The 144,179-nt window shown below is 41.0% G+C and overlaps 5 protein-coding genes and 1 long non-coding RNA gene across 15 annotated transcripts; 3 read left to right on the top strand and 3 right to left on the bottom strand.

Moving 5' to 3' along the window:
- The first annotated feature begins 7,697 nt into the window (after nucleotides 1-7,697).
- Nucleotides 7,698-11,591, top strand: LOC146988924 (gamma-interferon-inducible lysosomal thiol reductase-like). The gene is made up of 7 exons (XM_085774718.1): nucleotides 7,698-7,869; nucleotides 8,944-9,132; nucleotides 9,271-9,342; nucleotides 9,431-9,520; nucleotides 10,020-10,172; nucleotides 10,389-10,457; nucleotides 10,689-11,591. Exons 1-7 carry the CDS (start codon nucleotides 7,723-7,725, stop codon nucleotides 10,746-10,748), a joined length of 780 nt encoding a protein of 259 aa, XP_085630844.1. The 5' UTR covers nucleotides 7,698-7,722; the 3' UTR covers nucleotides 10,749-11,591.
- Nucleotides 11,592-16,120: 4,529 nt separating this feature from the next.
- On the bottom strand, nucleotides 16,121-101,120 carry LOC146988925 (3',5'-cyclic-AMP phosphodiesterase 4C-like). Of its 10 annotated transcripts, XM_085774709.1 has the most exons (17): nucleotides 101,066-101,120; nucleotides 92,215-92,417; nucleotides 29,590-29,781; nucleotides 28,910-28,951; nucleotides 27,694-27,730; nucleotides 27,041-27,114; nucleotides 26,902-26,951; nucleotides 26,588-26,700; nucleotides 23,806-23,899; nucleotides 20,862-21,034; nucleotides 20,658-20,756; nucleotides 20,237-20,401; nucleotides 19,969-20,068; nucleotides 19,354-19,508; nucleotides 18,718-18,840; nucleotides 17,252-17,434; nucleotides 16,121-16,776 (listed from the first exon to the last, which is right to left on the bottom strand). In XM_085774709.1, exons 1-17 carry the CDS (start codon nucleotides 101,078-101,080, stop codon nucleotides 16,180-16,182), a joined length of 2,415 nt encoding a protein of 804 aa, XP_085630835.1. In that variant the 5' UTR covers nucleotides 101,081-101,120; the 3' UTR covers nucleotides 16,121-16,179. The 10 variants fall into 10 exon arrangements, with proteins under 10 accessions (XP_085630835.1, XP_085630837.1, XP_085630836.1 ...); XM_085774711.1 differs by lacking the exon at nucleotides 28,910-28,951; XM_085774710.1 differs by lacking the exons at nucleotides 92,215-92,417; nucleotides 101,066-101,120 and adding an exon at nucleotides 89,700-89,920.
- On the top strand, nucleotides 46,211-48,803 carry LOC146988926 (uncharacterized). The gene is made up of 3 exons (XR_015035728.1): nucleotides 46,211-46,300; nucleotides 48,438-48,574; nucleotides 48,678-48,803. It is a non-coding gene; the product is annotated as an uncharacterized LOC146988926 (long non-coding RNA).
- A 10,513-nt stretch (nucleotides 101,121-111,633) lies between the features above and the next one.
- cist1 (colon, intestine and stomach enriched 1) lies at nucleotides 111,634-116,551 on the bottom strand. The gene is made up of 4 exons (XM_085775435.1): nucleotides 116,406-116,551; nucleotides 114,513-114,884; nucleotides 114,190-114,353; nucleotides 111,634-112,166 (listed from the first exon to the last, which is right to left on the bottom strand). Exons 1-4 carry the CDS (start codon nucleotides 116,473-116,475, stop codon nucleotides 112,122-112,124), a joined length of 651 nt encoding a protein of 216 aa, XP_085631561.1. The 5' UTR covers nucleotides 116,476-116,551; the 3' UTR covers nucleotides 111,634-112,121.
- A 357-nt stretch (nucleotides 116,552-116,908) lies between these two features.
- Nucleotides 116,909-123,055, bottom strand: mpv17l2 (MPV17 mitochondrial inner membrane protein like 2). The gene is made up of 6 exons (XM_085774734.1): nucleotides 122,794-123,055; nucleotides 121,628-121,848; nucleotides 120,019-120,180; nucleotides 119,571-119,647; nucleotides 118,524-118,652; nucleotides 116,909-118,132 (listed from the first exon to the last, which is right to left on the bottom strand). The coding sequence occupies exons 2-6, from the start codon at nucleotides 121,815-121,817 to the stop codon at nucleotides 118,043-118,045; spliced, it is 648 nt and encodes a 215-aa protein (XP_085630860.1). The 5' UTR covers nucleotides 121,818-121,848; nucleotides 122,794-123,055; the 3' UTR covers nucleotides 116,909-118,042.
- A 2,188-nt stretch (nucleotides 123,056-125,243) lies between these two features.
- rab3ab (RAB3A, member RAS oncogene family, b) lies at nucleotides 125,244-142,786 on the top strand. Its single transcript, XM_085774733.1, has 5 exons — nucleotides 125,244-125,339; nucleotides 135,914-136,138; nucleotides 140,665-140,783; nucleotides 141,404-141,528; nucleotides 142,341-142,786. The coding sequence occupies exons 2-5, from the start codon at nucleotides 135,914-135,916 to the stop codon at nucleotides 142,529-142,531; spliced, it is 660 nt and encodes a 219-aa protein (XP_085630859.1). The 5' UTR covers nucleotides 125,244-125,339; the 3' UTR covers nucleotides 142,532-142,786.
- The last annotated feature ends 1,393 nt before the right edge of the window (nucleotides 142,787-144,179 follow it).

Here is a 144,179-nt window from a genome sequence, read left to right on the forward strand (position 1 = left end):
AACATTTGGTATGATATGTAGTTGTACACAAATCAAAAAAATCTAAAATATAAGCCAGGTTGTGTTTGGACGTTTTAATCTTAAAATAATTCCTGACTCATTAGTTCAACCCAATTTTCACCTAATTTGGGTGAAAAGGTGAAGGCAGACTAGATCTGTTCTAGCCCATTTCCTTTATTGTGTACTCCTACAGTTAATGGTCTAATTTACTTAAAATTTGTACATATAGTTTTCAGCTGCAATTATGTACTATGAATTCAACACTTAATTAAAGATTTTGCAGCATTTCTGAGGTAGCACTTAAATAGTACCTCATCACAACAACACTAGCTCTGGTATCATCAAGTTCCTAAACTTACTCTGTGCGAGTATTAAACTTGCAACAACTTGTTTTTCAATATTACATAAATGGTGTATTTCCCCTGAATTGCAAGTATTTAAGTCACCAATACTTGAAATTCTAAGATTTATGTTTGGTGCAACATTTCTATTATCTAGATTTGGCCACTCTTGCCTTACTGTACCTCAAATACTTCTGAAATATTTTTTTTCCAAAAACTGAAATGAAATGACAGATTTAAAAATGTAATCACAACATAATCTTAATTTTGCAACATTTAATACAATATTAAATTCTCATAAAAGTCTGGTTCCACGTTGAGACTTTACTAATTAAGTGGCATGAAGTCTAAGGCAACAGGGTAGCATCCTGTTTTACTTCGTGGGATGTAAAATAAATGTGTTTATATTGGTTAACTCCAAAGTATTTTACCATATTTTAAATATTCTCATGGCAAAGTTTTTTAGTTGGCAAAAAAATAGGACAATCAAGGTACAGTTTGCATACTCTATGTATTCATATAACCGCCCCTTGTGTGCAAGGTATCAATAATGTTCAGATGAGTTGGACCACTTCAGATCAGATTCCTTATTGGTTTTCTGAAGAGCTTTGTTCGGAGTTAGTGGTCTCAGAGATTAGATAAGCCTGATGATGTGAAGTGATAACACAGTGTACAAGATTTACAGGTTTCCAGTTATGTAGGGAATGACTGAAAAGTGCCTTTAAGTACTTCTGTTCCAGCCATCATATTTATTTTGTGTACAACAATGTATGATGAACCAGATGCTGAGGCTGAGTATAGTTGGATAGAAAGCTACACTAGCACATGTACACTGAGAGTATATTATTACTGAAGACTGATTGCTTTGAGGCATTATATTTATAAGAATTATAACTAATAGACTTTATTCCCCTGAAGGTTGCCACATTGGATTTACATCACACTTACTATGAGAAGCTGTACACATGATATAGGCTTATAAACCAGATGTTAAAATTAATTTATATGCCCCTTTTAATATAATCTCAATTATCTTAAGTATACAGCTCAAAACTAAAGGCTAAAATGCACATTTAAATTATACAGTGGATTATAAAAAGGAGGTGTATGGAAACACCATTAAAGACTTAAGATTGACCAAACTGTTGTAAAATTATTGCTATAAGTGTTTTAAAATTGTAGCCATGTTAGCCACTGGCTAACAAAGTATGATTCCAGTTATAGTGGACCAAATAGCATATTACACTAAAAGTGTTAAGACTATGATATCTAAATTCACTTGTTTGATAAATGTTGGTATACATAGCAGTACACACTGGTCCCTTCTTAAGTGTGAGGTATATTCAAAATGGTGAATAGGAAAGTACATCTATTATGATAGATATTTATTAAAATGGAAATTGTTTACATTTTAGGCCTATCCTTAGTCCCCCTAACCCTTAGGTAACTGGGGGTTCATCTTCTCTGACTGTGCACTTTGTGAGTGGTGAAGTGGTGCTTGTGGGTTACAGTGAATCATTCAAACTATTTTTATAGAAGAAAATACAGTAGTCATTTAATATAGCATTGTCGGTTTGAGTTGGCCATAGCTGATTTAAAATGTTGTCACTGTCTGATCAGAGTACATTTTTCTGTACTGCATATTTAACCTGTTAAATGGGTCCTTAATGCACTTATCTCTTAGCGGTCGTCAGTTTTAACACATGCTTGATGCTCATTGCGTATGTACACTTGAAGTTTAAGTTTTGTCAGACTGTTTATTGCCATGAAGAGGATTGGAAAAATATGTCCTACCTCTATTTGTGGCACTGAAAAGTTGTAAATGTTTGATTCTGCATGCCATTGTCATGTAACAGATAGGTATTATATGTATTACTAATTACAATAGGGACATTATGGTTGGATACTGTTTTGATACCAGCTCTGGTAACAAGTTCACCACCAGCTATAAAACTGACATTTTGTTATTTTTATTTTATGTATTTTAGGCGTGTCCTGTGAAAGTTTCACTATGTTATTTTTCCCGCTTCGCTAATATCAGAAGTCGGTCATTCAATATGGATGTACTTTTCATACTGTATGACTGACTTTGACATTTTCTTTTTCTTTTAAAGCAAATGGAAAATATTTCCTGTTGGGTGTGGTCTGCTGTACTTGTGACCACATCAATCTGTGATATAGTGTTGCACAGTAGTAAAATGTAAAATGCTGCATTGCACATGTTGTGGACAGAGTGTGACACAACCACTAGACAGCAATGCAAACAGGACTTTTAACCTGTATGTAGTTACTCTTTAAAGATAGAATCAAAGTTTGAAATTTTGGAGAGCTGTTCACAGTGTTTTGTAAAACCCTGTGTTTATGGACAAATAGTTCTACATTCATGTGTAGAAATTCAGACTCTTATCAGTGGTGTAGTCTTCTTAGCATACTGTCAATTTTAGCAATATAGTACTTACACATTACCAGTTGTCATCAGACATATGCTTTCATCTTTTTAGCCTGAATTTCCTGTCTCACAGGATGTTAATTGACAATGCCAGTTTCTTTTTTTAATCTTATGGTTACTTAACAGTAACAGTTACAGTAACGATGGATGGACACACCTAAATAACAATCATCACGTAAGTCATGTAGGGTCCATGTCAGGCATGTGAAATCAAAATGTAGCAGTCTGTAAACTTATCATTTTAAGATATCTTTTTTTTTTTTTTACTTTTTGCACACACAGACTTTGAGTAGTAAATTCAGTACATCACTGGAAATATACACTTATTTAATATTGTGAATATGATATGTAGCCCGAATACACAGCTTAAATGTGCACAAACAGACTACACCACTTTGTGGAGTTTAGATTTAAAGCATAGCATTTGCACACAAGTATCTCATGTGAGGTGGAGATACAACTGTCTTTATGTACATCCATCTGTTACTGAAGCAGGTGGACATGTGGTGGTGCTAAATATGGACAAGTTGCTGATGAGATTGATATATCGTAGCACTGACAAAGCACTAATTAGCTCTATTTTATTTCTTCTGTCGCATCTTTAATGAGCTGACCTCTTACTCGTGTTGAGTTCTGTAAAGTCAATATATCCTTGAATTTTTTTTTTCATTGTTTGTGTACAATCTGGTCTTTTTCTGTTGTCACTGTCAATTTTTGTAACTTACATGTTTTATCACTGTGCAAACAAAAACAAACAAGACACTGAAAACACACTTTAAAATCAGTATTGTTTTGTAGGATATTAGTTGGTGTCTTCATAAAATGTGTGACATGATGTATTTTCAGTTGAAGGTTTTTCACTTAATGGATATTATGTTTTGGCAAGAAACTTTAGGTGCTATCATTTGGTTGTCATTTGGTTTTCAGAGATTTTGTCTTATTTTGAAAAAATCATGTCAAAAAAGTTGTTCTCATAACCTGTTAATTTATGTTTTAAAGCTGGCCTAAATTATACACTTCTACAGTAGAAAGTGCAGACAGTTATCTAAAAACTAAAAGCTGTTTAGACCGGCGTGAAAAAATTGCAATTTCCTTTTCAATTTTTATTTTCAGACGTTTTGTCTTTTTATTTAGATGTACCTGTTAACTAGAACCTCCAAAGAAGGAGGATTTAAACCAGCAACATATGTGTACAATAGTTTGCTGAAATCTTGTGCTAGATACCACACATCTGTGGCATGGAAGACTGAATCAGGCCCATATACAATATGGGCACTATCATCCTTTGTTTGGTTCGAGACAAATATGCCCCATTCAGATGTCTTTAGGAAGGACTTTTCCAATGTCTTGTTAGACAAGACAATTTACTTGGGTTGATGATGACTGAGTGAGAGGCTTGATATTGTGAGATGCAGTAATGACAGAATAAGAGTTGCGTAAGTGAAAGAAGTGTAAGAGAGGATGACTTTGTTTGTAGGGTTCTCTGTTGCAATGTACTGGTGATGGTATTTAGTGGTAATAATGTTAGGATTAATTCCTTGGCAGGGAATGTCGTTTTTATACAACTCACCCTCCCTAGGAAATTATGTTCATATTTTAATGCCAATGTTCAGTAGCAATGCAGGAAGTGGTGAAGTACAGGGTTGAGGAAGCCAGTTTGGTATGGGTTTAATATGTCTGATGGATGACCTTAGAGTACAGATAATCATTATTCATGTTTGCTTGTTTCTATACCATACTTTTTTTCTCCAAACTTTAAAGAAGTAGTTTTATGTGTTTGACTATGACCTGGCCAGTTAATGCCAAGTACAGATATTGAGAGACTAATTACATAAAAACTGCTAAAAAACAAAACAAAAAAAAACTGTTGCAACACTGAATGCAACTTTAAACAATCATTTACAGCTGGTGTACAGTGAACTGGAGGTTATGTTTGGGTGCAGGAGTAGATGTAGCAAAGTGAGGGGACTGGTTATGTAGACACAGGTACAGTAGGTTAAGTGTGGTACATTGGAGGTCGACGCTGCAGGTTTAATTTCAAGGAAGGAATGGTTATGTCTATAATGGGTTTGGTGTATGTAAGGGGGAGGTTAAAAGGTTTAAGGCAGGTTAGTAAGTCATATCTGTATTCTCACAATGGTCAGTCAATGACTTGTCTTTGTCCATCAACTTTCTTCCATGCCGATAACATGGTGGGATCTACAGTAGTTGAAACATTTGTTGGAAACCACAACATTTTGGGGTTTCTGCTCAGTTTGGGGTTTGTGCTTGTTCTCCATTTCACCTGAGATAGATTAATAAACATTAATCAACATATTTTTTTAATGTTTGAAATCCAGGGACTTGATATATTTAGAAAGGTTTTTTTCCACTTTGAGCTGTGCATACAATCAAATACCTCTACTTGTCTCTGCATTGCATTCATTGGCATACCTGTTAAAATTATGTTTCTGCAACTTTTGAATTTGCCCCCCCCCACCCACCCCCATAGTGACTGTATGGATTAGCCTTTGTGCTTTAATCTAAAGCATTTAGTTCCCCTTAGATAAAAACCTGTTGCTGTGAGAAAACACTGTTACTGTAAATGTTTACTGTAATGATTATGCAAAAACATTCAGCTTTTTTGTGGTTAATCAGGCATTAAAATAGCTCTAATTTTCATTACGAGTCACATCTGAAGAAAACTGATGGTTTCAAACTTTTTTTTGTTGGTGGTGTAAAACCTGACTTAACCTACTTCAGAACATTATTGTTCATGTATGCACTTTCAGATCCCCAAATAAATTTGAAATGATGATTTAATGAGGTGTTTTGTGTGTCACTTTTATACCCTGATAATTTCAAAACTTCTCTTCAGAGGTGATGTTTTCTGTCAGCCAAATGTTACTGTGGTGTACCCCACCCTCTCCCTATGTCAGCTAGGATTGGCTAAAGTGCTGTAATCGATTGTAATCGATCAATTGATGGATGGACGGAGGGATGGATTACCAAAAGACCTCAGTTAACAAAATGTATACTGTATGTGCAAACTAAATTTTCATTATAGACAAAATCTGCAGACTTTGTTTAATGTATAAAATGTCAAAAAATTAAAAAAAAAAAAAAAAATGCTGATCATAGTATGCAGTGCTGATTTAAGCAAAACTTATTTTACAACAAGTGTGTTTGTTCACTCACTGTAACAACTGGAGACCCCCTGTACTACTGAAACACACATTGCAGCTTTATACAGTAGTACAAGTTTCAAACAGATTTTTATTCACTTATTCATTAAAATTCACCGCACATAGCAAACTCCATTTCCACTGTACGCACACAGACAGATCTCTAATTATAACTACTCCATAAATGCAAAATGACTACAGAGAAAACAGTCATGTCAGGTCATCAACCTTTAATCATCAGCTGCAGCCTACAGTACCACTACTGTGCCTTGAACTAGGCCTACTTCTGCTCCAATCAAAGCATTGTGAACCAATCTACTATCAAATCACACTGATCACCAGAATACAGAGATAAAGAGATACAGTATGGTACAAATATTGCAATAGACCTATGAAAAGATTATCATACAGGTGTAGCACACCTGTATGACACCGCAACATTCAGAGTTGCTGAATTCACAGAGCAAAGGGATTATCTTATCTTATCTTATCTAAGTCACACAGAAAGCAATTTAATATTTGTCCCACTTTTCATAAATGTATGAAAAACCAGTAAGGTATTTAGTATCCTAGAATTAATTGAGAACTACTTGACTTTTAATTCACATCATATTTCAGTCATTGTTCCCCAGATGTAATACAACCATGAATTGGTATTTTAATATCAATGGGCATTTGAATTAACCCCATAAAAGTCAACTTTTTATTCAAGGGCCAGGTCAGGAATCTGAAATCTCTGAATGCTTTTTTTTTTTTAACTTCACCATATACAAATATAAAGTCATCAAACACAACACTGAGTTAAAAGACATGATCTTACCTTTGGGAGAGCTCATTTGAGGGCGTTGAATGCAGCCTGCAGATACTTCAGTGCCTGCACCCCCACCAGGTTTGTGAACGGCTCATTCAGGGAGATGATGTTTTGTATAATTTCCATAAGGTAGAATTAAAAGCAGCATCCCGGCTTCCATTCAATTACCCATCTGCTGGCTTTGGCTCCCATTCCTGTCCGAGTGTTTTAACAGAAAAATAAAATAACATAACGTAGGCCTACTGTCTGAGGTTTTCATTTGCAAACATCGTGGTATGTTGGGTAACTGGACGGCTTGTAAATTAACTTCCTTATAAATAATTACAGTAGGACGACTTCACCTTGAATTCAAGCGTTTATAAAAAATAAAAACACCAGGTCCTAAACTACAGGTGAAGGCCATATTAAACCTACCTGAAGAACCCGAACTCCAAGATGGCGCTGTCAGCTTTTTCTTGTTTTTTTTCTCCTCTTCTTCAGTTTTCTCATCTCTTTTGTAAAGAGCTAAACTAAATTGACCAGGGAGCTGACACTTCCCTGTGGTTTTATGTAGGCGAGAGTACGGTAGGCTAATTTTCGTATTAGCATTCACCAACAACTACAATTCCCATTTGTCTTTGCTTCTCAGCGCAACTTTATTTTCCGTTCTCTGCCGACAACTCATTTTCATTATCAATTATATTTTTGTATGTAACCACACATAGGCTATTTGATCATTATTTTCCATCACTCATTAATCCCAAATAACTTTTTTCCCCCCCTTTTATATTTTTAATCGTCCTAATTACTAAATCCGAAGCAGGAGCCTCTGTCCGAGGATCCCTGAAGGCAGCAGCTGTCAATCACACCTGACGTTAATCAGCAGCTGATGGGGCTGATTAGGAGACTCCAGGGAGGAGCAGCAGCTGCAGTCTTGTCTGTCATCCCTCCTCAGTGTAGCGTGGATTTGTCTCCTTGATGTCGGACATGAAGCTGTCAGGACTGCTGGCTGTGTTTTTATTCCTCTGTACTTCCAGGGGAGGTTTGGGGTCTCATCCCAAACCATCCTGCCGTTACCCCCCATCTCAGTGGTGTCGGTCACTGGAGATAGCGATAGAGTGTAAGGTGAGTAGGACAAACACCGTGAAGTCTATTTGACAGACTACTAATTGGTTTTCATGCTGTTGATTCTGCTGGACTCCTCCATCCGACCAACAGTGAGTTTTTAAAATGCCTAGCCCACATGTTCACATTTCTAACATCAATACCGACACTATAGCCTATTGTTGTAAGATAGATCTAGTGATGTGGATTGCACAAGAAACCAAAGGGTTGTTAACCTTTACAACATTGCTGGTGATGGAACAAATGTATAATCTGAAAACAATAGGCTACTGTTATAAAACATAAAGTAAGGAAATGTGTTTTCTATTCTCTATGGCCTGCTTTATTCTTACGTAGCCTACATACATTAATTGTTGTGATTGTTGTGGGGAAAAAAAGAGAATAGGCCTATTTATGCATGTAAATGTCTTCTGGTAGGCTATGTAAAAATGGGAAAATCTTCAACTTGTAGGCCTATCTGTTCTGGGAAGATGGAAAAGGTCTACTAGGAAACACAATATTAATTATATTAAAAACATGGACAGTTGAGTTATGAGGAGTTCAAAGTTTCCCTGTTTTGCTTCTTAATGAAAGTCATGCTTCAGAAATTGAAGGCCAGACGGTCTTCATGTGACCGGCAAAGCAGCTCTGAGTCACATAACACAAACAGTTAATCAGGTTAAAGATGAGCAAGGCCGAGAAAAAGGCAAAAACAAGGGTGTACAGTTTGTCAGACTTTGAAAACTGTGAACTACAAGTTTAGAAATGCTTGTTGAACAAGTATTTTGAATCCTCAAGTCATTGTATTTGCAATGAATCAGAAAAGCATAAAAGTCTTCTTAAATTTGAAATTTCTTAAAGTTTCAAAACAAAATTGTTGACATTATTTGGGGATTTGATCTACTTTTGGGTTTTTTTGTTTTCTTATCCATTATGAGATTTAAAAAGATGTCCTTATGTCAAACTTGGAAAAACGCTCACAGATGCACACATTGTTGGTGTGGTGACAAAAATATAGCTGTCATACTTACATAGCCTACTAGTGAACATACCACATGTTGTCATCTTGTTTTTCTTTTCTTTTTCCTTGCATAGGTTCAGAAGCAGTGTATGGAGTTGAATGCTACCAGACCAAAGCAGGGAGTTCCCCCGGTGTCTGTCACTCTGTACTATGAGAGCTTGTGTCCAGCCTGCAGAGTCTTCATCTCCCAGCAGCTGTTCCCCACCTGGACGATGTTGCAGGACATCATGACTGTCACTCTGGTGCCCTACGGCAATGCCAAGGTGATGATCCACCGATCCTCATCTTCTATTAACACACACAGCAGAATATCTAGGTCAAGAAGTCATACTTAAGTAAACCTTCACTGCTGCAAAGTACTAACATGGTCTAGAAGTACAGTAAAGACTTTTGTCTTGTAGGAGCTCCAATCAGCAAGTTCTCCCATCACCTGTCAACATGGAGAGCCTGAATGCAAAGGAAACATGATTGAGGTTTGCATGTTTCACCACTTTTACCTTTTTGTCATGTTTTATCCATATGAAAGCAAGATGACTTTAAATAAACTCCTGTGCTCCTCAGGCCTGTATCATCCACTTCACCGGACACTCAGCACTTCACATCATCTACTGCATGGAGTCGGCTGCAGATGTCCTGAGCGCTGCAAAGCCTGTGAGTGTCAACAGACGCAACTGTAGTGTCTTTTGTTTTTCTTTTGTAACAAAGTAGGTCCTTTCCTGTCAAAAGATCAGAAAATGTACAAAATCTAAACCAAATATTGATTTCATTACTTTGATTTCATTAGTAATGAACTAACAACTAACACTGATGATGAAAATTTAGTTTTTTTTTTAACAATCATACTGGAAAAAATGGCAAACATTAAAAATGAATAAGTCGTAACTTTCTGATTTGAGTCAGAACAGCTGCATTTTCATTTTGTCTTTTAATTGTTAATTGTCAGTTGGTAATTGTAAAAACAAACTATTTACAACACACCTTTGAGGGGTCACAGTGTCGGTGGTACATGTCTGTCTATGTCCTCCACAGCAATAAGGGAAAATGTCAGAGCCCACAGTGTTTACATATTTTTGCATTAATTTTAAAACTGAAAAAGTCCATTCGCCGGATGTGTATAGCTGGTAATACTTGCTGTGTCCTCTCGTCTCAGTGCCTCCAGCTCTACGCTCCCTCCGTCTCGTGGTCGAGCGTTGACTCCTGCGTGAAAGGAGGCCTGGGATACCGGCTGATGCACGCCAACGCTGTCATGACCAGAGCTCTGAACCCCGCTCACACACACGTCCCCTGGGTCACCTTCAACGGGGTAAAACACTGTGGCTGTTGTCTACAAAGACTTACAAAGACCTATTGTACTGTTGTTCTGAGACAAATATGGTTTGAAAATACACCTGAAATCTGAAGTGTGAATTGCTGAAGATGTGAATCGTCTGACACCAAAATCTGATCATGAAACATAGATTGTCTTGCACAATTGCAAAAGCATCCGCAAGCAGAACTTGATAAAACCGTTGTATTGCAGGAATACACAGACGAAAACGAGGACAAAGCAATGTCGTCCCTTTTCCATTTGGTTTGCCAACTTTATAAGGTAAGAACCTTTTTTTCCCTTCTTGCTTTGGGTGTGAAATGTCAAGCTTTTACTATACGTTTGAAATGTTTTATTTATTCATCACTGCTGACCCTGGGAATGTATTGGATGCTTTGTTAATGTGTGGCATCTTGTCTATTGTCAATGTTATCAGTTGCATCTATACTGTATATCCTGTTATTGTTACAATACATGTAATACTGTGAAGTGATTGTAACTGTGTGTGTGCAGGGGGTGAAGCCTCCAGCCTGCACTGGAGCACACGTCAGACTGGACAGAAGCTTCTGCTGAACACAACAAATTAATCAACTATAACATTATCACATTACTTACATAAACATACATATCGTACCAAGTAAAATCATCATATTCACACTGGAATGTTTAGGTTTTGTTCAATAAATGTTAACACTGTAGATATGGGCTCATGCAATGGTTTTTTCTGTCTCCAGATCTGAAAGTAAAATAAATTTGTCTTGTCTCGCATGTAGCCGTTGAATCACATTATTTCCATTTTTAAAGATTCTGTTCCTTAGGTCGACCCTATAAAACAATAAAATAAAACCATCAGTCTGATGTAAATTTTCATATAATTTATTGGCATTTTCCACTTAAAACACCCTGAACTCCCGACTCTTTTGGCTTAAAATGAGAAACAAAAATATATTTTTCTTTGACAAAAACATTGGAGTGGCAGATGTATACATACTTGTAAAGTATACTTGATTTTTAGGCTCCAGAACATAAAATTAAATGTCCTATGTTACAGTACTTTGTCTTGACAGAAACATTTTGAATAAATATCTGTATAGAAGTTTGCACGACATAGAGGCTGAGGAAACGAGACGGCGTGAACATTAATGGTGGCAGTATCAGCCCAACACAATAACAGAACGAGAGCAGAGACTCTAGTGCTCGTCAACACATTTAACACTGTCTGGCACTGATGTCTTCCTGTAAAGAGCCACCGTGCTGAATTTAACATGCTGATGTAAGGCCTCAGATCACTAAGCTACACACTCAACATTCATTTGACCGGAGACTGTCGGTATCTGGGGAAAAATGGTTTAAACATCCCACATGATAGAAATGCCATGTTTGGCTTGGAAGTGTGTTTTGTCCTAAAAAAAACAACTTTTTTTTCATATTAAACAGAAGTCCTTCAAAACTGAATTATCTGATTATCTTTTTAAAATAATGTATCAAATTTGGTGAATAAATTAAGGCAAAATGTTTTCTTCTTCCACTGCACTGTAGAAAATCCCTCTTTGAGGAAAGGTGATGCATTTTTACATTCGTGATTACATCCTGAACAGAGAGGCTGGGTGGTCCTGGTCCTCTCTCTTGGATGATGCAATTGTTTAGGTGCAAGGCATTTACTGGAAAGCTGTCTTCATACATTACTTCCATGCTAGTGTGGAAGACATTAAATCATTATACTAACGACAGGCTAGAGCTGTGTTCCTCGAGTTCACACAGAGTTTGGAAGAACTGCTTTGGCAATTGTCAACCATCCACCTGCAAGTTATTACAAAGCATTTTAAAATTGATCATTTTAAATCCTTCCTCCCTAACCGTTTAACTTCTGTTTGTACCTGTACCTGTAACTGATTATTTATCAATTGTATTTGCTTTTGTTAATGAATTATATTTTCATTATTTTGTATCTACTCGACATAATTGTAAACGAGGCCTTCACCCTCAACAATTTAATTTAAATAAAGACATTTTCATTACAGGCATAAAGCGATTTACTTGTCCTTGTCTTCGTTGTACGTTGCTGTTTTGATCAGTGGTCATTGCTGCTTGTGCTTTAGTTTATTCCATATAAAAAACATCACTCCCTGTGCTCCAGTGGAGTTAACAGATGGTGTTTACAACATCTCTGATCCGTCACATAGTGAGAAGCTCTGAATTCTGTACAATAAGTTAAAAAATAAAAAATAAATCATAGGAATGACTTCATAAAAAATTTGAGCAGATGGTACAAATACTAAGGAACCAAATTGAAAGTCACTGAAAATTTCCTTTGTTTACATTGTGGGATGGCTGCCATAATATCTAAGGCTGTAATGTAATGCATATCTTTTCAAGTCTTGAAAAGTTTTATATTTGACATATAGTATATGGTGTTTTGAGTTTTTACGCTTATGCTTTTTCTCTGTAAAGAAAGAAAAGCTATTTAACCAGTGACTCAATCTTAATTACTGGGCATACAGTTAAATGTTTAGAGACATTTGGTGTCTGGTTTGGTGGATTAAAACAGGAAGAGGAAGCTTTATGGTAAAGTTCTGGTTACAGCAGCACAGCTTAATTGTGCTGTGACCTGGTCAGGGTTTAATTGTCTGGGAGATACTAAAGAGAAGCCCACAAAGCTTTCATCACCTTTTATGTCAATCTGACCACTAGATTATGACATTTTTTGTGTGCAGGTAAAACTCAAGAGAGGACTGTGTTGATGGCGCTAGATGTCATATCGGTAAACAACTAAAACCACCAAATGCTCTGCAGCTGCTGAGGCTAACATGACATTTTCATCAAATGAAGGCATCTACGGTTAATTGCTAATAAATAAAGTAACTGGTTGGTTAAAAACATGAAAAAATTAAATTGAACAGAATTTCTCCCATTATCATTCGATTGCTTTTATCGTAAATAATATTTATGGAAACCCTTCTGGCTGCTTTATGGACTGACGACATTTTTTTCTAAACTCATACTCTAAATGATTGTTGTCAAGCTACAGTAAAACCAACATTCAGCTCCATTTAATTTACAGTAGGAATGCAAAGTTTTGTGAACGTATTCTGATTCTTCAGGGCCAAATTCATACTTATTTCTACAGTTTTTTTCAGAACTGTGAAGAAACATCTGAATAAATTACAGTGAGTCAAACCAAGTTCTGTGGCTCGGCATGTTAAAAACAGCAAAATGGTCTTTTAACACCAGCTTCCATCCTCTCCTGTCACATGTAAGGCTGATCAATAAAGCTTACTAGCTGACTTAATGAAATACTGTTAGACTAGTGTTTTCTATTATACTGTCTGACCAGGAAGCGCATCATATCCCGTGTAGTGCTTGTTTACCTCCTGGTCTTTCTACCTTAATGACATCGACAAATGCTGCTCTAAACTGAACGTGTACTTGGTACAGAAAGAGTCATGAAGCTCCTGAAACTACACACATTCTCAAGTGTCAGCTATCTGGTTAGGAAAGGGCTGAACAGACTGATCCTAAGTTGCACAAAATCTATTAAATTGTCTGCATTAAATACTGTTGACATCTATCATTCGTAAAAACTAACACTATAAAGTCAATGACTTTGATACAATCATCAGGTTAAAATCTCTAGTGTAAAAATGTACAGCATCGTAGGCTGGCAGGTGTTTGTGTGTTTTCAACACTTATGGCACACAGTTATCCCAGTCGAGCACTGAGGACCAAGACTGAGAACCTGGTGAAACACATTCGTTAAGCTTGAACTACAGGCCATTCGTTCCTCTCAGAAACTGATCTCTACAGCAGTCCCCGTCGGCAGGGAGGGAAAGTAACACCACTTCGATTTTGGAATTATAAGACCCATAATCGATTCAGGAAAAAAGGGGAAAGTAGTTATTTAAGGGGGCACTTCACTTATTCTAGACACGGAGGTCAGTTTATTTCAGTACAACCTGTGAAAACTGCTGTTCAATCTTTAATGTGGCTCTGAAGGGAGTTTTTTTTCATGTCTTGAAAAAGTAACCCTGGTGATGTCAAAGTGATGTCATCAAAGTTATTTTCAGACTGATTAATTCTCAGATGAATAATAGAAAACCTCAGAGACAGCGTAAAAAAAAAAGAAAAAAGAAAATCTGGCAATTAATCAGACAGGGGTGGTCTAATCAAAGAAACTACTGAGTTGCATTATGGTAAATGTAGGATCCAGTGTTAGTATGATCAAAGTGCAATGCTAAATTTCAGATGAGCTTTTAAAAATTCAGACTCTGACCGACTCTGAATATCTATAGCAGAAGCTCCTCGAACCACAGATGGGGTCTTATAATTCCAGTATCTCCTGACCACCGGAGGGGGTGTTGATTTTTTTGTGTCGTTTAAATCCACTAATCGTCAAGACAATTGTCCAGTTCCTTTCCTGCCCTGCTTTTTGGTAGCTGGCATCAGACGTCCTGTGCTGTGTTTGTGTGATCGGTAGGCCTACAGTGGGTGAAGCCCTTTGTGCGACTGAATAGAAGAGCTGAACAGCAGAGGCGGTAAAGTGCTACTGCGGACCAGAGGCACCCTGATAAAAAATAAAATAAAATAATGCTTTTCAAGCACATAAACACAGACAAGACCAGCAAATGTACAACAAAGAGCTGTCTGAAAATCAAAACCTAAAACAATGACACCATTTAAAATCATCTCAGGTATAAAAATAAAGCTTAAACAAATCATACAGATGGTGTCTTTTGTATTTCCAACAGGTGAGACTGGGCCACAGTCAGTTTTTCAGTGTTCAATCTCTGTGGTGCTACAAGCTGGTTTAATTATTCATTTCTTTGATTGCTTCAGGTGCCGAATTTTCTTTTAAAGGGTTTGAATTAAATGTAGAGACACACAGGTTAAACAAAGTCTCTAGTTTGGAGGTAAATCAAACAGAAAAGACGGTTTAGGGTCAGCGGTCAGATCAGGGGTACCCACTACATCTGTGCTACATTAGGTTTTTAGTTTCTCTTCATACCCTGAGGTTTAGGTCCATCCGTTTTCTCACTGCTCACCTGTATTTGGTAAAATGATTCATTGTCCATGTCATTCTCAATCAAAGAGATCATACGCACTTATTCCAAACTGACTCAATAATTTCATACCTTAAACTAAAACTATGGTGCAAAATCATTTCGGAGACCCTGTCGAACCACTGCGATCCTCATTCGCTGCTCTTGTCCGAATGTCACAAACAGTTATTTTTGGAGGAAGACATTTCCTTTACCTTATGTACGTATGTACTTGTTAAGTGTATCACACCTCGAAACTCCACTCTTCTTCCCAGTTAAATTGCAGCAGTCTTTGTCTGGGACACTCTGAACTGAAACTACAACAAAGCAGGATGCAGGGACACAAAGGCCAACCAGGAACCCAAAGAAGAGGCTAAAACGATTCTCTGCTTGAAAAAATAAGATCAAACAGAGGGAAGAGGGATGGGGGGGGCGTCCCTCTGTTCTCCAGAGAAGGGTGTCTCCAGTGTAAAGGGACTGTGGTGATTTTACAGACTTTATTGGTCGAGGCCTGCCCTGCCTCCCTCTCCTTACACCCGCACTGCAAAAACTCAAAATCTTACCAAGAATATTTGTCTTATTTCTAGTCAAAACAAATCAAATTATACTCAAAATAAGACTTGTCACGTTAAAAAGTAGCTTGTTTTTAGACACTTTTTACTTCTTTCAAGCATATTTTCACTTGAAATAAGTAGAACAATCTGATAGTGGAGCAAGTTTTTCTTTCTTATTACAAGCACAAAAACCTGCTTTCACTGGCAGATTTTTCTACTTATTTCAAGTGAAAATGTGTTTGAAATAAGTGAAAATGATCTAAAAACAAGTTATTTTAAGTGGAAAGAGATTAGTTTTGACTAGAAATTAAGACATTTTGACAAGAAATAAGACAAAATAATATTCTTGGAAAGATTTTGAAATTTTGCAGTGCGGTGCTCGTGTCTCTCGGGCGGGGCAGGTTGTGCTGGTTGTTACGTGCCCAAACGCAGGCAGGCGTCGCCCTCCTGGCTCAACTCCCTGTCCATATCTGTCCCCTCGCGTCCCGGGGAGGCCAGCGTCCTGTGGGGAAGCGGGCTCCGCACCGACATGGCCGCCCGACTCAGGGTCCGAGACGGGTGAGGCGAGGGGGGCCGGTACCTGCTGCTGCTGCGGGGGTCGGGGGACAGAGAGGGGGAGGAGGAGTCCCGGTGCCGATCCCCGCCCGACTGCGATTCCTCCTCTAAAGGGCTCTCCAGGTCGGACTCCAGCTCCTCCTCGTCCTCCTCCTCTTCCTCCAGTGTGAGTTCAAACTGGAACTTGTCTCCTCCACCTCCTCCTCCTCCTCCTCCTCCTCCTGAAGGGACAGATCCTCCTGCTCCCACAGCTCCTCCTCCTCCTCCTCCTCCTCCTCCTGGCCCCACCTCGGCGTGGTGCTCCTCGGGGCTGGAGGGCGACGGGCTGCGTGGGATCATGCTCTGGTACCACTCCCTGTTGTCCTCCAGCGTGTCCAGGATGTCCTGAGCGTCAGGATGCACCAAGTCCGCCCAGGTCTCCCACAGAGGGTGGACGATGTAGTCGATGAACCCCACCTGCTCAGAAAAGGTGGGAGAGGGGATGGGGAAAATTTAGATTAGGATTGATGTATTTATATGTATTTATTACTGTTGTTCTAGCCCTGACTGCACTTTATATTTTATATTTTTATATTCTATATCTATCTGTGCCTTTTTAATGTATGATCGGTGCTGTGCTGCTTGCTGGAACTTCAATTTCCCTGAGGGGAGCCTCTCAAGGGATTAATAAAGTACTATCTATCTATCTATCTATCTATCTATCTATCTATCTATCTATCTATCTATCTATCTATCTATCTATCTATCTATCTATCTATCTATCTATCTATCTATCTATCTATCTATCTATCTATCTATCTATCTATCTAAAAAATAATGATGACGGTAATGAACAGGCAAATCTGACAAGAGAAGAGAAAATAAAGGCAGTTGCACGTCCCTTTCCTCCACGCCTTTGTGTGTGTGTGTGTGTGTGTCTGTGGCTGTTTACCTGACTCTTCTCTATGGAGGCGTTGTGTTTGTCACACATGGGACTGATCTCCATGCCCTTGTCCCGCTCTCGGTCTCCCTGAGTGAAGAACTCCACCATGATGCGGTCCGTCCACTGCCGGTACAGCTCCAGCGGTTTGGTCGGGTTGCTCAGGTCAGCGCAGTGGACCATGTTCTGCAGAACCTGGAGCAGACACAGACTCAGTAAGACTCAATAAGACTCAGCAAGACTCAGTAAGACCCTACTGGTGATTCTTTTAGTGACGTGCTTTGTTCAGGGGTTTCACATTGTTATAATGGTGGGGGTGAGACTGTGCGGACTTACTGTGTAAAGCTCAGCTGTTTTCATTTCAGACTAACTGGAAAAACTGCAGCAATTGCAGCAATATTTAACAGAGGTGGGAGAAAGTCCCTATGTTGCAAGTGATTTTTTTTCAAGTCCCAATCAAGTCCTAAGATTTTTTTTCAAGTCCCAACCAAGTCCTAAGATTTTTTTTCAAGTCCCAAACAAATCGATTATAATTAATGATACGTAAAGATCATGTCCACGCCTCCTGTCACTTATTCATCTATTTATTTTTATTAATATTCTATTGTGATATGCTTTGTCAATATGCACTGCCTTCTCATGCCAATAAAGCTATTTAAAATTGACGTACAGTAACACGCCAGAAATCCTGTGTGATCATATTTAACCTTGTTTATGCTTAAATTTTAAAGAAATTTTAAAGAAGAAGCAATTCCTCAATGCAAAATTGTAACTCACTGATCTCTTATCAGAAACTTTAGTCCTTATTTATTCTGACTAGTTTCATGATTTTTTGTTTGTTTGCAGACACATTTCAAATTTTGCACATGTACTGTAAGATTGTGCAACCTCCGAATTTAGATAATCTGTTTGTCTCTGTTTGTTTTATCTGTAATTAGACCTACATGTTATGTTTCTTTCCAAGAAACCTCTCAGAAGATCATTTAGAATTAAACTTGTAATTGACTGACATGTCAAATAAAATGCTACCAAGCACATGAATAATGGATCCATGGAAATGAACTATTTTTGCATAAATTGATGCTCTAAGCTGAGAGGGTAAATAAGACTCTGGTCAATTAATGATAATAAATATCCCCTCTGGACCGACATCTCTCTGCTACTTCCAGAACAATAACAAACTGTCCTACAGATGCAGTGACCACTGTGTGTCCAGCAGGCAGCAGCACTGTCACACTAACAGCTGTTCAGGTTGTTGCGTATGAAGGAAACATGGAGGTTAGTGTGGAAACGTCATTGCTGACTGTTTTCGTTACAGATGAGTGTAGGAATGATAAAGACACAGTGTCTGTGTATTATAGTGCAAACACTGCACTATCCACATATAAGGAGCCACGATGTACAGTATTAACGACTAATTGACTGCATCGATTTCTGTGTGTGCTCCTGTGTTCATCGTCAGCAGAGGGCGCTCTCACCTGAATACGGTCGGAGTAGTTGTCAAGCAGCAGGACTCCCAGACTCGTCACCTTCTTAGTTTCCACCATTGTCTTCATGTCCGCCAAGAAGTTCATGTGTTTGGACATGTCTGTGGCCAGCACCTGGACGACAGGACGGCAACCACACAGGCAGAGTCACAACACAACTCGAGATGTTTTCATGATTCTTCTTATTTCTTCAGTCTGATTAAGGCACTAATTGTTAGTAAGGCACAGGATCTCTGTCCTCAGGTTTAACACTTACACTCCTAAGGATGTTGACCTGAATTAAATTCATCCAACATCAAATTCTGCCTGTTGCTGCCAGCTCATAAAGTCCAGTATTTGCTCATATACTAATACGACATAAACAGTCGAGATGGGAAGCCATAACTGACCATCAGTTGTAACAGTCTGCAACTGCATAATGATGTTTTGCCAGCAGCCTTTTCAAAGCAGCCTGTTACCAGATACATTGAACTGTTCTGTGAGCATTTATTTTTACTGCCCACAGACTTTGCTGAACCACAAACTAAATCTAATACCATGAAAACAACAGTACTATACACTAAGCGACAGTTCAGCCACAGTTCAGCCACAGTACGAGGTGTCATGTTAAAACTGCGCCAGTCTCACCATGTCGATCACCATCTTGCGGAGGGAGTCTCTCAGCTTCTTGCTGAGGTTTTGGAAGATGTCACAGTTCTCCTCTTGGAGCAGTTTGAAGCCCACAGCCAGGTGGTGGTTCTCCAGCACCGAGGCGTCGTTATACATTAACGCCAACTCTGAACCTGCAGAGATGGAGGATGGGACGTGAAAGATGTGAAGGACACCTCAAACATAGGCTAGTTCTAGTTACTGGAGTATCTGAGTCAGTGCTTGTGGTACGTCCTGTCTAGCTCATTTGCTATATTGTGCAAAACCACAGCCCATAAATAGTACAACAGGATTACCTGCTAACACTGACTTTATTTCCTGCTGAAATAAAGAGAGAGCTACATGCATAAGTAATGATAACTGCTTATTACTAAGGAAACTGTGAGTCAAAGTGTTCTACAGTGTTTTAAAGCGTCTGAAAGTTTTACAAAAAATGTGCCACACTGTTATAGACTATGTTTCAGAGTATTAAATTACTATTTTGTGTTGGTACGGAAGTATCTCAGAATATTCTGACATAATCAAAGGCTCATTACAATTAATTTAAATTTATTTCAAAATGTCAAATTGGACAGAGAAAAATGCAGAACCTACTGGTATTTATTAGGAACTGGTTAGTGACTCCTGGGTGATCGACATCATGGATGGCACTAGCAAACAGAGCAGCCATGATCTCCAGATCTGTGAACACCGCCTGAGTTGGACAAGGGACAGACAACAATTCATTCAAAACAACGTAATGATATTATACTCTTACTTTTTACAAAAAAAAGGAGCAAAAGTCAGGGTTCAGATGTCTGGTGCAGAGCCTGACAATAAACTACATCGTAAAACCCATATAAAGGAAACTGTCTGAGCTCACCTCTAGAGCAGGCGTGGACAGGAGGACATGGGTGGACTGCACCACGTCGGCTGCATGGATGTTGTTGTGATAAGCTACATCGGCGTGGTAGTGGTCCTCCAGGGTCATCATGAAGGTGATGAAGGTGTCAGTCGGGATTTTAAAGGTTTTCAGAAGGTCTCTCTCCTGGGTAGGCGAAGAGAAACAGTGATGAAGAAGAAGAACTCATCAAACAACTATTATTTGAAATGGTTTTCCAAACTTTCTCTTATGAAAAGTTGCCTATGTTTGCCGCAAGAGTTTGTTAATTTTGTCCTTATGCTGTTTATCCTTAAAAATCTTTAAATTATCTCTTAAACCATTTGATAGGTGCATTAGTTTGGTCACAGAAAAAAAGCACAACACCCTTTACACTATTGAAGCTGTTGAGGGATCCTCCTACCTGGAAGACGGAGTACATGATCACCGTCAGAGGGCGGTTCCCGGAAAATTCTGCTATCTTGAAAATATCCAGACCCCAACGATTAATGTCTTCGATCTCCTGGAGAAGTAAAAACATGAACATCTGTGAGACATGGTGTTTTCTGTGTATTTGTATGTGTGTGTGTGTGTCTGTATGGGTGAGTGTGTATGTGTATGAACCCACCTTGGCGAGCAAACTCTCGTGTGGCGTGCTGACTCCGAAGCGGGGGATGCAGGTGGGTGCTAAGCTGGGGCTCTGTGTGACCTTCTTAACACCGCTGATCTGGGACATCGGCCTCTTCTTCTTCTCCTTCTCCTTAGGAGGTGGAGACAGGATCTCCACGTCATGCTGTTTCTCTGTGACATGATCAAACACACATCATCACACACAGTTAAAGCCAGTTCATAATATGTGGTTCAATACGTCTATAGCTGTAGATTACTCACAACAGATGATGACTGAAACGCTATGAAAATGATTCCAGTCTTCATGTGTATTTAATGGGGCAGATTTTGCTTGATTTGATGTGTTTAACCTTTGTTTTGTAACTTTTCTTTGAGACTCAGTTCCAACCTGTTGTTACTATATACAGGAGTCCTGTAGTCCACAGTTTCTGTTAAGATGCTACTGTAGTTGTAGTTGTTCTGTTCACCTTTATTAAGTCAGGGAGGGCCAATTGAGAGCAAGCTCTCTTTTCCAATGACACTCTGATTACAATATTTGAAACAAACAATTCAATCAATACATATAAACATACATGCATAGCGAAAACATAAAGCATAAAACCTCCTCAATCAACCAAAGTTTTACTGTTCGGTAAACATGTCCATTTCCATGCACGCCTTTTTCCCACCAATAATTTGTCAACACTAGATTTTTCCACTAATACTACACCTGCTACTACTGATACTTCATTAATACTGTGCTGCTGATAAACTACAACTACCAGTGGTGAATGATGAAAATGTACCAAAATCTAGACAGTACAATGACTGTAATGCAACTTCACCACTAACAGTGACATGGGCAGATCCAGTGTTACTACAGTACAGTAACTGCCACCACTACATAAAACTATAAACTTGTACAAATAAAACAAATACCAACTAGTACTGACAAGACATCCAACTTGTGCCCCCATAACATGAGACCTGTCCTCTTCTAAGCACTGACAGAAGCTTTAAACACTCTCATCCCTCTCTGTCAACATCATTTGAAGCAGCACTGTTCATGTCACCTTGCTAAACAGAGATGGTCTCACATACAGATTTTGAAATATTACAAAGAAACCTGAAATTGGTCAGACGTCTAGTTTTCAGTGTTTTGACACATTGCTGTGTCTAATGTGGGTCAATGTAAATTTATACTTTTTGATGGTTTTATTGGGATAAAATCTAACTGCCAAATAAAACAACACAATACACCATATACTGTACTCTATTGGATGATCACTGACAACAGGAATGTAGCCTATATAGGTATATATTAGATATGTATGCTGTGTATAGCTGCACTCTGTGTATATGAATATAAATTAACCCCTAAAACACTGAATACCAGCACTAGAAAGTTAAGCATGATGGGTAAAACCTGTTGGTTTGGAGCTCGCTGACGAAGCACATGTCACGTTCTTCCAAATGTAGGTTTGAAAACGTTTCTAGGTTGGAGGATGTTTTTAAACCCCACAGTGATAGTGTGTAATCCATTTCCACAAACAGCACAGTGTCGATGTAATCTCCACATGATTTTGCTGACACAAAAGGTGCGTCCCAGCAGACAACAGTTGTGTTGAAAATGACTCATTCATTTTTATTTATTTTTTTTTGTGCAAACCAAGAAAACGATAATCCCATTTTAGGCATCACACACATCCTGCTTCACCCCGTGTCCACAACATCCTCCTCCTCAGTGTTTCCCATCCACATCTATTCATTAGCACAGTGAGAACAATTCCTCCAACAATATCCAACATCTGAGGCCACACACTAACACCTGCCAGCGTAAGGATGCAGAGCGACCTGAGTGGCAGCGTCACACGAGGCGCTGTCTGGCCTCTCTCACCTCTCTCACTGTGCCTCCTCTTCCTCACACCCAAAACCACGGCGTTCATTTCCCGAAAGCAGCCGGGCTCGATGCCGAGGCGCTCATATCAGAGCGGCATCTGACTGACAGCTCCATCGTCACTCGGCGGCCGGACCTCCATCCTTGCCGGCAGTGGCTGTTGAAGACTGAGCCTCCTATTGATGCAACACGCCGTCTTATAATATTGCACCCTGTTGCTACGACAACGCCACACAGTGTGTCCGGGAATGCTGTCTGTCGCCGCAGCTCCTTCTCTTTTAGGGGAAGGACAAATCCTCACCCTCTCAGTCTGCATCCATCAACACACACCTTCCTCTCTTTTAGAAATAAACACTCCTCATATTTTCTACCTTCCTTACAGACTTCCTTCCCTTATTCCTTCCCTTCAAAACAGTAAAATACATCTCCTTAGTATGTTTTTTTTAGAAATATTTCACTTCCTTTCTTTAAAAAAAACAACCTTTTTGTATTTGGTAACTTAACTCCTCCTGTTTTCAAATATCCTTTATGTCTCTTTGTTCTTTACTTCCATCTACAGTAAATCCTTTTGTCTTTCTCTCCTTCTTGGTTTACTTTTAAAACTCCTTCTTCCTTCCCTCCCCCTTTTCCTCTGCTCTGTTGTTTCCTGCCCTCTCTTAAAAAAAAAACGTTCCTTGCAGTTATACAAATAAGAAGATTTGGGCAGCACCACAGACAGACACAGAGATCACTCAGAGGTTTAGGATATACAAAATTAAAAATTACACAAGGTCATTTTTATCATATCATGTTGTCCATCCCGTCGACTAAATATTAGAAATATTTGAGTTCAGATGGAAAACAAAACTAAAAGACACAAAAATTACCATAAAGATCAATTTACACCGCGTTAAAACAAAAACAGAACATGATAACACGGGAAAGGAGGATTCACTGCAGCGCTGTTTTAGATGTTCCTGGTAAACTGGAGCGTTTGTTTCCATCAAAGCACTGGATTCATTAATGCTGAGGCTTTCAGGAAACTTTTAAACCTGCTTCTTGTTCATAGCAGGTGTTAAACACTCACCTAAGAAGGTGCTGGCAATGAACTCTGACACCTGGTTCCCTGAGCGGCTCGTCTCCGACAGCTGCGTCAGCTCACGGTTCAGCATCCTCTTAAACTGTGACGACACACAAAGACCAATGAGTTACATTACATTAACATGCCGCAGTGACAAGGTGAATTAGTGTGAGATCATGGAGGACAAACTACCATGAGACCACATCTCCCATAATAGTCGAGTGCCTCCTTCCTCTTTTCCACTGTGGAAGAGGATGAACCATTCATTCATATTTGTTCTACTATCTGCATTCACAAAGTGGACATCAGCTGCAAGCAGTCGCCTTTATGTGCATTTATCATTGACCTCCATGTTATAATTAACATAATTAATTCTGATATGTCCGATCTTGATTTGATTATGTCATTCATTTAAATTCATGTTTTATTGAAGTATGATGCACATGTAAATGAGAACATGTAAGACAGGAAGTAGAGTTCAAATAAATCCGAGATCAGTGTGTTTACAAAAAGGAGCGTGTTCACACAAGTGGAAACAATAATTACATGTTTTACTGTGTATTATTCAGATTTTATTTATCTATTTTACAGGAACAAATTGATATGACTTTATAAATATAACACAAGATGCTCCATCACTTTTGGTGTGGTTTGAAAATTACACTTTGGGACCCTGTCGCAGACTTAAGTTCAATAATTTGCTGTCAATTTACAGCACGTTTATTACTGTCTATATCTATTATTTTCATATTCACTTCTTCATGTTTTCTAAAATCCAAAAAAAGACAAGTTCAACGATCTCACTGCATCGTCAGAATGACTTTGCGCTGCTGCAGCTGGAAACACCAGCGTTTCATTCATGCTGTAAAACTTTCGTTGACAAAAAAAAAAAAAAATTCTGCTCAGTGTTTCCCCCCCTGACTTTTTAACGCAGCGGTAGCTTCCACACCGATTATGTAACAGCTCTGGCACGTGGTGGATGAGGGAGGAGGAGGAGGAGGGAGGGGATTTGGGTGAGAGAGGGAGTGATGCTGCAGTGGTTCCACACACAAACACACACACACAGATGCTGACAGGAAACATGATCCTGTAGCTATAAGTACCAAAATGTGACTTGACCGTGTGGTTTCTAAACACAGCAGCTCACTTTGTGATGCTTTTTCTTCTGGCTTCTTCCAACACGCACACACACATAAATATGTACAAGTAACATGCAGCATAGTGCTGGTTCTGCAAACAAAGCCACAGATTTTAAGAATCTGTTTTACGATATAAGCTCCGTACAGCTACTCCCTCTAACGTGCACATCCCTGCCCCCTTTTTTCCCCCTTTATTGCTCATACAAACACTCTCGTATATACACAGACATACACAAACAAACACACGTTTTCAACATTGTGTTTGTAGATCCAGTCCTCCTGACTCAGATCCGACAGACAGAGAGACAGCCCCGTCTGTCTCAGCATTCGGCCAAAGCAAAGCCTGCACCGCTGATCAATAGATCCCAAAGTAAACAAGGCGAGCCAGCAGAGCTCCGTGTCGCTCACCTGTCTGAGTCTCTGGCACAGACATACCCAGAGCGCCGACGCAGGCATGGTAGCCCCCGCATGTTGATGTCAAGAGGTCGGTAAAATCCAAAGAAACAAGCTGACAAGTTTGCCGGCTGTGACCTCCACGCTTGGTTCTCCTCCGACCTCAGTGGGGACGGTTTGATCATTGAAAGAGAAATAGAAGTTCCCCTCAGTCCCATGTGCTGTCCTGGAGGTGAGGGGATGGAGGGTGGGTAGGTGGGTTGGTTGGGTGGGTGGGGGTCAGAGGGGAGGGATAGGGCAGGGTGAGGCTGGGGATGTGGTCTCTCGTTTGGGGGAAGAACGGGTGTGACTGCAGTCGCTCATCCAAATACTGTCACACAGTGTCAATGAGAAATATAAGGAGGGAAACAGGGAGAGGAGAGGCTGTGAGAAACACCCCCCTCCCCTCAGCTCTACTCGCCGTTTCCCCCCCCTCTCTCTCCTATCTCTGTCCAATCAGATTCATCTGGCTTCAGGGGCTGGGTGGAGGAGAGCGATGTGATTGGCTGACTGGGAGATGGAGGAGGTTTGAGTGTAGCAGCCAGACGGAGGAGAGAAGCAGGAGGGAGTGAAGCGAGGCGATGCTGATTAACTCTTTCAGAGGAGGGAGATGCCATTCATGAACCTGAGTGTTCGTTCGTAGCCGTGATCACACACACACACTGCAGCTGGAGATGGATTTCCCCCCTCATACCTCATCTATATTTGATGTTTTCTCAGTTTTTCAGTGCTGATCTCACACGAATGGGATGGGAACTATAAAAGCACATCCTGAACCACGTGACATCGGTCGAAATCTTCCCCACAGAAACATTAAGACTAATCCTATCCTTATATATTAAAGCTTGTTGTGTCTATAGGATCCCATGTTGACATATGTGAGGTCATCTGTGCATGGATTTATGTGTGAATTTGGGTTTTTTGGAGCTTTATAGTGTATGTGCTGAAAATGTTCCAGTGCTAGAAGGTTGATTTTAACTCGCTCTTTTGTATAAACGCTACAATTGTAGCACTGAGATGCACTGGGGTGCGTTGGATAAAAGGTGTGTACATAAAGGGACTCTGTTGTGTTGCACGTCACGCTTCACCTCTGAATCCAGAGCACAGATTTTAAAGTCACACACGGTGCAGCAGCGATGTGCCGGCTTTGTTTGATTCAGTGTAGACAGGCATAATGAAGGGCGGCAGGATTTCTGTGTAAAAGGTGCAGTCCTCACCTTATTGGATGCCATCTCACTGACAGAGTGTCTCGTCTGCAGCGTCTCCAGCTGGTCCAAACACCAGTCCAACTCTTCCAGTGTCTCCACTGCCAGCTTCTGGTAAGGCTCCTCTGAAAGGTTAAGGGTCACACAAACGTAGGTCACAGACGAGCAGAAGCCACAGACAACCCTACGTAGCCTGAGTTTATTATGACGTCATGATATTTTCTGTTCTTTATACATCGTTTGTGATGAAAAACTGAAAAAGAGGCAGATGAAGACAAACGCTTTCATCCCCACATGTCACATCATACGACGGTGTAAACACTGACCTGTAAGTGAGGGCTTACATATGGACGGCTGGTTGCTGCTTGACGGCCGCCTGCAACAGGGAGCAGATGAGGTGTTAGTGAAAATGACAAGAACAAAACAGCCAGTTACTCATCCACTCTTCCGTCTTGTTGCTCTTACTTGTTTCCCACACGGTCCTGCAGATGTGTCAGAGCAGCAAAGTTACTCCTCACAGTCCGGAGACTGGCGAGAACCTAGAACAACAAGAAACACTGGACGTGAGCGCAGGTCTGTGTCCGCTGTGATCCTACAACTTTCTGTCCTTGGGTTTTCTCAGGAATTGCTCTTCCAATTGACTTCAAACTTGGCGAGTGTATTGCTGAGGACCAGAGGAAGTGCAGTGTTGACTGTGAAGTTGTTGTTTTTTTTATTATTATTTTGGAGTTTGAATCTTTTCTTGTCCATACAAGTGGACTCCTTGTACATTGTGTCGTTTTAGATAATGCACTTGCTGTCATGTATTCTTTGTCTAAATGCCAAGGGACAACAGAAGCAAATAAACTGTCAGCTTCCTGTAAAATTAAACAATAAAATACAAAAAACTGATGAGCATTATATTTGTCATATTTTACCATGGATTCTGTTAGTTATCAGAAATCAATGAATTTTAGAAACAGCTTATACCTTACATTACGCCATAAAACCAAAAGATTGTCCCTTGTTGACTAGAACATCATTAAATCACTGGATTTTTGACAGATTTGATGAAAATGGCCCCTGAATTTCAGAAATCTCCTGTCTTGCATTGAAAAACATGTGTAAATGCTACTGACCTGTGCAAACGGAGTCACTATCATGTCTTCTCCATGCCTACAAAAACCACAGATAAACAATCTAGTGAGAAGGGACAGACATGGGACAGGAAATACCACAAAATATCAAAATGCAGACAAATTAACAATGACAACAAACATGTTTGTTGTCATTAGGATCTTAATGAGGACTTATAGGAATTCGGCTTTGAGAGACTGGCTGGTCTCAAATATCTGAGGGGTGTAGGGAGAGGAGAGGAGATTTATTTAGTTATTTATACTTCTTGGAGGCTTCAACAAGCTAAATAAACCTGCATTAAGAGATATAATGATAAATCAGATTCTCTGGCCTCATGAGTGTGAGAGTGTAGGTTAGCTGTCCAACGTCAAATGGGGTACAACAGCAACAGGTGAAACTCTATTATAGCAAATAGCAGCTAAAGACTAATATTGGTCTAATTGCTTGTAAATATTAAATCCCTGTGTGGCTACTTGTCTCCAATAAGATGCTACAGTGTATAGTATAATTTGAGTATATTTGTTGTTAGGTGGTCTCTAACCTAATGATTCTGTGTGGCCTGTTTCACTCTGAAGGTCAAAAACCACTTAATGCAGATTTAATTTTGCTCTTGCTAAAAGCCTCCAAGCCTTACAGAAGTAAACCAGGTGCAGGTGAGGAGTGTGTCCATGCATTGGGGTGCTGCTGGGGAAGCCAGTTTCCTCTCTGAAAGCTTTGGGGTCACGACATGCACCTTGTAACCATTCAAATTTCAGAGCAAATCCGTGCCGCCAGTTAAAAAGTACAGTGTCGTCAGACTTTACGTCACTGTCTAGCAAACATTTTGACACAGAATAACATTATAACACCTGCCTGCACTGAAACCTGAAACCCCAGGACTGTAGCGTCCTTCACTGTTGAACTCAAGGCCCAAGTATTTTTTATTTTTTTTTACTGTGCCTTATTATCAAATTGAAATATGATTTGCCTTTGGGTTCACTTCAAATGTACAGTAGAGTATGTGACACCAGATCGCCCTCTGTCAAATGCTTGCTGGGAATAAACTCTGCAGTGGTGACACTTTTGAAGTTGAGTGGCCCTTTTGGGAAAAAAGGTGAGGGGGGTGCGGGTGGCGGTAGGGGTGGGGGTTGGGAGAAGTGGTGGGTTTGAGTCATGACAACATGGCACAGTGCAAAGAGATAGACAGAAAGTCACAGCAGTCTTCACACTTTTTCTCACCGAGGTAGCCAATTGACTTCCCAATGCTTCAATCCATCCTCCCTTCAAAACAAAGGAGGGACAGCTATTGGTGGCCGAGGCCCCATTTACACTCTGGCTTCAAAGACACTGCTATAGCTGCACAGAAAAACCTTTAGCTGCACAGAAAAACCTTTAGCTGCACAAACAGAAACTGGAAGAAAAACTACTTCGACTGTATGTCTGGCTTTAGTTGGATGTCCCAACTGGATCTTATTGTTCTGTTCACACTGACAAACACAATCTCTGCTACCAAAAGCCTCTTAAAAGCCAGAAGCCGTACAGTACATGTAACCAGGACCTGGGCAGATTTACATACATACTGTTTCCACAGTAACTCTACGGCAGCAGTAATGATACAATCTGTATATCCGGATCAAACGAAGGAATAAAATAAAAAGAAAAGACCCTCAATTTATTATTATTTTTTTTTTAATCACACTTTTTTATTAAGAAATTGCATTAAAAATGCATTAACTCAATTATTTTGAAGTATTATCTTCCACTGTAAAGGTTTGATGATTGATGATTGAACAAATGACCTACAGTATACTGCACTTTATTGTCTTCCTTATCTTCTCTCCAACACAACACAAATCAGATGCTGGTTGGATGGTTTATTGGTGGTAAAATAACACAGACAAAGTCTCTGAAATACTTACAGGTCGCTGGCAGTGGACGAGTTGCGGGACATGGTTTTGGGCGAAAGATCGAAGTCTGAGTCGGAGCGGTAGAGGAAAGACTCGCGGCGCTGACTGTGGGGGAAGTTGGCCTGAAGTACCAGACCAGAACCCGGGCTCGTCTGAGAGTCCAGTGGACTGCGACCCACCGAGAGGCCATTCTCCACATCAAAACTGCAGAGAGAGGGGGAGAGAAGAAGAAACACATGAATCCTCCTTTCACAGTCTCTGTCACGTTCACCTGCTCATTTTATCTCAAGTGCCATTTCGTGTCACTAAATTACCCCACAGACACTTAGACACAGACACACACACACTTAATGCTGTTACTTCTGCTATACAACTACTTTTAGATAACATTAGAAATGAAATACTATAGGGAGAATCTGACAGGTAAAAAAAAAAAGATTGAAGAAAAACAAGCACTACAGATAAATAACGTCACACTGTAAAATTTCCTTTTCACGAATTGCTTTAAGGAGGTTCATCATAGCATAACTTAGGTTATCGGCACACAGAAGGTGTCCCAGACAAAGATGCTGTAAGAATCAGCAGGGCGTCCCGAGCCTGAATAATCTTTGATGTACAGTAACACGGTGTTTCTCCTGCAGTGGCTGACAGCAAACATGCGGCGACACTAGAGAGGAGAAAGCTGAGATAAGACAATCTACGAGAAGCTGTGATGAAGCCTCTTCTGAATGAATGAATGAATGAATGAATGGGACTGAAAGTACAGTGCGCAGTGAAGTCTAAATAATACCTCAAAGTGCTTCAACGACATAATAATAGTGACGTCAGCAACAAGAGACTCAAGGCAAACATGAACAGTGTGTATAAAAATATTCATCATGACACAGCTCGGTATAAAACGTCATAAGAGATTCCCAAAACGTCTTCTACTTGGTAGCAGAATAAAAAAATGTCTGATTCAAATCGTCTACCACAACCCTGAGCCTCTCTTTAAACAGGTGACCTTGTTTTTACTTGCTTTTTCCAGTTAAACACACACTCTTTTCTTCCACTATCTCTGTGTGACGTCAGCAATGACTGCATGCATGTTACGTCAGTCGAGCTGCCCCCCTCACCCCCTCCTCCACGGCCACTCCCATCATCACCCCCCCACCACATTACTGAACTAGTTCCCTCTAAAGTACATAATGTACAGGAGCCTTTTGGTGTTAAAATTAAATTTCATTTGTATAAACAAAATAAAAGCTGGAGTGTTTTAAGAAAAAAATCTTCTTTTCAACCGGCTGAATTCAGTCCAATGGCATCACAGTCGGACTTGGCCCAAACTTTACCCTTCCAATCCGGATGAGGTCAGTCCGCAGGATCTCATCTGGATTGCAGGGTTTGATTTAGCCAACAATCACCCAATAAATTCCCTTTAACCCAAAAATTTCCTCTGAACCAAACTGGATTTCCTTTTTTTTTTTTTTTTTTACAACAGCAGCAGCAGCAGAGTCACAGCTCAGCAACAGGGAAACAATCTGCAACCTCACCTTGATCCACATTCCCCTCAGTGAAGCTGTGCCTTGCTCAAGGACACACCGACCTGTTTTGTCAGAGAGCAGCACGGCGTCTGACTGACAGACAGACAGACAGACTGCTGCATGTGCTTTAACACACTGAACCAGCAGCTCACTTTCTCTTTGACCTTAATTCAACCTCAAAAATGACTGAGATTATAAATGGATATTTCATAAAAAGCAACATAATTCAGAAATATTATTATTTTCCAAGTGTTTTCTAATTAGCGCTATTGTCATCCTCCATGCCCCACCCACCCTTTTCATAATAACAATAGAAAACAGAGCAGGGGGAAGGCTGCCTGTGTCTATTTTTAGCCGAGCCTGCCTTCAGGCGCTCCAGCAATAGCAGTGCCTGATAAATGAAAGACGGCTATTATGCAATCGATGCTGAATGAAACAGAGCCGATTCACAGAGACAGAGAGAGAGAGAGAGGGGATGAGGAAGAGGAGGAGGAAAAGGAAGAGGAAGAGGAGGGGGTGGGGGGTGGCCAGGGGGGTGATCAGGGAGGCTGTATCCAGCACAGTGATGCACCTCAGCATCTCATACCTGATTGGTGTGACAGCGCAGAGAGAGAGGGAGAGAGGCTGGGCCGCAGCATGGGCTTACCTCAGTGATGACACCCCTCCCCAGCCCCTCTTTCACCCCCCCTTCCCACCTCGGATCGGTGTAGCCGGCCGTGACGAGGCTCCATCAGAGGAGACCAGTGACGTCAGGAGCTATAAATAGATCTGCCTGCCAGGAAAGAGGGGAACTAGGAGACTAGTGACAGAGCTTACGTAGATACCCCCCCCCCCCCCCTCCTTCCCCCTCCCCACCTCCCTCAGGTAGGATGCAGATGATTTCTTCCCTCCTCATGAATGCATGCATGAAGGATGTTTTTAGAATAATTTTTGACAGGGTGATAAAAAAAAAGTGCTGCAAGTAGAAATATCAGACTGCAGGACGTTCTCTCAGTTGATGCAGGTAAGGCGTTCGACAAGCGTGTTGCTCAAGGACACTTTGGCACTTCTGCTGGGATTTAACATGGTCATGTGGTCTCAACAAAGCAAAGCATTGGACTGGGTATGAAAGTGGGAGCAGTGCATGTGGTCTGCCGTCAATTTAAACTCCTAGATTTTCTGTTAGATACCAGACAACCTGATACTTGAGAGACAAACACACCAAGAATTAAATTATATTTATATGGCTCCGTCTTATCAGTCGTTTTCACACCCTCAACCTCCTGATCTCCCACATCTGTTCTCTGGTCACATGGATCCATTACTGTATAAATAATAACAATAATATTGCTCCTTTGAAATGAGGTCTTCGAGTATTATTGCTTCTCACCACTGTGTCTTCATTACATCATATTTGGACTGGATAATGCTGATATTTAATCAACTCAGTATATCAGATTTAAATGGCTGATGACTGAACTCAACTATGATGATGTAATGTCAGTAACAGCCATGAGAAAAGCAGGAAAACTGATAATAATAATAAAATTAAAAAAAACACGGACTGTATTATAGTGTCTGCGTGGTCCTATTGTGCTGATTAACTGATTCACAGTTCGCCCTCTACAGACTCACGACCATCATTCAGCTTTTCAGCAGCTGCAGTTCCCTCCAGCTTTAGCTCCCATTCACAAGCGGCAGCAACCAACAGGCATCTGGTAGGCAGACAGCTCCCACTACTGGAGCAAGTATTAAAGTGCAACACCTGAACTAAAGCACTCAGCAGACAATTATTTGTTGAAAATTAAAACAATCCCTTGTTTTAAAATGACAGCACTTCTCCAGGAATTCCCATGACCAAAGCCTCATCTACAGTAAAACAAATCTTTGGCGTACAGCTCTGAGATAAATGCTCACATGTGTCACCAGATTTTTATGCATTATGTATTCAGAATGATCTTCACTTTTCTTGGTTTAAATTTTAGTTTTTCGCTCGGTTCGACTGGTGCATGTAAAATAAGACACACTTTTTTTTATTGCACTTGAAGAGCTTCCCTCATTGTGAGGTTTTATATCCTCTCATTGCTGGTAAAACACAGTAATACTACATGGAAGTGAGCAATATAGCTCCCCCAGGAAATATTATATTTCTGCTGCAGGAAGGAACAAGAATCTATAGTGTAAAACAAATGTTAAGGATACTAAAATGTCATAAAGGATCAAGTTAATAGACAGAGTCCAAATTTACACAGTGTGTTAGACAGTGCTGTAGTCTATAAAATCTACTGTTGGTGGAGACCAGGCTGATACCAATGTTTCCAGATTGAAGCTCCAGTTTTTTATTGAACGCTCTGTAATATGTCTGGACCAACAACAGATACATTTTCTGTGTTAAATCTTGTAACATTCAAACTGTAAAAGTGCCAAGACCAGACTTTTACAACCATCTCTATAACTGCTGATCAAGTACCTCAAATACTACTAGTACCACATCTACAGTAAAACTGCTGGCAGTACTTGCTACACCACTGCTTCTGCATCTGGGTAATACAGGCACTCCCCCTCTAAAGAGACAGACACACAGACAGGCCGGCTGACGTCTTGCTCAGTTGCAGCATACATAACAAGTTGACCTTGGTCCGTCTCCTGCCTCCAGCATTGTTCTGCATTTCTCTGACGTAAATGACGGCTCCCTTTTCTCTCTTTAACTCCGTTTTACTAAACTTTTCTCACACACATCCCCCTAACACCCACATCCTAAACTCTGCTTTTGTTCCCAGGATGTTTAACTTGCACCTCATCATCACCACGCTGAAGGGGAGGAGGAATCCCTTTTTCTTCAAAACCAAACAGAGTAGAGCGAACTGCGGTTTAAGAGCACAGTGGTGATCAACAAAGTTTCCATTGCACCATCACTCAGTCACTTTGCCTGGAAGCTGGGTGATCAGATTGAACGGGTGTTACAGTTTAGAGACAATTAGCTGATTTTTATCTTATTCGTCAACCTCCCAGAAAATCCCAGCTCCTGAGCTCTAGAGGATTTGCTACATTTCCTGATCTTGCGTAACAGCGGACAGGCAAAACAAGATACTTTGTTACAATTTCTGCTGAGGTGACTGTTCACCAACATTTGGAAACAACTTTGTTTTTATCAAACATTTTTACTTGGTTTTAAAATGTAACAATTCCTCTGCGGCAGACTATGTTTTCATCTAAAAAAAAACTGGCAGTGCCAATGACACTTAAACTTTGGCATCATCAGGCCGTACCAAGAGCCTTCCTCATTTAATTGAGTGGGCTTTATATCATATCTATAAAGCCTAATTTTAGTGTAAGCTTGAGCTGGGAAATGCCAAGTGGGATCAGTTCCAGTTGTTGTTTCATGCATGCTTGTGATGTACTGTAGGCATGGGAACCACGGGCCCAGGGATTTAAGAAACTTTTTTTTGTTCTGTGTGCGAGATTGATACATAAAACAACCGTCAAGGCCAGATGTTATTTGACAGGGGATGACACAGGCTCAGGGTCAAAAGTCAAACAACACACACATACACACATATTCTCCCTCCTGTTTTCTTTCCTCGTAGCGTGGGAATTGGCCGAGGGGCCTCAAACATCACACCAGGAAGGAGGCGAGAGGTGAGGAGGAGGAGGAGGAAGAGGAGGAGGAGGAAAACAGGCCAGGGAACACTTAATGAATATGTGCGCACACGCGTGTGTGTGTGGGTGTGTGTGGGTGTGGGTGTGTGTGAGAGAGAGAGAGCGAGAGAGTACACCACTGAACGAAAGCATGCGTCAAGAGTTTAGATTTACTAATGATTTTAAATGATCCGAAAGGAAGGAGAAAAACAACAGAGAGCAGGAACGCTTTGGTGGCAATGTCATCATGTTTTTGTGTGTGTGTGTGTGTGTGTGTGTGTACAGTATGTGTGTGTGTGTGTGTGTGTGTGTGTGTGAACAAGAGAGTTCAGGGAGTAGGAGTTTGTTTGCTTTACACCTAAAGCCTATTGTAGATCTGATCTGAGAGCTGCAGAAAAACAACCAGCTTCCCCCGCTCACCCTACCAAACAGATCTTTCCTTTCACTCTCAGTGTGTGTGTGTGTGTGTGTGTGTGTGTGTGTGTACTGTGTGTGTCTTTCTACGGTTGTGTGGGTAAAATTGCTGGTCTTCAGGACTTCAAAGTGCTGTTTGAAGGTCAGGACTTGGTTGTAAGGTTAAGGGTAGAATTAGGTTTAGGTTTGGGAATGCATTTTGTCAACGAGCATCCCCACAATCATGGAAAGACCAGCATGTGTGTGTGTGTGTGTGTGTATGTGTCTGTGCGCGCATGTGTGTGTTGATGTCTTGATGCCAGCACTGAGAGGAGAGGCTGGGCAGCAGGGTGGGAGAGGAACAAGCAGCAGAGATGTATTTATGCAGAACCACATCTGTGAATATGGAGGCAAGAGAGGGAAGATCAGCTCAAACTCCCCTTTCTCTAACTTTACAGTTTTAGTGCAAATGAAATGAAAAGTTCTGTTCAATTCTGAAGTGAAATAAACACAGTCCCTGCGGTAACGAGACGTTTAAACAAGGAGCCTTTCTTTAAATGTTAACGCACTGTTACTTTTTTTTTTTTAATCTATCTACAGTATGTATTTCATGAAGTTTTAAGGCAGAAAAAAACAGTAATTGTGCACTAAGTCAGATCTTAGTATAACGAACCCTTTGGCAGCTATTTGCAGCCACATAAGGGTCTGTTCTTACTTTCTATTCCTGATGGAGGAATTTTCACATGCTGCACATCACCTCAAGCTCCGAGGTATTTTTAGGCCACCTCACACACGCAGCATCGTCACGATCTACCCACGATTTCAAGTGACTTTGCTGGTCAGAGGATCAAAATGCTTCATTTTGTGTTTTTAGAAGTAGTCGAGGGGGGATTCTGAGGTTTGGGATTTTTGCAGTTTTTGTTCTGTTGGAGATGGCAGCCTCGTTTCGGTTTCACTTTGCTGACTGACTGCAAGAAATCTGCATCCTGAATCTGCTGCTGATCTGCTTTTTATGTTCATGAAATAAAAAACAATGGTTTTATATGTTTTTGTTCTTGTTGTTGTTACTAATTTCCCCAAAAAGGGATTTTTTTTTTTTGCTTCACATACTGTAGTCACACTTCTGACAGTAATGCTGGAAAATTTTGATCTGATTGATCAACTCAAACACATCAAACAACACTGTTTTCAATGCTGATAGGTGGTTTTGTTAGTGTTTTAAATCTCACAGCACTTACATTCATAGAAAAGAAAAAAAAAACACGAGTTCAGTGGATAAACAAATAAGATACACAAAGCTAAGTTCAGTCTGTCTGATGATCTACAGACAACAATACAGGAAATAATCTTTAGGCAAACTGTTGGACACAGTGAGACACAGCAGACTGTAGATAATATTATTGGCAGTGCACAACAGATTCAGCATGTTTCACGTGCAGTGATGTGACACTAACGCTTGCACTGTTTCTCTTGTTTGTTGTGAAATTTCCTTCCAGAGCACCGTGAAGAACTGTGCAGTTTTATATAAGACATCAGATGCGTTTGAATTATCATGCAACCACAGCAAATTAGTGAGGTTAGTTTATTCCAGCTGATATCTTGGTCGGGTATAAATTAATGTATCAACTGCAGTTTTTATATCAAGAAGACAAGGTGAAGAGTGGATGATTGTTATTGTGTAGGAGTCATGAAATATTACTACTGTATATAGACACCATTTGCATTTGACCCAACTCCTGTCAGATATCACTTTCACTGCATGATCTTCAAACTTCTTCTTAGAAAACTAATCCACTGTTAAAAATGATTAAAAAATGGCCCCTGCACTGGACCCTTTAAGCTCCGCCTTCACGAGGAGCCAGTTGCTCTTTCCATCCACCTGACCAGCCACCGTGGATCTCTGTCCAAACAGAGCAAACGCTCTGTGTCCAACATCAACATCTGATCTCAGAGCAGCTCATGTCTCCCTAAATATAGCCCAGGGAAGGAGAGCGTTGCACCCAGTCGAGCCAGCTGTTGTGTTTATTATTTTTCTGTGTGACCTTTGACCTACAGGCGGAGGAAGGACTCTTGCCTTTGAAAACATGAGGCCTCTGTTTTGATTGTTGCCAGTGAGTGGGGAGAAAGCCAGAAAAAATTTAATAAATTTGGGGTGGCTAAAAGTTACAAACTACAGGGTGAAGATAAAAAAAAATTGCAATTGAGCAACTAGACTTTTAATACTTTGACTAATATCCTGTATCACAACAGCTGTAGTATAATTATGATGCTTAGCATAGAAAGATCTGAACATCAATTGGACAATTTCAGACAATTATTGGACAATAACAGCCAATATTAAAAAAAAGTGAGACGCTCTTCACATGTTTCCATATTGATAATATTTGTGTTGTTTGAGCAGCAGTTTTATTTCAAATTTCAAAACTTCTGCTGAATAACTGAATGTTTTATAGTAGCTACACAAAAACCAAAAAACCTCACAATGATTTATTTTCTAAGGTGGATTTGTCTTTTTGGAGGTTGTGCTGGATCTGGCAGGGTTTTATTATCTGCTGACAGATATTCTGGCCGAACTGTGGAGCTGCAGATCGAGCGTAACCTGCGTGTACATACTGTACTTATAATAACAGCGGAGACCTGTTTTAGCAGATAGTCCCTTTAAATTATGAATTATGAATGCAGCAGCTGGTGCGGCAGTGAAGTGGTTACATTTTTTGGAGCTGAGGGCGCCTCAAAGGTTGATTCACTCCTCCGGACGGGTGTTATTGATCGTGGAGTCTATGTGCAGTGATTAGCTCTGTCTGTCCAGCCGGGGAGAAATCCATACAGCGACTGATCAGCATTAACATCATTAGAAACTGGTTAGAGGGGTAGCGCACTAGGCCAGAACCACCAGAACCACACACACACACACACACACTCAATCACACACTCAATCACACAAACACGCACACACACACACACACACACACACACACACACACACACAGCCCAATGTGTGATTACAGCCCCAGCAGTGGAGATCTAGATTTGGCTCCAACATCGACCTGAAAATCGAACAACCTTACATCACACTGGTGCACAACTGGACAGGCTGGTTTAGGACACACACGGATGGACACACACACACACACACACACACACACACACGGACACACACACACACACACACACACACACACACACAGGGACACACACACAGTTCCTCTAATCATGTTCATATGGCACTAATTGGCGCCTTTCGGTATACAGTGATTTAGTCCGGTGGTGAGACAAGAGTGTGCCACTTCCTCTTCTAATTAGGCGAGGGCAACCCAGGAGCAGCCAATCACATCGCTGACCAGCGGGACACGACAAGGTGGAGACAAAGGGGGAAGAGTGTTTTCTTTGAGTCTATCTGCCTTTTTATTTCCCTAAATAAACACCTTCAAATACTACTTATCCTTGACCATTATTAGGAGATAAAGCTTTACTGAACAGAGCTGGATGAAGAAATACAGATTATTGAGGTCAAATGTATTTCATGTTGGATGCACCCATATATGTAATACACTAGAAAAATATCAGCCTTGATGGTGATGTTACTGAGCAGAACGTTTATCAGTCGTGATGTGACCAAGATCCATATTAAAAACAGTTGTTTTTTTTCTGAAACTCATTATAAAAATAGGCATTTCTGTTTTCAGCTAAATTCAATAAGTCCCTATAGAACGCCAGCATGGCAAAAGAAATCCCCCTCCTCTAAGTATTTAAACCAAGCAGTGATACACAAACAAATCTGTACATTTGCACACCGATATTGGATCAATAACCTGAGCTGAGATAACTGATAGTGGGAGAGAAAAAGCTGGATGTTTTATATATTACTTATTTATACATTCTTAGACGGTATCAGGCATCCTGGGTGTTTATGACGCCGCTACCTGCAGATACTTGCAACAGAATTTGTTTCTCAAATCGAATCCCAAATATACAGAACAAATCAGAGTGTTTTCTTCCGCATATTCTTTCCATCTCATACTTCATGTCTCTGTATAAACTGCAGCTGTAACGGTTATCTTTGAAACAAACACGCACAGACACCACATCTTGTCGTTTCGCTGCAATCTCTAAATCAAATTCGAGCTGTTGAATTGTCCTCTGTGGCTTTTCCCTACCTGGCATCCCGCTGTGTAGGCGGAGCCCTGAAGTCTATGTAGGTGATGGAGTTCACCTGTGAGACAGCGCTGCATGTGGACGCCTTGTTTCTTCATTTGTTTGGATTACGTAAAAAAGTCCATCAACCACGCTATTGTCTAGTCCTGCGAGAAGATACCCGAACAAAGCTTCTTTATTGAGAGTTCATCTGTCCCTGAGTTGACGATCATTCCTGGAGTCATAGCGATGTCGGGATAACACTCGGTCCACTATTCTAGCAGCAATATTCAACACAAGTACACACACAGTCACACAAACACAGTCACACTTGTCTGCTGACGTCAGTTGTGGTTTCATGGCTGTCACTGCAACGCCGATCGACCAGCTCGCTCGCAGGCCTGCAATTATTCCCGGCCCCAACACTCTGCTCACTGCTGTTCTGTTTTTCCACCAAATAAGAGGCTAGAACGTGAAGGATGCTATGAAACACGCTGAAAAGATAGGAGCTGGAAACCAGCTGGCCGAGCCCTGCGGACGCAGTGGGATTTCTGCTGAGACGTGTTTGTTGTAGGAACAGAGCAGAGTGACTCCAGAGACTCGGAGCAGAGGCGTCCTGCGGTTCAGCGGGCTGAGGCGTTAACTGTGAACTGGCAACGATTTGGGAGCAAGTCCAGTGAGCAGCCACTGTCACGTCAATATTTTCTGTCAGTCCTCAGCAGGGGTCAAAAATCCTTTGTTAGAAAAGTCCATATTCCTGTCAAATGAATCTGCCGGTAATCATTCACTGATGCTGATTTGCCATATGAGAACAGCTGGATATGTCACATGTGGAATATAATCTGTTATACAGACATCGTGATTACGAGGCAGTCGGGGCGAGTGTCGACAGGAGGAGGAGGACAACTGGATCGATGGAAGACATTACACCCAACAGCTGTGGGGAGGACTGCGAGGGTGAAAAGACAAAGACCCTGGATGAGACGCTGAAAACAACATCATCTGTCAGGGAAGAGGAAAACAAAGCTCATCACACCGCCATCGCCTATGAGTGTCGAAATTATCGACATGGAGTCAGTGGACGTGCTTTAAGAGAACATGATGAAAAAATGCCAGTTAATACTTCCCACATCCAGAGGGGATGTGTTCAGACACAAAGATATTAAGTTTAGTATCAACCAAGACAAAGAAAAGATTCAATCCTCCCATTTGAGGAGCTGAAAACTACTAGTTGGTATGTTCGCATAAAAAGGAACTATGCAAGATTTTTACCTCAACTATGCTACATTTTTACAGCATTGGAGTTAAATGTGATGGATAAATAAATTACTTGTTAAAAGTGAGAAAGGAGGCTCACTTCCTTCCAAGTAGCATCTTTTGGCCGAAAACCAACCTTGTAAGTTTAGAGCCTTCGACCCGTGACTCCCAGCTCTCGTCTCTGCTGCACAAACGCGCCCCGTAACCCCTCTTGTTTATGACAGAAGACTACACAAATATATACACATAACATCGTATATGATATATAACGTTATCTATCGCTCCTTGGATTGCTTTCTTGCCGGCTTTGTTTAAAACAAATGCATAAGGCCAGGAGGAGGGTTAGCGAAACGACACAGACACAGATGAAACAGTTGTTAATTAACTTTCTGTCAATCAGCTAACTGAAACTGTTGCAGCTCTGATACATGTTATTAACAGGGGCCATGCAGATGTACGTTTTTGCATATGGAAAAGTAATCCAACAGATGAAATCTACATAAAGTCTCCTCAGCAGATGGAGCTCATCTGCACCCTGGCCTGACCTCTGCATGGACAGCAACAACCACCTGAAGCGAACCCAACACAAACACATCACTGGGATCTAGGAGCTGGAGTCTGTGGAGGAGGGAGATCCATCAGCGCCGTGACTAAAGGTGAGTGGAGCCGAACCAGCTGCAGGGACAGAGGGAGACACCTCTCGCTGACTCATACTCACGTCGAGCATGACCACGGTGCCCGTCACAGCTAACGTGACCCTTCATTTACATTGTGTGGCAACATGCTGGCAACCTGCAGTGACCTTTAACCTCCTGTGGAGCGAGCTGTGCGTCATGTCGCAGTGTGTTGACACGGGCTGAGGCCCACAGGGCTGGCAAACCTGCTGTGACACCGCCAAAGGTCAGATCTGATTTCTGTGCTGCAGGGAGGGACGGCCTGCGTGAGGACAGCGTGAAAACGACAGCGGTTAAACTGATATGTGGCTCAGATGTTGAACTGCCATCCTGATATGACATATGATATGATGGAGGTTTCAGATGGTTTAGAAGCTGCAACGTCTCCCAGAGCGTCATCTGCTTGGAGTTGTCACTTTGAAACAGTTGTGAAAAGTTGTTTGGCTTTAATGAGCTGCACACGCAAAGAAAGAGCCGCTAAAGAGGTAAGCTAGCGCGCCGCAGGCATGTGCTCCAGCTGTAAACATTTATTTCAATACTAGGATGTTTGCATCACAGTAAAAGCCTTTAAGTGAAGAAAGGCTTTTATTGTGAAGCAGCTGCTGAAAATAAATGGACTGCACTTTTCTACTCTTATCAATCATCCACAGTAGCCTACACATACATTCATCCATTCACACATACACACGCATGCATTTCTTCCACTTTACAGTAGATATAGATGCAAGGGGTGCCGTATAGCTCAGTGGGTTGAGCATACAGAAGCTACAGTCCTCGTTGCAGCCGGCCCTGGTATGTTGGCCCTTTGCTGCATGTCATTCCCCCTCTCACTGCCTCCCCACTTTCTGTCTTTCTCAACTATCCCATCAATTAAAGACAAAAAGCCTCAAAAGATGCTTTATAAAAAGCGCCAGGTAAGAACTATGTATTTTCCTTTTTTTCTAAAAAACATAACAAAAATCTGGTGGAAAAATAATTAAAAGTATAAGGAAACACAAATACTGACATTCTCAACAAACAGGAGAAAGAAAATGGTGTGTTTGAGGCCCTGAATACAAACGTGTTAAGTGTGAATCCATTAAATCCTCAACAGCTTCAAGAAGAAGAAAGCTGAGTATCAACCTTAGAAATCCAAACCGGCTGCCTTCCTCCTCGCACTACACAGCTAACCACCCTTTGTCAAAACACGGTGGGAAACAGCAATTTAAAAATCAACCTGTGGTTTGGAAGGCAGGAAAAATAAAAGGCAACGATTCAAACAATGAGGAGATTTTTCGTTTTTACCAAAACAAAAACTGGAAAATCTCAGTGAAGCTGCAAAGATACAATGAAGTGTGACGTGTGAAGCTCAGTGCAGAGCACAAGGCCACACGTACACGAGACATTTCACCACGACTGCCACCGACGCGCTGAGAGCAAAACACCTCTGACCTCAGCGACTAAATCCTGTCTGCCTTCACTCTCAAGAAATATCACATCAGAGCTCTAATTTATGGGATTATATTAATCTGCATGATAGTTCAAACACAGTGAAACTTTACTCCAGCACAGGCCACGGGTGAGGATTAAAACCACAGATGTCTTCCGCATGAAAAACCAACCCCTTTGTTTTATATATATTCTTTTTCATATCATCGATAGTTTACAGGATGCTGTCTACACCTCATCGCTCCATCAGTCACTCTCTTATGGAGCAGCTTTGATCTCTGTCTCTGTGACTGCTCGATAAACAACAGAGGCAGAATTTTTTTTTGTTTTGTTTTCATTATTACAAGACTGATGAGCTGTGACCTGCCGTTCTCACAGTGTTAGCCAGTGGCTCGTTGACATCTGTGACGTCCGCTGGGACGTGAAACACGATGAGTAAGTCAGAGTCTGACATCAGGCCTCATCATCATCACTGCTGCTGAGGACAAAGGTCGGCTCACGACAAGAGAGCGACAGACAGCGCTGGACAGGACAAGTATGTGTGGAGTTAGTGGAGGCTGAGGTGGATAAAATCCTCTATCACAGTACGTAGGCTATCTGTTTAAATCAAGGAACTGACAACCTGTGTAATAAATAGACTTGACAGGATACTCAAAATCTAATAATGTCACCAAACTGCTAATCCCACAGCTCTAAACAATTAATCTATCAATGCATTACAGTAGTTAACAGGAAGATAATTAATTGGCAACAATCCTGATAATCAAATAACTGATGAGGTAATTTATCAAAACCTGATTCCATCCAAAAGCTGCAGCTAACAAAATATTCTCATCATAGTTCAATCTGTGGAAATTCTCAATTAATTTATTTAAATAAATCAAAACATTGAAACCACTTCTAGGAGATGTCCATCCATCCCCAAACCCAAATATATTCAGTTTATAAAGATGTAAAACCAAGATAAACAGCAAATCTTTGCATTTTAAAACCTGAAGTGGGGAGAAATATTTGGCAGTTTTTCATTAAAAAAATTATGATTAATTGATTATAATACAGCTGCTGATTCTCTTCTGTGCAGCTCTGGTAATATCTTTTGAATGGTGAATATTTGCTCCATTTATAACATTTAAATTATCATAATCTGAATATTTGTGGGTTTTGAACTGTTGGTCGGATGAAGAAAGACTTTGAAAATGGACATTGTTGACTAATTTGACAGTTTCTAGCCTGAACATTGTCCTCACTTGTCTGACACTTTCACTTCTGTGCGTCACGACACATATCTTCTCGTTAACCAACCCTACACTGACAAGACATAACACAACAAGACAGTTACAGGATATGGGAGATCCAGTATGACAACCCATGGCACACAAACTGAAAGGAGAAGTTAAATATCTATGCAGATGCACACGAATGCCTCTTTGCCAAAACTAACTGTAAAACCTCTAACCTCATGAGGTAAATCGATGACGATGGCAGCGGTATGTTTCCATCTTGGAATTAATGGAAACTACACAGGGTGCGGGGTTACACAGGGATCTGGACGATTACAGTGCACTCTCTACTTTTCTCCGCTGCTTTTCTGGCTGTGCTATTCCACACATGTGGTTGATCCATCAGTCCTATAAATACGTCTGGACTCGGCGTTCATTAGCAATCTCCCTTTGAAGGCTTTTTATTGGTGGGTTGACATTATAAAGGCACTTTGATCCCCCCGCCCCTCACCCCTCACCCCACCCAACAAAGCTGATGTCGTCATGACTTTCTGAAACGCCGCCTGCAAAAATTAGTCATTCTCAAGCCTCTGTGACTCTGCAGGCAGCAGCCACTGTCAGGTACACTCATCTGCTGAGAAACAAAACGTGTGTGTGAGTTGTGTGGACTGTAGTTACGTGAGACTCAGTAAACTTAATGGAAAATAGTGGGCTTAACAGAACTGAATGTTCTTAATGATTAAGTAAAATTACAATAATTATTCATTTAGTTAGTTTAAAAAAAAAGAAAAATCCTTTAAAAGAACAAGGTTTCTGCATCTACAACTCTAATTACATTCCCATAAATAACAGCTTATCCCTCCCCCCTTTATTTTTCTCAGTGGCACCCACTTGGCACTGAGGCTCACCCTTATCACAGTCACCCTCAAGCAATCCTACAAAAACACAAGAGGATATATTTAAAAATGTGGGCTGAATTCCTGTCATTTTCAGTCTCTCCGACAAGAAACAGGTGAAGCGAGCGTAGGCCGGTCTGTGTGCATTCACAGGAGTAGAGGGAGAATAAATATTTAAATGTGTTTTGCTGCAATTTAGGTTGTATAAACACACTCAGATTCAGACAAAACTGATTCAGATCTTCCTCTAGAAACGCACCAGTTTGTCTGACTCACCGTTAAACTAATAAAACAGCACTTAAAATCCCAAACTGAGTCATTATTTCAGTCTGAACTCAGCTCCACATGTCTGACGGCATCGTTTCTTCTGAAGGAACTTGGCAGATGGAGCACGCCGACTGTGGATGTTATGTTGACATCCTGGATTACACTGATTTAGATCTTGAGAGTTAGAGACTGAAACTCTTGACCTTCTTTCACCTGGATGTGTGTGTGTCAGTCTCCCCCCTCAGAAAATGACCTCAATCAGCCTGGATGAAATCCCTCAGATTTAGTGGTGTAAACTATCTCTGCATGCTCATCACAGTGTGTCATAAAATATTACAAACATATGGTAACAGTACCAAACAAGCCTCACGACTGAGTGGCAAATATAGATTAGAGGAAAATATCATCAAATAAGGCCTATGTACTGTACTGTGAGTTCACTGGGGACGATAAGACTATCATGAGGAGATACACAGAGACACAAGGCCGCAGTAAATATTCAATATCAAGCAACATTGAAGCACTTTGAGTCTCAGTAGTAATATTATACAAATCTATGAGCTAAAAATACCAACTTTTACACAGTTTTCTCCAACCACACCTTGAAGGACAACCACAACAGGAACGTTTTCAGTGCTGTGTATGTCATATTCAAATATTCATGATTCATTGGTTAATTGAACAAAGGTCCAGTGTAAGCCCTATAAGCTGCCACAATAAAAAAAAACCTGTACTAACAGTGTAAAAGATACTGTTATCACGAAACCAAAAACACTGTAACAATGAAAGCAGTGATGTGCAGATTTTGAGTTGGTAGAACTGATACACTTTATAATAGAAAGTGAGTGTAATTCATGAACTGCAAACTGAGATTAAAAAAAAGGCCTGAAAATAAGTTAATGCCTCTTTTTAATATGTTGCCTATATACAGTAATATTATAAATTCAGATTGGCATAATTTGCTACTGAGGTACTGAATATCAGTGATGACTGATACAGTATAATTCACTGCCATGAGCTTTAATTAAACTTAAATATTATGTTACTGCAACTAACTGTTTTCTATGATGAGTGTTTGCCAAACGAAGAAACGTGAAACTTTGTTCTAAACAAACAAAAAAAAAAAGTACAGCTGTGTGTTTAAAGTTGTGCAACAACAACATCTGGACTGAAACCACATCTGGCCTACCGCCTGCGTTTCTGCACGATGTCGATGGGCCGGTTGACGGCGCACGGGGACCCGCAGATGTTCCCGTTCCGCACGGTGAAGTAACGGTCCTGGACCGGGGGCGCCGGATACACACAGTTAGTCGGTAAACTCATAGTTTGTGCTATTATGGGCTTCGTGTCTCCCTTTTGGCTTTTTTTTCCTCTTCACTAATCTTCCTCTTCCTCCTCCTCCGCCGCCGCGCGCTCCTCTTCTTCTCCTCGGCTCTCGTGCGCTCTCTCCTCTCCCTTCACGCGGCCGCACCAGGCTCCCACTGACGCGCGGGCAGACGGAGGAGGAGAGCCCTCCTCGGTGAGTCCCAGCGGCATGCCTCCACTCCGAGGCGAGGAGAGGGTGAAGGAGAGGAGAGGAGAGGGTGAAGGAGAGGAGGGTGAGACGGGGTGAGAGAGGGGGGGGAGGAAGGGAGGACACGGCACTGTCGGCTTCACGGAGTCATTTCCTCAGAGACGCGCTGCTGTTTCATGCGGTTTGGAGACGTGAACGGGAGGAGAGCGCGAACAGGATCCTTTCAAATCCACATTGAGGAGTCGAGTCCAGGACTGAACTCTCCCCCTTCTCTGGAGATACACTCCTCCCTCCCTTCTCCTCCCTCCCTCCCTTCTCCTCCCTCCGTCTCTCTATGGCTCTCTGTCTGTCTCCTCCTTCCAGCACATGGACCCTTCAGGCTTTAAAAAAGACATGAGCTACATGTGTGTGTGTGTGTGTGTGTGTGTGTGTGTGTGTGTTTGCTGAGCATGTAAACAGATCAACAGGAATCCCTCTCTCTCTCTTGCATTACTACACACGTACAGTGTTACAGTCATACTTATAAACACACAACACAAACTCTCAGGCACACGTGATGCAACTATACTACTACATACCCCCCCCCTCTCTCTCTCTCTCTCACACACACACACACACACGCACACACACACACACACACACACACACACACACACACACACACACACACACACACACACACACACACACACACACACACACACACACACACACACACACACATTCAAACCATCCTTAAAATCTGTCCATAGTTTCTCTTCCTAATAAAACTGTTTCCCTCAATTACCATTTTCATTTTTATCTGACCTCACACATCTGTACATCTGTAAGTTTATTATATCCAAATATTCTTTTCTTTTTTTTTTTTCAATTTGGAGAAATTATTTAACAGTTTTTTCTCCTACAACATCTGGTGTAATTTCGTCATCCCCACTCACTCACTCCTCCTCCAGCGTAAGAGCATCTCACCATGGACTTACTGGACCCTATGAGCTCACCAAGCCACCGGCTCAGTGCTGTCGACATCACAGACAAATATTTGTCCACTGAGACACACAGGACAGACGGCCGAGTCGGACGTGTCAGCAGGCACATGCATGTGGAGGTGAGGCGGGCTTTTACAGCAGCGTCAGACATTTCAAAAACTGAGCTGACAGAAGACGAGACAGAGATGAAGACAGAGTCGGATTGTTTGAGCTTCAGGAGTTGAACAGGTTCATGCTGCTGCCTCATCCATCTCCACTCACTGTCCTGATATACCCAAACACAAGGAGTGTATTTTTTTCACTTTGTTTAATGTCATTCTACACTTTATGGTGTCTTTGTTTCTATTTATTATTATTTCCCCAGCCTTGAATTGATAACATCATATTACATCTCAGTTTTGGTTCTCTTGGTCTTAGTCTGGTTCTTGTGCTTTTGTTCAGGTTCTTATGGGTTTTTATGCTGCAGTTGTTTTTGTTCTTCTGCCATTTTCTGCTCTCGTAGTAAACCCTTGTTTTTAAAAGGTGCTATGCAAAAAAAAAAGGAATTATCATCATTATTATTATTAAATTTAGACAATTACTAAATAGACATGCCTCAGTTTGACTTAAAATAAATGCCACTGTCTGCAAGTGTAATCTGCTGTTGGCTGATTTTTTGTACCAGCTGGGAGACATGTCTTAGAACCAGCTGTGGGCTCTTATTATTTCATTATTTCATTTCCACGCTGAATGGGGCCGATTGCCCTGACGTGGGACTACATTATGGCTCAGTTGTTCTAAAATATGAAAAAAATCCATCCTGCCATCCGGCAAAGATTCCTCTGCATTTGTGGAGACAAAAGAAGCTCACTTTCCATCTTTAATGGAATCAGGCCTCTGTTAACATCCCACAGCCTATTAAACCATTATCCTGAACTACTCTGTTTTCTGTGTGATTGTATTCATTCACAGTGATGGCAGTGCAGTTTCATGCTCATCACTGACGCATAAGCATGGGGGGAGGGGGAGCGACTTGCCCAGAGATGTCAGTCCATGGTGTTTTGGAGCCGTCCTTGGTTGAATTAGGCAGACATTCTCCACACGCCCAGGTTTTGTTTGTTAAAGTCATAATCAGAAAAACTTGCAGCCCTGGTGTAATCAAACACCCACTGAGAATCCACTTCACTTTTTTTTCCCTCCACCCTCCTGCAGAAGGTCAAGTTCAGTTAGTCAGAGCCGTCCATCTCCAGCAGCTCGCCATAAGGATTTCCTGCGAGGCTCAGCAGCAGTGAGGCCACTGCTTTCACCTGCTGCCAACCGTCTGGCAGAGCGCTGAACACTTCCACCTGTCCTGCCTTTAATTATTGGGTGCCCATCCATTGTGTCGGCCGTTCTGGCTGCGTTTCCCTGCTCTCTGTGAAGTCACTCTTTCCCGATGATTCACAAAAGGTTCGTGACTGGGATCCCGTGTGGGATGACTTTGCCACGTGAGACCTTTCACAATGATAAGTGTTCATTTTCCTGGATGCAATATATGAACAAGCGAGGGTTGATTAAAGTTTAAAATCATGGCAATAATTACAAAATCTATATTTACACACCAGTGATTCACTCCACCCTCCCGCTCCCATATTTTCCACCACTCTGTGACCATATTTTAATACCAAGACATAAACGTTTGCTTTATCACGCTCCGAGGCTCTGGTATCATATTTAGATATTTTAAGTTTTGTCCTTGTGGTTAAACTATGGTAAACCCCTGATCCTTCCTGCGAATGCTCTCCTCCCTCCTTGTGCAACATGCTTGTGAAACATGTTGGACCTCGAAGCAGACGGAGGGGATGGAGGTTTGCTGAGAATGAGGTGTTTGTGAGGCCGCTGTGTAACCAGATCCACCAGCAGAATGACTTCTACGGCCCAGCTGGCTGCCGGCTCCTATGACAACATTACCTCTGCTAATGAGAATAAGCTGCCAGGGAGGAGTGTCATGTATGTGTGCGTCTGCACCAAGTTTATCCAGACATAAAATACCACAAATAAGTCATTAAAAAAAAGGTACATTTGACTACTTCTCAGTCTGGTTTTGATCTCTCTGCTTTACAGAAACCTAACAGACACCTTCTGCTTCTCCATGACTGTAAACAGACCGGTGAGGTCACAGGGCTTCAGGCTCTCGGCCTCCAAAAAGCAAAACAGATCCTCTTGAAAAGCGGAAGCACAGAGTACAGTTGTTCATATTTCTCCTAGCTAACATCCACATGAGAAAACACTAAAACTGCAAAATAACATTACTAAAACTCAACACGGAGATATTCTCAGCATCATTAAAACATGTTTAACTTCACTGTGAGTTTCCTGTTATTGAAGAGTTAAAGTCTTGATGCACAAATGCCTTTAATCTGTGAAAATGTGCCACACAAATTAGATTATAAAGTGACAGGGAGAACATTTCCATACATACTGAGTTGAAAAATGGTGATCCAAGGATTCCTCTACTGTACAACTGCTTAAAGACTTTGCATGTCTATATAATGGATTTGTTTACAACAGAGCAAAGACAGTCTTGCCCCACCTTGTGGAGAAATTTGCGAGGTGACCCAGCTGAGGAAACAGAGCTGTGACTCCCAAACACCACATTTTTGTTGGTTCAGTTGGTCGTTAATCGGTCTGATTTCAACAGTTGACAGGTCTTTAACCTGACAGGGAACAGAAACAGTCTCGCATTGAATCTGACTTTTCCGTTTCTGATTTGCACGTCCACAGGCAGTCCCTCGTGCCGACACGTGTCATGAGGCTCTCTGTTTATGTGGCTTTGAGGTCCCTCTGTGCCAGCATGCGGCGGCTGCAGGAGGAACTATTCCACCCTGGCGTCAGGCAGCCATGCAGTCGACCAGTATGTGTTATTTCAGAGGACAGTGCCTGTTCAGTTTTTTTTTCTAATGTTTTGGCTTTGGCTTTTTATTCGTTGACCACATGAGGGTTTGCAGCAACACCCAGACTCATGTCCACTCAGTGAAAGAAAACTGTGGATCTTTATGAGAGGAACATGAGCTGACTGCCCAGCAGAGGTCGCTCTACACCTTGGCACGACACATAGTAGGAGACTCAAAGTCACATTATGCAGTCGCACAACAAGCACAAACACAAGGTAAAGCTACAGGGCAAGGTATTTGTTACCACAGTTTACGCCTCAACCTCTCAACTGTTTTTACAAGGCTCATGCACAACGTCTAATTTGTCAACATGACCTCAAAGCACCTACAGCGATTCTCTGGTGGAAAAATCAATACAGATTTTGGGATGGGGTGGCTGTGACAGGGTGCACTTGCATGTGTGTGTGTGTGTGTGTGTGTGTGTGTGTGTGTGTGCATGAGAAACAAGAAACACATGTCTCATTCACGTGTTATGTGTATTGTATGTGTTATGTGCAGCCAGGCTGGCGGAGCTGGGGGAACTATTCCAGGCACGGAGGTTTTATTTTGAGGGTCTGTTGTGTTATTGTTGGCCCCTCCTCACCCTCCCACCCCCCCCCCCCCCCATTCCTCATCTGTCCCACTGTGCCAGGACACTCAGCTGTGGTTGTAGTGCGTCACAAACATGTCTCTTACTGGGCGATAAACTGGGACCGGCGCGGCACCGACGACGTGTTGCTTCAGTTCAGAAGATCCGACCTGGTTCACGCAGCTTTAATGTGTAAACGATCTGCCCGTTGCACATGTTTTTCTGCTGCGTTGACAGGAGCATGACTCATTTCATCAGGGGAAGTCGTGCAGACAAGATGCCAAATCATGACATACTCACTTTTGCAAATTCCCCCAACATCCCTCAACTGCTTGTAAATAAAAAGGTAAAAACCATTCTTTTTGTAACTGTTCCACACACACAACATTTCCAGATAATATCCTTCAGATTTCACCACACCTCAACCTCCACTCAGTGCAACCTGGCAACCCAAATCTGCTTCCTCCCAGAAAGACATGAAGAGTTACACAGTGGTACAGAGGTAGTATACTGTACTGCCCTACAAAGGCAAAGTGCAGTATCTGTAAAAATGCCAAAATGAGAAAAACAGCTTTTTGTGTTTTTCATTGTCAAATTATGAATAACTACCAAGTCTATAATTGATTAGATAAAGGTGGACTGAATTAAATGTATTTTGTAGTTTGTCTTTCTGACCAATTTTGACCGTTTTATGCCTTGGTATTAGCTACAGATACGGCACTTTGCCTTGGTTTTACTCCAATGGAATTATAGAGTAAATTATAGAAGGTAGGGAGTACAGTACTCTTTGCAGATACTGCACTTGGCCTTGGTTTCACAGTGCTTTTTTGGATGGACAGCAAAATAAAAAGCCCAATAACTATGGAAATTTTAGCAGTACCAATATCAAATTCTACCAGATTGAAGAGAATATGCCACACTTTTGATTGGCCAAAAAAAAAAATTGCAGATACTGCACTTTGCCTTTGTAGGGTAGTGTACTGCTGCTGCTTGTCTGGTAGACAACGTTCAGACAGGATTTCAGGAGACACTGGGACTACAACGTCTGATCACGCTGTGTTACAGTTCCTCATTTGTCCAATCATTTGTTTTAACTATACATTGTAATTCAGATGCATACAGCGCTAATAAATGTATGACATCATCATCATCCTTTCCTCTTCACTAAAACATAACAAACCCCTCCAGAAATCCAACACATATGACAGTATTTGATGTCAAAAATACCATAACCCATAATATGGACCAACTAAAGCAGATCAAACAACAGGAAGTGGGATTTATAATGGGTGGTAGGTGGGGACTGCTATTATGAAAATGACTGCACAGATGGTTTTGAGCTACTGTACATGCAGAAACAAGATAAATCCACTACCTTGCAAAAATATTTAAAGATACACTTTACATTAGAAACGCTCCATGTTCGGATGTTTAAGGAGAAATCCTACCTACTGTGTTGTTTTCACACTTTTACAAGTAAATAATTTAATTATTTTTCTCAGTTTCCTGCTTCTTTACTTAACTGTGTTTTGTGGTTGTTGCTGTGGGTGATGGATGGAGGTGTGGCCTGTGTGTTGTGGTCGTGCTGCTGGGATGTGGTACTGTATGGAAGTCTGAGTCACCCAATGACCCAGCAGCAGAGGAGCGAAGAGCTGGGTGGCGCCCGCTGATCCCGGGCCAGTTCAAAGCTCGCCGGTACGAGGAACAGGAACAGGCATGAACACACAGGTGAGAACACGGTGGAATGTGTAAAATCATTAACACAATGGGAACATGAGCAGAAAACATGCACACGCATCTGCTCATGACTCACTGCTGCACATGCATGGACACACAGGCGGCGGCGGCGTGTTTGTCGTCAGGCCATCCCTCGTTGTAGCATCAGCAACAACAGGTGGGGCGGTCTATCCATGACAACCATGCTCACTCAAACAAACCAACGGACACACAAACTGACAAGAAAAATCTATTATTCATAAACTGAGGCCTATATGGTTGTATATTATGAATGTTGACTGTGCTGTGTCTGAATTTGTTGTTTTTTTCTCCAAAGAGTTTCAGTGCAGCGTTTCTCTCGCGGGGTCATCACACTGAAGAACGTCTCCTGGAGACTGTCAGTAAAAAACAGGAAGTCTGTTGAATGAAACTTGCCACAGACACAACTTGCTTCCTCTTAGAAGTTATTGGGTAAAATGCCAGCACCACCTCATTACAAGCAACACACACTGACACTGAAACGGTAAAACATAAAGAAAGCGTTTGTGTGGGACATTTCCAAAGCAGACCTGGACTTGCATCACAAAGATGAACACACTCCTGTTCATTAACACACTGATGAATCCAGTTTATTTCAATGTGCACTGTTTAATGCTGCAACAACAAACGTATGCTATTTGCTACATCTCTAAACAAAAGTACCATACTGTATGAGTTTCCGACTTGTATGTAGTTGCATATCAACTCTTTTCAGACAAAGCATGTCACTCAGGGTAAATGAACCCAGATATGAGGGACAGGCTTTAACATCAATGTAAAGGCTGTCTATGCAATCATACAACTGTCCAAGATATAAAAGTAAATCTTTCACCACTGTCTTATCCATCACATGCAGCATTAATGAGTCCTTAAACGCCTCACAATGCTGTGCAGATGGACAGCACAGTAACAATAGCGACAGTCAGACTGAAAGAGCAAAGGTTTCTGGGTGAGTAGAGACAAGAGACTCATAACCTTTATTGCAGATTCAAACATGCTCCTCTGTATTTTGGTCTATTAATCTGGGGTTTACCTCTGAGTGTGTTTCAGGGCCTCAACGCCCCTTCCTCAACTCAAAACTTCATTTTCTATTGTTTTCAGGAACAAGAAGTCTTTGCACATGCTGCAGCCGAGATGGTTATCTCCCATTGTAGTATCAGGAAGTGGGGGCGGGACAAAAAAATGTCACTAATGAAATATATTTTATTACTTCATCTTGTTGCCAATATAAATATTCTTATTAAATCATGCAGTTGCTTTAAATGGATACCGCTGTAATTCGACTCACCACAGACATGACTTCATGAATGAGGGTGGAGAGAAAGAGACGGACAGTGGGAGAGAAGAAATTACAGACGAACTGAATCCTTGCGAGTTGAAAGTCAAGGGCCGACTTTGGCGTTTACCAGGCCCCTGGCACAAATACACACTACAAAGGTGACATTAACACTTGTGCACACATTCTTCCACACACACACACATGCTGCCAGAGACCACAGACACCGTCTTGCTCACACACACATACACATACTCTTTAATGACGGAGCAGTGTGTCAGCAACCAGGCTCGATTTACTCCGACGGAGAGAGCCGCTCTTTCACCAACAACCAACACACACTTGGGTGTATAACCACACACACGTGCGGGCTTCATGATGAGAAGCAGACCGGTCACCAGTTTGCTGCTAATGAGAGTAAATGTAAACACACACAGACACACACACACACAAACACCTACACACTGCATGTATTTCTGGCATTTGGATTACAGCTGGAGACCGAGAGACTGTGGTCTGCAAGTCTGAATACTGATATGTGACAGAAATGTGTTGAGGTTTACAAATGACAAGTTCGTTATGGTTGTGTGTGTGTGTGTGTGTGTGTGTGTGTGTGTGTGTGTGTGTGTGTGTGTGTGTGTGTGTGTGTGTGTGTGTGTGTGTGTAAAAAGGTCATTTAGTTAAGGCTCTGTTGAAAAATCCTGTGTAAATGACACAGTTCAGTGAATCAAAACATGATTTTGTCCTTTTAGGGTTATTCCTCATCTTCTCTTACATAGATATCATGCTGTATCATTGTTTTCTTAGGCAATTTATCCTGCGTCATGTCATGAGTTACTCTGTGATTACCACACAAGTCTGGCTGATAGATATCCAGTTGTTTGGATGGTTTTCCACTCATCCACAGATTTCATCACAGACCTGCCTCTTTTCATCCCCTGCAGATCACATGACCCGACACGGACCATATTCTTTTCCATTGCCAGTACCAGTCATAAGTCTCTCTTCATCTCTCCATTAATCCATTATCACAACATCAGTACAAAGCAAACTGGCTCAAATCCACTGTCCACACTTCCTGACCTTATGCTTGCTCTCCATAATATTTATTACTTAGGTATTTATCATGCTCAGTAAATACAGATAGAGCTAATTTCTTCCACAAACAAACGGCAGTTGCTTTATGATGTCTATTCAAGTCAACACGTAACCAAAACCAGTGACATAAATAAGTTAATGCACAAGTATTATCAATCTTTGAATCACATACATTGTTTTGTCTGTTGCTGTGTAGCCCTGACAGTTAAACTACCACTGCAGGTCTGTGGGCCGTTTGTGCAATTGTGTTGTGCAGCCTGCGCGAACACTCCCCTCTCATGAATATGAACCGGGAAAAGTTGCAGGCTGCATAGTTTTAGGAACATACCCCAAGCACGAGTGTCTTCGACCGTGTCCGAAACCAGTCAGCGGCCCCTTCCTTGTCGGTCTGAGATCTTTGTTCATTGTTCCTCCAGCTCCTGACTCGTACGAGACACTCTGGGCTGTAAAGAAAACCACCTGCACATTTTGGCAGGACTCTTGAACTTTTCAATTCAGTCTTCGATTCTTCTCCCGTGAATCAGCGGCGGCTGCTTCAGGATCGACTCCATGTGGTTTTTAGATTGTGACAAAACACCGAAAAACACAGTACGATTCCAGGTGAGAGGAAACTGATGGAGGATGGACCTGATTAATTCTCCCTGCCTCAGGATGCAGGGAAAAAAAAACTTTTCAGGAATGTTGCAGAGTTCTCGCACTGAGCTCCCAGACAAGCTTCAACAAGGCTGATTGGAGTGTGATATTCAATTAGTCTCTCCAGAGGGAAGAGTTGGAGAAAGAGAGAGGGAGCTGGAAGGATTTTCCACAGTTGTCTCTCCTCTCTCTCTCTCTCTCTCTCTCTCTCTCTCTCTCTCTGGGTTTGTCCCTGTCAATAGCCAAACTCAAATCCCGGATGATAACTGGCTACATTCCTGAGAGGCTCTTTTAGCAGCATAACTCCAAAATGTCCAGGAGAAAACAGAAGATCTGGTGAGAGAAACTTCCCCAGCAGCTTTGTTGATCAGCTTCTGTATCAGTCACTCACTCGCTCTGTCTCTGCAGGAAAGGGGAAGGGTTGAGCTGCTGCTCAGAGCAATGACACCGCAGGGTTAGCGTCAGCGAGGGTTGACCTCTTCCTCCGGTAGTGTGAGAGCTTGCGGAGTCCCCTGAGGTCACTGTGGGGGCTGACGACAGCCTACCGAGTCCTCAGGAGCCGTTGACGAGTCTGTTTTGTGCAGCATATCCAATAACGAGGCAAATGTGTAAGTTCTGATATCAAATTACAGGCTGGTCCTTTTTTTTTTTTTTTTTGTAAGCCACACTTTTGGTTATCTAAGACAACTCCAAGGCGCCAACTGTTGACCTTCACAGAGCTTTGTGAGGCTGATAACACTCACAACATTTAGACAGACTCAGAGGAAGATTTTGGTGCGTCCCAACTTGTGAAAAGGGAGATCTGACTCTGGTGCGTGGCTGGCGGGTGTTTTTGTGTCTGGCAGAGCTGGCTTGGCTCAGCCTTCGTTGACACGTGAGATCAATGGGCCGCCTGACCCGACACCCCCCTTCTTCTGCCCCGCAGCTACATAATTACAGGGGGATATTGTTAGAGTTGCTGCTGGGCAGGGCTGCAGAGAGGAGGGGGTGGGGGTTGGGTACGGGGGGTGATGAGGGGCATGTACGGATGCAGAGTGTGACGTTTTACGCAAAAGTCCCAAACAAACACAAGCAATTGCTCGTTAAGGGGGGGAAAAAATACAGATGCTGATCTGTTTACTTTTCCAAGTGAAGGTTTTAAAATAGGCTGCAACTCATTTTCATTTTCCACACGTCTGCAGGTTGTTATTTCAATAAAACAATAAATCCTTCAGTGTGTAAAATGAAAAAACAAGTGAAACAGCGCTCACATGAACTGTTCCTGTTGCTTGAGAAATAAGGAAGTACAAAGCTAACCACCATGAGAGTCTGCCTCTGACTGAGAAAGGTAGAAGAGGGGTGTGAAGATTAATATCACAACTTCTCTACACTCATTAACTTTTCACACATGATATCACAATAAGTCAGAAGCTAAAGCACAGGGGTGGTGCTTCAGCTGACACACTGCGAGCTCAGAGGTGAGATTACAGGCCTATAGACACATACACATCCTCCGTCTGAAACCCCACCACAGCAGTGAGATCTCAAGTTTTGTGCTTGAAATAAAACCTTTGATGTATTTGTTGGTATGATTGTGACTGATGACATCTTCAAATCCTCCTCCCCCATGGGGGAAGTATTTATAGTTTCATTTTATATGTTTTCACTTCCTCGGGTATTTTAAACACCTAGAAAAAACGTTGAGCCTCTGCGGAGTCTTTTCCTGGTGGTTTTAATGATGTAAGGGGGAAGTGTTATGGCTCACCAACAGATATACAGGCCATAATATGACTTCGACTGTACTTTGGGAACTGGCGCTCAGCTGTTAACCATGTGAGTGACTCATCAAAAGCAGGTCCCTTATAATATAAAGTATGTGCTGTGTGTTTCCCTGCTGAGGCTCATCTTCTCCAGCGCTGCCATTTCTACAGATAAGAGGAGTCGCCATCTGACACTGCCAGAGGTGGGGGCAGAGTCCGTGTGTCTTGCTGGTGGCACTTAAAACTTTAAAACGTTATAGAGGTACACGTGTTGCATGGCAACAGTTAAAGCCACTATAACCACTTCCCTAACCACTGTATGAACACTGCAAAAGAGGATGCTGCAAAGACATAAGAAACTGCCCTCTAAAAGTTGTTAAAATGTCTATGCATTGATCAAAATGAGATTTTCATTATTATTATCTTCCACATCTCAGTCTAATATTGGTTTTATTAACAGTTTTATTACATTTTTTATTACAAGAGGCCAGCTCTCATTAGACTACCCTGCAGGTTTAATTGGATGAAACAATACAGTAGAAATACTGACTCGAATGTCTCTGTGAACCAGTCAAGGTGCAGAAAATATGTTCACAGTCTCTTCCTCCTGACTTAGTGTTGAATAATAATAGCCTGAGGTGTTTTTGCAGAACATTATTATGTCACCTGGATGTAAAATGTCTTCAGTTAATCACTGTATGAATATATGGCCACTAATGTGTTTTTATGAGGTCACAGTGACATATTCAAATCATTCAATCTTTATAAATCCTAATGGACATTCGATCCAAATCTAAAGAGGATTCCATTGAGGATTTATTGAGATATTATGTTCAGAAGGCTGAGACAGATGTGTGAACAACCTGAAAATACTGCTTCTATGGTTCTTGGTTTTACTAATAGCGACACAGCTGGAAGCACCGAGACCCAGGTAACGCAATGAACACTGGAGACCAACGACAGCCTCATGTCAGTGTGAAGCGAAGCCAAACATGAGTCCTTCAGTCTGCGGTGTGAGAACTTTAAAAGAGACGGTCTCTCTGAGTGCAGAGCAGCCGACGCCACTGAGAGGTCTACACATTAACTGATGACAACAACGAAATGTAACGATGGATGACGTTAACACAAATGCAAAATCTACAAGCTGCTTCCTCTGCACAGTTCAAAGCAGACAGCCAGGTATTCAATTCAAATTCAATTCAAATTTATTTATATAGCACCATATCATGCAGAAGCAGTTCAGAGTGCTTTACATAGAGATAGGACATGTTAAAAAGTAAAAAGCAGTAGATACTAAGACACGGAGAAATTCACACACACAAAGACATTTAAGAAAATAAACAGGTAAACAGAAAAGTCTTAAGTTTGGCTTTGAAGGAGCACAACGTCGGAGCATTTCTGAGATCATGTGGTAGACTATTCCACTCTTTAGGAGCGTAGATGCTGAAGGCCATGTCACCTGATTTGGTAAAAGCTCTGGGCAATAATATAAGGTATATTATTTATCTGATTAAATAAAGTCCTGATCAGCTTTTCTGTGAGTGCAATGATATTTTTCGTTATTAAAAATTTGCTCTCCCTACACTGGTAGCTGTTTGCTCTTTTTTCCCCCCGCATTAACTCCCTGGCACATCTGGTGAAATTTGGTTTAAACTTTAATTACTTTCCTCAGAAAGGTGGGTGTGAGCTGAGACGGGCAAGGGAGCTGTGCTCATCAGAGTTTAATAAGAAATGTGTTGGTTCAATCTGGTTGATCATTAACTGGATTAATGAAGAGCAATGAGAGGAAGCGAAGGTACAGATGGTGTTTGTGTTCGTCTCTATGCATGGAGCCAAAATAAGTCTGATGGGAATGACACTGTATCATAAGATCAACGCTCCTGAGGGTTTTCAAAGGTTCATAATGTGCTGTTTTTTTTCCTGTACGTAGATGTAATGTTGAGTGTAAGGTTGACAAAACTGACAATAAGGTTTTAACCACAGGAAAAAACACAACGCTGCTGTCGCAAACAGCCTCCAGCCACATGAGAGAAACCTCCCTATAGTGACAGCGATATCAATCGGTGACAACATAACTGAGATCGCAGTGGGAACTGCCCTTATTTCTCAGTATCAGAGCCCTGGTGAGATACTGTAAAACAGCAGCGTTGGAAGCATTTCTACGAAAAAGCTCATTAAGCAACTGTGTACAAATATCTGAACAGTTTCATGATCCTAAAAATAGTTTTTTTCTCGTGTGTGTTCACTGACAAGACTTAGAAAGTGATGTCTGAGGACTGCACGGTGATTTTCCTTCAATGGAGCTTTCTCACAAGTTTCCTGGGTTGACCTACAGGTCATGGCTGTTTACATGGAAAATCTAGACACCACGTCACTACGGGGCAGTTCGTCTTCTTCTCTCACTGACATGGTTAGTTTATATTTCAAAGACCATGAAATGACTTCAAAAAGAAGTCACATCTGCAGACATCTGCACTTCACGTTCACGTCTGGCATGACATAACGTTTTAGTAACTTGAGACATCCATACCAATTTAGGCAACTCAAACAAACGTAATCAGCCTTGATCTGTTCTGACGTAAAAGAGACACATGCTGCCTGATTTCAGTCATGAGGAATGAAATGAATGAAGGTGCGGCATTAAAAGGTCAACCCTGTGTTCACTGTGGGGGTGAGGTGTCTCTAATCCCCCCCCCACCCCCCGCCTCCTTGATCGTCTCCAACCCGAGGTTTTCCTGTTCGGGAGTGCGTCTGCTGCTATAGTATCCTTTCTCCTCACTATTTGACCTGCGCCAGGCCTGCTGCTGAATGCAGCGAACGAACACCTTAGGCAGAAAACAAGACCCTCTCTTTCATCGCAAGAACAAGGAGGTCCATTGAGATGACACCAGCCCCGACGTCAACAAAATCGTGATTTCCCACAGTTACCTTCTCGTCAGACAATGAGGCTTTTTTTCCCCGCAGAAAACCCATGACACACATGTTGATAACATGCACAAGCAGCTAGTGTCATACTGAGACATGCCCCATTACCTTACACCAGCCCCTGAAACCAGCACATGTACTTGGAGGTTTACTCAAGTTCAGCAGAGGTCACACAGTCCAAGGAGACTGATGATGACTTTTTGAAGCAAGCATAATGATCACATCCACAAACAAAAGCTTTTTTTTACATTTTTTTTTTTTTTACATTTTTGGATCTGATGTGTTGTTGACGCTACCTGGGTGTGTGCGCCAGGGTGAAGCGCCTCTGCAGGGCGATGCTTCGGTTCACCAGGAGTTTGCGGAACAGCAGCGGAGAGTGGCGGGGGGAGTTTCGTGGAGAGTCACAGGGGGACATCCTGGGGGATCCGCAGGGCGACCCAGACGTTGACTGTGGTTTCAGCTTGATGGGCTGAGCTTTGCTGCTGTTGCTGCTGCTGCTGCTGCTGCTGCATGGGAAGGGACCGGCCTCCCCAGAGCTTTCACAGCGGGACCCACTCATGCTGCCGTGCGAGGAGCTTTCAATCAGAGAACCTTTTGTTTTATGCCGACCTCTTGTGTGGCCCCCTCAGTCCTGACAGGTGGTCCGGGTCGTCCATCTCAGCTGCATTCTTCAAGAAAATAACTCCTCAAGCAGGTCTGTCTCGTGATGATGTGCTACATATCCAGACTAGAGACACTCATGGGAATCTTAAACCCCCCCCTAGATCCACTGTTACTTCACGGCTCGAGTATCCTCATCACCTTTCTCAACAGAGCTATGTGCAAGCTCTGTTGATGGACACGGACACGAGTGCAGGATTGAGCCCTCCCCTCAGCGGTAAGCTCTGTTTACATAGCACTGAGCCCTGCCTAAATATGGCCAGGCCTGAATTATAGCGTTGTTAGCTTGTATCACGGGTGATCTGGTCGTGTCCAGCACTCCCTTCATGCAGGAGTAAACCGGCAACCGCCAAGCACAATAGTTTACATCTGCTTTCTTCCCTGGCCCATCAGTGCACAAACATTAGCCGGTGATTACAGCTCTCTGTGTGTGTGTGTGTGTGTGTGTGTGTGTGTGTGCGCAGACACATGCCAGAGCTGTGTGGCGTTGAGAGGGCGGATAGATTTTCATTACGCCCGGTCAGTGTGGGGCCCTATAGCTGCCCTGTCTAAAAACAGAGTCCGCTTGAGATAACAGATAACAGGAACTCTGGAAACGTCACTTAAACTTTTACTCGTATCTCAAGTGAATAGTAGTTTTCCCAGTGGAGATGGAGGAGGAGGAGGAGGAGGAGGGGACGGAAAAACAGAGATCAAGCAGAGTTCTCCTTTTTTGACCCACAGACGTGCAGTGACCCGAACCTCCTCTGCCCAAAACAAAACCTTGTGCTTGCAGCCAAAATACACAAACAGGAATCCTAACTTCTGCTTGTACCTAAACATTTCCTCCTGATAAGTAAGCATACTGTAAACACATGCTGCTCCTACCTTACAGCACATACATACTTCATTCAGTCATGCACAGCACACCTCATCCACATCACACATACAGTACAGGTTCAGATGCATTTGTGCTGATGTTTAACACTGATATGTTTGAGACAAAACAAGTTATTACCTCCCACTGGAATATCTTCACTATTACTTTGATCTGAGAAGACATGCTCAGTAAATCAGTCCAAAGAAAAAGTAGCTGTGAATCACACAAATACACTCCATTCAGTATTTTCAATAGTTTGAATGATTGGATTTAAGATCTTCGTTCTTTTCTCTCCTTTCCCATCTCTCTCCAAGTATCAAGCCGTCACTGCCGCGCTGCTTCTGCTTCTGCACTGCACTTATCATGGATCACCTGTCAATCACACAGTGTGACTACAATGTCCTTATGCTGGGGTGTTAACGCTGATGGAGCCTGTGACTCGGTGGGAAGTGCTCGCTCCTTTTGTTCAATCGCTGCATCGTGAGAGCGGGGCGGCACGCTGAGTGTTTAGAGCAGCAAAATACTAAAGTTGTTGCTATCAGCCTATAGGTTAAGTCACCGCTATAATGGGGATGTGTCACCGGGGGGCTCAGTGTCGTGATTAATACTCATCATCACCTTCAATTATTGCCTTTTAGTTAAGTCTGTAGAGCATCTAAAGGGCATCGAGTCGACATCCTTATGGTAAATCAGAAAATGAGGTTTCTGTCATTGTATCTCTCCGGCGTCACCCCACATCCATTTTCATGAGGCATTAAAGTGGTGAGAGAGAAAAGGGCTCTTGAGCCTGAGGGGCCGCCTGCCAAAGCACTGATTTAACTCAGGAGGGGTCAGGAGGGGTCACCGCAGCGAGCTCACGAACAACAACACAGCTGTTGTATGAAGTGCTGCCAAATGTGACCAGCAGATGGGGCCCCGCACACAAACACACGTATACACACGTTGCTGCACACAAAAATAAAAGAATCACCCACATGATGTAAACTCAGGAAAATGTCAAATCATCCTCAGGGACTTTTGACTTTGTAGATATTCAGCTTTAATTGGAAATTTTCTCAAGGAAACGTTTGTCCAAGACATATTTCAGCAGCATCCTCCTCATGGAAGGACCTGGTGCCTTTTGAAGCTCTGACCCTGGAAACGGTCCACATCATCTGCTTGCACACAGTCTATCATTACGCCTGTGACCGAGTCGGGGGTTTGGATGTGTGGGAGAAAGTAATTTAAAACATGAAAAAATAAATGCAGACTGCGTGGGTCCAGTCAATCAAACGGTTGATATTATGAGCCGCTGCGGAGAAAAGATGAAGAGCTGAGTCCCGTGTCTTTTTTTAAAGTGACTAATGCCAGGATAAGTGGACCTATTTATTTGACTGAGTCACACACCCTCCCCCCTCCCACCAATAACACCAGATCAAACTCTCTCTCCATCTCTCACACACACACACACACACACACACACACACACACACACACACACACACACACACACACACACACACACACACACACACACACACACACACACACACACACACACACACACACACAAGTTCATTTACAGTTTTTCTCGATTGCTAAGACACATTTCTTGAAAGCTTCTCTCCTTTTCACAAAACCTCAGACTCTTCTTGCAAAACCAAACTTTCACCTCAAAACAGTTCAATCTGTGCCCAAAACTGAACTCTGTTGTCAAATCGTGGCCCGAGTCAATCAAAATTAAAAACACTACTGAGCAGCCACTAAACACTACATAGAAAAATAGAAAACACAATGCTCAGCACATGAAGCTGTAGAAATAAATGTTTATCGTTCACTGTAGGCTAAATGCATGTTGCAAAACAAAAAAACCTGTGCATTTACACTGTAGCACTTCTCTCCTTCCCTTTCTTTCAATAAAAAAAAAAAAAAAAAAGTACAAAAACCAGTACAAAGACAAACAGAAATCTTGTGCATTTAGCACTTGTATGCAGTAAGCCTATGTAAAAATAAAGTACAAAAATATAGAAATGAGAAGTGCACAACTCAGCCACAGCATCATTTCTCTGCACTGGATCAGGCCACAGGACTTCATCCTGAACTGGCTTACAGTATATGTGCCCTTTAAAACACACAGACAGAACTTGCAGCCTTGGGAGTTGACCGTACGCATGCTCCTTTATCCATTAAGCTCCAGTATCTGTAGGTGTAACTGCATCATGCTTTCCGTTGGATGCTCAGCCAAGGACCTTTAATAATAATAATAGAAAAAAAAGCGGTGGGAACAACTTCACTGCATAAATACCATTTCATTTAATCGATGCACTTCTCTCCGGCAGCGGCTTCTATCGACAGCTTCTCTCTCAAGGCTGTGTTTTTAATAAAAAAGAGATTTCCTTTTAATGTGCATGCATTTTCAGCTGTTAAACTTCCATAATGAGAGACTCTTCAGGAGCTTTCACAGATTTGGAGGCTATTTGGAAGTAAGTGGATGTAGAAGTAGGCACCAAGCTTCATCCGATACAGACATGACGTACTACGTTTTCAATTACTTTTTCTTCTGACAAAACAAAACATGGTGCAGGTAATTGTTTGGAAAGAGACACTTAGGTCATACACACTTATTGATCCATGCCTGTGCCAGTATGACAAACAAAAACGGAGGCAGCGTTTCATCACACAGAGTTTATTGCTATTCAGGTCCCATGACGCAGCTCCACCTTTTACACCTCTTTACTGCCGTTCAGTGAACTCTGCCACCTCTCAAAGAGCAACCAGTCAGATTAGAGTTAACACGAGTTTAAGAAATAAAAATAATAATATGACAGCCAAGCAGTTGTGACTCTATTATGTGCTTGACTGAGCAGTAAGTGCAGCTCCGTCTATACACAGCATTGTCTGTGTGTGTAGGCAGCCTTAGCACTGACGATGGCTCATCAAGGTGACTGACAACTGTTGGGGCAGGAACTTAATAAAGTGAAAGATAAATTGCATATTATTGTAACACACAGAGAAGAATAAGTTCATGCTGTTGTTTACACAAAGGAATGGGATTTTTTAGCCAACCCTTCAAGGTCAGCCTTTTTCACCGAGAGGTTTATCGACAGAATTAACTATTTATGTTTCCTTCAGGGCTGAATTTCATTACTAGTGGCAACTGAAACACCTGAATCTCTGGACATTCATGTGTGAATGTTTTCTGAAAAGCACAGGGGCTCAAACACATTCAGAGAGGCTGCGGCCCAGCTTATATAAAAAGGAACTCCATAAAAATGACATTATATTATATCATACTGTAATGAGTAATGTGCAACATTCAATTAAAAAAAAACATTAACTTAAACCTTAACAAACCTCAGTCAACAATTACCCTATTACAATTATGAGCTCCAAGATGTCAAAACAAATGCGAGGGAATCTGTAATGAAATACGAGGTTGCGACACATAACCACACAATGATTAACCGAATTTCATTACAGGGAATCAAGACATCAACATTCAGATAACAAATCAATAATTACAGCCGCCGCCACACTCAACAACACTAATAAATCAATCAGAAACTGAACGGTCAAAACAACATTGTAATCTACCACAATGCCACGGACGGCACCGTCACTCTTTGAACTCTCTGACAGAAACACAATGAACAACAGCAGCTGTGACAACTATGACACTGATAACAATGATTCAAATAAATGTTTGGTCCATGAAGGCCGTCTGAGCCGCTATCGTCTATATAATCTGCACTTTACTTCGAAAGAGACAAGTGCATCAGTGTGGCTCACTGACATAGGAATGGGTGAAGCTTGTTTGTATCATTAATTCATTATTGGTTAACTGACAGCAAATGAATGGCATCTATTTTGATGATTAGTTAATTAATTAATGACATTTTTTTTTTTTTTTTTTACATTTGAGAATATTTTGGGGTGTTTTGAGCCGTTGGTTGGATAAAAGATGATATTTCATGATGTAACATCAGGATATTTTGATATTTTGTGCACCAAACAATTGATTTAAAAAACAAAGAATTGGTTCATTAATATATAATGAACATAATTGTTAATTACAGCTGTAGTCTTCTCCTGTGATTTGTTGAAACTGAGCATAAAAAAATAATAACGCCTGTAATCTAATTATCTTTTTTTTCACTTAAAGCAGAAGTAAGCGATCCGGTCGTTTTGGCTAACTTCTTGTCAGCCGATGGAGTTACAGTAGCAGTCCCCGTCCTCGTCATGGATCTATTGGTCCTCGTCGCTACGTCACCACATGCACGCGCATCCCTTGGCTGCACACACAGAGAGGACCGCCCCTTTATGCCGTTCTCTCTCCTCATTGGATAAAGGTTGTAGGATACAAGGAAAGTTTTCTCCTCGGCTTACAGCAGAGCAGAGTGACTGACAGACCCGTGTTTCGGACCAAACACTATAAGTGATTGCTGTCGAAAGATATATTAACACAAATATTCCACTTACTTCTGCTTCAATATACAGTATAATGAACATAATTGTTAATTACAGCTGTAGTCTTCTCGTGTGATTTGTTGACACTAAACCTGTAATCTAATTAGCTTTTCTTTTTTCCCACTTAATGCTGCTGGAAAACACCATTATTTGTTCCCTTTGTTTAATCATTAATCTTCCTCCATTATGGTCTGGGAATTTAAGATTAATCTGCACAGCAACTGCTTGTATGTTATTCATAAATACCACTGTTGAATTCTTTTCATGCAGCGAGAAGGTAAAAGGGGGGAAACAGATAGGATTAGGTCACAGAGCGAGGACAGACGCACAGAGCTGAGCGGCGGTAAGCGTGTCCAGATGGAGACGTCAAGTCCCAGCCGGCTCCTGTGAGGAAGAGGAGCCAGGAACATGAAGAGGCTCATTCTGGACAACTTCCTCTGGAAAAGGCCAAGAGCTGGGAACGCAGCCAGCATCCTATGTAGTAGAGACTCTCCACGGCGTTTTCAACACGTTCCTGCTGATCAAATGGCTGCAGATCACATCCCCTCCCAGCAGTGTGTGTGTTCAAATGTTACACTCTTGCTTTACCATGGCGAAATGTGGAGCACGACTCCCTGACTGATCGTCTGCATTAGACTGGAAATAACATCAAATAAACACCTTTCATACCCGCGATCTGGGCACTATTATTTTTAGATTAATGCTATGTTTGTGGAGCGTACTGATTGTGCTAAATTCATTTAATTAAGTATTAGTCATTCATCAATTTAGGACATTCACTGATTATTCAAAATGACTCATTCATCACATTTTGAAGCTGGCGTTCAGGGTTGACAGGCAATTATGATGCTATAGATAATTAAATACCAACAGAACAAGCACACAAAGGTGAATGTTTAGTGTCGGGGGAGCACTGACTGATTCCAACACAATATAGTACTTCGACTGCCTCTGAATATGTCATAATGAAGGGTAAGTGTGCTCTGATGATATATGAGATAAAATAATAAAAAAAGAAAACGGCAAAGCTGGCTTAGGGGTAAAAATATGAAATGGGAATTGCTCACGACAATCAGCAGTTCATAATAACAATATTTGTTTCCAAAATTTAAAGTCAAACATCATCACTACAGATCTGTAATGGGATGTCTGAATTCAAAGTCATCCACAGTTTCAACGGTGCCTTCAATCTGATGCATGATAACTGTTTTTTTCCATTGATACCAACAACCGATAACTTCCTGCTTCTCATAACCTGTGCCGGTGCCGATAACCAATAACATTTTTAATGATTTATATACACACCTGAGGTTAAGAAAGGCTAAGATGTAGTGAGTAAAGACAAATGTTACATTATAGCTTGGCCTCTGACTTAACACAATAATATAACCGACATCACAACAAAAACAAAAACAGTTGTCCTGTTGTCTCATCTGCACACAGTCTCATTCATGAAACGTGAGTAAATCTGTGTGTAGATTTGCACATAAAAGCTCACGTTACTAAAACTCTACTCCGGATTCATGAACGGTGCGGGAAACTCAGATTTGATCGTAAACACGTGTGTAACTTCATGAATGCCAACCCATGGTAAACTAACAACACGCCCCCGGTGATCAGCAATTAGCATAGATCTCCATACATGAATAGCCATATAAGGAGATCCTGACCACCATAGTAGGAGGTAGGTGCATCCTGCTCACCTGCAGCCATGACGCAAACGAGGAAAGGGAGAGAGAAAAAAAGAGAGATCACGGATCAAAGTCATTTTGGTTGAAGTGGAGTCCAGAAAAAATATTGAATTCTCTTCTGTTAGTAGTAGTGTGACTGGGACAGGTCAAAGGCGTGGAGGGAAGTAACAGATTTAGTGAATTAAGTGGGCCTATCCTTGGTTGATTAAAGAACCGTTTAAAGTCCCACTCCCGCGACCCTTTTCGGCCATTTTAAAACCAGCTCATTAGCCATGCACATTAGCAATGCACCTCTGGGGGGTGGGCGGAGACTGTGCTGCTCTGCACCCGCCCAGCCACCTCCTCGCACCCCACCCCCCCGCTTGCTGACAGCTGGACATTGTACAATTACAGATTCAGCGCGTTTAGCGTAAAACTCCACACTGGGATTCGATCCCAGACTGGTGCATAGTCCTTGCTCACAGTGCAAGCTGCTCTACCAGGTGAGCTATACCTATTATACCTTCACAGCTACACCGAGCTGTGAAGGCTTTCACCTCTGAGCCAGATGCAGAGCGGGGCGGGAGCTTGTAGCACTAGTGCCCTCCCCTGGAGCTGTGACACCCTCAACTCCAGTCTTCCTGAAACTGCCAGTTTGAGTCTGCCATTGGTTCACAGCAGTTTGAAGGCAGAAAAACTCTGAAATGCAATTTTGCACTTCCTTCTCTGCTGATAAGTGCTCTAACACAAGAAAAATGCCACAGGAACATGTGAAAAGCTCAAAAAACACGATTTTCACGGGAGTGGGTCTTTAAGAAGTAAAGCCAGAATAGTTCGATATGAAACATGAAAAAATAAAAAAAATACACACAACTCCAGAGCTACAGCAGTGACGGGAGGAGGAGGCTCTTCACAGCCTCAGCTGTAGAGGAGCATGGTTGTATCAACACATGAAGTTATATAGGCAGGTTAATATTGTTACAGAAGCACCAGCCGTCTGTCACAGCTCCATCCAAACCGGTGCAACACAAAAAAGTTTTTTCCGGTTTTATATCAGATTATTATCATCATAAGATGGAGCCTCGACGTGTTTGTGCATGTCCGATCCCTAAAACGTCTCTCTCTCCAAATATTTCTAATTGTTTGTCATGTTTAAATTACGTGTTTCAAAGGCGTTGGCGTATTTTGAACATGAGAGAGAGTAATACAGATTAAAATTTTAATTTTCAACAGTGACAAGCAGTATTTATTTGCATTCCTACATTTACACAAGCGCTACACACAGTCCGGAGCAGGTGTAGATTTTGTGAGTAGCTACGAAAAAATCAGCGCTACTAAAAGATTGATGAATGCGGAAATCCACGTAAATTTGCGCTGCTCAGGGTTTACACACAAATCCGTGCTGCTCACGTTTCATGAATGAGACCCAGTGTATTTCATGTTCTCTTGATGCAAATGGTAGCTATACTGTAAGTCACAAGTCCTGCAGACCTCTGTAAATCATGTGTGGTCACCTATATGAAACCACACCACAGAGAAGTGACTGAGGCAGCAAACCTGAAGTCACCCACTGCCTGAATCATTCAGGTTGAGTTAAGAGATGCACTACAAAGGACAAGAACCACATTTATTCTACATTTGGCTGCGTTCAGATGAATTTCAGCAATCTAGTGTGTTCAACAGTGTCGGCCATTTGTACCGGAGGCAAATGTTTTTGACTAAAGTTACAGAAAAACAGAAGTCGTCTCTGTGCTTAGTTCATCAGAAATGACAGAACAGTTTGCAGTCAGACTTCTGTTATATATTCTGCTGCTGCATCCTCAAACACTACACCTGAACCTGTCCACAGTCTGGAGTGTCTGTGATTTACGGTGTCATTTCATTGAAGAGTTTACATTATATTACATGGAAACAACAAAGTGGTGCATGTGTGGTGACAAACATTGTTACAACAGACATAAATGGTGTAGTTCAGTCACTATAGGCACCGACACACTGGAGGACGTCTGCAGTAACACTTCCCTGTAAGTCCTGCACATGATTATCACAAACATCTCCAGGTAATTACACGCTCTCAGTGACTTCTATCAGCCACTGGCAACTCACAGTATCGTATCGGCAGCCATGAAGCTGAAGTGCAGCACTTCTCATCTCACAACAGCCCACAGCATCAAACACACCTGTTACACATGAGGGCCGTCCACCACACGTCTTATGAAATGGAAAACGTGATGGAAACATCTCAGCTGTGTCTTCTAACTCATCGTCTTATATTGTGGCACATAGTTCTGACTACACTGAGTAGCTAAAACAACGACATGAAAGCTTGATTAGCTAATTTTCAAGGAAACATAATTGTGATTTTTTTACTTAACGTAATGAGGAAATGTTAAATAACACATCTTGCAAGTTGCAAATAAGTAGATACTGAACTTATCAGCAAAAAAAAAAAAATACTAGCACCGTATTTCAACATAATTGTTTTCCCTCCAAAATATCTCTTCTTGCAGATCTGTATGATAACAATACTTGGCTCTGGTGTGGCAGCTGCCATTCATTCATTTGTAGCTAAATCATTCATATGCATATTTTTCATCGTGAATTACTTAAACCATATGAACCATAACATCTTATATTATTGTACAACAAACTTCACTCAACAGTTGTCATCTTGAAAATAAGCTTTAGCAGAATGAGGCCAATGCATTTTGCAGCTCTCCTCATATTTAAATGGGACATATTATGGAAATATCACTTTTTGAAGGTTCTCTAACATATATTTGGGCGTTTGTCTTGCCTTCTGGCCCCCAAAATGTGAGAATTGACAAAATAATTTGTAATGTGCAGGTTCCCGAGGTTGAAATCCACATGGTTTTACGAGCTGTTCCCTCAGTTGTCTTCCAGTAATACAGTAGCTATAGGTTCCAAATTTGCATACAGTAATACCACCCCTACAGGGCTATTTTGAAAGTATGAAAAGAGAGCTGTGATGTTTGATCCTTGGGGTATTTTGACCAAAGCATGTCACAGATATGTCTTTAAGACACCAGGGAACTATTTTAATTTGTGTAAAGGGGGCATAATATGTCTTCTGAATCTAGCAGCCTCACTGTCGGCCAGAAAGAGACCCAAGAAATCACGTCCTTGATTGCGCAGCATCCGATCTCAGAGACGGTCAGGATCTGTTGCATCTCCTAGGCAACTGCAAGCTCCTCAGTATGTGGTTTGTACAAACAGGACGTCTGCTGAGGCTCCATCTCCGCCTGGTGACCTTGTAGGCACCTGCAGCCGTGATCGCAAGTGGATAAACACAGCAGGTCAGACGATAATTGTGAAGGTGAAGCAAAAAATGCTGAGGGGAACCACAAGTCGATGCAGGTGGAAACGTTCAGATGATGCTTTGTTTCATTATTATGTGAATCATGCCTGTCGAGGATTAACAGAGAATTGAGGGGTCCTAAGATAAGGAGTACTTTTACTCTACGTGGCTCAATCTGCCTCTGGAAGAGAAGACCACAACAAAGGCAACAAACAGGAGGGGAAGGATATACACCGAGCGGATTGTTCTGCAGACAAGAGTTGTTTTTATGAGAATTTGGCACCGCTCTGGTTTTCTCAGCAAACACTGCACAGCTAACACAATCAAGGTGCTGAGGTCAGTGGTCCCTCAGGTCATGGATGGTGTGATCCAAAACACAACAAAAAGACTGGAGCTGATATACTATAAAGAAAACTTTGTGATTATTTTCCTTTCTGCACCATGTAAAAAATCTGGAGGGCAGCATGGGAGGAAATGTCATCTGAGTCTGATGTTTTCAGTATTTCAAAGATAAAAAATAAAAATAATGAGCAATAAAATTGGTTCTCTGAGCAATAGCGTGTCATTAAATTCAATTTTTGTGGTGACTCATCCATCTAGCATATCATTTTTGTGAAGTTTTTTTGTTCAACAGATTCTAAAACATCATGATGTTCCTCTCAATAAGAGGATGATCTTTGTGAACCTGTCTTGTTGAAAATATAACATTTGTAACGCTAAAGTCGAATTCTAAATACTATTGAAATAAGAAATGACACCCATGTTAACACTCCCAGTCCGAATGCCCATATATATATATATATACACACACAAACACACGCATACATATATATATATAACCTAACCTACGTATATGCTGTAAATGTGATGCTCTGTTTCTTCAGAAGCAAATCAGTCCGTCTCTCCTCATTTCTCTCCACCAGAACCTATTTGCTCTTAAATCACAAATTCAAATTGCTCCTCTGTTTTTCACAGCAGGCGAGATTCCCATCTGTGAACCACTGACAGGAGGATGACTTCAACTCCAAAGCCTCGCTACACTACACTGACCAGCACCTCAGAGGCTCAACAAAAACACATCACCTGGTGAGAGAAGACAGGCAGGGATCCAATAGAACAAGGATGGTCTGTACTCACAGCTCAGTCTGTCAAAGGGAAAGAAGTGTTGGCACAGTGGGCACTGAGTTTAATATTTTGTGCAGCCATTTGTGAGATTCCCTGTGTTTACCACAGGCAGCGATTTCTAAACACAGTCGCTTCAGAAAGTATTCAGGCCCCCTTCACCTTTTGAAATGTTCTTGTTGTGTAGACATCATTTAAATGGATAAAACTGCAATACCCTCACCTCACATCAGTCTTGACTCAATAATCCACAAATAAAAGTGAAAACATGTTTTTTTAGAAATGTTTTGCCAAATTCAAAAACAGAAATATCTCATTGACAGTTGCAGGGCTCCAGACTGCCCCTAAATGGGGGCATTTTGAGACAGTGCAAGTATTTCTTTCACTTACTTGCACATGTGCAACCAGTAGCCTAAATTTAACATTGGCTAAGAAAACAATCAACTTACTCCCCATGGTAACCCTAGTGTACCAGAGGCAAATCTTGATTTAGAGGATCATGAGGATCATCATCAAAGTATTTATCAGTAAAAAATGGTGATTTTTTTTCTTTGCAAGTCGAACTACGGTGTGCAAACCTATATTTTCTGCTTGCACTCCTAAAACATTAAGTTTCAAGTCATTGTGCTCCTCGTAAGGAGCCCTGAGTTATATTTATCTGTGTAGATAAAAACACAAAGGTGACTAATAAGAATAATTTATTGCCTGTTTATTATTGTACCATGACAACAAAGGTCCTCAAAGGTCCTCAGGGCGGACTTATTTAAACCCAAACCGCAATCTTTTCCCACATCAAACCATGTGGTCTTTGTGTCTAAATTTAACCAAACCATGACCGTTCAATAACCTTAACCACATGTTAGGGCAGACACCTCCAAACTATACCACAGAAGGCCGTGTGGTGGCAGGTTTTTGTTCCAACCAAACTGACTTCACTCATTTAATCAACTGATCTCAGTCTTCAGACAGTTGATTGGTCAAACTGTGTGCTCATTGGTTGGTTGCAACAAAAACCTGCAGCTACATAGCCCTTTGTGGAGTTTGGACATGCCTGTGTTAGCGTTAGATGTTAACTGCCACTCTTATCATAGTAAGGACAGTTAGTTGGAGATGGTAAAACACTTGGGGACATAAATTAATAGTACAACGATCAACTAACAAAAAAGACAAATGCATCATCAAGGCCTTAGGAGCAAGCTAAGAGAGCTATTTTTAAGTTTTCTTTTCCGCCAAATGTGGTTTCTTGCCAGGAGTGGATTGATGGTGATTGTTGCTTGACAAGAGCCTCAGCTATATCATTGCGATTAAAAGACAAGAGGTGGAAGTGTGTCCTCTGAGCAGTACTGTATCTTCAGGGCAGATTGGAGACTGCGATGAGTTGCTATTGGAAAATATGCAAGCTGGTCAACATGGTATAAAAAGAAATAATGTGATTGAGACAAGAGTTATTATTAGAAAGTGCTTTCCACCTCTGGAGACCACAAATGATACAATTAAGTGTGATGCTGAACTCACTAAATTTCTTCTAGACTGTTAAGTTAACAGCTGTTGATGCTAACACTCGCAAAACTTAGAAACAGCTCCTACGTTATCATTTTCACCTTTAGTTCTTATTTCTGCCAACTTCAGTTCAGAGGACGGCGACTGTTGCAGCTTCATCCATGCTGCGACTGCACTTTAAGGGTATTGGCTTTGTTTGGAAACAGCTAAGTTCTTCACTGCTGGGAGGTGAAGTGTTTCCACACCAGATATTGAGGAAAGTAGCAACCAGACTGTGTTGTTAAAGCTGACGAGTGTTCGTTTACACACAATCTGCTTTGGTTACCGTTCCACTTCGCTGCTTCATTTACGCTTCATGTTTTGTTCACCAGCAGCATGGATTTGATCAGTAGCCAACCTTCAAGTCGTCTGGGAAAGTTGTCAAGGGACTGCGTCATGGGGTGTATTTTAAAAATATGTCAAAGAAAATACGTCTGAAATTACAGTTTATCTCAGATTTTCTGGTCCCTACGTGGCACCAGATGTGAGGGGATCATGGAAAAAAAAAATCATGCGGAGAAAGTGAGAAAATAACGTTTGCGTGACTAACAACGAATTCAAAATATTGCCGAAAAACATTACTAAGGTAACGACCTTTTGAGTGCAATGTGCTGGCTGGTATCTTGTTTGCCTGACTCTCTGCATGTGATGTTTTCCATCAATCACATTTCACCACATATCTATATATTCAGTGCCAACCCTCTCATTAGTGAACATTATTATACAGTGTGCTCCGTGTATTATTCACAGGAAAACAAACTGCACTAAAGGTTAAGCATCCATTCATAAGTCACCGCAGGGAGGAAGAGCTGATCCAAGACAAAGGGGAACTCTTGGATGAGCAAACCTCTGACAGCCCCAAGGGTGGCGTTTCAATGGTAATGTTTCAAACAGAAGGTCACATTTTTGTTTCCCATTTTGGATGAAGACCCCGGGTGAGACTGCGAGACTGACTGTCGCCAAAAGGTCAGAACATTAGGGGGCTCTTAGCCTTTTGGGACGCCGATTTTTATTCCATTGGCAATTCCTCTGCCTTGAAGGTAAAGAAATACCATGACATTTGGGGGTGTGAGGGGCTATTCTTCTTCACTTGACACCTGCAACATTAGCGGGAAAAGGTTTCTACATTCATAAAAACCTGTTTATTTTCAGTTTACTAATTCTTTGTTACTGGGGCAAAATCTCACTTTTCAACAGATGAAAAAGAGGAGGTCAGCTGTTAAATTAATCAACTAATTGGGGTGCTCGGTGGTCGAGTGGTTAAGAGTATGTCCCACGTTGGCAATGCTCAATGCAGTGACCGGCAGTTCGCCCCCCCGACTGTGCCCATCTGTACTGTGTCATCCTCCGACTCTCTCTACCCACTTTCCTGTCTCTAACCACTACCCTGTCAATTAAAGGCAAAATGCCCCCAAAAATATCTAAATTTCTCATATCTTAATATCATTTAATCAAAGCTTAAAGGAGAATTCAAGTCATTTTCTAAGTAACCTTCTACAGCTCTATAGGTCCCCAAGTGCAACCATAGGAAAAATTCTGAGAAAAATATGTGCAGACCGGACCTACAGTAGCTCTCCTACACTGCAGTTAAACAGCGAAGTAATGGGGGCAGTTCTTCTAACCGTGACTTTGGCCTCTAGCTATATAATGCTCAAAATATCACTACAAATGCTTTGCAACATCCACCAGTTCCTTACCACACAAGACTGAGTGTGCATTATATGAGAGAGCAGTGTTAACATGTGTGTTTTCATCACGTACCTCTGTTTACTCTCCTGGGTAGACCTTACTAGTCGACTGTCGAACTCAGGACTATTTCCATAACAATACCGACAAAAACGCGAGGAAAACATGGATTTAGGAGGAAAAAAAAGATTTTGGATGGGAAAAACGCATAACTGCTTTATAAGTTATGCACTTAAAGTGAAAGAAGGATGAATGTATACATCTGAAGCCTTGGCTCCACCCATCAGCCAGTAGTAAGGCGGAGTCAGAAACTGTAAAGATGACAACAACAGAGGAACCCACTGGAGGCTACAGTATGTCCATCTTTATTCACAGTCTATGGCGCCAACCACCGTGTCTCGAGTCTGCTGCCATGGACAGTAATGGTTCATTTATTCAAAGTTTCCATAAACATAACATAACTCAGCAATAATGTTGCCACCACAACACAAACAGTGAACAGGAAATATATGAAAATGATTTCTTGAAGACAAGGCTGGCTGGTAAAAGTATATAATAGGGTAATGACACTAATTAAAACAAAAACTGGACAAGAAATTATTTCATTAATGACATTTCCAGCAAGCTAATGACAAGGTCTGTAGATTTCTGTGGCTCACATCTCCAAGCACTGTGTGGTAAAGCCATCCTTAACAAGGACAATATCCACAGCTTCTGCCACACCACCTGCCATTGTTTGCTCACCATGTGACAGATACTCCGCCATGGATTCAGCACGGCAGCTGTCGGCACTCCAGTCAAGCAGTTTTCCAAGACTTTACAACATCTTAACACGCTGCAGGCTGCCATGGCCAAATGGAGCATATCCCACATTTTTCAGGCTTTGTCGTTTTTCTTCACGCCTTCACCTCTTAGACATGACAGCGTTCCTCAGATCTACGTCACTTCTGAAAGTATTGTTTGTGTAAGTGTGTCTATTGTGGCACCTGAAAACCTGAGAGTAATAGACTTTTCTCAAGTGGCCTGGAGCTGAAAAATCCCATGTGGTACAACAACAGTCAACACCTAAGAGTTAGAGAGTAGATGCATTAACTAAGTAGGCTCTCATTAAATATTTGTCCTGTTTATTTCAAAGCGTGTGCCTTCTAAGAAAATTATCTGACTCAACTAAAAGATTTACATCATAAACTCTACAGTCCTTGATTGGTGTGAAGTTATTGTATTGTTACAATATCATAATTATTGTCACTGGGATAATTAACATCCACACTGATTCATAGTTGCTTAGCATCAATCCAATGAGGAGCAATACATTGGTACATGGTTTTTCAGGGGCAAAAATTAAATGAGAACCTCTCATCTTATCACTTAGCACAACAAATGCTCTTGACAATGCTAAAATGTTCGTCTAGGTTTCATTGCACCAACATCTGCAGTGAGGAAATGTAACAATGTACAATATAAAAATTTTCTATCCATATAAAAGCGAACAAGAAATGTGTGTTTCAACTTCCATCAATAAAAGTTGATTTCCTACAGTATATACACACCAGCTCCATGTTTCCACTGCTTAATAACATTAAGAAACATCATAGATTAGATCTGAAGGGTTGAACAGCCTCGTCTGAATCGTCATTAGAAATAAGAAAGTTCTAAAAAGCCGACACTGCAAAGAGGCTCATGTTTTGCTGAACGATACCGATATATTTTCATAAAAAGTGTCCTCTAAAGTTTAGTAAACAACTATGTGGGTCAGTGCTGTTGTGCTTTGACAGACTGAAAACCATTTCACACAGAATTCAAGGGTCAAAACCAAGTTAGCACAGTCTTCAGTCAACAAAATAGGAATCTCCGTTTTGTATGTTTACAGGAGAAATACATATATAAGAGATTTTCTAGTTGTCTCCATTTGTTTGACCAGTATGGACAGAATTTCATTGGAGCTGATCAACAGCATCTCAACCACAGGGCACAATCTGGCCTTCTGTGCACTGTTTCTGATTTACAACTCTATTTTAGCATACAAAACTTGCCTCAAGCAGCTTTAATTCCATCAGAAATTAATGATGAAAACAAAAATTATAACTTTAACCAAATTAGAGCAGTCTCTCGAGGCAGAGGGCGTCAGGTTGTTTACTATTCTTGTGCAATACAAAGCAAACATCACAGACCCACTGTGAAATGTATTTGTGAATACCACACAGATTTTGGTTGAGCAGTTTGACACAGCTTCTGTCGTGCTGCTTTGAGCATTTTTAAAACCAGTTAATCATTGGCTGGAGACTTTGATTGACAATTCTGTCGGTGCCCAGTCACACAGATCGGTTTCAACACTTTGTATAACAGACACATAATGAGCAGAGAAAACTCGAATAAGATAAAGCAGCAGCACCCATTTTTGATTTTTCTTCACACACAGCAACAAGTTTTTGTCCCTTTATCACAACGAGACATGAGATGGAGGCTGCTTACCGACTCTCCGTGATCTCTTTTGTGTCTGAAAATTAACCTGATGTATAACAGTTAATTTGGCAATGATATGACGACGATGATGATGATGATGATTAACATGCAGTAACACAATCAGGTTCATAACAGCGACAGGGAGACGACTGTTGCTGCAGAGATGGACAGAGCTTCCTGCTCCATCTGAAAGATAAATCCCATTCTCCGCTTGTCTGAGTAATCTGCATCGAGATTCCCCGTGACTCAACACAACCACAGATGTGCATCGGTGTGATGAATCAGAGTCATTATGTCGACCGCCTCCTGTTTGCCCCTGGAATGGATCTGTATTATTCGCCGCTTCTCATAATACACAGAACTAAAGCAATTACAGATATTACAAATATATTGTTTCTGTGTGAGGTGGAGAGCAGGAGGGAGGGGTTTGGGTGGATGGGTGAATAAGTTGTTGCCAAAAGGCCAAGCAGGTGAGGTAGCAAGTGTCTCCAAAGCAGCTGCAGTTTTGCAGAGGTGGTTCACAACACCAGATGTTTCCGTCAGAGTACAGCAGGGCTATTCAACTTTATTTTGAGGGGGCCAGTTTTGTTGGAAGGCTGTGGCCTGTGGGCCGGTCATTCTTCTAAGCTATATTTTATTTTTATTATGAAAAAGCATCATCCACATACAAAGTACACTGAGTTTGTATAGTGACTAATTAGCCGGTATTGATTTTGTTGTATTTTTTGTGCCTGCAAGCATCATCAGTGGAATGTTTGTTAAGTCCTATTATGACCATGGTCCAATGTTGATATTATTATTTGTCCAATAAGGTGTGGTTAGGACCTGTTCCCCTGCATGAATACATCTAACACAGTCCCGTGCATTTCTGTCTGTTTTTCCATATGGGCACTGTCAGCCCATACAGTTGTTTATTTTGATTTTTTTATGTACACATGGGGGAGTCAGGGATGTCCAGCTATGAAATTGACACATCCAGAGATCTGATCTTAAGGTGATCCTTGCATAATAATGAGGATTAGTTTATCTAATCCTGAAATGTCACTGGTAGAGATGAGTTCAGGAGATGTTGGGTGTTGAAAGTGCTGGGTTTCCACACAGGTGAGAGCTCTCTATAGTTTGACAAGATATAAAAAAAAACATATTAACAAGGGGAGAATATATTTATTTTTTCTCCCATCCCTCCACTTAGAGCAGCATGAAACAAATGAAATGGGATTCACACACACGCCTCTCAACAGGGAGGTCACTGCAAGGGCAGGGATAAAAATCTCTTTTGGTTTCACCGAGCGTTGTTTTGTAATTCATCAAGGTTTATCATGAGCAAATGCATTCACCTCTCTCGTCTGTTGTGCCTTGACTGAATCAGTGGGCAATGTATGCACATGGACGAGAAGTGCTTTACTCTTCCCCCGTGCTCAATCACCTGGCTATCGCTGTGCAGCTGCCAGACGGATCAGAAACCCTATTTGTTGTTGTGATTGCTTTCTACTCAGAGATAGGCACGCCACCCTACAAACAATACAACTGCAGAAAGAAAAGGGGGGAAGCTGCCTTTTTTTCCAGATTCTTTTCAGATAATAACAATGAGATTGGTTAAGATTAACAGGTGTCCCCTTCCTTCGGCCTCAAACAAAAAAAGACATTTCCATTTTCCTCGTAAAAGTTGCCCAAGGACTCACTACGGTAAATCCTCAACTGCAGGATAGGTTTAATATTTATAGTTTTCAATTAGCTGTCATCCTCAGACTAATGCTGGTTATTTAATTGCACAATAGCCAACATGGGTGTTGTGGTGCGAAATGGGAAAGGAGAACATGCAAACTTGACTAAGACTGTACTGGCTTGTGCCATTTGGACACAGTTTACTTTCCCTCTTGTGAGTAGGACGCCACCAGAGAGATAATAAGAGATCTCATCATGTTGACTCATTAATATTTCTCATTTCCTGTTTTTGTGGCCTTCAAAACATTCATTATTATTTGTTACTGACGGACCGGGACACATTTCACTTGCAAGCCTACAGCCCACGACTTTCCTATTCTCCGTACATTGTAATTTATATCAAACACTATACAAACCTGCACATTTAGTTTCAATGAGGAATAAAAAACAGACTCTGCTGAGGTGAGGGAGGGGAAATCGATTCTCACACTCTTTCTGCAGAGATATATGGGATAAAAATGACCAGATATTACACTCAACACCACAGTTGTATTACTAAGAGCATGTCTTCAGCTTCAGGTCAGGCCATTATCATGCTATTACCCCGACATTATGCAAAACATCCCCTCAAAGGGCAGAAATGACTCGCAAATTATTTACAATTTCAGCTGTGAGCTACAAAACAGGGAAGTGAGTGGACTTTTGAGTCTAAATTGTTTTTTTTCTGAATCTTAATGGATTTTATGCTTAAGCCGCTGTTATTTTGTATGTAAGGGTTTTAGGAAACAATTTTCTTCTGTTATCATTTTGAAAACTGTGTAATATAAACAGCATATGCACAATTCAATTTCCCAAATCAAATCAGACACAGTTGCCTCTCTTTGTTTATTATTGAGAGGCTATAGTGGAAGCCAGCATGCAACATCCGAGTGTCACACTCATTAACAACCTTTTTGATTTATATCATATTTCCCTCATGCTGCAGTATGAGAGGCTTCATTGATTATTCTTTTGCAGCGAAGACAACGGTGACAAATTTATTCTATGGAGCCATAACAGGGCATCAAGGGACCATAAGGCATCACATCCTGAGTAAAATCAACAAACAAGTTTATCAAGCAGGCAGAAACAGCAGTTTCCAAGAAACGCCTGACATGTTTCTGCCACGGGCGACTGGTCGGACTGGGAAAAGAGTAAACATTGTTGATTCTATACGAGTCTCGCAACTTGCCCACGGCAAATGAGCAGGGAGCACAAGGACAACAAGCATTTTTTTTAAAGGATGTGCTTTTATATCAAAGCTAAGTGTGTTTAGTTTCAAAATAAAGTTTATTTTGCATGTGGGTAGGAAAATCTGCCTATGTAGAATTAGAGAGAGGGGGGGGCTCGGTGGGTGAGTGGTTGGAGAGCATGTCTCCATGCATGAAGTGCTGATTGCCAGTTCGATTCCCAACTGAGACAGTCTTTGGCACATGTCAGTCCTCCAGTGTCTCCACACTGTCCTTCTTAAGAAAATACAGGGGAAGAAATGGCTGCACATTCAAAATGTGTCCCATTTATATCATGGTAACAAGGTTGAAGGATTAAATTGAAAATGTTGGTTTATTTTTGTAACCCAATTACTGGTTTGCTGGTGTTGGGTTGGGTTATTTTTCAGAGAGTAACCCATTTTCTGGGTTATAGGGCTATTATTTTAACCCAATTCTTGGGTAACCAAGGCGCTGGTTTGGTCAGACCTAGGTTGAAAAGTGGTGAAGTGGTCCTTCAATTTAACCCAACTTTTGAGTTGAATATTCAACCAGAATTTGTGTTGAAATTATTTTTTGTACTAAAAAGTAATCATTGACGTGAATGAAGAAACCCAAAAGTCACTTTTAAAAAAGCACCTCAACTTCTTGGAACATGTGCTTCAAAAAAAAAAAAAAGAAGAAGTAAAGATCGATACCAGTTCAGCTTTTTCTTTTTGACAATTTATCCATGAGCACAGAGTGTCTCTGCTGGCTGCCTGATATAGTTGCAGCAAGCAACTCCCATTAGGTCTGGGGTTAGGTTTTGCACCAAATATGCTTTTTGATGAGCCTCAAGTGCTCCTGTGTAACAAATGGAAATGTGTGGCCTCGAAACCCCCCCGTCTCTTAAGCTCAACTTGAATGAGAAATCACTTCTTGTGTGCTGCCTGGCTGTTTGCCATATTCATCTGTAAACAGCGTGTATGTTTTTGGCCACTTGTGGGTCAAAAACTGTTTTCAGAAATCAGCAGAGGAAAGTTTTAAGAGTCCAGTTATCCCCGTTTCAAAATCAGGAAACACAGTTGATCATCACAAACTCTGCACGCACTGAACCATGTGTCTGCTACTAGTGCCATAAAGAAGTGGTGTAAAAACTCCCTATATGAGTGAATGGTAAGTAAAATGTGATGCCTATGCTTTGTGTTGGCGCTAAAATGTTCAACTACATACAATGGATGCTACTTTTTCATTGCCGTCATTTCCACAAAAGACATTTCATTAAGCCTAAAACGGGCAGACAATAACCAAGAATATGACGCTGGAGGAACACGGGTGCAGCGGTTAAAAACAAGAACAAAAAGGTTTTTATGAATTTCATCAGTCATATCAGACTCACTGTCAGATGTCAGCAAATGAACAACGCCGTGCTTTTCAGTGAGTTGAGGTTCCTGGTTGTTATTCTAGGAAAATAATTAAACCTCGTCTGATTTACATTTTGATTGTGTTGTTCTGTCGTCAGTAAAGAGGGGATAAATTACGTTTATAGGCCTCATGAGTCTGTTTGAAGGAACTTAATGGCCTGATACATTTTCATGACCAAATACAGCAAGAGGTAGATCTTGGCCTCTTAATGCAACAGAAACCCTTTTAAGTAAATTATGCTTGTCAGGTCATTGCAACACGAGGAGGACAAAGACAAATTCTTTCCAGTGTTTTTCCTCTAACTCAGCAGCTCTGAAATCCGGACCTGATCAGCCACAGACTGACTACCATACAGCAGATTATACATGCTGAATTAGAGACTAAACAGCAACAAATAAATGTGAATATGTAAAACTTTACACCATAAAAGAAAGAATACCTGTTATAATTCAATTAAGCACGAATTTGACGACAGTGAATATCCATATCAGTACTCATAAACACAAATGACTAATTCTTGCTACCACAGTGGGAAATCTTAAAATAAAGTGTCTAGAGTTGTTGTTTTTTTGTGCTTGTCTTCCACCTGTCATTTGTCAGAAAACAGTCTCCAGTGTCCCAACTAATTGTTACTGGCCAACAGCCTGATGAAAAACAAACTCGGAGACAGACAGAACAGCGTCCCCCCGGACCACTCTGAGCGTTGTTGGCTGACAGTGTGGAGGAGAGGTGCCGGCTGCTCCGTGTTTCCTCTGTCTGCTCTTCAATAAACTGCAGTGTTAATAAATCAATGTCGCTGCGATTGTCTACTGAACGTTCCTCCTCACCTTTTACAGTCACAAACTATTTTTCGGTTCGCTCAAAGGGAGCACCTGGCTGCCTCGACTCTATTCATCAGGACAAGATAACAGTGTGATAAATGAGACATCTCTGGCTGTACTGTATCCACGCTTGATCTAGAGAAGCAGAGATAAAACTAAGGAGTGGAAAGAAATATATCCATAACACCAGAGCAATGTTTATATTCTTGGTTCTACAAATCCTTTGATATTGATTTCTTTTTAAAAGACAAACTACAAAGCAGGGAGATCAAGTATCTCCTGAGGTCAGTATAAGTAAAAGTTTGAAATAATAGTTTCATTATGTTGGAATATTTTTATCTTTAAGTCTCTACGGAAGATTCATGTTTCATCAAACATCATCGTAATTAATAAGCCACTTATACATTCAGTCAGTATCAATACCTCAGCGTATGTTTTGGTTTCTTTTCATACAACTATTCTCATTCCCTGAAAAGATTTAGAAAGAGAAATGACCCACAACCCATGGCTTTTATCTGAATGTGAAAGTCCAAGGCAGAAACCATCAACAGCCTTTGATTTAACTGGAAGATCCCCCCCCACCCCCTCCTGCAGTGGGTGCAGTGGCGCTGAATGGAGTCTGTGTTACATAATGAAACTTGATCACAGCAACAACTGACACCTGCAGGTCAGTTCACGCAGCTACACGTATTAAACACGAACGCATTAGCTCTCACTTCCCCTCCCTCGGCTGAACTGCCAATCCAGACACAAGATTGATCAGATAACCTTCAGTTTCTCTGTCCTGACAGCTGCGCAGCCCCCAACCACCAACCCACCCTCCACCTTCCTCTGTGACATTTAACGACCCCGTCATCACACTCCAGGTTTACACTTCATAAACATGCAGAAATGCACGCACATAAAATGAAGTGGAAATTAGCATTATTGGATGATTTACATTCTGCAGAGGGGAGAAAGATTAATAAAAAATATCAGGAACTGTGTGTTGGGCGAGCCGCGTCCGAGCAGAGGGGAAATCTGTGGCAGAGTTTAATCCCGCAGTGACACATGACACTGCAGTTCCTGCTCTTTCTAAACACACTGTTGAAAGGAAAACAACACAAGCGGGCGATATTAAATATGAATATGTGAATATGCAACATACGTCCAACAGCTATTTTCATATGCTGATGAATTTTAACTATATCATTTAGTTGTTGTGAAATGCTCATGACTGTTTTGTTTTATTCAAACAACAGTCAAGTAACTGCAGTTATTGCCAAAAGCCTTCTGGCTTCCTTTAACAACATTATAGTTTGTTATGAACCATTTCTTCAATGTTCACATAGGTTTATGAATGCTGATTAGGGCTCTTAAAATGAATTGTTACTGGAGTAAAATAAATAAATAAATTCAGGAAATTATGTTTCATAATTCATAATTTCTCTAAAATTCATGGTTAAAACCCTAAAGATAATTAGGTACTCCAATGGCTCATCCCATCCAGGTTCAAATCCGACTCGCGGCCCTTAATTTCCTGTCTTTCTTGCAGTGTACCAATCAAAATAAAAGGTATGTAAAGCCCCAAAATAATATCTGTAAAGAAAAAGAGTAGTAACTCCCACTGAGGACAATAATAAACACAATATCGTCTGTTAATTAATCCCAAAAACTGCACTAAAAATACTGTAGTACCGACTCATTTCAAAAAATACCTTTTTATTTAAAATTAGTTTTATTTCGGGATCAAAAGACGTAAAGAAATAAAGGTTGTGAGGGTGATTGAAGATTATTTATATTTAACTGTGATCTGAGTCATCGGGAGCGAAACCCAATCAGAGGCATTCTGGGACCAAAAAGGAAAAGATGTATTCAGAGAATAAACACAGCTCCAGTGGTGTCGTTGGTGGCGGTGAGGCTGGCTGACTCACTGCTCTTACTCCTACCTACAGCTCCATCTGTTTGCATTTGCATCCATTCACACTTGCAGGACTGTAGATAGTGTTGGGAGAGAAATGACGCACCACTCTCAAACTATCAAGTTGACACTGGGGGTGAAAGAAAGAGCTGTGTAACATGACAGTGCCTTTTCTTTTAGGGCCCATTCAACTCATTCAACAGAGGCTGATGTCAGTGAACTCAACCCATCCATCTGTATTCGTTTTTTTTGTCCATTTATAATTATCTTTTACACACACACAGTGACACACACAGATCTCCACCATACATATACTGCATCACCTCACTGCCAGACTCTCTTTTTTCCTGTCAGTTCATGTAAATTCCTCTTTTAATATTATGGTTTTCACGCACTTTATTCACGAACCGAGGATATTAAAGCGATGTGTCTGTCAGATTACAATTTCCATTCATTTTCATATTGAATTTTTCTTGTATCTTTTATCAATTCACTTCCGAGTGAGACTGTAACCCAGAGGAATATCTCCTATTCACCCGCTGCAGCTGGCATCAGTCAAAACAGAAAAATACTGACTTCCTTATTCTGTCTCTACGCTCTCATCTTCACCTTGTTGTGATAAATGAATTAGGTTTCAGCTGCATTCACATCTAAATTCAGTTTGAATGCTTGCTCATATCAGACCTTCTTATCTCAAGTGTTAACACTCATGTTAGGAAGTGACCCACATCTTTCTTTCAGCATTCTAGGTGTGAAATAACCACGGCCCCAAAATGAACTACATACACACATACACACACGTACTTTAAAAGCAACACAATATCTGTACATATGCAGTGTGCAAACATCTACCACAAAAGCAGAACAAACTATGCGCCGAGACACATTAAATGATACTTCAGAAAGTGGGTTTGGCTATACGCACATTATGTTGTTTAATGGCTCTGCCTATTATCCAACTTAGGCCATCTCATCATGCCAATGGCTTGCAGGGAACTATCCTCCATCCTCTAATAGGAGGCCACCACATCACATTGTTTGAACTTGACAAAGATCATGCTGTTGATCGAAACGTTGTTCTTTTAATAATAAAAGTCTGAAACAGAGTGTGCAGGCTCTACGTGTCTCTAATGATGACACTTCAGTGCAGAGACAGAGACAGACACAAACGATACCGTGTGAACCAGAGAGACAAAACCATAATGCATGATCAAAACAAAACTTGATTCTAATCTGATTTTCATTATACTGTAGCATGTGAAATGGTGAAATGCAAATGCATCAGACCCATAAGGTGTAAACAGACAGAGACGCACTATTTTAGAGGTTCATATGTAAAATATGCAAACATTAAAAATGCTGTCTGGATGATCTGATAGGAACCACAATGGGACGAAAAAAGCTGCATAAAATTTGTTAACAAGACCAATATACAGTGACGGTCTGCCAAATCAGCTGCAGAGGAGGATGGTGAACACACACTGGACAGAAAAACCCATTTGCAGAAGCTGTCTAAATGGAAATAAACTTCCACCTGCAGGTTCAAGCAGCAGGCTGTTCAGACATGTCTGACTGTAAACATAATCCAGATCCATTGTTAGACATACGGCCTGAATGAGCCACATTAACACCTTACTGTAGACCACACGGCAGAGTTCATGCTCAACTGGTGTCAAAGCTGAAGTCAAGGCCAAAAAAAATGTTGCTGCACCATCAGTTGGCAAAACAAGCGCCTCAAACTTGTATGTGAGGAACCTCTGAGGTGAGACGAGCCGTGGCGTTGCTTGTTGACAGCGAGCGTCGTCTGGGGAGCCGGTGCTGAAGCGACAGCCGTTTTCATGCCTGTTCAAGTCGGCTGCAGCCAGTCACACACATGAATACTGTTCCTTTATACTCAAGATCCTCTTTTATTTCTCCCCCGTAGGAAACACACACACAGACACTGTCCAAATGTGGAAGGTCAGAGTTTGTTGCCAACATATTGTGCTGTTGGAGAGTTTCCCTAGAAAGAAGCTGAATCTGAGTTTTTTTTCTACTGCAGCACTAAATCTCACCACAGCAACCCGGGTAATAGTGTCCCAGAAAATGAGTGTGCACAAAACTCCATATTCATAGAATAGATCATTCAAGATTCATCTGTTGTAAATTATTTAATGGCTTTTCCTTCCTCTACTCCTCAGGATTCCCAAATTTGAAGCAAAAAATAAAAAATAAAATAAAATATCACATTAAAAAAAGAGAGAAACAGATGCGAGGCACACACACTGGCTATTAATCTCTCCCCTGACACTGTTTGGGTATGAACGAGTGAGGAGCGACACACTGAAACAGAGGGACGTCACAGCCCCTCATCAGGCTGATGGATGAGGTTTGCAGAGTAGTTCACTGTTGGCTAAACCATCACTCACATCTCCTCCATCATCCCTCAAAGTGCAGCGAGTACTGCAAGAAGCCAAGCTAGGCGGCCTCTGCAGGAGACTCCCACTCAATCACACTGTGTTATTTCTCTGTGTCTGCTTTTTTCTTTCTGTTCTTTTTTTTTTTTTTTTTTTTTAATAATCCAAAACAGCCCGCAGCACAGTATCATGATTAAAATTACATCCCTACTTCAACATGCTCCAGGTTGGGGTTACTGATGGATTATGAGAATTAATATTGCAAATTGCAAATGAAACGTCCCCAACGGTGGCCGCACACCGAGTCACGCAGCATCGTGTAACAGGGCGGCAACAGCCTGAAAATTAAAAGTCGTATGTGTGTCCGATCTGTCTTAAAAGCCTTCAGCCATGTTGACAAGACACACACGTTAATGAAACGTTCCCAAGGATACGGACGATTCGGTGCAATTTGCACAGGGGTTCCTCACCATCGCAGTGCTTTTCAATGTCCACTGAGGGCTAATTGGAGCGTGGGCAAACTGACCAGAGTGACAGGCTCCATGAAGTCAGTGGAAACCGGGACCAGGCAGCACCACACAGTCCTGCAGGCCCATCATGCAAGCATAATAAACCTACTCTGATATTCTTGTAAAACATTCAAGACACCGAATATTCAAATGTTTACAGAATTGGGATTGTCCAGTTTACAGTAAAAACACAAAAGCTTCAATTAGAAACAGAATATAATATGTTAACATGCATTGACTCATCTACCATGGAGGCTACACTGTAATTAATGGGTGAACAATTAAGAGGAGGACCATGAACTGTGAAAATGTGATTCACACCTTTTTAATATATGTATTGAAAAACAGATTCCACACCTGCTCGCATCACGTTTATTCTACCTGATGGGTTCCTGGAAAAAAATGCAACAGTCACGGCCCAGCAGTTTCCAGACATCCATTCCAGGAGCAAACTTTGTGCAGCGTTAAGTTTTTCTGGGTGGTAATGAAAAGAAGTGCACACCGACCCTCGGTTGGCAGGTTATTAGGTCCACCTTATTAAAACTAATGCAGTCTTGTCCAACAGTCCTGCAGCAATTCTTTAGCAGAAAGCTGCTGATATAACCTCACTGTCATTTTAGGGCCTGCAGTTTGCAGCACTGTTGAAGTTTACCTCATTATTAGAGAGGACTCTCACTTTGTCTGACCTCATTTATACCAGTGAAATAGGCGAAATAGGGGAAACGTCTCTTTAATTCAATATAGCTATAGCAGCACAAACTTTAGCCTCAAAATGATCACAGACATGCCTCTCTGAAGCAATGTCAATAAAAGCTGAACATTAAATCTGTCATGATGGAGGATTTATTGCAAGACTGTCATATCAGACTGCAATATTTTATTTAGCTATGTTTACCTAATACACTGCCAACTGAGTGTATGACTCACTTGTTATGGCCAGTAAAGTAATGAAGTAATATCTTTAACAGTGGGTGTTTTCTTGCCAATCCTCCAACATTCAGCGTCTATTTATATCGGATTGTTTTTAAGGTTTTGGTGTCAGCAACGCAGAGGAAGATACTTTTTTTTAACACATCATTATCACATGCAGCAAAGACTGATGACCCAGAGATAATCATAATCAAAATAGACATTATCATCACATTGCTTTGTTTCCTGGATGTTAGTGCCACATATTAACAGGGGCGCCTAGAGATCTGGTACACTGTTTTAGTGGATGTTGGTGCAGTAGTCTTTATTTCGTAACCTTTAATCCCCTGGTGTTTATTTTGTTATTTTATGGTTTGTAGTAATCAAATCCTGAGGGTGTAAACATGTTTTCAGTCTTATCAGACTTTGCCACACCTTGGATGCCTTGATGCCCCCCTCCCTCCCCCTCTTTACTATTCAATTATCAAGTGAATCAGACTTTTATATCATGTGTTAGGTAGCTAAGCGAAATTTAAGTTGTGTTAAACAGTCACGGTGACTTAGGCTACTTCTGAATGACAATGTCAATGACAATGTTTTTTTGGACTTGATCTGCGTAAAGCTGACTTGGATTGGAGCAGTGGAGCAGATTTAACCTGTGTTGAGTTTAGCTTTACTTGAAGAGCGGTTACCGTTTCAGCGAGGAGGGCCAAGACATGCGGGGTTTCCTCAGCCCGGGTCGCAGCTTCTCCAGGGTCCGGTTGCGGCACAGGTAGCGCTCGGTGTCCGAGTTGAAGCGCTGTTTGATCCGTATGTGAGTCCTGGGCTGTCGCCACAGATGTTTGGGCGGCTTGGCGAGCCCCGCTCCTTCTCTGCTCAGCGTGGTAGTACACTCCATTTTTATTTAGATTTGTCTCTTTTCTTTTCTTGTTTTTGTACTTTTTTTTTTTTTTTGAATGACTGTTTTCTTGTTTTCAATTGAGATGAGGAGCAAATAAGAGCGGAGAGAAAGTAAGAGCGCGGAAAACAGACCGACTGCGAGTCAGAGGAGGAAACCGCGTTAACGGAGTGAGAGCGTCATGGTGCTGCTGCTGCTGCTGCTGCTGCTGTCCACGAGCCGGAGTGCTGAAACCAGGCAGTCAGCCGCGCGCTCAGGACCCTCTCTCTCTCTCTCTCTCTCTCTCTCTCTCTCTCTCTCTCTCTCTCTCTCTCTCTCTCTCTCTCCTGTCTGTTCTGTATATCCCTCCTTCACTCAACGCTCTCTGTCATCCCTTGCTCTCCATCGTCATCATCTCACCTCCTCTCCTTTTGGTCAAAATTTCAACTTAATTCTTCTTTCCCCAATTTGCAGCTCTTATAGAAATCTTAACCCACCTGGATAATTCACGCAATATCAACACATTTTCCAGAGATATGGATGGATTGAGAAATGACATGCTCAGAGAAGTAGACGAGAAAAGACCTCCACACAACCAGGGGTCCTATAGGTGTCTGAAGTTGTTTTGACACAGTGGGTCAAGTTATCCACCCATGGACATTATTTGAAACAATGGCACCATGAGACTGAAGACTTCTCCACAGGTCCCCACCAATAAAAAGTCATGCTGATTTTGTTGGGGCTCTCGATCAGAGACCATTTCAACATTCAGCCACCCACTGAGGGGCAACAACCACATTTTAATTAGAAGGTAATCAGAAGTGAAAAGTCAGAAGCAACCAGTAATTTCAGCCGAAGTCCTAATTGTAACATGCCGTGTCACTAGATTTGGCTTAGCTGTTTTCATCACAGCAACTCGAGAAAATTATATATTATAACTAAATTTAACTGCTAACTTTAATGGGCCATGGTACATTTTATTTACTGGGTAGTCTACCACCAACAGGATGTCAGCCCCAGGCTCTGTATGAGGTGACAGTTCCTCTCAGAAACAACAAAAAAAGATTAAAATCAACTACACAGTCTCTTTCACTGTCCTATCAGCTGCGGCATGATAGGCCCATATTCAAATAAGTCTGCTTTACTAGCACAGCAGGAAGCAACAGCAACATCGGCCCGTTCAAATTACTGGATGTCACCAAACCCACTGTTTACCAGCCTGGAGGAAAATCTGGGCTATATCATTAGCTAATAAGCTGTTTATCCAAAAAAAGGGGGGTTTTATCTCTAAAGTAAATCATTGTTATGTGACAAGAGTCAAATAATCCTTTGTCATTATGGTCTGGACGGCACACAACGTGTCTAAATGTCTCACCATGAATACAGTCAAAGTCTTTTTCCAAAGAGAAGGGGGAGATACAGTGGTGTACTCAAAGAGGTAGGGTGACACACACACACACACCATGACCTTGCAGTGATCTCTTCGTGTTCCTGTAATTACGAGGCATTTTTTATAAGAAAGCTTTCATTGTCACCTGAAACCACAAAACACATTCCCCCTAGAGCTGTTGGCTTTACTGTTGGTCAAAAAGTTTCAGTTCATCAGACAGAAACCCTGCTGTTTCCTCGGTGTCCACCTGGACTAAACCGAACACTGACATACAACAAAGAGACTGAGAGCTAATGAGCTGAGGTAACTCTGCCCTGCTGACCTTAGAGAGAAAGAGAGAGAGAGAAAGAAAGAAAGTAAGAAAGTAAGAAAGAAAGAAAGAAAGAAAGACAGAAAGAAAGAAAGAAAGAAAGAAAGAAAGAGTCTATAATTATTGGATTTTCACTTGACTGATCAACCAAATATCCTGCCTACCAGAATAACAACGCCCAAGATGATCTGCGATAAACACAAGAAGCCTTCCTTTGAGATACATTTTTCACAAGATAATCAGCAGAAATCTTTACTGCACTAATGTGAATTAGTGTTAATCGAGCAGGAGAACCAACAGCATGAACACTTACTAACCAGATGTGCATTATTCACCCACACATCCATCAAAGCATCACACAGCTCCATCTACACAACACATCAGGTTTCCTCAGTATTCATATTCAGCCCATTAAACCATTAAAATAATTCCTCCCTCCATCCTGTTGCACTTTCTGTCAGCCTGACCATCGTCGCCCCCATCTTCCCGAACACAGCTCATTCATTAGAAATGTGATATAGACACAGACATTTGTTGTTCTGCAAACCCTCCCACGCATGAAGGAGGAGCTCATGAAGACGGAGAGAGAGAGAGACAAGGAGAGTGATACAGTGTTTGTGTTTTACTGACCGGTGCTCATCGTGGCTGGCCAACGCTTTGCTGTACAACACTTCCAGTCGTTCCAGGGGCAGGCCGTGTGCTCCAGACGGACGTCGGGCGTCGAGCGGGCGATCCTGGCAGGAGTGTCGTCTCCACAGTGGAGGAAGCAGCAGCGGGCCGGAGAAACGCCGCCGCACGGCCTGCTGGGCCACGGGGAGAGACTCCCGACGACCCTGCACCACGAGAGAAGTGGAAGAAGAGTATGAGCGCCCAAACTGACAGTGCTGTCCAGAGATAATACACAGGATTAATGGAGTAGGACTTAGAAACCATTATTTTGTGCAATTCAAATTGTAGTAGATCCACCTGGTTGATACAGCCTGAGATAAACATCGATCCTGCAATCAATTTATTATTGAAGAGGCCGTTCTGGAGGCTGCAGTTTGTTTACAGTGCTGTTCAATTGTACTGAATTATACACATACTTTAACCAACTTCAATTATATTAGTGAGCCGACAAAATATTTGTAATAGCAGAAACAATAATGTTCCCAAACAGCTTTTTTTTTGCTCATTTGCTCATTCGCTGATTCACCTACCTACTTCGACATTCAGCAGAATAATCTTTATTATTACTGATATGTTTCATATGGCCACCAAGCAAATTGTGTAGTCTATCATATAAATTAGTGAACAGCGATACAAACTAGAAAAAACATTTCCAAGAATGGAAATGGTGTGAATGCTGGAAGCAATGCTGAATGAGCTGAAGAAATTGTTGAAAGAAAGAAAGAAAGAAAGAAAGAAAGAAAGAAAGATTGAAACAAGAGAGAAAAAAGAAAAGGACAGAAAGAAAGAAAGAAAGAAAGAAAGAAAGAAAGAAAGAAAGAAAGAAAGAAAGAAAGAAAGAAAGAAAGAAAGAATCAAACAAACAAAGAAGTAAAAAGACAGAAATGGAGTGAAAGAAAGAAAGAAAGAAAGAAAGAAATGGAGTAAAAACAAAGGAAGAGAAAAGGAGTAGAAAGAAAGAAAGAAAGAATCAAACAAACAAAGAAGTAAACAAACAGAAATGGAGTGAAAGAAAGAAAGAAAGAAAGAAATGGAGTAAAAACAAAGGAAGAGAAAAGGAATAGAAAGAAAGAAAGAAACAATCAAACAAACAAAGAAGTAAAAAGACAGAAATGGAGTGAGTGAAAGAAAGAAGGAAAGAAAGAAAGAAAGAAAGAAAGAAAGAAAGAAAGAAAGAAAGAAAGAAAGAAAGAAAGAAAGAAAGAAAGAAAAAGAGAGAGGGGGATGATAGATAGAAAGAGGTAGATGGATGGATGGATGGATGGATGGATGGATAGAGAGGGAAGGATAGAAAAAGTTACGTAAAATACAAATGAAGGAGTAGAAGAAAGAAAGAAAGAAAAAAAGGAGACAGAGGGGTTAAAAATAGGGAGGGGGATAGATAGATAGATAGATAGATAGATAGATAGATAGATAGATAGATAGATAGATAGATAGATAGATAGATAGATAGATAGATAGATAGATAGATAGATAGATAGATAGATAGATAGATAGATAGATAGGACACATGTTAAAAGCTGCATCCTATGTCCCAGGCTCCACCTGTAATTGTACTACTATTAATAGAGTTGGAAAGACTAAACGTCTGAACTTCAATTCATGAGAAAAAAATTAATTGTTGGAGATGTTTACATCAAAAGTATAAAATAATTGAGAGCCTGATGAATTTGAGCTGAAAACCTGTGTGTGTGTGTGTGTGTCTGGGTGTGTGAGTCTGACGGTCTCTCTGTCTGCGTGTACATGTGCAGAAAGTAAAACTGTTGATAAGCGCCACAGAACTCCTCTCTCCCTAATGATCTGATTGATTACACCTGTGTGGCAGCCTGCCCTCAGAAGTTACCATGGCGACTACCATGCTTACATTTTACTGTGTGGAACAGTGTTGTGTTTGTGTGTTTGTCTGTTTGTGTATGTGTGTGTGTGTGACTGTGTGTGAGTGTCTGTGTGTGTCTGTCTGTGTGAGTGTGATGCCTGTGTTTGTGCGTGGACATCCTCTGTCAGTCTGGTTTATCATGTGTGTGTGTGGGGCTGTGTTTAAAAACATCTTAACGAGCGGCCAGGCTGCACCTGCACTGTTCTAGACTTTGATAACGAGCTGGCCCCAACAGCTGGACCAACTGCACACAGGGCAGAGCAGAGCAGAGAGATTTGAGCTCTGAGCAGCTTCCCAAAACAGCCCATAAAAAGAGAACCGTAACTCTTATCAGAATGTGGCCATCTGACCATCTGGGCAAGCAGACCTTCCTGAGCGAGGCAATGTGCATTAAATGTTTGTAGGGCAAAAACTTTTCTCAGGGTCGCAAGGTAGAAAAGGGGGGCATTTCTGCTTTTCTAAAAAAATCAGCTCCTACTTTTCTATTGAAGTGGATGAGCCACTGGAGCGGGTCTAGCTGGACAATTAGGCTCACAGAGACAATTCTGTAAGTCTGTCTGCTGTTTTGAACACATTAAATGAGACACAACAAGTGTGGCTACAAACCGGTGAGGAAATCATGTGTCTAGAGTTTAATTTGTGGCCGTGCTGGCAATTTATCCAGAAAAAATCCTGAATGTTTTTTCGATCCCTCTCACTCTAACGATGATGTCACTCACTCTGACCCAACCCCATACACACTCATTGAAAAGTGTGAAATTTGTCAGAAATCCTCATGTGCTTTTAAAGGATTTATCTCAAAAACGGTACAAGCTATGAAAAAGTTGTAAATACAGGATGAATACATTAGAAGTTTGTCTACAGCTCAGAATTTGAATGAAGTCTCTAGCTGAAAGTATGTGGACGCTTTAAAGGCTGAAAGAAGTAAGAAGATTTGAAGAGTTTCAAGACTGTTCCAATGCATTCTCTATGGGGAAAAAGAAATCAGAAATAGTTGAATATTGCAAAAAGTATGAATAGTTGAAAAGAGAAAAGACATAGCACACCTGTCCCGAAAAGGCTGAACATTTTGATATTTGAATTGTTGAAATAGCACAAAGTATGAAGGACTAGTTACATGACGAAGAAAGGCAGAAAATGGCCGAACCGAATAACAATAGTGTGAATGCTTCCAGCATTCACACTAATTAACGAGAGGTCCATAAATAAAAGATTGGAGATGAGACTTTAGTGTGCAGAAACGAACGATGGACGTTACCATATGTTTCCAAAACATCACTGTTGATGCATGAATGCATTATACATACATAATTTATTTTCCTGCCATAATACATTTTCTCACCAAGAAGATAGTTCAACAAATAACTTGGAGAATCGACAATGAATCAACCTGTAACTCTGGGACATGTGGCGCTGTGGGCGCTGCAGGTGTAACACACTTTTCACATCTGACACTAAGTAAGCAGTTTGTCTTTTTGCCCGAGCATTAAATTGGCCTCTTTTGCATTCGCGCTCCTTGCAAATCCATGTCACATCCACACTGAAGCAGTTTAATGGATAGCAGCAATGAGAGACGACAGGTGGAGAGACAGCAGCTTTGTCTGCCTGCATGAAGGTGTGTGTGTGTGTGGGTATGTGACCAAAATGACATCGCCCCATTAAAAAATACCAAAAGAGATTGAAGCACCTAAGAAAACACAGACACCCCTGAAAACCCATGTCTGTTGTGGCCGAGCCCCCGACAGCTCAGACCCCCTGTGTCTTTGTAATCGGTGCTGCAGCAGAGTTCAAGAAGTTGTCACCTGGAGCTTCAGTGAGAACTGAGTTATTGATCTGCTTCTCTACTGGCTACAAAAGTTTTTCCCGACCGGTGCTGCCAAGCATCAAAAAACAAACGTGGCATCCATCCCGTCAGACACAGTCTTTGTCTCCAGCGCTACTGGATATCGAGCTGACATTTTATTCCTGAGCTTATTATTTTTGAAAGATGTGTTTTTCTCCACCTGCTGCACCATTGATTATTTTCTCCCCGTCAATACAAACAAAGTCAGTCCAAACAGAGTGTTTTAACCCATGTATTGCAAATAATGCTCTGCAAAATTTAATTGTTGACTTAAGCGAGCATTTAAGTATTTATACCTGATTCAAATATAAAGCTGGACCCTCAGACTGCAGGAGGAGACGTGATATTGTTTAAATACGGGGATGATGATGATGACGATGATGATGCACCTATTCAGACTGTCTCTTCTGGAAGATGCTCATGTTCTTGTAACAAGACAGAACACAACAAGTCAGTTGTGTAACAAATGAAAAAAGAGACATCGAGAGGGACGATCAAACACTTTCTCCCCTCTGCACAGCTGGTTAACCACAGTGTGAAGAGGGTTCGATTGTCAGACACAACTCCCCCAATCACACACAGGAAAAGTGTGTGTGCGTGTTTGTTTTCCAAAGCTATTCAACTGTCGGATAAGCAGCTCCGATAACAATATTACACTGGCGTACGGGCAGGGCTAGCGCTGCATATAGTATAATAAGGTTGGACTCCAGGGTAGGACCTATAGTGCCCATGAGCCTGACCTCACTTCAGAAGCATTTTATACTTGTGCTTGTTGAAGGAGTGAGTAATTGGACCACGAGTTGAAATAGTTCTATAGGCTGCTGTCGAACAAAAATGAAGCTCATCTTTAAAGCACAGACAGATGAGACAGAGCCAGAGTATCGAGTGTCAACTCCTGAAGCAGACTGTGTGTGATAAGGACACTCCACAACAAATGGACCTTGAGTTGAGGCCAGGAAGCAACCATCAATCTGGACATTGACTTGTCATCAAGTTGAAGAAGTTGAGGGACTCGTATGGTCGCCAAGGCAGCCCAGGCCCGGGAATTAAACCGCAAAAAAAAAACAGAGAATAAACTTCTTAGTCTTTCATTATATCAAAATATAAAGATATTTCACTCCTTGTTACGATCTTTTCTTCCATCCAGCCGCTCATCTGTCACAACTCTGTTCTCACCGTCTGTAGCCTTTGGCTTTTAGAGCCGCCACGTTCAGTTATATAAAAATAAAACCTGTAAGAAAAACCCAACAACGACCTGGTTACCTATGCACACCTAAATACCATGCTGGTTTTTGGGGTTGACACACACATACGTAGCCTATTACAACCATCCAAACCTGAAAGAGGTTACTAATGTACTAACAAGAACATACTGTGGTGGCTGCCTGTGGCTCAGGAGATAGAGCAGGTGATTCACTAACCACAGGGTTGGAGGTTCAGTCTGCAGCTCATCTTGTTCATGTGTCAAAGTGTCCTGATCCCCACTTAGCTCCCTTGTGTGGCAGCTCCGTCGCTATCAGTGTGTGAATAGGTGAAAGACAAACTGTGACTTGTTGGTTTAGGTAGAAAAGTGCTATAATAGTACAATGCATTATCATTTAATCTTCTCACTGGCACAGACTTTTGTTTTTAGTGTCACTGACTCAAAACGAAACTTCACAATCAGAGATACCATCATCTATTTATTTTTGCTCTTTCCCAAGCATTCATCTGATAATTTCTCTCTAAAAGTTGTCATTTTGTTGCGTATAAAGCAGCCCATTGACGTTTGCTTCAGCATTTTCTATTTCTCACCACATTTTCCTCCAGCCAATCAGCAGCAGAGAAGGAGCAGCTGGCTTGAGTTATCACCTGGCAGATCTCCCACCATGCCACAAACAGGACGTGAGAATGAGATGCAGGCAGTAAGACTGGCATGTGTGTGTGTGTGTGTGTGCGTGTGTGTGTTCAGACAGGACGGGAGATTCTCAGTAGGCATCTGCCTCGAAAAAAACCAATGAGCTGACGGCACTCGTCTTCGCTGCACACCTGTCCGTTAATCAAGAGCACAGCACAGAATCGATGCTCACGACTCTCAACTCCTCCTAAACTGCCTGTTGTATTTTCAGTGTGGTGGGACTCAGTGGGAGTCAAACCCCAAACCTTAACACCTTTCAACACTCTGGTAACTGAATCACACAGTCATTACTGCGCCAGCATCTGATTCTGCTGTACCTTTGTGCTTAAGGCTGTTAAAAACAGTCTGTGCCTCTATGTGTGATTTCTGAGCACTGCAGTAAAATTGCAGTCCTATAAATAAGCCTCTCCTCGTTAATACTGAGGGACCGGCACCTAAACCTGATGTTTTAGGTCGCCAAACAGTTTCTTTTGTCGAACTCTACTTCATTTATTGGTTTAGTCAGTGACAAATGTGTTTAATATAACATATCATGACATAACACTGTGTAGATATTCATGGTTTCCAGAGGATAAATCCTGCTGATGCTCATCTCTTAAAAGTTTAACTGTTAACTTTGTCATCGAGGTTGTCCTCCGATTCTGCACTCAACACATGTTTGGAGATGTGTAATGCTTTAGAGTTGACAGGTCTGTTTGAAATAACATGACATTTATGGCAAGATGAAAGTGGTAAAGGAAAGAAGAGGATATATACTGTAAGGAGTTACAGGATCTTACAAATGACTGGAAATTTCAAGTGCATGGCCAAAATGTGAACAACCAGTGCTAACCACATCCCACACTGATGATGTCATGTTCGACTGAAACACCATGCCAACGAGCAATAAATGCTCTAATATATCAATCAACATGAAAAAGCTCACTTTCAAGTTCATGCTTGAGTCTGAGCAGAACAGGTTTAAACACTTTTTCATGCATCACTACATGAAAACACACAACAGTCATGATTCAATCACAGACCCTTCACTGTGCACACCCATCCATGATAGATTTATCTAAGAAGCATCTTCTTCTGCCAGTCTGGGACAGTTGGATTGTTTTATTATACTCTACTCTGTCTGCCCAGTTGGCAAAATGATCCAAGTGGAACAACCCATTAGCATGCCTTCAATCTGTTGCAGCAAATACAGATTTAATTTAGCTGTAGCTTCTCAAGCAAGTCACAATCTAAATTCATATCCATTTATCGTAATTATAGCTCATTTACATATTTATTTGTCGTCTTGGGTTTGTGATTTCATGAATCTTTTTCGCTCCTTTAATGTGTCTGACACTCTCTTGCTCTCTTTTTTTTATTTTTGTAAATTTAGCCTGTTGTGTAAATGTGGCAGCTGTCCTCCACTGCAGTCGATCTTCATCACAGCTCTTATGTCACAAAACAGATGCTTTCAATTTGGTCCTGGAAACTTTCCACTGCTCCTCATCATTTTCTTACAACACTTTACAGAAGGTCCATATAACTCAGCGTCTGTGCTCTGAACAAACAGCTCAATCGGTGTCAGGGGCGTTTTTTTACCTAATCAGGCGGCGAGGCTGTGTAACATTTACGACTGGTCTGTTTCCTGTTATCAATAGGAGTAATACTATATACTGTAGAAAGAATACTGGTTGAGATAGAAAGAAAACAAAAACGAGTGAAGGTTTTCTGCCATCTGAGGAGGCAGCGCCAAATAGTGTGTATTAGTATGTGTGTGCGTGTGTGTGTGTGTGTGTGTGTGTGTGTATGTCGAGTGCCAACAGCTCAGGCATCTTCCCACTCTGACCATAGTTCATCTTACAAGTTTAACGCAGCAGTTATCCCACAGTCCACTGGGCTCCCATCTGCTCCACCCAGCATGCACTCACTAAAACGCTGTGTGCTCGTACATTAAACACATATGCTTACACATATAGACACACACAGCTTGTTGTTTCACCACACACACACACACACACACACTCAGACAGCACACTGACACAGATCGGTGATGTAATCAGAGACGATAACAGCATTTCATTACGACATGTTGATCTTTCATTAAATTATGAAAGCAATCAAAGCCCGTCGCTGATTTCCTCATCAGGAAAATGAATATGAACTCATCATAAAGACGAGAGGAGCAGAGCTGCATGGATTAAACCTCCCACTGTGTCTGTGATGACATGTGAGTGTGAACAGCAGAAGGCCAGAAGCTAAACCTGTAACATTCACCTGTAGGTATAATGAGTGTAAAGAGCATGATTAGCTCGTCTCCATGAATAGAGTTAGTCTCCAATCAACCGCGTCCTTTTTCACCCTATAGGTTTGTGTGCCGTGATTAACTCTGCAGGAGGACAGAAGGCTGAATGTTTTCACCAAAGAAGTTCACTTGGAGAGCAGTGAGTGAGGGGGAAACTCTCAGCTCAGTTTCTGGAAACTTGTCTGTGATGATAAATATGAGAGTGAGTCACAAGTCAAGAGTAACTTCTACAGTCATTGTGAACATTCAACACCAAAAACCATGGATTGGAACATAATTGTGCAAGAAGACTGTATTTAGTTGTATTAGCTTTTACATTGCAGAGTTATGGATTTTATTGTAAATATACGTATATATATAATTTTAATCAGCATCTGATATGAGTATGACCTGCTTGTGGGCAAGCTGAGTGCGTTTCTGTAACTTTTGAACCCAATCAGCACACGCCCTTGAAAACGGATTTGTGTCCTAGTTTCTACATCTACCTGACAAATTAGGCAAAACAGTGAAGCAAGATCAGCCTCCTGTGGAAAGGAATAATTAGAAGGCATCATTATAAAGCGCTTCTACTGTAGCTTTTCAACAAACCACAACAGATTTGACTCTGTTCATGTTCGTGTGTGTGTGTGTGTGTGTGTGTGTGTGTGTCCCTTGTGTCTTTATTAACTGTGAACAAAGCCCTGAAGTGGAGATAAAACTTTAATGGCTGTGAAGTAATCCAACTCCAAACCCACTCATCATCTGACAGAGACACAACGTGACGCACAGCTGCAGAGTCACACTGAGGTTTGGATCTCACGTACGACTTATCAGCAAAGTAAACTGCAGGCTTGATAAGACTGGTAAGAGGGTGTGTGTGCGTGTGTGTGTCTGTGTGTGTGTGTGTGTAAGAGGAGAAGCCATGAATTCATTTACCTCAAACCGAGACATTGGTGTTGGTTAGATGTTGCAGCAGAATGGCAGCAACTAAAAACAAAGATGAGAGGAGAATGAGAGGTAGTTTTTAAAATGACATCCATCACAGTTTTGTCAAAAGACATTGAGACACATTGATCATCATGCAGAATATTAATAGAACTGGTTCAGTCTTAGAGAAAACAAAAGAGACCGATAATGTCTCAGAGGACGAGACGAAGAGAGATCTTCTGTTTTTTCTCATCATCTGTAACTTCACTATCTGCTGTTCAAATACAAATTATACTCCTCAAATCAAACTCACTTTATACTTTTACATTAGCAAAAGCACAGAGCATCAATAGGAACTTATAATAAAGATTTAAAACAACAAACAAAGAAGAAAAATGTGGTTTAAAAGGCCTATAAAAGACAAACATTAATGGCTCTGACTTATCTATTAAGAATTCATATGAGTCATCATCAACACCACCTGGCATTACCATGTGATTGAGTGAGTGATGAAGGGTGGATGGATGGATGAGGATGCCAGAGACACCACAGAGGCTAAAAAGCTTTTTCTGCCCAGACAGAAAATGAACTGGATACAAAGCACTTTTATTACTTTGATGGGCTCATTTATTGATTTTCAAGCCACACACATACCACTCAGCAGGCAACAAACATTTTAGTACAATACACACACATTACTCTACACACTTGACAGCATGGACAAAAAGCGTGGTGTTGTCTTTTGAGCCAGATTAAATTAGGAGACACTGATGTCCTTTCTCGCTTCATATGAGGGATAATAACTCATAAAATGGTGGATGAACTGCACTTATGTGGAGCTTTTAACCCGAGATCAGTACAAAGTGCTTTCCAACGTGTCAACACTGAAGCTGTGCCCGCCATTAAGGACGCTGACGTCTTCTTCGGTATGTTTGTTTGGACTTTAACAACATGGCTGTGAAGTTTGTGACTGACTGACTGACTGTAGTTCATCCATTGGTCAGTCAATCACCACGTGACTGAGTTGGAGATTGCCAATTGGCTGTCTCACTTTCCAAATTTACACTGGATCCTACTCTTTCCATACTGCAACAAAATACTGCTCATTCTTTGCTCAGAGGCGCCCTCCTAAAATTATTTTGATTCTGCCACCACTGGTTCGTTTCATCATCAATATCTACACTGACCTTCAGTTTCCCTTAATACATGTTTAGTCATCATGATTTACAAACATAAATAGTGTGTAATATTTGGCGAGGTTTAATGGCAAAATCTGAATGTACTACCCATGAATATATTTGTATAAGTGTATAATCACTATAAAATAAAATTTGTTTGGTTTCGTAGCCTTATAATTATTCTTTTATATACATATAGCAAGTGTCTTGCTTAGAGAGTCGCCATCTTGTGTCACCATGTTTGTATTGGCAGGCAGCCCAAACAGATTAATAACGGCGCATAAATAAACCAACAAAGAATAAGGCGGAAGGAAAGAAGAAAAAGGAGGAAACAGCAGAGAGAGTGAGTTGGTATCGGTAGAGAATAGTGAGACGTTTTTGAGTCATAAACATGAGAGTTTGTGAAGGGATCAACAATGCACACGTTTTTTTTGTCCTCTGAGGCCACCGTCACTTTGCCGACGGGAGGGGTGAGCGTGCGCGAGCCAGTGAGCGATGCAAACTAGAATCTGAACACTATAGATGTCAAGGTTTTCCCCCCATTTTACATAGTGGACCTTTAAGAAACCAGAATGCTTGTCAAATACCACATCCAAAAATGCACATGGCTGAAAAGTTCATCTTTGTTTGTAGCATCTTTATATGAATCGGCCAACTACATATGTGCATTTCATTCAATTCCAACTGGTGCTGGATAAAATATTTCAAAAAACATTCCCATATATCTATACTGTATGTACAGTATATACTGTAGGGTATATGTAAAATCAGTGAGGTGCCCCTTAAACAGACAATTCCCTTCACCCACCTCCAGTCGTCTTTGTGCTGCTGTATATTAATGCTTCCCTTGATATTTCTGTTGTGGCTCCAGGTCCATTAGATTATTCTACACTGGAGTCTCAATCTGACTTTGTTTGCATAAGTTAAAACCTACTGTAGCTGCAGGCGACGAGACATGATGAGCTGAACCAGAGATTTGTGTCTGAGGTTTCAATTTTATCTGAATAATTCGACAGGACTCTATAAAGGTCATGGATTATTTAACTTCCCTCTAGGCCACAATTGTCCATTCAGTCTACCAGTTCATTTTTCTTCTGCATACATAATAAAAACACAACATAGAAACTTTCACAATAAACTTCTTTATCGACGCTTGCCATCCAAATCTGTCAGCTAACGGAACACAGTTTAGCCGTTTAACATATCGTGGACTTTGCTTTCCATCTTTGATTCTCAACATTTGCTGCCTCCTACTCTGCTACTGAAGGTCTGCTTTGTCAAAATGACATCCACTGTTGTTTCTACCAATGACAAACGAGCTTTAGATCTACATGCTGCTCATCACTCTCCTGCAGCCTCTTTAACTAAACATGCACGTCTCTGTGGAAAAGCAACCTGCGCACCTCCCCAAAGCCAACAGTAAACAAGCCCTGCTGCTCACATGCTGGAGGCAGATCTTTGATTACACATTCAGATAACATAAGTATGACATGTGGGATTGGCCATTAAAAGGTAAAGGAATGTGGTGGAGAGTGACAGGGATGTTACTCCCGAATCTTAATCTTGAATCTTAACACAAAACTCTACAACAGTTTCAGTTTTGTGTGACTGAATTGAATGAATTCAAATATTGTTGATTTAATGTTTATTTAATGGAGAACAGACACTTCACTTCAGGGTTCTCCTCCCTCTACCAATGTTTTTGTTGGCACAATATCTCAGATTCTTGTGCACAGATTTCAGAAAAATGTTACTTCTGTCCCTGCTCAGTTTTATCTTAAATATAATTAATTTTGACATGTCACAGTAATAAAATCAATGAGGGATGAATTCCATTAAGCTGCTACAGTTTTCTGCCCTTGGTATTGTTCATGCTGGTCACTGTCTCACTTTAACACACTTTAACAGAGCCAAGTCTCTGTAAATGTTATTATAGTGGGAGGGTCGGGAAAATGCTTTTCCTTGAGTCTTTATCCCCCGTTTCAAAATGTTCTTTAACAACTTTAATTAACTGTGACTGTGAAAGGGAAAGTAAAGTGTCTTGAAGCCTCGGTAATGTGACATATCGAGTACCAGGGAATATGAACTCATTTACTTTAGAGTTGAATCATTCAATTTTGTTGCTCCAAAGGTTCTCAAGAAGTTTTTTAATCAGCTTTCTATGAATCATTAGTTTCTTTAGCTCCCAGACCCACGCATAACAAAAATTCAAGCTCTGTGATTGGACGTTTCTTAAGCAAATGCACTTTGGGAGTTGAAGTCGGTTTCTTCCCTTCCTACGTTTTTATGGATTGAAGATTCATTCAGTTCCATGCAGATTCAGGCCTATAGAAATGCTTCCAGCTGTCATGTAATAATGTCGATGAAAGAAATGAATGGGACTCTCACTTCCAGAACCAGAGGCGCCCCAAAATAGCTCCTCCAACGACTGTCAAAATGTCATCTGTGAAACAGGCCTATTATTGAAATATCAAAGTTAACGAATTGTGCAGCTTTGACAGAAGTGTGTGCAATCTGAGATATCCCTCCTTGTATCTCACTGTATTCGTTATTTCTTTTGCCTCTAAGAAAAAAAAAAAAACCTAGAGTAGATCTTTGATGATTTCCGCAGTGTGCCGGCCTGGAAACCCTCTGCCTCCTGATCTGCTCCACAGCAGTCTGCCAGAACCTTTTTTGATCACAGCATCTTCCCAGCTTCAAGATGCTCTTTGACAGCGTCAGCCTCTGACAGCAGCCGTGACATTTTGGTCAGTTTCTTTTTAAAGAAGTCTCTCAGTTATTAAAACAGTGACACAGCCTGCCTTTTCTCTCTTTCTGTTTCGCTGCTGTCAAATTAGGACAACAACAACACATTGTGTTCAACCAGATCTCATTAATCATAGACCACACACTTACTTATCTCATGTAAATAACAATTTAAACACTGTTTTCTGTTTAGTTGGACCAGCTTAACGGAGCAAGGCCATTAATAATGTCATCAGCTTAATGCCTGCTGTGTGGTAGGTGTATTTAGGCCCCTAATTGGTGAGCTCTCAGGTCCTAATGAGGGTATAATTAGTGCTTCATTGAAGGCTCGTGCATTAGGAAGGTCAACCAGTGAAGGTCTCATGATAAAACATGCAGTGCTCAACACTAACACAAACTGTTCTTTCTACAAGTAATTTGTTCATTTTTAGAGCAAAAGATGGCAAATTGGAGAATGGAGAATACGTTCTGATTAAATAAATTCAAAGCAGCGTGCTCTGTGTGGTGGTGCAGCCGCGTCATGCTGAGCGAGTGCGTGCAGATTGAGCCGAGCGCTCCCCTCTTCCCCAGCACAGAGGAGTCTGTCTGTAATCATTAACTACCTCAGCAGCGGTGTCCTTAAATTCAACAATCAAACCACCATAAAGTGAACACCCAAGGCGTCTTGTGATGCCGTCCTCGTGGTGACGCACAGCAGATAGAAGATAGGCTTGTTTAAACCAGAGCTGATAAGGTCTGCAAAAGAGTCTGAGCAACGTTCAAGAGCTCCACTGTGGAGGGAAAAGGACTGAGAGCGTGATCCCCCCACCCCCCTACACACACACACACAGGGCTCTATCATTATAAACTATGGCTTAGCTCTAATTCAAATAGAATAATATTTAGAATATATTAGAATAATATTCTAATAATAGAGTATTAAACTTATATTTATAGAGAAAGTATGCTCACCCGTTCTCTAACTGTCAATAGAAAGTTGTCAGTCAACTTTAGCAAAGTAACTGCTGCAGCAGAGAAACGGTCTGGGTAAAACACATTCTTCTTACCCTTCCCCATTTTTTGTTAAACAAAGAATAATATAATGCGTGTGAGCTTTAGAGGTGCTGGTGGGTGGATTGTTTTACTTTTGGACAGATCCAGACTAGCTACCTGTATCTGTTTGTTTAAGCTGAACTAACCAGGTGTCTGCTGCATGGAGCTACATATACATCACACACATGCAGACATGGGTGGTGTCGACTTTCGACCTTTTAAATGTTAGACTTCAGTTTTTCTTGAACGTTTAGCTGCTGTAGACTTTTAGTTGTCATTTAACTGCTACAACATGATTTTGTATTCAGCTCCTTCACATTGCAAATGTCACTTTATCTGAGTGTACTTTCACATCCACCGTCACTTCATCTGTGCTCTTCTCAGTTCAAGGCGACATGTCTCTTTTTTTTTTATAACATTAATTTCATCTTTTATTTATATCTGTTGATTTGATTTGAATTAAATGTTGTTGTTGTGTGCTAAAAACAGTAGCGCATGTTAAGTTAACATTTAACTAGTTTCAAGAGCGTATAACAAGAGCTGTCTGACCTCCACTGTGACCAAATGTCTGTGTATCATACAGGAAAGGGCTCAGCTATAATAAACACATGTGGGTTTTCCACCGAACAGTGAGTGAGTGTTACTCAGACGTCAAACTCTAACAGAGGATAAAGTACCTTGTTCAGCTACGGGTGGATAGTAATGACTGAAGGGCCACGGTGAGTCACAGTCTATCTCTACAGGTGTGTTTCTTCTCTGTTTTCTCTTCTGGTTTGCTCTCTGCCCTAGTCGTACTTCCTCAGACTCATCTCAGCTCAGTCTGCTCTTACTTCTGGTTCTGAGTTTCACCCCTCTGCGTTTTCAAGTCACAATCTCCAACCTCCAGTTTGTCCTGTTGTTTCATCACTGCCTCCAAAACACACACACACACAGCTACACATGCGATCTGAGCACCACAAGGAATGTTGCAAAAGCCACAACAAATTGCCTCACTCCTCGTGAAACTGAAAACAAAAATGCTGCTGATGTGACAAACTTGAAAAACTGACAAACCAAATCTCTTTTAGTCACCTCCTCCTCCTCCTCCTCCTCCTCCTCCTCCCCTTATTCTTCTCACCGGTGATTTCTGAGGAAGTTGCAAGACAAAACCACTTTTTGGTTAAATTACTTAGTGAGTCACGCAAGAAGCAGACGAAAGCAGATTTAGGCTTTAGGCTCTGGAAATGTTTGCAGATGAAAGAGGCTGAGATTGTGATGGATGATAAGAACAGCCGTATAGCGCTGGAGGAGGATGCCATCTAATGGACGCCAACAGAACAGGCACGCTCGGCTTTTCTGTGCGTGTTGTTAAACTGATGACACTGAAGGATTCACAAAGTTTCCCACGATAAAGAAACGGCTCAGACAGAACAGGGTTTAACCCTGCAGAGACCTCTCAAGGCTCCGTGCTGAATTATGTAACTCCATGGGTGGATGGCTAGAGGCTGGAAACAATCACTGCTGGTCCGACAAAAACATTTCATAACTCACGACTTCACAAATGACATGAACACATCAACCGTCCCTGACTTCTTTTAGACGGATGAGTTATCACTGAACCTTTCTTTGAATGCGTGGATTTTTATTCAGACACGTTTTCTTGCTCAAAAAACAGCTAAATCCCATCTTGGATTTAACCCATAAAGCTGAAGGAAAACAACATTTGCAAGTCCAATGGGGAACATGCTGAAAACACATTGAATTCAAACAGGCTAAACACAGTCAGGACAAGTCTCTTCACGCTGAATCCAGAGAGAAATATGTAATAATAATTCTTCCTCTTTGACATACAATTTGGAAAATGTGTGAGTGTGTGTGAAAGAAAGAGACACACAGTCATACAGAAATGACGATATAGCAAACAGAAGAAATGATGATAGCAAGATTAAATGAGATCAGATGTTTCGGCTAAATCTTTCCCTCTTCCCTTTAAGGCACAAATAAAATTTAAAAAAAAAAAAGAACGGAAGGGATCAGACTTTGTCAAAATGTGGAGAGACAGTGTCCCTGACCATCTGTGTGGGGGGTTATAAAGACAGAATGAAGGAAGCAGATATGGAGGAAGGAAGCAGATAAAGACAGGAGGAGGGAACGCATAAATATTTTGGGGAAATACATTCCATGTTGGTTCGGTCATGAAGCTGAATTATTCCAGCGGCTTCTCGGAGATGACCACGGCTTACATTACATCAAATACAGGACCACACAACACAGTGACTGGAGACTACTGCAACTGATACTAATGAATACGTGCTGCACTGATGTTATGATAAACACCACAGAGGATATTATACAAATATCAGTGCAGGGCGAGGCCATGTGGGAGTATTAACAATGATCCATAAATCCTGGGAAGAATTTCCATTCAAGTGTATCATGTTTTTTTTTTTTTAAAGGCATATTATGGGAATATTAAAGAAAACACACTAAAATACAACACAAACACTTTATCAAAGTATGTATAGTGTTTAAAAGTGATTGGCTTTTGCATTCATTGAGATAACATCCCTCAAAAAATCAATGTTAAGTGTCACAGACAAGGCTTCATGACCCTATAGGAACTAAACAGGTTGTACAAGTTTCTCATAGAGACATCAGTGCTTTTAAGGAACTTAGCTCCGCAGCTTTCTCACACTGTTTTCATGGGATAGTTACGTTGTTTACACACATCAACCGCATCTACGAGCGCATCTACCGCCACTGATGTGACACTTTGGTGTTATTATGATACGTGTTAAAAGTCTCATTTGTTTTAAAACTCACCTCAAGAGACCGAGCGTCTTCTCTCGCGGGGCTTTTTTTCCTCGCAGGTAAAATGCTGCTCCACCAGCTCGGAGGTGTGTGTGTGTCTGTGTCTGTGTGTGTGTGTGTCAGGTAACGCTGCTACACTTATCGCCGTTGTCCATTTTTTATTGCTGCAACTTAAGTTCCTTAGTTAGTAGACTTCAAACTCTGCGACATGCTGAGCGACGTGCCCCGAGCGTCACCGTGACGTCGGCCGTCGGGGGGGTCACATGACAGGAAACGTGGCGGTAGGACGTAAACAACTTTACTACACTAACCACGAGGTTTGCTGAAGCAGCGCTTTACTGGCGCCCTCTGCTCAGCATCGGCCCTGGTGTTACATCCAGTAAATGAAATGACACTTCACACCTCACGCATGCTGATCTGTCCTTTTGTCTGCCTATCTGAGGTTTATTTAGGTCACAAAGGCGTGTGTCGTCTTTTTCTCCATTAGTCATATTTTGACCTTCAGTCCCCAGTTTATGGCTCACAGCCACTTTATTAATACAATGTATAGTCCTGACTCAAAGAGTGTGGACTCTAGTCGGGCTATTCAGTATTGTAAAATGCCAAGTTGGTAGTCTAAATGAATATATTGCACTTTTGATGTGTCCGATCTGCAAGGGCAGGTGAATATTTCTCAAGTAGCTGTGTGTGTGTATTCAACATTGACTGTGTAGGCCTATTCAACATTAGTAAATGCAGAAATGAGTTCATTCAGATTTGACAGAGTCTAAACACTGAAGTGAAGTTGTCTGTCCAGTATGAGGACTGTAAAAGTGACCGTGCCTGCAAAAATAGGCTATTGAGTCTCAAGCAAAAGTCTGTGTATGTTTTGAATAATGTGTGCATGTGGAAGTTATAAAAATAGCCATCAAGGTGGTCCACAGACAAGAAAACTATCTGCATGGCGAGGAAATAACACCTTTTTTCTTTTTCTTTTTTACTGTGTAGTGAGTCAAGAGTGCTGCAGGATGTACGTTTCCTCCATGACCATAACCTCAGAGAACTAACCTCAAGATGCCAACCAAGATTCAAAGACAGTTACAGGCTACAAGTCACACTGTGCAAAAAACATAGTTTGGACAAAAAAAAAAGTTCAACATAGTTTTGGGCACAAAAATCAGCCTTTAAATCAAAATTGTGGAGAAAAGTGAAAATTTAAAAAAGAAAAAAAAGAAAAGAAAAAAAGAACAGCTCAGGCCCCAAGGTCACAAACTCATTCACAAACATGGTGCTTGCTTTAGGTTTGGCATACACAGGCATTTATTGATGATCCCTCTGTTGAAGGAAGTAACAGGGAGAATGCTGAGCAGCTGAGGTTTGCAGTGACGGCCTGAGAGAGAGTGTCACCAGGGTAGATAAAAAGTTTTGGCTGATCTCTTTTTGTATCGATCATTTTTTTGTTGAGAAGGAAAATAAGGACAAGAAAATGCATTATTAAAGATCAATCCATTTACAGTCCTCATATGTTAGATGGAAATAATGTTTGTTGTTAGATGCAATTCCCTTGTGCTCACAAATGTTATCAAAAATATCTCAGTAGGTGAGTGAGGTTACACACCCAGCAAGACTAAGCCCATAATCAGATCAGACACACATCCAGTTTGACCACACGGAGACACAGGCATCCAGTGGCTCTTACCTTTTTCGGTAATCGACGCGATCAAACCCTGCAACCAACATGCTTTATCGCTGGAGTCTGAGTCTCCTATCTGGGGAAACTTGATATGTTCAAGTGTGGCTGACAGCAGGTTTGTGGGAGTTGCATCTCCTGTCCTGCACAAAGTGTACTGTAGGTCAGGGACCTGACAAACACATTACCAAAATACAACACATTAAAAGAAAGGAGAACAAGAAGAAGAGGCACATTTGGGGAATATTCCTTTTATTTCATTGAAAACATTAAAATGATGTACTTTACATTTCCCTGATGGTAAATGCATAAGGCTGGGGTAAAACTCTTACTGTTTACCTGAGCATTTAAACACTGTGTAATATGATAGAATATGTATATGAAAGAAGAAAGTACCAGTAGATTCAATATTTCATTCTTGGAAGAGGAAGGCTCTGTGTGTTGGTCATCGATAGAGAAAGCTGTATGTTGGATTAAATTAAGCAAAAATAAAATTCAGTAAAAGGTCAGAATGACATTTTAACAGAGGGATAAAAACAATATACCGAACAGTTGTAGACAGATCTTCACCTGATATTTCCTGGCCATAAATGCAGCATGCTGAAATTTACTGAAGGCAGTGACAAGTGAAAATAAAATTATAGTCTTGTTTTATCTTCTGTCTTCATGACTGAAGAACAACTGAAGAATGTTTTTACAGTCTTTCCAAGGATCTTAATTTTTCTTTTCAATTTGAAAAAACGCAGAAAAAGTTTTTCCAGGTAGAAATAAAAACATTGTCATTTCTTGTAAGACTCATTCTGGCCACAAGCAGCTTGAGTGCACCACTACCCCTACCCCACTAGCTGTGGGCTATGATGAGCAATGGAGTCCACATATTAGGCAAGTGTTGAATGAGTGAATCAGCTAGGAGGTTGAAGGCCATTTTGTTTTCCTTGACCATAAAAAAGAAAGAAAGATTTTCTAGGACTCTGAGAATTGTCTATAGGACTTAAACTACAATCTGCAGTGGAGTTCCCAGGCCAGAGAAGACATTATTTATATATCAACGATGATAATAAATAATAGGATTTTCACATGCACTTGTATATTGTAATCTTAAATGATTTTAACCCCAAATAAATTTGGATTTTAATTGCCCAAAATGTATGCACATGCACATACGTTAATTTCTTGTGGACTTTCAATGTATCTTCTATTTTCATGACATGCAGGTGTGCATATCATTATGGAAATACAAAACATGGTAAAAGTAAGGGTGCATGAATTATAAGTGCTTATGTTGAAGACATATGTCACAATCTCACTAACACCATGTCATTCATCTGGGAAACATGACATTTACATTTCTAATTTCTAGGCTGAAGAAACAGGGGATAAACTCCAGAGCCTAAATCAGCAGAATTACAGACATATTAACAGGTCAAAGGTTTAAATCTACGGCAGAAACATTTCACCATCAGTGACAAAAGTGCTTTGTAAAGAAATAAGAGCCTAAAAGAAAACCATAAAAGTTGTCTTTTTCTTGTGTTCCTAAAGTCAGAGTCTCTGCTGGTGTGGACGACTTGTCTGTTTTTGTGTTCAGAAACATCAGACTCCCACAGCAGACCAGACTCCTCCTGGACTCTGGTGTCTGATGAAGTCTCCTCTTTCATTTCGAGTACTGGGCAAAAGGAGAGTGTTCATTGACTTTGCTCTGCAGAGATGAAAGAGAGACACAGTAAAGAGAAGGGTTAAGAGAAAGAAACAACCCCTAATAACCTGCGACTTGATGCCGATGTCTGTACTGGACGTGTGATATTACAAACCTACTCTACCAAACTGAACAAAGTTTTACAGTGAGTGGGTGCGTATAACTGCTACAGTGCCACATTTCAGTCCTTCAAGACATCCACCTTAAATAAACAGTGAAGCTGAGCAACAGCAGGGTACAGAATCTTCTTCTCTCAAGACCGACACTGACACTTTCCAACATACCTGAGATAGTTGGCGAATATTGTGAATATTCCCCTTGAAAAAATCTGGTAAATGTTAAAATGTGTTTGATTTTTGTTGAAGAGCTCCGCAGGCAAGGAAAATGAAATTCAACATGCCATAAAATTCCTTTGTGTTTTGTTAGTTTTTTAAAGGCACAAATCTTTTTAAACACTGTGTATTTGATTTTCTCATACAAATAAATATAAACAAAAATGTTTTGTCCTTTCTCGGGCAGAAAAAGATATAAGCAATATTAAAATAAACCAAGTTTGTTGACATACTGCAAGAAATTTAATCCATTCGATTCTTATTAAAAAATAGTCCACCAACAACAAGACCTACTGCAATAGTCTGGTCCCTCACTTGTTTTTGGTGTGTGTGTGTTTTTTTTAAAGGTAACAGGTCCAGTCACTTATTAAACCTATAAGTTATATTTAGACTCAAATATTGTTAATAATGAGCTGTGGTTTACATTGTACACTCTGTTCTAACCCAATGCAATGTCCTGAACATGTTTTACAGCATCTGCAGTCGTGTGGCAATAAAGATTTATAGACAGCTGCCAACAGGTCTCAATGGGGTGTTTTGCTTTTACTTCTGCAGAGACATTGTCTCATTTATGAGAAGCCCTGATTCTTAGTTACACTTTCACTTAAATCATTTAGGGTCTGTGAATACTTGCTGACACGCTGATGGAGAGCCAATGATAAACTTTCGTTTCCCAATGAGGTGCTTAGTGGTCACACGTTCACCATACACTGACCTGTTTGTTAAGACTTGAAGTCAGCTTTCCTGTTGTGTAAAAAATAAGAGAGCAACAAACCACTGTGCTCACTGCTGAGGGGAAAGGAAGAAATGACACATCCACTGCTTTAAATGCAAGCCTTCACACACTGCCAGGGTTCACAGTTCAGTATATGAAGTGAGACTAATGTACTGCTGCCAAGTTACACCTTGTGTGTGTTGTTGGTGTTGCCCCCTGCTGGTGTAGATACAAAAGGGTTGCACACACCAGGAAAAACCTTTCAATATTATTTTTGTCATATCATTGTTTACTGTGTTTTTCCCTTTGGGTTTTTAGTTTCATGCATTTTATTTGTTAGTTTCCTTCTTGCCTTGTCTAAATGTGGTTGCAACTGGACAAGATGCTCAAGTGTTATGCAAGTTTGTGTCATGTGAAAATGGCATTACATAAATACACTGCCCGTCCCAAAAAAAAGTCACCACTTGGATTTAACTAAGCTAAAAGGTAAGAGCCTCCCATTGGATAATTACTGCATGGATGATTATGTTATTAAGTTATTTAACCCTAACTGATGCAGTCTCATTTCTTAAACAACCATGTTGGAAGACGCACTCTGTGGTCGTGGAGAAGATGTTAATCAGTTTCAGAAGGGTCAAATAAAATAAAACATCTAAGGAGATTGCTGAGACTACTAAAATTGGGTTAAGAACTGTCCAACGCATTATTAAAGACTGAAAGGACAGTGGGGAACCATCATCTTCAAGGAAGAAAAGTGGTCCAACGTGACCACAGAGTCCAGTCCTTAACCCACTGAGAATATTTGAAAAATGAATGCAACTCTGGACGGAAATAAATGTTGTGACATTGCAGATATTGAATCAATGCCACATCAAATACGTGTGGAAATCAAAGCTAAAGGCGGTCCAACGAAATATTAGAGTGTGTGACTTTTTTTTTTGGACGGGCAGTGTATAAAACAGTACGTTTTCTAACTCACCATTGGCACATCTTCAAGTCTTTCAAAGTTGGGTCTTGATGATCTGACACATTTCACAGTGGCGACCACCAGCACGAGGGCGAGGATAATACAGAAGATGCAGATGATGGCCACGAGGCCGGGGTTTTCTGCCAAGTCACCTTTTTGTTGATCGTGTGAAACACCTGAAGAAGACACAATCACATCATGAGCTCCTTAACAGATGAAATTGTGACCACTGGATGAAAATATCATCACCTCCATCCCAGAAATGACACAGATACATTTCATCTCAGTGTGGACAGATGGTGGTGTCGGATGATAAGTTAACCTTTGGCTCTGACCTGGGCTGGTCGTGTTCACGGTGGTTCCGGTGTTGTTCGGCGAAGCTGAGGCCTGTGGGGTTGTCGACCCGTGGGAAACTGTATCGTTGGGCGTCTGGTTGGTCATTGTAGTCTCAGAAGGACGACTGGTCTGGGTCTCACTTGTCGTACTGGGTGTTTTTTGAGAAGTCGGCGGTGGTGGTGATGATGACATTTTTTCTGAAGTGACTGAAGATATACTCGGGTGCATGGTAGTTGGATGCTGCGTTGTGGCAGTTTTCGTAGCTGATGAAGTGACATCAGTTTTCGTTATCGCTGACGAAGTAGTGGTGGGATTAGCATCTGTGGTTGAACTTGTCACAGGTTGAGTTTCAGGGGCAGTGGGGGCGGTACCTGCAGAGAGACAAATCGCAATAAGTGATCAGACCTAATGGAGATAAGGCTGGAAAGAGTGTATTTGTAGGCCTTTCAAAGGCAAAGCTGAAATTTTATACTAAAAGCAGAGACACAGCGGATACAGAGACACAGCGGATGCACAGACAGCGGCTGTGGATCAACCTTAAGTCACAAAACTAATAGAAAAACTCCATACAGCTAAACTGAACTGAAAAAGAATAATTCCAGGAAGTGATTCAGTTTAGTTTGTTCACTTAAAAGATTCATTCTTATAAATAAATTGTTTGCAGATGACAAAACATGGTACATCACTGAAGTTCCACCACTGAACATCAACAAAGGCTTCACCGTCAGGTGGTGTTGACAAAAAGTGTTAATGTTATTGTGTTAATTAAGTGTTAATGCTGAACTTGCATCATTTATTTAAAGCTCTTGTTGTAGGCTTTAAAAAAACAAAAAAAAAAAAAAACATGTTTTATTTTCCAGAGGATCCTTGCTGTGAACCAATTTACAGTTTCCTCAGACTCTTGTAACCATGTGGATTAAACCTGTTTCTACGGATAGCTGGAATTGATTTACTTACATCCAAAACACAAGTAAAATGTATGTTGAAATAGAGCAAGTTGGCAGAAGAACTAAACTATGTCAATAGAGGAAGCATCCACTGGTGAAGACTGTGTGGTATGACCGAAAGTCACAGCTTGAAAATCAAACTTGAGGTGACGGTGACATTTTGTCTGTAGGGGCTGTATAGTAACAGTCCTGTGTTTGGTAGCTGTAAGGTGTCACTGGTGGTTTTCACAGTAGATGAAACAACATAGTTTTTCCTTATCACGGCCAAGGTGACTCCTGTCATTAGGTCTATGTCTTACTTTGAGATTTAGCCGAGACTGTTGACTGTGCTCAGTGAGGTAGAATTAATTAAAAGCCTGTAAGGTAATGATTTGTGGTCGCTCGTAACGCAGGTGGAACGCTAGTATTGTGTATGTGTGTGTGCATTTATGTGTTTGCATAAGTATCAGACACCGCAGTAAGTTTAACCAAGGAGCTCTCTCACTGATCAAATATTTGCATCAGCTTCCCCCCAGACGTGACCTTCCCATTTCCTTTAACGTCCTATGATTTACTGTTCGCAGTTCATATTTCACCATTGTTAAGTATATTGGATAAAATGCTGAGTGACAAACTTTGACATGGATTTAAGAGCAAAACATGTGCTTGAATAAAAAAGTTTTTTTATTACTGTAAGAAAGGTTTTTTTTTAACAAAACCCTGGCCTCAACTACTGATGAATGTTTTAATTCTAAGGTGTCAAAACTGTTAAAAAATAGAAGTATTTCCTGCATATTGAGGGAAAACCTGCAACCAGACTACCTCAGACAAACCGACTGAACCTCCCACTCACAGCAGTAAGTTTCCTGTTTGCATAACTTTGCATCTTTACAAGACTTAAACCTAACGTTTAGGCAAATTGTCAAACAAGCAAACCAACAGTGAAAGCGTGAAATATTGACTTACTTCTAGAAACTGTCACAGCAAACAGGAACACCAACACCAACACCACAGTGAGGTGCATCGCTGCAGGCATGTTGAGACAGGGAAAAGACTGACAATCATCACGGCTACGATCAACCACACACAGACGCACAAGCGCATTACATCCTTGACAGCAGGATGTGTTGAGCACCGGAGGAGGAGTGCTCTAAAAGTTGGGTTGGTGCATATCAAACCTTTCATCAATGTTTAAACAGGGCTCTGTGTTTGCTAAAAGCTCCATTCTGCTATTGTTATTCAGACCAATGCAGCCTGCAGGTTTCATTTCTAACACATTCAGATGACATTTAAGTTACATTTATGTATTACTGCTGCTGGGTGCTCGAACGTGTGATGATCCAAATTACCCCAAGGTGAACACTGAAGCTTTTTTTCTGTTGCATATAACTTGATGTCTTATTTTCTGTGCAGAAGAAAGATGACGGAAAAGATAAAAAAAAAAAATTAAAAAAACATAACCATGATTTATGTTAAATGCAATTTATTTTACATTATTTGCTAAATTTCAAGTTGTTTTATTTTCTCGCTGCCATGTTTTTTTTTAAATAAATTAAACTGATCGTAAAATTCAACAATAAAAAAAGCAAAAACAATAAAACCAGTATAATAAAATTTCATGTAAGTCATTACAGACCTCTGACACATAAAAGGTGCATATTTCCTGTTGACACAATTTCTGCAGTTTATTATTATCACGGAAACTGATTATGGTCTGAACTGCCAAAACTAAACTGGAGATATGGAGTACAGAGTATCATGAAATTTTTACAGTCACTGCTGTAAAACTACCGTTTGAAAATACTGTTAAGTAATTTCACATCTTCAGTCCATCAGGAATTCAGTTATACAGTTTAGGATTCTGTGAAATATAAAATATAGACCTTCTTATATTTAACAATAACCAGGTTATAGTTTCACAATCATGCAGCATCGCATAGGGACCTCAAAGAGATAAACTGAAGACCAGGTAGAGATCATTTGGCGTATAGCACTGACACTGGACCACATATTAAGGCAAAGGTTATTACAGGTAAGATCGGTTGGCATTAAAAACACAGCAGCTGTTTCACATCAATAAGTATTCTTACATATCAAACCAGAAAATAAAATAAAAAAGATTGAAACAAAAGGAATGATACTCTGTTAGATTTGAGCTATTCAAAAGTTTGGGTACAACAACACAACAAAGACAATACTTTGTTTAGAAGTTAACTGTCTGTGGGCGTCATCAGCCTCCCACTTTAACCAACCCAACAACTGGAAAGTGGATTCAGTTGCAGTGGTTTAGGGCAGTGAAGCAGCTTTTTCTTCCCTGAATGCTCCTACAGGAGTAAACATCAGTCAGACATACAGAGACACAAGGGTGATGTGCTCCAACACCTCAGCATCCACATCCCCTCCGAGTCCAGACAAACACATGGTCGATTTAAACATGAGAGAGGAGTGATTTTGTTGGATGGAGAAAAAACCATCAGAATAATTTAAACTGTAGTGCAGCAGACAATGGTCTTACAGCATCTTGCAAAGGAGGAGACGAATTTAACAGAAACAGCAAAATGTTCTTTTGCTTCCAATGGAAACCTCACAGCTGAGCAGGACCGTTAAGTTTTCTCCTTCAGAGGTTCGGACGCTTCCTTCTTCACATCCACAGCGCTGCTGTCTGACGCCAGGTCAGCGTGCGGACTGTCGTCCTGTCGGCACAACACAAACCAGAACACACAGCAACCTAATCAATATCACATCACTCATTTAACTTATCAGCACGATGAACAACACAATTAATGAGAAAATTACAATACGACTATTTAAAAAAGTAGTTACTCTTATAGTGATTTATTATTTTGCCACTTAAATTACTTGATGTAGTGTAGATAAAAGAGGCACAATGATAAACAAAAACAGTGTTAAAAACATATGATTTTAAATGGTTAAAATAATAATAATGATAATAATTCACACACAAATTTCCCCGCAAGTAACATTTGTAGGTTAATACTTCAGTTAAATAACAAGTGAATTGTGGAAACTATCCAGAACACATTGAGGAGAATATCCCTATATTCACCCATGACACTGACTTACTCTGTGCTTGAGGTAGGAGAGGTACGTGTCCCACCCTAACGTGATAAAGTTGATGTACAGGACGCGATATTTGGGCGAGAGGAAGTAAAAGTTGATCATCTGAGCTGCAGGCCAAACACACCAGTCCGCCTGCCGGGGAAAGAGCAACACTGATTAGCATAAACAAACCCGGACAGATTACCCAGCGCAAACATTGTTAAACTGTGAGAAGAGGAGGGAAGTGCACTCTGTCAGCTGCCCGAGCGAAGAAATCAATCCAGGACTCGGGCCAAACTGGTAAACATGGGCAGTGTCTGGGAGGTTGTATTTGCTCTGTCAGTCACTCTCCAACGAGCCGCCAAGATTTGGAGGAACAGGTGATTTAGAGGAAACCACCATTAATGTAAAAAAAACACGACTGTCAAGAATCAAATCAAATCACAATTAGCGTATCAACTGTTCAGTGGTCATAGATCACTGACTTTGATGTTTTACCACTTTAAGTCAATTCATTGGTTCCCAACCTTTTCTCCCATCCACAACTCCTTCCTGCACAGATGCATCAATAGTATAAAGTGATCAATTTCAGTCTTTTATTTACAAAAATAAACAGCAGTTGCAGGTTTTTGTTTCCATTATCTTTGTTTTTACGTAATTTTGATTATCCAATTGGATGTGTAATTGGGATTTTAAAATGTTGATAAGCACAAATCTAATTTTGATAACATCACAACCTCAGAACAGACAAAGCTCTGTGGACCCCCTGAGAGGGGGGCCTGGACCCCAGGTTGGGAACCAATAATCAGTTTATATACTGAACAATTTGTGCTAAATTTAATGAAATCTCTTAAGGGAATTACTAAGATATCGGGTTCATGAGTAAGGGACAAACCCACATATGGACAACCCAAATTCTTCCAGTTATGACTCTTGCAGGTGTGGAGGTATGAAAAGCTGCCATGTCAACTTTCCATCGAGTGATAAGATGTGATGTGACGATAAGGTGAACGATAAGGTGAATGCGTGAGCATCTCCATCTGCAGGTCCGACCCCGACAGATGTACTTGCCTTATAGAATTCCCAGAACTTGTCTCTGAACTCCTCCCATCCTTCGGAGACGGTGTGCCCCTCCATGACTCCCATGCCTGCAATAAACAAAGTCGTCTGTCAGATGTGCGTCAGTGCCACGCTTCAGAAAAAACAACTTTAGATAAGCTTCGAGGCTGAGGATGGACTCTTATAAAACAATGACTGACGGTCTCAAACACAACATCGGTCAAATTTACAGTTTATCACAGACGACCTTTGGACTCCACCTCTGATATTGACAAACGCCTTCTTTTGTCTTACCTCAGCCATGTCTTTAGGAGCGAACTTTGACTCTGTAGACTGTGTCTTACGTGTATGTGACTCTATGAGTCAACTGCTTGCGTGTTAACACCCTGGTGTACGTTGAGGGTGTGTATGTGTGCGCTGAGAATGGAAAGGAGATGAATTCTTCTGAAAGTCTTCTCACCTATAAAATACCACAAGCCGATGGATGGCGAGGCGATCAGCTGGTCCACCAGGACCTTCTTTCCGACCGTGTGCATCGCTTTGCCCACGTAGACTCTGTCCAACCAGGAGTACCAGTAGTGCAGCAATGGACCCATGGAGCAACCCACTGCAATCATACGACCTGTAGAGGGACAGTGATAAGAGACTGATTGATTAATGGTCTCTTATTCTTTATTAGGAGATTTGAGAGGAGTGACGTCAGAAAAATTAGGCTGAGAGTTTACACTCGTGTTGCTGTTTTGATTCAAAGTACACACAAAGCATACACCCAGGTCTGCTGCACCTGCAACTTAAGTCAGCAGTGAGTCACAAAGTTGCAGAGTGCACTCGTGCATCACTGGAACTACGGCTGACACAGTCATGAAATCTCAGTTGATGATTAATTGCCACACAATTAACTGCAATGAACGATTTAATGCGGATGCCAGTTATTAGAAATGAAGCCACCCGAGATAAACAGTTTATAGTGCTCCACTCATGTGTCAATAAACCATAGCAGAAGAAAGGGGTGCAACGTGATGATGTCATTAAAAGAGCGCCATTCAAGCCTCAAACAGTGGAAAACGACGAGGAAATAGTGATGGAAATATGACGTTTCATCCAGCTGTTTTTATACAGATGAATGGGAATGGATTGTGGACAAAATGCAAAAATAATTGAATTGGCTCAAATAATTGCAAGCAGGCAGCTGTACAGTACAGTATAATAATTGTGACAGGCCTAACTGCAACAAGGTGAGAAGTTCAGACAAGATAAGACACGGAAAATGTTCTTTAAGAAACAAAAATGGGCTCGAAAAACATGTACCCAAAAAAGATTAAAATAATTATGAATCACTATATAAAGACAATGTTTATGGGTGCCATTAATTAGTGGACCATACATGAAGATAACTGAAAGTATCCAGGGAATTAAACATGGTATACTGGAGAGTGGTTGTGTGATAGTAGTTGAAGTAGCAGGTGGTCATTACTCAAATCTAAGAAATTTCCCAGTGGACAAAACTGTTTTGTAGAACTGAGAAGCCACCCAGATGCTGATGCAACTATTGTAGATATATTCATCATCATTAAAAGTGTATTCAACTTAACCTTAGTGTGCAATCATTGTTTGATTTATTACTACAGAAACTGTTTAATTCATCAAAATCACAACTATTGCCAAAAACTAAAAGCCATTACAATACATTCATTTTTTCAGATGCTGATTTCCAAAGCGACTGAGAGCTTTCAGCTTTTGTCAAACCAATCTTTTATGAAGCTACAGCAACTCCTTACAGGTCAGGAAATCTCTAGCGTCTCTTAAATGTCGGCCAAGAGAGGAGTTACTTCATCAGTTTAAGAGAGTCAGGGCCAAACACAGGACGAGTGACTCTGACAAGCTTGTTTTGTCTACACAGGATTGATTAGAAACAGTCTGAGAGGACTTTGACTGAAGGGCTGAATCTGAAGTTGTTCTCTGTGTTGGGATGTCAAAGAACGGAGATCAAAGAGAGATGCAAAAACAGAAGGATGTGAATGTTTGAGGATTGTGGCACAGTTGGTCATTTCATGTGAGTTGTACATTACCTGTTCTGCCCCAGTCTCTGACTTTGCCCGGCTCCCTGCGGATCTCCCGGCTCTGCTGCAGGAGGTCTCCCAGCCCCAGCATGCCTCCTCCACTCAGGGTGTTAGTGAGCAGCAGGTACCGCCCCTGGAAAAGTGGTCGCCAGAAGAACTGTATGCGAACCAAGAACTCTTTACCCGCCTGGGGAAGCATGATGTCTGGACCGCAGAGGACAAACTGTCATCTGCAGAAGAAACATAACTTATTATCTGCTTCAAAATACCACATACAATACAGATGTGCTTGTGCTCAGTGTGTGTGTACAAATGTATTACTTGTCTGTTGATATTGATGTTGGCAATATGCAATACCTTCAACACAACGGTATCAAAATAAAAGTATCTAATATTCCACATGCCCCAGTCACAAAATATCATCACAAAAACATGATAAACAAATAAAACTATACAAGGGCTTCAAACTGCTTTACTATATACACATTTAATATAACATTATTAAAAAAGTAATTTTAAACAACTTTAAATATCTATTCAGATAATTCATTTGGGAATCAGAGGGGACGGCTTCAACAATTCAAGGAAGTGATGATGGTCCCCCCTCTTGGTCCTAAACTGATCAATACAATTCATCAGTGAATGTTTAGTCTCAGTAATAAACCAACTAGTTAATTTCAAAGGTACCACTGTTTTTGTTAAACAGGTGATGATTTTATATTGATATTTTTACATCTTGCTTGTGACTGGACAAATAAAGTGTTTGGTCTCTTCAGGTAATAAATACTGACACAGTTTTGAGATAAGGTTGCATCAGTGCAGCAACAACGATTGCACTTATTGACTTGAGTTGAATTAAATTCAACTTTCACACATTATTTTCTTTAAATTGTGAATAATGTGTTTCTGTTTCTATTCTATTTATATACACCTTGTATTCTATATTGTGTGTGACTGTCTTTAGAGATGACATAAGTTACTGTCAGACAGACGCTGTCGGTACCGAGCAGCAGCCACCGACAACCGTACAAGTGTCACGTTTTCTAACAGGCAAAACACAAGCACTGACACTGACACTGACCTCGGTGTACATACACAAATATATAAATTAATCAATCAATCCAGTTTGTTCTTTACAATAAAAAAGCACATGAACGTTGTTGCGTGAAACAAACCGATGAGTGACGTGAGGTCCAAGCCGGTGCTGCCGCTGAAGTCCGTTTCACAATCGATGCGTGTTTCCCGTCTCCTTCTCCCGGGTTTAACCTTCCCCCGAACAACAACCACTCGTCTTTACGGTGTTTAGCCTGAGTCCCACCTTACTACAAAAACAAATAGTTATATTTACTTACACAAATATTTAACTTTACCTAAGCACTACCTACAATTTACATGCGATGCACAATATCTGAAGGTGGAACAGACTTCGGCACAGGCCCGGTTGACAGTGTTTGGTAAATGTTTGAGCGCCATCTGGTGGCGTGGAGGAACAATGGTCTGCTGCGCTCCCATAGTAAATACTGAAAATGAACTAAATTGTTGTTTTTACATGATTGATTTGAAAATTTGAAATACAAAACATCTATTTATGGGACGGCTTTTCAACAGAGAAGATATTTTACAAACCTATGAGAATTTAATAAGAAATGTGAAACCAAATATTTTTTGTTAGGTTGCCAGATTATGGAAAATTCTCCTCCTCCCCCAGCATGATGTTAATTACAGACCTCTCTGATTAAGTATGTGACCACTTGTTTTTCCTCAGCGGAAACAGCTGCAGTAGGCCTACACCTGGACCAAAATTCATGCTTAAATTCAGATTTACAGTGGCTGACTTGATGGATTGTAAAACTCCTGACAAACTCATTTATGACTGCAGCTGACTAACTTTTGATCATTAGCCACAATGACCCATTATTATTGTCAGACTAACATTTATCACCGTATTCCTCCTTTATAGCAATATCTACAACTTTTTGCTGACATAACATTGCAGTCTGCAGGCGAGTGGCTCCTCCCTGTGTTTCCTCTCTGTACTGCTGAGAATCATGAATAAAAGCAAAACTATCCATCACCATTTTAATTTTTGAGATATGATTGTTATTCTGCAGTTATATGTTACTAACTTTAATATTGCTATGAGTGTACTGCAACATTCCTGTCATGTTGCCGTAACTGTGCAGTCCAGGGTGAACTAAAGATTTTGTTAGAGTGACATTTGTTTTATTTTCATCCCTCTTGTATGGTGGTGGTTGATCTATAGGCAAAAGCTCAATGCTCAACCCAAGAGTTTTAAACAAAGAAATTAGGTAAAAATCCAATGACACTATACTGTTCCTACTTATCTTGGAGTGCCCACATTGCCACCCAATTATTCCAAAAATAAAACTAAATAGACTATATTATATAGCGGCTATATAATATAGTCTATTTAGTTTTATTTAGTCTATACAAAAAAAAAAAAAAACTCTAAGAAAAAATAGAACACTACAATACTAACTTAAATAGCCAACAAAATTAATCAAGACAAAGAAAATATTCAGGAAAATCTTATATTCAAGACAAATACATATAATAAATACAGCAGACAACACTATTACTATTACTATTACTACTATTACTACACTATTAGTATAATTCATTAAATGTTTATGCAGTGATATTTTTACAGGCATAAGACAAGGGTCCGTTATTGGATGGAAATGGCAGTGGCTACTGCTGACCTCTTGATCAATAATTCAACCACTCAGCCAAAGCTCATCAATAATAAATGACAGGTTGAATATTTGAGGTAGCGTGTTTCAGGACAGTTGTGACGGCGCGTCTCTGGATTTGTCAGACAAGGCCGTCAATCTCCCACACAGCCTCCCCCACCGCCCCACCCACCTGTCACTCATTTTACGTCGACGTTTTCTGCCTGCGTAAAGATGGCGGAATTTCAAAAGGACAGAAATAATTTTCCTTTCAAAATAAAAGAGTTAAGTCGTTTGCATTCAAATGCTGAAACATACGAAGATTCAACCCTGCAAAGAGGTTTCATGTGTGACCCCCCCCCCCCCAAAAAAGAAAGAAAAACTACAAGTATCGATGTAAAAACGTGATTTTACCAGAAATCTCATCAAGCACTTAGCACCTCAAGGCTAGCCACTATATGAGCATATCCGATCCAACCACAAATGCATTGGACGGAGGTAGGCCTACTGCTGCTTATTATTATTTTATATTAGCCTATCCATTACTGTCACTGTATATTTGCTAAATTGATGGGGCTCTTTTTTTTGCATGGACAAAAAAGGACTGAGTGGCAAGGTAAAAAGACATGGAAACCAGTAGTCTGTGGCCTACTATATATGGGCTAATGATAGGCCTATGCTCGTTGTTAGATCACTATCATCAGGCATCATTTTCCATTTTGAATTTGAATTTAAATTTTGAGTTTTATTGGATTTTTGGTTCTGACACTTATGTAGTCTAGTTTGCAAAAAAAAAAAGACAACGCAGGAAGCAAACAGTAAAACAAGGATATCAATACGCATTGCTTCAGAAGAGTGACAGGAAATCAGAAAAATTCTAACTGGCGCCTTATTTGCGCTCCTTTACAGGCTTTTATTTTGAAACTGGTATCCGGATGTAGTGTTGCGCGAGCTTTCTCACTTGACTGTGGTGGTGTTTCTGCGGGTGCTGGACGCGGTGGATAGCAGCTGGATATAAATCTATAAAGGTGGGATTTCTCTCTTTATCTATTTATCGCATAGACATGGAAAAAAATCACAGTTATAATGTTTAAACATGTACATCTTGTATTCATCGTTTGTGTCTGCGTATAGCCTACTGAAATATCAAGAGAAGGATTTCAGATTAAAGAACCAATAGCGTATAGATGCTCGCTGTAGAACAGCTGTTTTCGGTGTGAAAACCCATTATATCGTCTCGGATGTATGAAGTAAATATTATTTGGTGATATGTGTGTGGATGGATGTGTAGGCTGATGCTCGTTTAGTGCATCTCTGGTTTGACTTGAGGCCTGTCCTGCAGGAAAAGGCGTTTCACACCGGCCGATGGTCTGAATAATGAAAAACGGGGGGTAGCCTATAAAAGAATATGGGCTAGGCACAAATAAATATATAAAATCCAAACACCGATATCCATGCAAAACTGTAGGAGCGTAATCAAATGTCATTTTTGACATGCATGTGTCCAATTACCAGTCATTTAGTAGTAGTATTTAGTAGGGTAGATGAGATGAAAAGAGCACCGGGCCTATCGTGCTATAACCTAAGGTCACAGCTGAATTCACCATTAGTCCGAGTGAGGATGATCATAGGAATATAACTGAGATCTAACACATTGTGTTGAGCCATATTTACATGTAAGACCGCTGTGCTCCTTGGTAGCCTTCAACGATATGTGTCAGTACTTTCATATGAATGGGCTTGAAGGTGTGTGCTCGCAATAAACAGAAAAAAAACGACACAGCAAAAGAAAACTGAGAAATTGACTGTATATTTTAGGAGCTCTCAAAAATTCACAATATATTGTTTTATAGTAGCCTATATAACTTTGAAAATAGACATTTTTCTAATGCCCCTATATTGAGTATGGGCTGTACATGGATGAATACTGGCAAATAAATGTTTTGTTCAGGATTTGCAGATTTTGAAATTGGTGTGCAGTTGAGGTGATAGATGAAAGTGTCTGTGTCCTGTGTGTCTGGGGGAGGGGGCATCTGTTGGCTTTAAATCGCCACCCCCAACTGTTTTCAAAGCTACACTGTTGAAAAATTATAATGAAATGATTCAAGCCTCACTGGTCTGTTTGTCTGTAAAGTTAAAAGATGTTGGATACTGCAAACATAAATGGATTACTGAACAGACCTATCTGGCACTGGCCCAGGGGCCCAAAGGATCAGGGGCCTAAACCTCAGTATGAAGTGACTGGAGATATTCATGATTTGTGAGTCAAAGAGCTGAAAACACCCACAGCGAGACACAAAGTGACTGCGAAGAGACTAAAAGAACACACAACGATCACAAACAGATGCAAATAAAAGTCACAGTCAACCGTATAGGCAAAAACAAAGCAAATACAAAGAGACTCAAAGGGAGCACAAAGAGACACAAACGAGTACACAACGATGCCAAACTATCAGAGTGATTATGAGCTCACAGTCTACGAGCCGCATCTGCACTTCCTCTGCTGACGGTAAAGTTACTGGCAGTCAGACCTGAAGGCGAGAGTGACGCATCTGCTGTTTCTCATGGGAAAACAGAGGGGCGACATCCACACTGCCTGTGACGAACACTGCTCAAGTACCAACCAGTGTCAGGCCGGTGCGATGGGTCGATATCTTGTATTGTGTTTTAGATGTTGAACTTCAGAGTCTGAGAGATTCTTGTCTGACCAGTGAAACCCTGTAAAGTATTTATTTACTCGTCATGTCTGCATGTCTAATGGAGCTGCTGCTATTGAAAGAATCATTTTCAGTGAATTGTCTAAAGCTGCTTGAGAAGCATTTTACATATTCATAAGAAAACCAAAACACCCCTGAAATGGAAACAATTCTTGAATTCCTGTAGGTTGTAGAAAGAGAGAGATTAAAACACTGCAATATAAACACAAAATATTGGATATCGGCAGCTTTTGGGCAAAAACTATAAATGATTAGAACTGGTCTAATATGATCTAATATATTACCATAACCAAATATTACGTGACCATTTGAAAGAAACACATTTTGATCAATGTGTTTTTGAAAATTAAAACAAGAGACACATGCAGTAGGACGTATGTGAAGCCTATATTTGTGAAGTAATAATAAACCGGCTCACAAACAGACCCACGTCCTGGATTCACCTGCAGACTCTAGCGCCCAAAACCATCTCTCCCTCATCCTGCCTGCTCCTCGCTCCTCTTTCTGTTTGCTGTGAAAGAAAAAAAAAAAAATGAAGTGATGCTATTTTTAGCTTCCCATCCTCATCTGCATCCCCACGCTTCCTAGAAAAGGAGGCACGTGATTGGTGGAAACAGGGGGAAAAAATGCCGTCTCAGGCAACCTGGGAGCAGGACAGCAGCTGCGCAGCACCACTGCTGTGTTGGTGAGGAGACATCTTCTCTTCTCTGAGACCATTGTGACTTATTGTTTCACAGCAAAGGCTCGTTAGTGATAAATGATACGTCAGGTGATAATCGACTGTGAAACCTTGACGGGAGATTAGATTTATTTTTGAAAGATTTTTGTTTATTAATTTCAACAGGCTGCGGTGAAGTGGTTCACTTTTAGTTTGTAATCCTTAAGATTTTTTAACACATTGGCATCAAAAACCATTAAATACTGAACATTTATTTAGCAAAGAAAGAGAACAGCACTAGTAGGCAGTAAGAAAAGATGCCAGTGGTTTGTGAGAGGGGTCAGAGGTCAAATGGCTGCTGCTGAATTCACTTCTAAACAACTAAGTCCCCTAAACTAAATAGATTTGACTGTTAAGAGTTTTGTGGCAGCTTTGAAATTACCCAAAGGATTGAGGATGGAACGAGTTGTACTTCATTATCCTCACATATGATATCCGCATAAAATGGAAACTGTCCAATTAGGTACAAGTAGCTCAATGTTGCTGTTAAATGCAGCACTTGTACCTATTTGTTCTAATAGAGGAGGCAACGAGATGCATTTGCTTACTGTTGTAAATACGTGTCAAACCTTATTCACATTGTACATCGTTCTGATTGATCTTTAATTTGTGAAGCAGCAACTCTCATTAACAGTTTGAGAGTGATTGACCCCTTGATTAGGAAGCATTAATGCTGCCCTTTCAAAATAAATGTCTGTGTAACTGTGATTAAAAAACAATTAGTAGAAAAAGCAACCAATTGTTTTGATCCGGGGCTGCAAATAACAATTATTTTGATCATTAATTTATCCACAGATAATATACAAAATATTTCCCAGAGCTCACAGTTTGTTCGACCAGCTGCCTAGAACAAGATATTCAGTGAATTATCATGGAAAACTGGGAAATGCTGCATACAGGCTGGTAGAGTCACATGTTTGTCAATCTCGCCTGAAAAATTACCTAAATTATCTAAACTGTCGCCCTTCAACGTTATGACAGCCACCTGCTCACTTGATTGTTACAAATCTATTGATGTAATACCTCCAAGTGCTCATATACTGCCAGTTGTTTGAGTATGTTTGGTGAAAAGTACCATGAATTAACGTTTGAGTGCTTTTTAATGTATCACATAAATAGATCTCATGAATGGTTTCTGATTTCCTCGCTATTGATCTTTTGGCACATGAAATGGATTGTGTTTTTAGATTTCATTTTACATCGATTAGATGATCCCGCCAAGTTAAGCTCAGATGTGCTTTTTCCTCTATGACTGTTTATGTCACCACAGTGTTGTCAGGTGGTGCTGAAGACGCTATCTCAGCAGGTCTGTAACTATCTTTAAGCAGGAAGGTGTTTGGGTGATCTGGAATCAGCTGGGGATAAGCTGTGAGTCTGCAGGAAGCTGGCCAATACTGATTAAATGGGCCCGACTGGCCGGCCACAGCACCACTTAGCTCTGGATCAATCCAGCTCCAGTAGGCCGTCAATCTTCTTTAGGTGACAGGTTTAGGGGAGAGCTTGATGATGTCACTGTCCGGGACTGAAACTCTCAACTCTTAGTCATGATTAAATTAAATTAAATAAGGATAAAAAATATATATATTCCCTCTGGTTATAGAGGGTGGCTTGAAAATCCAGGCAGAGAACTGAAGAGAGGACTAAGATCTGTGTGCTCTTGAGTAAAGCAGATAACACTCAAGAGCCCTCATGGAGACGGATGGACGTTAAATTGCATGTTGGTGATAAAGAGTAGTTTTAGGAAAAGTCCCGTGGTTCACTAACACAGCGTTGTCATAATTTAAGGGCTTTTTAATCGTCATATGCAATGCGTTTTTGCTCATCTTCTATAGAAGTCTCACCACCAGAACTGGCTCGATCGCATCTCAGAAGCATAAAAAAACTGTGTTGGGACAACTAAGGCAGCAAATCCCATGTGAAACTAAACTAACAGCAGCAACCCGGGCAACAGATGTAGACATATGAGTCCATTTGCCAACATTATTATCAATCCAAGTATCCATCTCTCCATCTACCCTCCCTCCCTCCATGATGGAGGAGCTGTGTTATGTTCCACAGATGACGTCAATGGCTATTTCGCAGTTTTTTGTCCCTCCTAAGATTCAGTCTCGTCTCACTGTCTCAACTGTGATTGTCAAACCATGTGAAACTATGATGACATTTTATTCATCTCGGTGGGGAAGTATGGCCAGTCTGCACATGAATTAGAAATAATATAAAGAAACTAAGTTATTAGTAGCTATACGCCGACCAGGCACCACTAACAGGTGAAGTGAACAACACTGCATAACACTTCAGCATGGCACCTGTTAGTGGGTGGGATATTAAGAAGCAAGTGGACATTTTGTCCTTAAAGTTGATCTGTTAGAAGGAGGAAAAATGGGCAAGCGTCAGGATTTGAGCAATTGGACTACGGCCAAATTGTGATGGCCAGTCGACTGGGTCAGAGCATCTCAAAAACTGCAGCTTTTGTGGGGTGTTCCCGGTCTGCAGTAGTCAGTATCTAAGTGGTCCAAGGAAGCAACAGTGGGGAACCAGCGACAGGGTCAGGTGCAACCAAGGCTCATTGATACACATTGGGAGCGAAAGCTGGCCAGTGTGGTCCGATCCAGCAGTCGAGCTACTGTTGCTCAAATTGCTGAAGAAGTTCATGCTGAATCTGATAGAAAGGTGTCAGAATACACAGCGCATCGCAGTTAGTTGTGTATTTGGCAGCAAATGGGGGTCCAACACAATATAAGGCAGGTGACTGGTCTATGTGAGAGATCAAGTCTTTAAAGGTGTTCAGAAATGGCCGTTTGTCCTGTTTGTCGTGCTTCCTTCTACGAGTTTCCACAAGTTGCCGCACGAGTTTACCCGAGTAAGGAAAACGAATTTGATTGGTCCTTAATATCGAGTGGGCGGGATATTCAATGTTTGGGGCGAGACCAAGCTCGGTGTGTGTGTGTGTGTGTCTCAGACGTTTGATTGACGGATGACGGATCCAATAGCAATGGCTGATGAATCGTGAGCAACGTGACGCATAATTCATGAGCCTGCATTATCCAATGTGAAAAAAAACTACCCCACTTTCATCCCGGATTTACTCAAAAATAGAATTTTGCACAAAGTTTGGGCTACATCGTCTGATAGATGAGTTATTACACTCATTTTATGACCCATAGTGGAATCAAATTCATTTTTCTTTTCTGTACACCTTTAATGTAGTCTCTTATTTTTGTCAGTGATCAATTTGAGGCGCTTCGGTGTAAAAATCTAAGATGCTTTTGACAAAAGTGTCAATATGAATACAGCACCACTGCTTTAAATTAGACAGACTAGGTATTGGCACACCTGATTGTAGCTTTGTTCAAAGACAGTTGAAGCATCGATTCGAGGCCAAATGAAAGCAGCAGCAGTGTCCTGCAGCCTGGTAGACATTTGCATAATGAGAATTTGTTAATTGCTTTGAGATTAAGCACAGAGGCCTCAGTCTGTAAGCTTGTGTATCAAATTAGTGTTTAGTGAAGGTTAAGCCAACTCTCTTCTCTGTAGCTAATCTCTGAGACGCAGAGGAAAGGCTGCAGTAATCTCACCGCACCATCACACACAGCAGAGAGTGAACAGCCTCTTCTGAACACCAACAAAAGGCCTTGGTGGTGTTTGACAAGACCCAGACTTCCAGCAGTGGCTGCTAATTTTTAACCTCCCCTAATCACTGCTATTAATAACTGTCCCATATTTACTTTTCAGTTTCAGCTAGTTGGTTCAGAACAAGCTCAATAAATATAAGTTTAAGATGTCCAAGTTTTTAGGAAAACATTTAAAAAGAGGTTCAGGGGAAGGTCAAGCCAAAGCACTCACAATGATGCAGGTTATATTATTGAGGAGGTAAATGAAGAAAGTGCTTGGGTACACAAGTGGAGTTTTTGATATACATTCAGTTGTGAGCTTGCAATAAATAGTGCGACACAGCGTAGAAGCAAAGATAATCAAAAAAGTTTTGAGTCCTTGGCTTGAATGTTTGTTTCCAAGTTTAAAACTCGGTCTTATTGCGTGATGTGCCATTGCTGTAACACAGCTGACTCAGCTCGAAGGAACTCATCGATGGGCTGAAATAGCTGCTGAGCTGAGTGGACACTTTGGTGCAGCGGTAGTGCAAGTTTTAATAAGGCCGCCCAGAGAGGAAATCGAACACCGAACCCCGGCTGTGATCAAATGTCATCTCACCTTCAGCAGCTGTGCTTTTGTCAGAGCCAGAGAAACAGACTTTGTTACATTTTTAGATTTAGTCTTCGTGTGGTTAAATTTAGCCAATTTCTATGAAGCATGTGACGTAAAAGATTGATTAAGAATAGAGGCAAATCAAAACATGAGACTGAAATGTTCCTGAAATTTATATAGGAAACTAAACCAAAAGCAATATTTCTATAACTGCTTTCTTCTGCCGTGGCTCAGTGGCGCCTGAAGAATTAGAGCTACCAGTTGTTTATCTTGAAATAGCCCACTTCTAATGTGGTGCACTGAAATATTTGTTCTCATTTTCCTTGCTTTCAGACTGTTGAATGTTCAGACGACTGAAACATATAAAATGAAACATAAACAGTGCGAAGAACCCTTAAATTAAACTAAACTGCATTTTCGTGTGTCGTCCTAATCTAACAGTTGGGTCAGTGAGACGGCAGTTATCTCCTCCTGTGCTTTAGGACGACCTTGTGTTTGCTTTTACACTGTTAAACTCGCTGTTTGATTACTGTTGGTTCACTGGATACAGTTTGTAACGTTGGCTGTCAACATAATATGCATCTCTTTCAACCTCTGTGTTTGCACTCGCTCTCCCTGAAGTTGGTTTGGAATACGCTCTCGCCCTCAGTGAGTCACACTGCAGGTCTCTTGTTAGAGCACTGAAACTAGCGTTTGCAATCATCTAGAGTGAAAACGCTTTTGGACGCCAACAGTGCTTAGCAGACTTCAACAGACAAAGTGATAAAAATACCCTGTTCTAATTTGAGTTTGTTTACATCTGTTGGCTCATCCTCTCATCTTTAGAGATAATGAAAATTGGACAAATTAACATAAAAATAAACAGATGTAAATATTTATAGATTAACTATTTTCTAATCATTTGCTGTAAATTGGCTTGGCAGTATCTTCTCTGTTAATGCCCTGTTCTCCAGCCAGCAACACTTACTGCTTGTATAAGTGTTTTCATAAAACTAATAATACTTGTTGTAGAAACTATTTGATTGCCTTTTCTTTATGTTTTGTAAAATTGGTCTGGGGCTGTGCACAACAAGGCTACAGGTCCTGTTGCTGTGAACACCATGAAAGAGATTTCATTTCAGGCCTAATATGGTGCGAAGAGCCAAAACAGTAGAAGGCATGTCACCGTCACTCTAATACTTTTTGACATAACAGTATATTATGTTAAGTTACACTTATGTCAAGCACATTTGGATTGCAGGGGGTTAAGCAAAGTCATTTCAGAATAAAACCCTCTGGTAGAAAGTTGCTGGATAATGGTTTGTTTTATCAATGTGTTTTGTGCTTTTGAAATGTGAAGATCACAGTCAAGCACAAGCATTTCTGGCAACTTCCAATTTGAAGGGAAAATAGTTGAAAAAGCAAATGTTGTATTCTTAATTTAATTTTATGCCTATGATATATATGTTTTCAGGTAAGGGTCTCCCATTTTATTTAATTTTGGAAGTGAACAATTCAATGATATAAAACATTTGCTGTATGTGGTGCAGTCTATTGAAGCACCCACAGGAGCTTCAGGCTGCAGATTTGTGAGGAGTTATTGACGTCACAGGCAGAGCTGAAGTTATCGTCAACTGAATAGAGATCGACAACCATGCTGCTGCAGCATATTCTGATGTTCTAAAATTAGAAACACGAAAAGAAAATCCCATTTACATATAGGACACCAGGAATTATCAAAAACCATTATCTCGATAATTCCTGCTTCTATTATTCTCCTTCTCTTCAGTTTCCTGTCTGAACCCCACTGGCCCAAAGCAGGTTTACTGGCAGCTTTATAAGTCAATTGCATAACAAATCACCAGTGTGTTGAGGAGGGGTCGGTGCTTCTTCATTATTTAGCAAGCTTCTCTCTGTTTCTTCATGTAAACTGATCCAGCCAGAGCTGTGAGGAGGGTGCGCTTGTTTTGTTTGTGCTTTATTCCCTGAGAGTTCTAGTGTTCCACTGCAGCTGAGTCGAGATAATGGTCTAAATATAGAGCAGGGTGCAGGGACTCAACGTCCTGTGGGCTCAAGTCATTGTGCAGCAAGCTTTTCTAAATCATTTTAGGTCTTGTATGTATCCTTAAAGTCTTGTAGCTCAGTGAAAGCTATTGTGGCTGTTTCCTAGCAAATGTCAGTCGGTCTTAAGGGGAAACGATCCAGACGATCGACAGTCTCACTGCGAGATGATGATGAGGACAGAAATGTTGAAATCCATTTAAGTTAAGTTGTCTCCAATAGGCTACACCCCGCCTCATTTCCTCAATCTCAAATGTTTTAAGCTAAATTGCCTTCATGAGGGTGGTGATAACTATAATTGTTTATTGACCAAGAGCTATCTCCATCCAAACTGGAATATAAACTCTTTTCTGCACACATTTCTTCTGCTCAAGTTAGCATGCTGATAGCGACTCCCTGCCCTAACCAACCAGGCGCCAGCACTAACTCCAACAAGACACAACATTCGGCAGCAGCGAAAAACGTATAGAAAGTCCTTTTAATGACAGAAGTTGTCTTTGAGTGTGTCTAAGAGGAAACATGCTGTAGGCCTAATCCTCTAAAAATCTTCAGTATCAGTTGTAAGAACGTCTGCAACAGTCATAGCTAACCTCCCACCTGCCACAGTTTGTTCTGTGAGTGTGTAGGTTCCCACACCACAGCTAAAGTTACCACAGTCATATTCTGTACTTACTTGTTAGCAGTGTCAGGGTTGGTTTAGATGTCAGGCTACATCTCCCCCGGACTGTAACTTTAGCTGTAAGTATGAGACTCGTGCCATCGACAACATTTGCCAGACCTTTTCCAGAACAAGTTGTTCACACAGGTACCAGCATCCACCTGTGTCTCTGGCATCTGTCTCTGGTCTTGACTGACTGCTCTGCCACTGAACAGCAGGGAATAGTTACTTTTGTTAATCACCCAAATGACAAAAGAACATCTGAAATAATGTTTTGGGATAAAAACAAACAAACCCCAACATAAGACCTTAGCTGATGATATACTGACTTTAAATGACATCCAGCTGGTGAATATCAAACTCCAAACTAACTTCATCTTGGTGCACCACTCTGCAAGCACAATAAATTATTCCCCACACATCCTCCGCTGATTTTGACTGATTGAGCCATTTGCCTCCGACATTTCACCAAATGGAGAAAACTCAGATGGGCTTCCTGTTTTTCCCCTGACTTGGCAAAATGCTGCTTTGATTAATTACCTTGAAGCAAATGCCCAATGTTTAAGCCTGACTAGTTAATCAGTACCATTTGTAATACTTAGCCTGACAGATGCTGACAGAATCTCATCTTTTGTCTAAATACTCATTAAATAGATGACCTTCTCTGCTTGAAACCATGCCTCTGTTGTTTGTTTTTTTTTCCATTGGTTTCTTGGGTTTATTTTATAAAAATGTCTCCATTAATTCAGCCAGGGTTGGCTGCCTGTGTTAACAACCAGGAAACCCCTGCATTCTGTCCTAGAAAATATGTTTAAATAAAACTAATTTGCAACAGCAAATATGTTTTGTGGAAAAAGTAATTGCAGCCAAATCATATTTTCTATTAACACAATGAGGAAACATTACATTTAAATAATTAAACAAGCTGGACAATAAATCTGACTATGCCATGAAGTGTACTACTCAGCTACTTTTGTTTGCCAGTTTTCGGTAACATCGCTTCACTTCCCATGTCCCATTGCGTTCCCTCAGGATTAAATTCTGCAAGTCAGCACCCCAGGTTCTGGATCCATGCACCATCACCAAGAGATTTAGACAGTTCAGTCCATATCATATCCGCAAGTTGAATTGGCAGAAGTCCTCTCCAATCTCTTTACAGCCCATGGAGAAGACCGAAGATTTGGTTTACTACCATGTGTTTTTGTACGATAAGGAAGTTCATTGATTAAACTTTTATATATATTTTACCTTCCTCTCTGTCCATAGATGGCCTCGGCAACAGCAACCTACGGGCAGAAGGAGTCCTCGGACCAGAACTTTGATTACATGTTCAAGATCCTCATCATTGGAAACAGCAGTGTGGGAAAAACCTCCTTCTTGTTCCGCTACGCCGACGATTCCTTCACCCCGGCCTTCGTCAGCACGGTGGGCATCGACTTCAAGGTGAAGACCATCTACAGGAATGACAAGAGGATCAAATTACAGATCTGGGTAAGACTTCCGGATATTCAGAGTTTATGGACAAGAGTAATTGAAACTAAAATCTATCATTTAAATCTAGAAGTACTTGTGAATGTGCTGCTGCAGCTCCAGTTGGATGAGTATGTAAGTGAATGATATTACCTGAGTCGATTAGAATTAATGAAAATATCTTATCACATGGGAGGAAAATCTGCAAATGGACTTAACCATTTTATTTGAACAGGAATCAATACAATATTGCTGTGAGACACATCAATTAAATTAGTTAAATATCACAAAGATGGCAAAATTCATTTTGCCTTATTTGAGTTGTTTAGTTTTTTTTATTGTTCCTGGAACCATCTTTCATTTATTGCATATTCTTCGAGAAGAGAGTGTAATTCATTGCCTTGCTCATAGGAGCTAATGAGAACAGGGTGTGAAGGTGGAAACGACTAGAGACTACTTGCCCCATTGGTTTTCTTCACTGTGGTGTGCAAGCTCATTGAGAAAAATGTTGTTCTGTTTCCCACATCACACCATCACCTGCAGCAGGTTCACAGTGTCCCATGTGGCTCGCTGCATTTTAATACATGACCTTTGGCTCAGTCCGACAGTCCAAGTGCATTTGTCTTTTCTTTCCTCTGTGTATTTGTGAGATAAAAAGAAAAAATATTTGCATAAGTGCAGTTCTGTTATATAAGTTCTAATTAGAGACAGGGGTTACCAAATTGGCTCTTCACCCCACCTTTCCAGACAGAGCTGCACACTATTGCACATGGGCAGGGTACATTGTCCAAAGTACCTCACCAAAAGTCTGAAATGATCACAACATCCAAGATGTTTCTAAGCACACAAAACATTCCTTTCTCCTAAAATGTCCTTCACAAATGTGTTAAAATCCTTGTCAGTGAGCACTTCTCCTTTGCCAGCATCATCCTTCCACCTCTCAGTCAGGTGTGGCCTATCAATGCTGATTACACAGCATTATTGTCACACAGGTGTGCCTTGGGCTCATCAAAAATAAAATACCACTACCATTAAGTTTTATTTGGAAACAAGGTATGTATTAGGCAATGAACTGTGTCATGTCACAGACTTGTGTTGATCGGGTTGTTGATGCTGTGGAGTCATGGCCAACATCTGTTTGTTCAGTGGATCTCTACACACTACCCCAAAAACGTGTAACATCTGTGGAATTGTTTTATGTGATAAAAACTACCACATTTTGGACTGGCCTTCGATTGTGACCAGCCCAAAACACACATGTAGCATGATCATCATGCTATGTGATCAGCCTTGGATACGCCACACACGTGACGTTGGGTGGAGGGAAGATCTTGGAAAAGGAGAAATTGCTCACCAACACAGATTTAAACACATTTGGAAACAAATTCTAACAAGAATCGCCTCTCTATGTGAGCAGAAACATCTTGGATCCTATATTTAAAAAAAGATGAGGTTCAAAACAAGTGTTGCGTTCATGCTTTTGTTTGGTGTGGTTTGTTTTTAGCACACACCTCTAGCTCTACATCTGAAGCAGGATGTTTGCTCAACATCACTGACAAAAAGATATTTCTGAAGTGCTTGAGTCTGTAAAATAAAACTTGAATTGTAGCTTTAAGAATATGGGTCATGAATTTGAGTGACTTGCCATTAAACAGCAAATAACATTTCATAAAATATAGTAAGATAAGTCATTTGCTGCTCTGCAAAGGGTGTTTAGTCCAGCTGACCCCCTGGATGAGTAGAACAGAGTAGAAAGAGTCAAGTCATGACATAAGCCCAACACAGAGTCACAGTTACGACGACGCGCCCTGAGGAGCAAACAGGATGGTGTTTATTCTGATGCTTTTGTTACATCAGACGTGTGTTGTCTCCTGGGGGGCTCAACGGTAAACACAATCATAGAGTGAAGACAAGCCGGCTGAGAGAACAGACCCCCCGAGGTGAGCTCAGCAGCAGGAGCCTGGTGTTTCAGGTTCATGGTATAGAGAAATAGCTCGTCACATAATTTCCACCTTAACTCCGTGTTCGACAGCAGACCGAGCTGTGATGGCGAGCAGAGACTCTGTATGTGTGTGTGTGTGTGTGTGTGTGTGTGTGCCTCTGTTGTCAGCCTTTGCCAGGTCTTGCCTCTAGTGAGGAAGACATCATTGGCCAATCAGAACATGAGAGGCGAATGGCTGGGTGCTGCTCTCCCCTCCCCCATTACTACACATCTCCCTGAGTAGATATCCCCCTCCCCTCCCTACGCACACTCACACACACAAGTACACCACACACTTCCATACAAATACACACACACACACACATACATATGAAATTCCCATCCCCCATATCTCTACATTTCAGCTGACTCCAGAAGAGTAAAATACAAATGGTTTGAGTCGTGGGCTCAAAAGTCATCACACCGTAAGATGTACACTTGCACTCTCTAAATAGGGTCATTTGTGGGTCTTTTTTTATTGATAGATCAATAATTTAGTCTCATATGTTATGTAACCATCAGAGTTCACAGTGAGCACAAAGATGAGTAGGCTGCGGCACCGTGTTCATTATGAAACGCCACTCGGTGCTACCTACACCGGCACTTTCAGGTATGGAGATGATGCTCTCTCATCGTGAGCGACCTGCAGCACATTATGCTGAGTGCAAACTGCAGTTACAGAGCATAATGAGGAAAGTAAAGGTCAGGGCTGCGGCATGCTAAAAATACACGTCATACAATATTCTTGTGACCTGAGACCGATCATGTGTGATTGAGTGAATAGATACATTGATTAGTCCAAGAAAAGCTAGGGAGTGTGTTTACAGCACAGGCCTGTCAACATACAGCTGAAGCACCTATACAGTTGTGCCTTGCTATTGCCATCTGTATAATTTTGTGTATTTTTGATTGATGTCACTGCTTATGACAATATATAATGTATATAATTATAATACTCAAGCAACCTATACACATTGTTTGATAAGAAATATGTTTTTCTTCATATGAGGTAAAGAATGGTTTAAAAGATACACTTATACAATAGAAACAGATAGCCTGGCTTTATTTAAATGTAATTAGATCCACTATCAACACCTCTAATGTTCACCAATTAAATAGTTTTACCTGACTTTATTTAACTTCTTAGTCCAAACCTATGAATGCTATACTAAGCTATGCAGCTACAGCCTCATATTTACTATATTTGCACTATATATCTGTCATATTTACACATCTATGTAGCCTATATACAGTATAAGCTTCACATTTCCTGGTCATTTTAAGTGGCTGTGCAGTAGATGTCAGTCTCTGTCTTTCGGTCTGCTGATCGCAGAGTGATGCTGTTCAACCAGAAGCTGCTCGGCTCAGAGAGCGACACAGGGTGTTGGGTATCAGAAAGCACTGAGCTTTAATTCCCTGAGCATTCATCATGGCTTAGCACTGAAATTCAACCTCACCAGAGTCTGTGGCCAAGGAGAGAGCGAGGGAGGGAGAGACACTTTCTTGGCAAAGCTCACAGCGGAAACAAAGACAAGAGGAGGAGCTGATGAAGTGTCACCTACTGGCAGATTTTAAAACCACCAGAGGCCCTTTAATACACTGGCTTTAATGGAACATGTGGGCAGTCTGACATGATGAATGTAATGCCTGATCCTCAGTGTGTGTGTGTGTGTGTGTGGGGGGGTTAGGGTAGGCTAGTTCATCTTTTGGCTGTGGTTTTCTGAAATCATGGCAGGAGTCCTCTGGGATATTGGCAGGTTTGAACATCTAAATCCATGATAGACGTTTTGTGTAGAGGACTCTGAGGATTAAAGAGGAAACTGTGCTGTAACTTTGAAATAAGAGGATACAAAAAAATAATTCAGATGGGTCTGGATTTGGCTTCTGCACCCTGCAGATAGTCTTTTATCATTTTACAAGCCAAATTCATTAACTGAAAACAAGAAATCAATGGAGCGCTATCTGCCAAAGTGGCTGGTATAATTAACTGAAACCTTTTCAGAAAGAAGGTGCATTGCAGACTCACAGGATGGAAAACTTAGTCAATTTATTTAGTTAGATTTTAGAATACTGTCTTTAATACATTTGCTGATGCATCAAAACTGTAAGCGCAAAGCAAAAGTTTGTATTTCTTTCTACTCTGCAGCGGTCAGCACACTCAGCAGCTTTGCTGTGTGTGGGCTGTAGTTTTTCCCTAGCATAGATAAACTTACCAATTACACTAAAACAAGAACACACACACGAGCTGTTTTCAACTTAACTTTTTCTAGACAGTACTTTGATTATGTATTATAAACCACAAATGCTAATTAGAGAATTTGAACTCTGATCAGATATCTGGACCTGCTTGTAATTAGTGCACGACACAGCAATATTATAATATTTATGTGCCTTTTTAAGTAGTATAAAATTGTGGAATAATAATGATATTTGTGTTTTTTTTCTCCTAAATTGTCCTTTTGATGGTGTGTCTTTGAATTTAGAAGCAAAAACTGACATTTTGATTCAGAGAAAAAGCTGTAATGATATTACTGTTGCATAAAAATATTGCCTCCATCTTTTCCAGGACACGGCGGGTCAGGAGCGTTACCGCACCATCACCACAGCTTACTACCGAGGTGCCATGGGCTTCATCCTTATGTATGACATCACCAATGAGGAGTCCTTCAACGCCGTCCAGGACTGGTACGTGACTGGCTAAGGGGTGTTGTCACATGACAAACAACACCATAGAGCATTGTCCTGTGAGAGGGGGCTTTGCGTGGTATCTAGATTAACCAGCACCAGTGTGGAAATAGATGTAGAGATAACTGTGGATTGATGAACAGGTTCATCTTTCACTCTGTATTGTTTTAATGGTCCACTGCATCCATGTCCTGTGTGTCTGCAGGAGGGCTGCATGCAGGGATCTACTGTTTTTTGTGTCCTAGCAGGACTTTAGGTTACTCCTCACCTTCTGTTTTCTGTGCAGTGTAACATTTAATATCAAAATCCTGGGAAATAATCATCATAATCTTATTTCTTTGTTTTAGTGTAATTTATGTCACTGTCAAAGTTTTAATTTACCTTTTTAATCCGTCCAGACACAGCTTTAAACCAGCGTTGAGCTTGTTTGTAATCAATGTTAAAGTTTTGTTAAACCAAGTGACTCGAAATGAGATGAAGAAAAAAACATTTTCTTGGTAAACAAAAAAGAACTTGAGTTTTTGAGAAAAAGAAATTCAGACTTCCGGACAGTTTCAGCAGCAGTGTGTGATCACAGCTTTTGAGTTTCCTCTCTGACAGCTGAGTGTGTCGGTCCCCAGGTCGACCCAGATTAAGACGTACTCATGGGACAACGCCCAGGTGCTGCTGGTAGGAAACAAGTGCGATATGGAGGACGAGCGTGTGGTGGGTGGAGACAGAGGCCGGCAGCTGTCTGAACACCTTGGTGAGTTCATGGTGTACACACACTCTCTACGCTATACAAACACTGTACCAGCACTTCATATCTACAAGTCACAGTTATGTACAGTGACCTGAGTTTGCAACAAGAAGTTACATGGTCATGCTATACAGTAATGGTTGTGATGATGATTTTATTCTAGCCTTTAGATGCTGGTTAGAGGATTTTCTAACCTTGTGACAGAGCCAGGCTAAGTGTTTTCAACTATTTCCAGTCTTTATGCTAAGCTAAGCTATTTGCCTGCTGTAACTTTTTAATATACTGTGTAGGTTTTATGCCGTATAATATATCCTTCAATTTTGACTGAGGAACATTCACACTCATCGCCAATCATCAAGTTATATTTATCATGTTTACTATATAAAACAGTTGGTTAACAAGTGAAACCAGATACAAAAAGAAGAAAAAAAAGCTTGTTAAAAGTAGATGTCTTTCTCCTACTTGGCTTGCACAGATGAGTATAGTAGTTAAAAAGGGGTATGGTTGACTAAGCGACGCAGTGGACAGGTGGACATTGTGTCCCATTAGTGTTGCTCGATGAACTGATTGAGGATAATCAAAGTCATAAAGACCAGCCCTTTTAGGAACCAGAAATGTATCTATATAGATATTTCAGTGTGGGCTGACAGGCCAGCAGAAATCACTATAGACATGCTACTACCATGATAAACGTTTGTATATCACTTGATTTACTCTGTGCCACATACTGTATCCACCACTGCACTACGCAGCTCCAAAGGGGACCGTGTCCTCATTAAACCTCTCTGACCGTCTTTCATACGCTACGTCCCCTCCAGGTTTTGAGTTCTTTGAGGCCAGCGCCAAGGACAACATCAATGTGAAGCAGACCTTTGAGCGTCTGGTTGACATCATCTGTGAAAAGATGTCCGAGAGCCTGGATGCTGGAGATCCTGCCGTCACAGGAGCCAAACAGGGGCCCCAGCTGACAGAGCAGCCTGCTCCACCTCACCAGGACTGTGCATGTTAAAGCTGACTACTCCCCCGAAACCCTTCTTCTCCCTCTTCCTCTTCCTCCTTCTCCTTCAGCTGGACCCCAGGGCCTCCGTTCCATACTCTATCATCCTTTTCACTTACTCTCCTGCTTCTTTGTGCAACTTGGGAAAGATGATTGACAGATGGGCTCAAGAACACGGTTGAAAAGTGTCTGAAATACTTTGTGATTATAGTGGACCGGAACTTGAGGTGTGTTTGTTTCTTGTTCCTCCGCATACCGGAGCTAAAATGTGTTGTTTTTTTGTTTTTTGGATCAGTGCGGGTGTTGGTCTGATGCCAAAGCGAGTTCAGTTAAACTAAAGTGTTTCAGACTCTTTGTAACCCGTGTTCTTTTCTCAATCCATTTTCTGTTGTCTCCCTGTTCCTCAGTGTGGTTTTACAAGAAGGATTTGACGGCGTCCGTCCTCAGAGTGCCATTTAAATCCTTCCGATGTTTACAGTACTTTGTTTCATGTCAGTCAAATGTTTTGAAAAGATGTCAGCCTTGGATTTGGTGACCGAGGAGGTCACAGTGGAGTTACCTGTCAGGGGGAGGAAAGATTCAGCTGAAAGCTGCTCCACACTCATGTGTTAGTTTCTTATGTGATTCTGGATACAGATGCAGAATCAAGCATACATGGATCTGTTCTGTGTCATCTCACCTGCTATCTAAACATGGATGCTGCAGGTATTAGAGTTTTGTTGTTCATTATTCATCTTAGCCTTTTCATTTGGCCTTTTTTTTTATTTTATTTTATTTTTTACATTTCTTCAGCAGACTTTTTTTATATTCTGGTGCCCCATTTATTCTTTTCATACATGAAACACTGGGTGGGGGAAAATATGAACAAGGTATATCTAGGTTAAAAAAAAATAGTAAAAAACAATAATGAAGAGACACATTTTATTTAATTATATTTATTTCAAATGTACATATAAATGTTGTGCAATATATATAATATCTACAGGTATGCATTTCTGGAAATGAATTTTAAAAAGTATGAACTTCTATGAGGATAGTATCAAATATATAAAAAAAAGGTTTATGCTGTAGGGTTTGTTTGAAAGGTGTGTGGAGTTGTTTGCCTCCTCCGTGAATCGCGTCATTTCCCTGTTGGTTTGGAAATTCAAACTTCTTGTTAAGAAAAAAACGCAGTGCAATGGCACCTCGAGCATGAAGTACAAGTCAGAAATTTTGCAACATGTTAATCATCCTCCAAATCTACTCAATGTGATTTCCAGCATTGCTGCTGCTCATGTGTCACATCTAAGCAGAGCTTTGTTATCAGTGGAGGGAGCAGGCTGGAGAAACTTTGTGCTGTGTAATTTCGGTTTAGCAGAAAGATTGTAATTATGGTGGCAAATTGAAATTCCGATGTCTTCAGTCCTAACAGCCTCAAGCTACTATTGTTCTTGCTATCACTTATGGACAATATTAAAATCTAAGGACATATGAAAAGCATCCCGTGACCCACCATTCAGTTTAGCTATATATTGATTGAACAGTATTTTATGTCTGGCAGAGAAAATCATGCAGCCCCCCTCAACTTTATCAGAAAGACAATTATCATTGACACATTTTAATGTTTTCTAAAACATGTTGAAATGGGTTTGGAGGATGCAAACAATGATATGTTCAATGA

Source organism: Trachurus japonicus, chromosome 4, assembly GCF_045865225.1.
Source record: "Trachurus japonicus isolate A0001 chromosome 4, Traja_1.0".
Lineage (NCBI taxonomy): Eukaryota > Metazoa > Chordata > Actinopteri > Carangiformes > Carangidae > Trachurus > Trachurus japonicus.

What these genes read in the sequence shown, in the direction of transcription:
- mpv17l2 (XM_085774734.1), bottom strand. Translation starts at nt 121,817, where the DNA reads ATGCTTCCCCAGGCGGGTAAAGAGTTCTTGGTTCGCATACAGTTCTTC. An exon ending in AGTTCTGGGAATTCTATAAG is followed by an intron (nt 118,653 to 119,570) that starts GCAAGTACATCT and finishes TTTCCCCGGCAG; the next exon opens with GCGGACTGGTGTGTTTGGCC. An exon ending in TCTCCTACCTCAAGCACAGA is followed by an intron (nt 118,133 to 118,523) that starts GTAAGTCAGTGT and finishes TTGTGCCGACAG; the next exon opens with GACGACAGTCCGCACGCTGA.
- cist1 (XM_085775435.1), bottom strand. Translation starts at nt 116,475, where the DNA reads ATGCCTGCAGCGATGCACCTCACTGTGGTGTTGGTGTTGGTGTTCCTG. An exon ending in TGCTGTGACAGTTTCTAGAA is followed by an intron (nt 114,885 to 116,405) that starts GTAAGTCAATAT and finishes GTCTCTCTGCAG; the next exon opens with GTACCGCCCCCACTGCCCCT. An exon ending in CGTGAACACGACCAGCCCAG is followed by an intron (nt 114,354 to 114,512) that starts GTCAGAGCCAAA and finishes TGTCTTCTTCAG; the next exon opens with GTGTTTCACACGATCAACAA.
- LOC146988924 (XM_085774718.1), top strand. Translation starts at nt 7,723, where the DNA reads ATGTCGGACATGAAGCTGTCAGGACTGCTGGCTGTGTTTTTATTCCTC. An exon ending in TCCTGAGCGCTGCAAAGCCT is followed by an intron (nt 9,521 to 10,019) that starts GTGAGTGTCAAC and finishes CTCTCGTCTCAG; the next exon opens with TGCCTCCAGCTCTACGCTCC. An exon ending in CCTGGGTCACCTTCAACGGG is followed by an intron (nt 10,173 to 10,388) that starts GTAAAACACTGT and finishes GTTGTATTGCAG; the next exon opens with GAATACACAGACGAAAACGA.
- LOC146988925 (XM_085774708.1), bottom strand. Translation starts at nt 60,951, where the DNA reads ATGAGTGGGTCCCGCTGTGAAAGCTCTGGGGAGGCCGGTCCCTTCCCA. An exon ending in ACCCTGGCGCACACACCCAG is followed by an intron (nt 29,782 to 60,688) that starts GTAGCGTCAACA and finishes CTCTCTCTGCAG; the next exon opens with TTTTGATGTGGAGAATGGCC. An exon ending in CCAGTTCCTAATAAATACCA is followed by an intron (nt 19,509 to 19,968) that starts GTAGGTTCTGCA and finishes CCATCTCTGCAG; the next exon opens with GTTCAGAGTTGGCGTTAATG.
- rab3ab (XM_085774733.1), top strand. Translation starts at nt 135,914, where the DNA reads ATGGCCTCGGCAACAGCAACCTACGGGCAGAAGGAGTCCTCGGACCAG. An exon ending in GGATCAAATTACAGATCTGG is followed by an intron (nt 136,139 to 140,664) that starts GTAAGACTTCCG and finishes CATCTTTTCCAG; the next exon opens with GACACGGCGGGTCAGGAGCG. An exon ending in GCAGCTGTCTGAACACCTTG is followed by an intron (nt 141,529 to 142,340) that starts GTGAGTTCATGG and finishes CGTCCCCTCCAG; the next exon opens with GTTTTGAGTTCTTTGAGGCC.